At 49.6% G+C, this 141,544-nt stretch overlaps 3 protein-coding genes across 10 annotated transcripts; 2 read left to right on the forward strand and 1 right to left on the reverse strand.

Annotated features, from left to right (window-relative positions):
• Positions 1–2,108: 2,108 nt before the first annotated feature.
• PI16 (peptidase inhibitor 16) lies at positions 2,109–13,826 on the forward strand. Of its 2 annotated transcripts, none has more exons than XM_081246601.1 (7): positions 2,109–2,306; positions 6,244–6,465; positions 8,293–8,402; positions 8,688–8,776; positions 9,400–10,074; positions 10,290–10,429; positions 12,544–13,826. In XM_081246601.1, exons 1-6 carry the CDS (start codon positions 2,136–2,138, stop codon positions 10,409–10,411), a joined length of 1,389 nt encoding a protein of 462 aa, XP_081102727.1. In that variant the 5' UTR covers positions 2,109–2,135; the 3' UTR covers positions 10,412–10,429; positions 12,544–13,826. The 2 variants fall into 2 exon arrangements, with proteins under 2 accessions (XP_081102727.1, XP_081102726.1); XM_081246600.1 differs by having other exon boundaries at positions 2,130–2,306; positions 9,400–9,945.
• Positions 13,827–16,594: 2,768 nt separating this feature from the next.
• Positions 16,595–35,406, reverse strand: MTCH1 (mitochondrial carrier 1). 4 transcript variants are annotated; one of them, XM_081247610.1, is made up of 12 exons: positions 35,055–35,404; positions 30,816–30,900; positions 27,323–27,429; positions 26,836–26,913; positions 26,411–26,468; positions 26,033–26,084; positions 24,512–24,571; positions 21,584–21,677; positions 19,420–19,467; positions 19,182–19,249; positions 18,829–18,904; positions 16,595–17,419 (listed from the first exon to the last, which is right to left on the reverse strand). In XM_081247610.1, exons 1-12 carry the CDS (start codon positions 35,373–35,375, stop codon positions 17,348–17,350), a joined length of 1,119 nt encoding a protein of 372 aa, XP_081103736.1. In that variant the 5' UTR covers positions 35,376–35,404; the 3' UTR covers positions 16,595–17,347. The 4 variants fall into 4 exon arrangements, with proteins under 4 accessions (XP_081103736.1, XP_081103734.1, XP_081103735.1 ...); XM_081247608.1 differs by having other exon boundaries at positions 21,533–21,677; XM_081247609.1 differs by lacking the exon at positions 16,595–17,419 and adding an exon at positions 17,638–17,893 and having other exon boundaries at positions 35,055–35,406.
• Positions 35,407–39,285: 3,879 nt separating this feature from the next.
• On the forward strand, positions 39,286–78,597 carry FGD2 (FYVE, RhoGEF and PH domain containing 2). 4 transcript variants are annotated; one of them, XM_081246265.1, is made up of 16 exons: positions 39,286–39,522; positions 53,553–53,784; positions 55,362–55,442; positions 56,147–56,295; positions 57,532–57,688; positions 57,876–58,014; positions 58,522–58,580; positions 58,824–58,970; positions 59,689–59,781; positions 65,229–65,308; positions 65,394–65,424; positions 65,870–65,962; positions 73,261–73,392; positions 76,236–76,382; positions 77,553–77,699; positions 78,047–78,597. In XM_081246265.1, exons 1-16 carry the CDS (start codon positions 39,398–39,400, stop codon positions 78,260–78,262), a joined length of 2,028 nt encoding a protein of 675 aa, XP_081102391.1. In that variant the 5' UTR covers positions 39,286–39,397; the 3' UTR covers positions 78,263–78,597. The 4 variants fall into 4 exon arrangements, with proteins under 4 accessions (XP_081102391.1, XP_081102394.1, XP_081102393.1 ...); XM_081246268.1 differs by having other exon boundaries at positions 39,286–39,436; positions 53,633–53,784; XM_081246266.1 differs by lacking the exon at positions 39,286–39,522 and adding an exon at positions 50,413–50,562.
• The last annotated feature ends 62,947 nt before the right edge of the window (positions 78,598–141,544 follow it).

The raw sequence follows: 141,544 nt of genomic DNA on the forward strand, positions 1-141,544 counted from the left end.
GAAAATAAATTTCCCCCAAGTTCTGGTTAAAGAGAAAAACACAGTTGATGTAAACCACAGCCAACCCTGCACGTGCTTAAATCTGTCGCCACCCCTCCCTCTCCTCCTCCCCTAACTTCGCCTCCTGTCCTCCGTTCCTCTCTCTCCCCAGTCTGCTTGCCCTCAACCTCCCTCTCTCCCCAGTGGCAGGTCCCAGGCTCTGGTGCACCCCTCCCCAGCCCCCAACATTGAGGAAATCACTTCACCTCTCTGAGCATCAGTTTCCTCGTGTGTGGTGATTATGAGACCCACCTCAGAGCTGTCATATGAGGAGTAAATGAGGTCACCCACACAGCAAGGACTCTGAGCACTGTGTGGGAATGTGCATGTAGGGCCCTCTGGCTGCGTGCAGCTGTCCGCAAACACCCGGGCCAGCTCTGGTCGGCCTCCCAGTCTTGTTCCATCTCACCCTCCCCTCTCAGGCAAACCAGGCTCCTTCTCCACCTCCTCAGTCTGCATCCTCTGCCCTCCAAGGGTGCTTGTCCTCCCCGTCCAGCTGTGAGATCCCCCAGGCCAAGGGGGTTCCTCCCCAGAGGAAAAGTCAGGCCAGGCTGCTGTATTTTTTTCTCTACTACAACTTGAGGCCCTGTAATTTCTCCCACCTGTAATAATAATAATAATAATAATAATAATGAATACATTCATACTGGCTAACTCAATGAGCACTTAGTATGTGCCAAGCCCTATCAGTGTACTAACTCATTTAATGCTCATGACCATCCTATGAGGTAGGTTCTGTTCTAAGCCCAATTTACAGAAACTGAGGCCAGCAAGTAGGGAAATAGCTTGCCCAAGGCCACCCAGCTGATAAGCCCCATGCACTTATCCACATGTTTCTATATGGATGCTATACATGTTTCCTGGCAGTTTTCCTGCTTCATGATGGTGGGGACCAGATCTGTCTTATTCACCCAGCTCAGTGCCTGGCACAATGGAGAAGCTCTGTAAATCTTTGTTGAATGAACAAATGAATGAATGGGTGAATAAATGCTGCTCATTGTGCTATCTTAACCAGTTTTATGTGTATAGTTCACTGAAAGTGCAGGCTTCAAGGATCCCAGCTAAACTCCAGAGTACTGGTTCCCACTTCCTACCTCATGCAAGGGCAGGGACCAAGGCCAAGACCTTGGTCCCTGCCCTTGCATGGTCATTACAATGCAAGTGCTTGGCCACTAGGCCGATTTCCCTTCCAATACACCCACCTCAGAGCTCCTGCTATATCAACTCACTCACCACTCTGCTTTTCTGCTCTCTCTTGATGTCAAAAACAGACACATTCTATTTTCTACATATTCAGAGCAGGAAGGGTCCCAGCATCCCATTTCCAAATGAGCACCTCAAGCACATGCATTCACAGAGGGCACACAGAAGCCACAATTGTATCCATAGTGAAAAGCCTATTCCAAGGCTGGGTGGTTGTTGTCTACTGTTACTGAGAGCCTATTATGTGCCAGTTACTGTACTGGGTGCTTTTTATACATTTGATCTCATTTAATCCTCCTTCCAGTTCCATTAGGTAGCTACTATTACTGTCACTGGTTCAGTTGAGAAAACTGCCAAAAACACAGCTAGAAAAGGAACAGAACCAGGATTCAGACTTAGGCTGGCCCAACCTTTGCCAAATACATCTTGTCTTCCTCCATCCTGCCACACGCCGCCTGTTGCTTCCTCACCTTGCCCAGTCCTCTGGGGGTAGGATCCATGTGACTCCCTTCTTGTTACCTGTCCTCAGTACCCAGTGGGTGAGACCTGGGGTGCAAGCAGTCGTTGCAGAGGTCACTGTGATTTTGCCCCTGGATGACCTGTCCACAACTCAGGAGGGACTGCAGAACTCACACAGCTCTTGGCTGGAGCCCCTGTTACCAAGCGAAAGGAGGCTTTAGTCAAGGACTCTGAGGGGAGATAAATGCTGGGAGTGGACTCAACTCTGGTCGGGACCCAAGCACCCAGCCCTCCCCAAGACATTGTTTGAACTGGGCCAGGCCACCAGACACAGCCCCTCCCGCCCGCCCCAGCCAGGGTGGTGCTTGTGTGGGAAGGACTTTAACTCCAGCTGCCAGACCCCTGAACGGGAGAGGCAGAGAGGACTGGCCAACATGCACAACTTCCGCAGCCTCCTGGCCCTTCTGCTGATGCCGCTGCTACTGCTGGGGGCTGCCATGGGCCCTGCCGGAGCCCTCAGTGACGATGAAAAACACGTGATGGTGGAGCTGCACAATCTCTACCGAGCCCAGGTGTCCCCGCCGGCTGCCAACATGCTGCAAATGGTAAGTGTGGCCAGGGCCCCCACCAAACCCTTTCACGGCGTGAGTGGAAGCTATCTCAGGGATTCATCTCTCTGGCAGGAACAGAGTCCCTGACATTGTAGAATTCACAGGCCCCCATAAGCAGCCTCTTTATACAGATGAGGAAACTGAGGCTCAGAGGGACTTGCTGGTCCCTCAGGGGGCTTGCATGTCCCATAGCTGGTAGAGCCAGGCCTGGAAGCCCTGCTCCCTGATCCAGTGACCCCTTCCCAGCACTTCCTAAAATGCATGTGCCCCTGAGAGGGGGAACACAGGAAGTTCCTAACACCTTGGTGAAATGATCTTTCAGATACCTCCCAAGGAGATGAGAAGAAAAAATAGAGCAGCAGGATGAGTCCCAGCACCCAGGGTAGGAGGGATGTACTAAGGAGGTGGGGTGAGAACAGGAACCAGAAGCAGACAGGGCTCTGAATCACACAGATCAAAATCTGTCTCGACCACTCACAAGGCCTGTGATTTGGGGTGAGTCCCTTAACCTAGTAATGACCCTCAGTTTCCCATCTGTAAAATGATGTCATAATTAGAGCTACATAAATATCAACATGGACAGAATCTCACAGATATAATATTGAGTGGGGGAAAATGAAATCTAAAAAAAATATACATACATATATTTTTGGTATAGTAGGGTATATTTACATGAAAGAGATAAAGTGAGAAATTCACCCCCTTCCTGCCCTCCCTGAGGGCTACACTGGCCCTTCTTCACCAGTCACCCTTAGGTGAGGGGCAGTGTCCAGGGACCCCCTAGGTGGTGCCTGAGAGCCAGGTTGCACCAGGGGTCCAAGACCAGAGTTCTAACAGCTCTGTCCAATCGGCTGAAGTGACTCTGGGTGGACCCTTTACCTTCAAAGGCGTCTGTTTCCTGATCACATGGTGCGGGCAGTCCCTGCCCTGAGGGTCAGACAGGATGACGTATGAAAAAGATCTAGGAAGGGCTCCAGAGATGCACACAGCACCGCCCTTCACAGCCCTGTCGGGCCTTGGCAACCAGGAATTGCAGACAACAAACTAGGAGCTCCCGATTCTGTTACCAGCTCTGCCAACAGTTCCCCAGTTGAGGCCTGGAACACATTGTTGGGCCTCAGTTTCCCCATCTGTAGGTCCCTGATGCCCTAGAGTCTTGCTGGCTGAGGCTGGGGGCTACACAGGCTGCAAGCTGCTTTGTAGACAGAGGTGGACCTCAGGAGTGGGGCAACATTCTAGGAAGCAGTTCAGGTATTGATGGGATATGCTGCTGCCTGGTAGGAAGTGATCTGAGGAGGGGGAGATAAGGCTGGACTGGGACACTAGGATAAATTTGGGACAAGGCTTAGGCTCAGCTTCAGCAGTGGTAAATACAGAGACTCTGGAGTCAGATGGCCTGGGTTCAAATCTTGACTTTGCCATTTATTAGCTATGTGACCTCAGCCAAGTTACTTAACCTCTCTGTGCCCCAACTGTAAATCGGGGATGATAACACTATAATAACTCTCTTGTAGAGTGGCTGAAAGGATGAAATGAGTGACTATGTGTAAAGCATTTAGAACAGGGCCTGGCACACAGTAAGTGCGCAATAAGTGTTTGATAACAAAAGAGGGAATGGATCCAGGGTGAGGCAGGTGGGGGTTATCACAGATTCTTCTCTCTCCCTCAGCCTCCAAGTCTAAGCATCACCACTTTTACCTCCCAGAAGGTTCAATTTTTCTTGAATCCCATCTCCCCCCACCCCTCCACCATCTCTTTGACACAACCCTGGTTCAGTCTTTCATTTCTTTTCCCACGGAATTCTAGAACAGCCTCTACCTGCTTTCTCAGCCTCTGGCTTCTACTACCAGAATGAATGATCCAACACTCTGGCCTGACTCTTTTCAAAACCCGTCCATGGCTCCCATTGGCTCCCTGCTGCCTCCAGATAAAGCTCCAGCTCCTGAGAAGCCCCACTCTGTGTGTCTGGCCTTGTCTACCTCTCCAGCCTCCTCTCCTTCACACTTTCTCCTTGAGTAACCCGAGCAGCTTATCTTTCCACCACCAAAACGTTTCCGATCTCCATGCCTTTATTGATGTTTGCCCTCTTCTCAGGATGCCTTTCCCCTCTCCACCTGGCCAATGCCTCATCTTTTAACACTTAGCTTAATGTCTCCTTCTCCATCCTCAGGTTGCACTAAATGGCCCTCTTTTGGTGCCCCTATACTACCCATCGCATGTCTGTCAGTTACCACATGGTGGCCCAGTTAATGGTTTATGACACTGGGAACTTGGGCTTCTTAGTCCTTGCTGTTACCCCAGGGCTGGCATAGTGCTCAGGACTGTTGAATGAATGAGTGAGTGGATGAATGAATGGACTTGCTTTCATATGGTGACCAAGTGGCCAGTGAGGGTGGGTACCTTGACTCTTGAACCTCCACAGGGGTCTCTGGACAACTGAGAAGCCTTAAGACTCACAGGAATGACTCTCTAATGGTGGGACTCCAGGCATCCAGTCAGGATGGAAATTACAGCCGAGCTCTGTAGGAGAGACTGCTTTAAGCAGGGTTGTGTCTCAGTCATCAACAGCTGAGAAATGTCTGTTGAGCACTTGCTCTGGGCCAGCACTGTGTCAGACACGCTGAAGGAGCTTACAGTCTAGTCTGGAGCCCTGAAGGTCATCCCAGACACCCTGAGCCTGGTCCCCAGCACCCTGCCCCTTTCCCGCTCCCTATCCTCCACTACTACCAGTTTGAGAGAGCCTCAGGGACCAGTGACTTGGGACAAAAATGCCCACAGAGGGAAAGGGATTCACCTGAATTTACAGCATTTTACTATCCCAGCCCAGTGCTCCCATCCGCACCCCAGGCAGCTGCTCCTGAGAACCCTGTGGCCACACAGCCCCCTCCCCTCAGGGTCACCCAAGCTCTTGGCACTTTATGGGCTGTCTGGCTCCCACAGCTGGCGGGCCCCCAGAGGGTGGAGCAAGAGTTGCTGCCAGGCCATCCATTTCTAGGAGAGGCCAAGGACAGTTTAATGGGATCCAGGCCTCCCTCCTCAATCCCTTGGTCAGATGCCTTGTTAATCTGTCTTCCCACCCACACTGGGCCCGTCCTTCCAGCCTGGGACACAGAACCTCAGAGGCCCTCTAATCTGAAATGCCCCCCACCATCTCACCTGAGGTCCTCCCTGGAGAACACTGCCTTTGGGACCTGACAGCTCTTTGGGCCACCAAGGCTCTGAAAATAGGCCTCTCAGCGAGGGTCTCACACACACACTTAATTTTCTTGGGGAAAGGGGTGGTCCAGTTGACAAGAGAGCAATTGGGAGGGAAGCCCAGAGCTGGTAAAGCCGTAGAGGCTGGGCTATCCCAAGGGGAGAGTGGGAGGTTAAAGGGGGTGCTGGCCCCTCAAGTCAGATTTCTGGTGGGTGGGTAGAGGGAGTGGAATGGCTGAATAAACAACCCAGCCCCAGAACATCTCACTGGACATCGTGTGTGCTTCAGAACAGTTCAGGCAGCCTGGCAGGGGCGTCACCACCCACCTTGCAAATAAAATGATATTAGTATTAATTAATAATCCCATTATCAAAAACATCATCTCATTTTTTCTTCCCAAAGTCCTATGAGAGTTCAGAAAGTTAGGCAATCTCTCTAAAACCACACAGCTGGCGAATGGTCCCAAGTTTGCCTAACTCCATGGTCTGGGATGGCACCCTCCCACCTCCCCGCAGAAGCTCCCCATCAGCACAGCTGTGTTCCAGATCATGGCCACGAGTCACCCCGCAAGGAGGGGAGGGTCTTCGGCCTCCAGAGGCCCCCCCCAGAATACCTTCCACCTTCTTTTCTGATCCTCACCCAATTTAGACATCCGTACCTCCCTCTCCCACCCTCCTTTCCCGCCTCCACTGAGCCCGAGGCGTCCTCACCTCCCCCTCACAACCTGACCCGCAGAGGTGGGACGAGGAGCTGGCCGCCTTCGCCAAGGCCTATGCGCAGCAGTGCGTGTGGGGCCACAACAAGGAGCGCGGGCGTCGCGGCGAGAACCTGTTCGCCATCACGGACGAGGGCCTGGACGTGCCTCTGGCCATGGAGGAGTGGCACCACGAGCGCGAGCACTACAACCTCAGCGCCGCCACCTGCGCCACAGGCCAGATGTGCGGCCACTACACGCAGGTGAGAAGCTGGACGGGCGGGCGGGGCCACAGGAAATAGGCGAGGCCGGGCGGGGCGGGGCCGGGCAGGGCCACCTCTCCCTTCAGAGCCGGTAAGTCCCGATTGCATCCTTCATAAAAGTCATCTCTCCACAGCAATTCATGTGTTGTCCAGGCCCCCAACGAAGTCTGCTTCTCAGACTGTCTAAACCATATTCAGTTGTCTCTTTAAAAGCCACAATCTTCTGAAAACCTAGGCGGCCCCTCTCGGCCTCCTGGTCCTGAAGAGACCTGAATTAGGTGTCCCAGAGCCTTTTTCCTGGAGGGTAGTTACTGTGCCAGGCGATCCTGATGGAGCTCTAAGCAGTCTCGTCCTCTGGCCGAGGTTACACAACGGCTGTTTGCCCCAGCAGTGAAGCGCTTCCCCCCGCCTTCGGTCTTCTCTCTCTCACTGTCCCTCTTGTCATTTCTCAGCGTGTCTAAGTTGCTGCTTCTAATCTGCCAGGGACTGATAAAGCAAATACACAATCTTTCTTCTGCCTTGAAAAACTACATGCAAAATAAGAGAGCAAGCTGTCACCAAGTGAACGTTTCGGAGAGCCTTCTGAGAGCATTTCCTGCCTCGTGCAGTCACTCTTTGCCATGTCAGGGTTTTACTGCATTTTGAAAGTTTGAGTTTGCAGACAAGGGGCATAGGGGTGTGTGTAGGAGAATTAACATTAGTGTTATTGAATTCTTTTTTTGTCCTCCCAATGCTTATTTGTTGTTCAAACAATAACATGACAAATTTTAAAAAAAGAAAAAGGAAATGAACCAGCCATCTTCCCACCCATATCCACCAATTCCATTTTCCAGTGTTTCTTTTGGGTGGTATTTTTAGTGCTGATCTTTAGAGAAGGAAATCCCAACATCACCCACCCAGATCAGGAAGTTGTGAGGCCCCAGCCCTCCCTGCCCCCTTCTCTCTGTTCCCTGCCACCTCTCACACTCCCCGTACAAACATCCTCCTGTAGGAATTGCTGTCAGTGCCCAGCAGGAGTCGGGCTGCCCCATCTCCACCCCTGTGTTCTCTAAGGCTGAGTGCATGTGCATTCTAGGGTCATTTCTGCCTGGGAGATGCTCGACAGTGGTCCCTCGGGAACTCTCAGCTGATTCAAGCAGCAAGACCCCAATCCTGGGGAGTTGTGCAGAATTAACAGCGAGAGCCAGATCTCACAACAAAAGACGGGCCTCAGTTTGAGTGACTCCTGGGCAGACTAAGCCTAGAAATAGCAAAGGGAGGCTATATTGGCTTGTCTCAGCCGATGGCAGGGCACAAAGGTTGTTTTGACTTTTTAAAATTTATACTTAAGACAGAATGCCTTCTTCCAGTTAGGAGACCCACACTTAGAAATGGCAGGGCAGGTCCCTGCTTACTTGTGATTTGGGGGGAAGTTTTACTTCCAAAATGGCTCCTCCTGTTCCCTTCCTTGGCCTTTGCTTGTTGTTGATGTTTAAGATTCTCCCATTTGAGATTCATTCCTTTGTTATATCCCTCTTTTAAAATGCAAGGGCCTCTAGGAGGAGCCCACAGGAAGAATTCATGAGGGTCTATCAAAGGGGAAGGTTTTCAGAGGGAGAGAGTCCTAGTGAAATAGTGTGTGTGGTTGGTAGAGGAGAGTAGGCTGCTTGGGACAAATTTCCCCCCAAGCCCCCTGTTCAGAGTTTTGTCCTGAAGCTGTGTGTCCTCAGGGACTTGGATCTTACATATAGGGTTCCTCCTCTCCTCACTCATAGAAGGCTGATGTAGAGAGACACCAGCTAGGAGCCATCTTGCCCAGGCTAAACTGTTGGGTTTGCCCTCCTTCAGGTGGTCTGGGCCAAGACAGAGAGGATTGGCTGTGGTGCCCACTTCTGTGAGAAGCTCCAGGGTGTTGAGGAGACCAATATCCACTTGCTGGTTTGCAACTATGAGCCCCCGTGAGTGGGGAGGGAGCCCTGGGGGGAGGGGGTGGGCAGAGCCAAGGGGAGGGCTGAGCTGGACACAGTCTGAGGAGGAGGAAGGGGGCCAACCTGGGGTCCATACCCTCTACCCTTGGAGGAGCTGCAAGGGCACCCATGGGAGTCTGCTCTTACTGGCCCAGCAAGTTAGGGTAGGGCAAGTAAGACCCAGGGAGCGCTTCCAGACTAGGTGTGTGTGTGAGGGGTAGGGACAGGGGTTGGCAGGGACCCCCCTCCCCCCAGCATCCTCCTCGCCTCCTGCAGGGGGAACGTGAAGGGGCAAAGGCCCTACCAGGAGGGAACTCCGTGCTCCCAATGTCCCTTGGGCTACCACTGCGAACACTCCCTGTGTGGTGAGTCCGGGGTGGGGTGGCGTGGGGGGAGGCAGGTGAGGCAGGGGATGCCTACTGGATGGTCTGGTGTCTTCCAAGGCTCCAGAGTGGTGCGTGGGCCAGGGGAGGAACCCTCAGCGGCCCCACCCCATCTGGGTTCCCAAGCCCGCTTTACCTGCTTTGCCCTCCTTGCGCACCACTTTGGCGCCCTGGCATTCCAAGTGAACAGCTTTCTACCCTCCAAGCAGAGGGTAGAGGAGAGTTGGGGGCTCCTGAGCACAGGGGGTGGGGGGGTGGAGGTGGGGGGCGTGGCCAGATGGGTGGTCAGAGGGACTCCAAAGGCCAGGCCTGCAATGCGATGGGTGTTTTAGGAACAGGAATCCAGCGGGAGAAATCCCCTGAAAAAGTGGAAGTGCGTGTGTAGAGAGGGGAAGACTTGGACAAGGAGGTGGATGGAGGGGCAACTGTCAGTCACAAGAAATAACATGTATTATCAATGAGGGACATATTTGCTGGACAGGGTGTGTGCATGTGTGTTTGTGTGTCTTCGTAGGACATTTGATCACCTCATCTTGATTGTGGTGGGGTGAGGGATGCGGGGTCCTGCTTGCAGCACTAATGCCAGGCCTTGTCTCTCTTATCAGAACCCATCAGAGGCCCGGAAGAGGCTCAGGATTTGCCTCACCTAGTAACTGAGGCCCCATCTTCCCTGGCAACAGAAGCCTCAGGCTCTAGGAAAGAGGGTATCACTTCTTCCTTAGCAACGGAAACTCCATCCTTGGTAACAGAGGTCTCAGGCTCCCTGGCAACAAATGCTCTACCTGCTGTAGAAACCAAGGCCCCATCTTCCTTAGTAACGGAAGACTCCCCTTCCATGGCAACAGAGGCTCCACCTTCCTTAGCAACTGAGGTCCCTTCCTTATTGGCAACTCACAGGCTACTCTACTTGGATGACAGACCGGCTACCCTCCCCAAATCAACCCATGATCCTACCCCCAAATCAGCAGACAAAGAGGCCAGCAGTACAAGAATGCCCTCCAGGAGCCCAGAGAGTTCTCTGCAGCCCAAGATGTCCTTGACGGGGACATGGGAGCCGCTACCCCACTCCCAGGAGGAGGGCGAGGCTGAGGCCGAGTCGCCTCATTCCAGTGAGATCTTGGCCTCCGTTTTTCCAGCGCAGGACAAGCCAGGTGAGCTGCAGGCCGCACTGGAGCACAAGGGACACACCTCCTCCAAGTCCCTGTCCAACTCCCCCAGTGCCTCTGCCACCGCTAATGCCATGGGTGGGCGTATCCTGGCCCTGCAGTCCTCCTTGCCAGGTAAGGCCTGTAGCGCCCATCCTACCTTCCCTTCTGGCTCCAGAATGTCAGCACCCTGCCTCTAGTATAGATGATATAGGCACGGCGGGGCATGCACCCTCCGAGTAGGAGCTTCCTCCCTGGCTGCTGGGCCCCACGTGCATGCCTTGGTAGGGTGGGTGGGAGGTCAGGCAGAGCTGTCTCCAGGCTAAGGCAAAGCCTCTCCCTTCCTGCAGGTGCAGAGGGCCCTGAAAAGCATGGCATCAAGTCAGGGTTGAACTCGAGCCCTGGGCACGGCGGGGGCCTCCTCCTGGGGCTGCTGCCACTGCCTCCCCTGGTGCTGGCTGGAATCTTCTGAAGGGGTCACCACTCAAAGGCAAGGCCTCATGGGGGGGACCCTAGCCTCATGCCCACTCTGGATTGTCTTTCTCCAATAAGAGACCACAGCTTCCTGGAAGGTCCTCTCTGTGGCCCAGCAGCCCCCCTTCACCCTAGCCAGACTCCAGGCCAGAGGCCTTGTGCCCTCAGGAGGCCTCGACAGGGACAACCCTTGGCACTGCCCCAGGATGCCTCTGCCTTTGGGGAGGTCCACCCCTCAGCCAGCTGCAGATTGTCCTGAGCAGTGTTCCTGTGGCCTATGCCCACTCTCCAGCTGTCCTGTGGCCACAGTCCTGCTCTCCCAGGGACAGAAGATCTCAGGGCTTCCCAGGAACCCCTCAGCCCCTTCCAGTCCCCTGGCCTCTTCCTTGAGCCACTGGAGTCTAGGGCTGTTCCCAGGAGTGCTTCCTGCCTTCCCAGAGTGAAGAAGTCAGCTGTCCTCCTGCCAACTCCCCCACCCTGTCCCCAGCCCGCCAAACAAGATGTTTCTTGGCTGAAGTCCCTCTGGAAGGGAAAGGCTGCAGGGCATGTGCCTCATCCACAGACATCTTTGGGGGCATGGGGCCTGGCCACTGCGAGCTCAGGTTGCTGCCCACTGACTGCATGTGTCTGGACCCCTTCTGTTCCTCCCATCTCAGTCTAGGGGGTGGAGGTGGTGGTGAGGACTCTGGGGAGGTCCCTGCCTGCCTGGCCTTGGGTTGTCTACCTAGGCAAGGTAAGGGTTCTCCCTGAGTATCTGGTCCCCTAACTTTCCTGTTTAGCAGGCAGCGGGTGTCGTGAGGGGCAGATGAAGGACAAGTCCCATCTGAGAGGGGTTCTATGGGTGGGGCAGGCAGGGACCAGGGAAGGGAGGCAGCCCCTGACTCCTGAATAAAAGCCCGTGTAAGAGGACCAGTCGCCGTGCTTGCGAGCAACAGAGGGGGTAAGGGAGGGCTCTTGGGCAGGAGGCCCTGAGAGGCTCACCTCTTCCCCTACTGACTCATGGCAACTGTTCCTTCTCCTTCACACGCCCTCTCCCCCAAACACTCCATTTAGTTCTTTGAGGCACTTTTCCTTTCCTTCCTAACCCCCGCCCCCAAATCTTCAGGTAGCCGGCGGAAAGGGGCTAGGGCCAAGGGTTGGCGAAGGGTGCTGGGCTGACTCTCCCAGCCCTGGGAGTCACTAGTGGAGCCTAGCTGGGTTCGTGACCCAGGATCAAGGAGTGGCATACGACCTCTTCACAGGGGTCCTGCTGCCCACGCCCACCCAGGACACAAGGTCTGAAATGTACCTCAGCATGGTTTGGCCAACCCTTGATGCTTAGAGGAGTCCTGAGAAAGGGCTCTGGAGTCCCAGACACCCTCCAGGGAAGCACAGGATTGTCCCGAAGTGCTGTGGGGCAGGCAAGCACAAGTGTGTGAGTAGGGCTAGCAATGGTAGGTGATGAGGGCAGCCTGGGACCCAGCTTGGGTTGGTGGGGAGGGGCAGCTAAACAGGAAGCATCCAAATAGTCCAGGGCTGAATGCTGTGTGTGTGTGTATGAGATGATAGACTGTATCTCCATTAAGGTATAACTTATATAACATAAAATTCACTCATTTAAAGTGTACCACTCAATGGTTTTTAGTATATTCACAGGGTTGTGCAACCATCACCACAATTTGGGAACATTTTTATCACCCCAAACAGAAACCCAGCACCCCTCAGCAGTCACTTCCCATTTTCCCTCCACGGCCCCCAGCCCCTGCCCTAAGCAATCACTAATCTATTGTCTCTATGGGTTTGTCTATTCTGACATTTTATATAAATAGAATCATACAATATGTGGCCTTTTGTGTCTGGCTTCTTTCACTTAGCGTATTTTCAGGTTCATCCATGTTGTAACATGAGATAGTACTTTATTCCTTTTTATTACCAAGTAATATTCCTTTGTATGGAATATATTTATCCATTCATCAACTGTTGGGCACTTGGCTTGTTTCCACATTTTGGCTATTATAAATAATACTGCTACAAACATTCATGTAAAAGTTTTTGTGTGGCAATATGCCTTCATTTCTCTTGGGTACATACTAGGAGTGGTATCATATGGCTACTCTGATCATATAGTAACTCTATGTTTAACTTTTTCAGGAACTGCCAGACTACTTTCCAAAGTGGCTGCACTGTTTTACATTCCCACCAGCAATGTACAAGGGTTTCAATTTCTCCACACTACCAACATTTGTTACTGTCTTTTTTGATTATAGTCATTCTAGCGAGTGTGAAGTAGTATCTTGCTGTGGTTTTGACTTTCATTTCCCTGATGGCTAATGATGCTGAACATCTCTCCATGTGCTTAGTGGCCATCGGTATATCTTCTTTGGAGAAATATCTACTCAAGTCTTTTGCCCATTTTTTTTTTTTTTTTTTTTTTTCTTTTTGCGGTGTGCGGGCCTCTCACTGTTGTGGCCTCTCCCGTTGCGGAGCATAGGCTCCGGATGCGCAGGCCCACCGGCCATGGCTCACAGGCCCAGCCGCTCCGCGGCATATGGGATCCTCCCAGACCGGGGCACGAACCCGTGTCCCCTGCATCGGCAGGCGGACTCTCAACCACTGCGCCACCAGGGAGGCCCTTGCCCATTTTTTAATTGGGGTATTTGTCTTTTTATTATTGAGTTGTAGGAGTTCTTTACATATTCTAGATACAAGTCCCTTATCAGATATATGATTTGCAAACATTTTCTCTCATTCTGTGGGCTGTCTTTTCAATTTTTCTTGATATCCTTCAAACACAAAAGCTGTTAATTTTGAGGACTTCCAACTTTCTTCTTTTGTTGCTTGTGCTTTTGGTGTTACATCTAAGAAACCACTGCCTAATCCAAGGTCATGAAGATTTATGCCTGTGTTTAAAATTTTTACGTTAATTGTGTGAATTAAAATGTGAATGTTTCCTTCTGGACTCCCAATCATCTTCCATTGACTTATGTATCTATCTTTACGCTAATGCCACACCATCTTGATTACTGTAGCATTGTAGTTAAGTTTTGAAATTGGGAAGTGCAAGTCCTCCAACTTTGTTTTTTTTCAAGACTGTGTAGGCTATCATCCCTTGAATTTCCATATAAATTTTAGGATCAGCTTGTCAAATTTCTGCAAAGAAGTCAACTGAGATTTTGATAGGGATTATGTAATCCACCATTTTAGCAATGTTAAGGCTTCCGATCCATGAACATGGGATGTCTTTCCACTTATTTAGGTCTTCTTTACTTTCTTTCAACAATGTGTTATAATTTTCAAAATATAAGTTTTGTAATTCTTTTGTTAAATTTGTATTTTATTAATTTTTATGCTATTGTAAATGAAATTGTTTCACTAATTTCATTTTCACTTTGCAAGTGTATAGAAATACAATTGATTTTTGTACATCAATTTTATATCCTGCAACCTTGTTGAATTCATTTATTAGTTATAACAGTATTTTCAGTGGATTCTTTAGGATTTTCAATACAATATCATGTCATCTGCAGAGACAGTTTTGCTTCTGCCTTTCTAACACAGATAATATTTCATTTTCTTTCCCAGTTGCCCGGGCTAGACCCTCCAGTACAATGTTGACTAACGGCAAGAGCAGAGCCTTGTCTTGTTCCTGATCTCAGGGGAAAAACATTAGGTGTTTCACCATTTGGTATAATATTAATTACGGGTTTTTCATAGATGCCATTTACTAGGTTGAGGAAGCTCCCTTCTCTTTTTAGGTTTTTGAATGTTTTCATCATGAAGGGATGTTGAATTTTGTTAAACACTTCTCCTGTGTCTATTGAGATGACTGTATGGTTTTGTTCCTCCTATGGACAGAATGTATTACATTAATTGATTTTCAGATGCTGACCCTGCTTGCCTTCCTGAGGGGGGAAGGGCGTCCCTCCCTTTGTGGGCCTGTCTTCGCAAGCTAGTCCCAAGTTCTATGAGGTGGTCAGGTGAGGTAGCCTCTGGGCAGAGCCAGACTGTGGAGGCCCAAACCCATCTTTCTCAGTTTTGGGGTGGGATGTACCAGCCTCCTGCAAAGCAAGAACACCTGTTTCCAGCACTCAGGTTCCAGCCCAACCTGTCATATGAGAAAACCTACTAAGACCAGCAGCAGGAATCTCTTTGGAAATTTTGGGGGGTAAATAACAGAAGCCAAGACATGGTATCCCATAGTAGTCAGGGAGGGGAGGAGAATGGGAGGGCAGGTTCAAAAGGAGGGCAGGGGGCTGGCACTCTGAGGCCTCGAGGACCAGAGTAGGGCAGGTCTGCTCCTGCACTCTGCTGCGTGACTCCCAGGCATCTGGGCACTGGCGCAGCAACAAGGGCTACAGTAGGGCCCTGCAAAGACCACCACTGCCACCTCGGGCTTCATCACAGGGGGTCCCAAAAGGTCTGTCAGAGGACATTCCAGCTTTGTCCATTGGAATTAGGTTTTCCAGGAGGGGAGGGAGGTAACTGGGTCCCCACAGGGACATTCCCACTCCTGTCACCCCTCCTTTTGCTGACAGCTCAGCTCCCCCCACCTACCCCCCAAATCCTCCACACCCCTCCCCCACCAATTCAACCCAATCTCCTTTCTCAGATAAGGACTCTGTCACTCTAGTTTCCAGGACTGAGAGGAAACATGCCAGGTGCTAGGGGGAGTTGGGGGAGGGGAGCAGGTGAGGCTTCAGCCCTCAAAGAATGAAAGGTTCAGGAGACAAAGGGAGCATTTACCATACACAACACACGCACCTTAATACTGAACTGAAAATGGTTAGGAATAAAAACCTGTACTTTGCTCAACTAAAAACCGAGACAGAGCATCAAAGGTGATTTTCTTGCTGTTTCTGGGTGGAAGATAACCTGGGAAATGCAGTCAAGACCCTGAAATTCAGAAATCCCAGGGTATTACCTGGTAATGGCACTGCTTCTCCTCAAAGTGACTTGACAGGCCCACCCACGCTGGCTCTTTACCTTGGTGGCTTCTCCAGACACCTAGGAGGAGATGGCTGTCAGAGGGAGGGGCTCTTCAGGACCAGCTCAGCTCAGACTCCTGAATCTGGGGGACCACAGGAAGGAATTTCTGCAAAAACAGGACTTGAGGGTGGAACAATGGGAAGAAAAGTTACCCCAGGGCAGTGGTCAGTGCCATGGGAAACCACACTGGGCTAGAGAAAGGTCATGTGCTGTGTGGCAGACACACCTCTAAAGGGCCTTCCTCCTCTACAGAATTGGTGCCAGCGAGGCCTGGCCTGCTCACCTTGCCATGTGCTTTCCCTCCCTGCCACTTCAGCTGTCTGAAGTGAGTGTGAGATCTTAGTAACCCCCACCAATGTACATTTACAGGATACCTGCACAGGCATGCTCCTGTGTTCCTGGGGAACAAGGATACATAAGGTAAACTGGGGCAACTGTTACTAGGCCAATGGGGAAAACCAGTTCTGCAAAAGCATCCCAGGGCCTTCCCTGGGCATGACCCAGCCCATACCTGTGAGGAAGTATGACCAAAGTCCCAAATCCCAGCTCCCCGAAGCCATCTCCCCTAGAGCAAGGGCAGAGAAACATCTGGGGAACCAAGCTGGCCCTCAACTGGTATTAAAACCCCATCAGCTAGCTGGAAGCCCATGGTCTGTAGGGGCCAGCATATTCCATTTGTCAGTTCTGCCTGTTTATAGGCAAAAGCAAATGTTGGGCAGAAGCAAATGAAGGGAGCTTTGCCTTTTCCAGAGAAGGCCAAGCTCAGTGCTTCAGCTGGGCCTGTGTCCACTCCTGCTGTAACCATGGGACTGTTACACCAACCGACTTGGTAAAACCCAACAATGTCATCTGCAAACAGTCTGAGAGGACAGCTGGGGGTTTGGGTGGAACATTTTCTGAAGCTGGGAGGACCTTTAGAGCTCCTGTCTCCCTGGGAAGAGGTCTAGGCACTAGCTGTTGCTCTGTGAACTGGAGTCTCGGCTTGTCTAATTCAGAAAACCACCCAATGACCCGAGCCTTCGCCCTGCACCCCCCCCAACACCCCCCTAGCCTCCCGCCCGGCTGATCTACACCAAGCCCGGGCTCTTCTCATGCCCAGGCCAGGCTGCCCCCAGTCCTGTCACTTTACACACAACCCTTCTCACACAACCACAAAGGACTGAGAAAGACCCTGCAGACAGTTAAGCTCATAAAAATAAGAGACTCCCCACAAAGCTCCAAATCACCACCAATGAATTTATTTGAGGGAGAAAGGGTCAAATCTTATTAGGAACTTTAAACTGGATAGGACTAGACACTGATCTGCCTAACATCTGGGTGTTCACAAGTGCACGGGTAACCATATCCTGCACGTAAGGCATCACCATTAAACCAATGAACATTTGACGAGAAGGACACGTTCTGAGCAGTCACGTGATTTCCCTTTCAGAAGGTGCTGCCTCATCAGAAAAGTAGTGTTGAGAAAACCGAAGACAGCCTCCTAGCAAAGGCCTGGACATGACGGCGGCCTCGTGAAAGGCGATCACACCTTATTTACAAAGCAAGAGAGTGAAACTCCCAGCTGAGCTGCAGGATGAGAGCTGGGGCTGACTCGAGGGGTGTGAATGGGGGTTGGGACCTGACTTCATGAGCCTTTGCCCATCCAACGTGGGCCTCCACAAGCCATTCTTTGGCCCCCTGCACAAGGCAGACTCAGGAAATCTGCAAAGTAAGGGGATTCTGCCCCAATTCCCCAGCCCCACCCCACCTTCCCCAGTTCTAACAGTGACCAATCCACTGGACGCAGCCTCACCCCCACCCAACCCCTACTTCTGGACAGACACAAGGCATATATGGAAACCGAAGCCCAGCTGTGCTGGAGCCCATCTAGGTGCTGCTGGGTTGGTTGTCTTACAGGTGCCCCGAGATGATCAGGCCTCACCCACGGTGGCCAAGCTGAGACAGCGTGGTTTTTTTTAGGTGATTCAGGTTACTCCAGGGCAAAGCACGATCCTGATGACACCCGGCGGAAAAGCAGGCTAGAGCCTCGAAAGAGCTGGCCCTGGATTGGAAGGAGCAGTAGGGTCAGTGAAAGGGAGGCCATGCTTCTCATCCCACCCCAGAGCCAGGCCAGCGAAAGACAAAGAAGGGTCCAGTAGCTCAGAGACCCCTGAGTCAGAAATAGAGGGCCTAGGTTTGCATTCCTGAGGGCAAGGTCAGAATCTGCTCTGTGCTGAAGCACAAGGGAGCAGTTTACTTCATGCCACAGGGTGTCCAGTATTAATTAATTAATTAATTAATTAATTAATTAATTAATTATGGCTATGCTGTGTCTTCGTTGCTGAGCACGGCCTTTTCTCTGGTTGCGGCGAGTGGGGGCTACTCTTCGTTGCGGTGCGCGGGCTTGTCACTGCGGTGGCTCCTCTTGTTGCGAACCACAGGCTCTAGGCGCACGGGCTCAGTAGTTGTGGCACACAGGCTTAGTTGCTCCGCGGCATGTGGGATCTTCCTGGACCAGGGCTCGAACCCGTGTCCCCTGCATTGGCAGGCGGATTCTCAACGACTGCGCCACCAGGGAAGTCCCGGGTGTCCAGTATTCACCGGGCTACTGAGTAGGAAACCCCCAGAGGAGACTCACTGCCCCCTGGCTTCAGAGCCCAAGTGGACTGGGGCTCCTCCAATACTAGAGGACGTGATGCATGTAGGATCAACTGTATTCGCTGGAAGGCCTGCGTCCGTCTCTGGCCTCCCTGCTTTCCTCCTATCCGTCCTTTTCTCAACCTTGAGGCCAGTCAGTATGCTAGCTCCTCCTGCCCAGGCCACTGCCCCATTTTACTCTGAAGCCAACCAAGGTCAGGAAAAGTCAGGGATCTGTCCTGGGCCAGCCACCTGGATCCTTGACCCAGAGCTCCAGCCAGCAGGACCGTGCTTGGGCATAGAACACAAAGACTTCAAGAGACTGGCACCCTTTCCAAGCTCACCACATGGCCCAGCTCCACCCTCAGGCTCTCCTGGGCACCTGGGGCATCCTGCACGGGTGGAGGGAGGGGCCGGCCTCCAACATGCCAGATGTGTTTTCATCCCAGGTTACTTGAGGTATAAGAAGTTCTTGGGCTTCACCACCTACCCTGTGGGCTCCCTCATACTTGTTCTAAGAGTCTTTGAGAGTTGAAGAAAAGAAGACCTTGTCTGATGTGTAATTCTTAAGTAAATTCAGATCTGACCACCTCAAACCCCTTCTACAGGTTATGGAAAAAAACCGAATGAACTTTTTGGCCAGTCCAATAAAATAAATTGAAAATTTAATTTAAATGCCTCAAACCAAAAGTCTACATCCTCTTTATCCTCCTTACAACATCAGATTCCACGACAACCCCTTAACTTTCCATGTAATGAAGAGTCCACAAAAACCTTTCCATCTGACTGATGTGGTAGAAAAGTGAGAAAAACCTCCCTGGAGAGCAGGCTTACCTGCACACTCAGGTACTTCCAGCAGTGGATCCAGGATTTGAACACTGGGGAATAAGGGGGTAGCCCGGCCTGCAGCCTGCGGGGAAGGAGAGCATGTTAGATCCAGAGAACAGTGGGAGACGGATCAGCTAAGGAAAAGGAGCCCTCATGAAGGAATGGCTTGGGGCTGCCACCACCCCCATACCGAACCACAGATTCCTCCCAAAGGGGTGCGATGAATCCCAGAGGAAGCCAGGGGCCTGGTGGGCCGAGCCCACACATAGAGCAGGTGGGAGGGGGCAGGGCACTGGACGGGCTCAGCCAGGTCCCCCCAGCAGCCTTGGCAGGGTGCCTGCGAAGGGGCACACACCTACCCGCAGTTATTCACGGCCATGAGATCACCGACCAGCAGGAAGGGGTAGGTCAGCATGCTCACTGCGATCTGCAGGGAGACCTGAGGGTCAGTGAGCCCACCTACCACCAGCCCCCGACCCGGGCTCCAGGAGCAGGCACACCCTAGACCGAGGCCTGCCTCCAGCCATCTCCAGAGCTGGCCTCCAAAGCCCCGCCCAGGCCCCCAGCTCAGTGGGAAGAGCAGCTGGCCAGACTTACCCCCATCACAAATTTAGTGTAGCTCCGGATGGCCAGGGCCTGGCTGAACTGAAAAGACAAAAAGGGAGACTGGTTTGCCCCAGGTACCTCGGGATGCAGACTTCAAACATGCAGGCCCCGGCCCCGTCTGCGCTGCCTGGTCTGCAGCCCCTTCACCTCACCCTCCGCACTGGCCTCACACCCCCTCTGCACTCAGCTCCTCACACGCCCGTGGCACACGCTGCGCTCCCTTTCAGGGCCTGCCAGCAGCTTCTGTGGCCTGGCAGTCAGAGCCAAGAGAAGATTTGGGAGGCAGAAGTGGGATATCCGGACTGGAGGGCCTTCTGTGACCCAGCCAGGGATGGTGAGTGGAAGAGACGAGGTAGGTGGGATCACGGGCTATGGCCTACGTAACCTCCTCCGAGCTGTAAGCTGCCAGGGCTGGGCCTTTGTTTGCCTTGATCAGTGCCTGCCCGGGGCTCAGCGCACAGTAAGTGCTTACTGAATGGAAAGTCAGGCACCCATCTGAACTGCACACAGAATCCTGGGTCCTGTAGCAGAAGGTGAAGGGCAGCCCTGGGCTTACCGCCACCCTACCTCACCAAACTCTCATCCCCTTCAGGCCCCAACTCCTGAAGTCAACTTTGCCCATGAAACAGCCCCAAACTACAGAGGGTGACTACCTATCCCTCAGCTTCCTGTGACATGGCCATCCCACCCGATGGATGCCCTGCAACCCTGGGCGGAGATTTGCTCAGCCCTCTGCCTGAGCAGCCTCATCTTAGCCTTTAAGCCAGAAAAGCACGTGAAAAATACTTTCAGTGAAGTGTCGACTGCTGTTCTCAGTGAGGTAAGTGCAGCAGCCCCTGGTCAAACACCTGCCCATCTGGACTGGAGGAACCAATCAGCTGTGGGACACCCCTCCCCCTCAAGGCACCCCAGCTGTCCCAGGCTTGTTCTGTATGTGAAGGCAGCAGCTGACCCACCCATAACGCCCCTGAGAAAGGGGCATTGTTGTGCTACTGTAATTGCAGGTGGGAGCTGCTCTCTATGGAGCAACTGGAATCTGCTCACATTAAAAGGCCAGTGAGACTCACCTACCCAATCCATATGGCCAGTTTCCCTCTGCCCCAGCTGCGAGCTCTGAGAGGCACCCCTCACCACAGACTCTTTCCCAGACCACCCCCACACCGGAACTGCCATTCTGGGGCCCAGACACAGACACACGGAGACTATGAACCCCGCCCACCCCAACAAGGTGATTCTGGCAGACAGGTCCCCAATCCCTCACCCAGCCTCCGAGGGTGGGTGATTCCCGCTGTTAGAATGTCTGGCTCCCAGGAACCCCTGCCTATCACTGCTCCCCAACTCTTATCTTGGGTCAGGCCGAACCAGCTGACCTATCAGATCCCTAGAATCCTTTCTTCAACAAGTGCCTTTTAGAAGGACCAAGGCCTCCCCGTGCCTGACCCAATCTGCCGAGAGGTCTGTGCATACCAGGCTGTGTAGACCACTGCTAACAAGAGTGGGGTGCACCTGCATGGTACACTTCCTAGCTGACTGAAGCACCCTCAGCCTGGCCCAGGGAAAGACCTAGTCCCAGCCCTGTCAATTCGCAGGCAAGGGCCCCAGGAGAGCCCTTCAATCTCTGGGTCTCATCTGTCTGTAAAACAGGATGTTATACCTGCTCTGTTCCTTTCACAACTGAGGTGCTGTCAGGATCAAATGTCACAATGTTCACTAAAGGGCTTGAAAAAGCCTAAAACAGTGAGCATAAGTTCAAGGGTTATTATTAGCTGGTCTACGTCCTGATTTACCAGGGATCCCTAGTTTGGATTGGGTCACTGCCTCCAACTAGCCGTGGATAAGCTAGGGTCTGTTTGACCTAAAGCTGCCCAGGGACGGGCATTCCGTAAACCCCTCTAAGTCTTGTTAGCAATCTCCTCCCTCGAGGCCGTTCTCCTCAGAGGCAAAGCTGACCCAGGGACAACCAGTCTTCTCCTCAGACCCCTCCCCAGAGGCCCTCTCCAGCCCTAGGGGCCCAGTACTCAGAATCCCAGAGTCCTCAAGTCTGCCCCAGACCCTGGGCATCAGCAGTACATGGAAAGATGGACAAGTCCTTGTTCCAACCAACCTGGGAACCTGGATTCTGGTCGTTCCCCAGCCCCCCTGGGGTGTCACTCACGCTGTCATCCACCAGGTAGGCATTGATGAAGTGGGCCAGCAGGTTACAGCCCCACAAGAAAACCACATCTCCCAGGAGGTGAGGGATTAAGCCGCTAAAAAACAAGGTGAGCAAAGATAAGCAGGGGAGGGAAGAGAACAATTCCTGGGGGCTCCACACCCAGGAAGCAGACAAGGATGTTCCAAGCTCAAAACTTCAGCATATCCACCAGCACCACCTCGGGAAGGGAGCCCGCAGGGGCCACATGGGCCAGCAGCTATCCACAGCAGGAAAGCAGTGTTCCTTTCTCCACGGGGAGTGGGGGGTGGTATGTGTGTTATATGCTACATCTGACAGCACAAGTTAAGCTTATGGTCTCACAAGCGGTGTTCAAACCACAGAAGCTGGGCCTTAAGATGTGAATGGTGCAAAATCCGGGATTTTCCAATGCAGATTATGAAAGAGTACCTACACGTTAGCAGTCTTTTCCTGGCCTTTTTACCCAATCCACTCTCACAAAACACTTTGCTCAGTGCACCTGTATTCACCCCTGGAATGTTCCACTAAAAACATTCCATACAAGCTTTTACAAGGAGGGCTGACTTTTAAAGTGATGGCCTTTAGAATGCGCATCTCTACACACTAATGTGAAGTTTCCCTAAGATACAGTGCTGAGGGCAAAAAGCCAGATCGAGACCAGTGGGTCCTGTGTGATACTTGTGGGTTTTGGGGGTTTTTTTCTTTTTATTTATTTATTTTTGGCTGCGTTGGGTCTTCATTGCTTTGTGCGAGTTTTTCTCTAGTTGCGGCGAGCGGGGGCTACTCTTCGTTGCAGTGCGTGGGCTTCTCGTTGCAGTGGCTTCTCTTGTTGCGGAGCACGGGCTCTAGGCGCGCGGGCTTCAGTAGTTGTGGTGCATGGGCTTAGTTGCTCTGCGGCATGTGGGATCTTCCCGGAGCAGGGCTCGAACCCGTGTCCCCTGCATTGGCAGGCGGATTCTTAACCACTGCGCCACCAGGGAAGCCCTTGTGGGTTTTTTTTTTTTGAATGTGTTTATTCGCTTGTTTAGATATAGAAGGACATGGAAAGATCTCCAGGAGAACAGCTATCTCTTGGAGAGAGGACACAGAATTATGATTTTTGAATTTTCAAAAATCTTATTTCAAAATATTTGAAAGTTCAAAATACCTGTAACACATCTATGATATGAGAGATATAAATAAAGTGATCCTTCATGAATGCAATTTCCAATCCTGTTGCTTCCACCTGTGCTCAGACTGACTTTTCACAGGTACACTCAGTGCTTTCTGAGTACATACATCACCTGTTGTATAAACACATGAAAAAAAAAAAGAACCCAATGGGTAAGGTATCTGTTGTGTGGGAATCCTAGTCACACACCAGAAAAGAATGTATACAATGAGTGTGAAAAACACCAGAGGTGGTGATATGTAGTGTTTTAGGGTCTGAAGCACCAGTCACACAAGCAAATATTTATTTACACACATATATATGCACACCCATACATATGTGTACATATACATAGATATGAATATACATATGAATATGTGCGTATATAAATCAAGGTTTATCAACCTTGACACTATTGACCTTTAGGTCTGGATGATTCTTTGCAATGGGGGCTGACCTCTGCACTGCAGGATGTTTAGCAGCATCCCTGGTCTCCACCCACTAGATCCCAGCTGTGACCATCAAAAGATGTCTCCAGACATTACAGATGTCCCCTGGGGCAAAATCACCTCCTAGTGAGAACCACACACACACACACACACACACCCTACACACACACACACACACCCCACCCACCCACACCCACACACACACCCTACACACACACACACACACACACACACCTACACACAGAACACCTGGCCGATGATGAAACCACAAGATGAGTTAAAAGAGAGCCCCACGTCTAGTGTACTGTGTATTTAACAGCATGTATGTCTCTGCCTAGACCTTAAAAAAGCAAAACAAAAAATATTCGTCAGGCCTGGATTTGGGGTTGTTTGTAGTTTAGTCTTTTCGGTGTGAGTTTTCTTTACAGGTGGAGTAAGATGGGTGTGAGACACCAAGGAGGGCAGGGGGTCCAGGGCCCTCAGGAGACTGTATGCCCTGAAGACATCTGCTCTGCAGAAACATAGGCCCAGCACGGCCAGGTCTTGACTTTTTTTTTTTTTTTTTTTTTTTTGCGGTATGCGGGCCTCTCACTGTTGTGGCCTCTCCCGTTGCGGAGCACAGGCTCCGGATGCGCAGGCTCAGCGGCCATGGCTCACAGGCCCAGCCGCTCCACGGCATATGGGATCCTCCCAGACCGGGGCACGAACCCGTATCCCCTGCATCGGCAGGCGGACTCTCAACCACTGCGCCACCAGGGAGGCCCCAGGTCTTGACTTTTTAAGAGAAGGCAGAATAGGGATTGTTTTGTGAAACATCCTAAATGTTGAATATGAAGAACTAATTTCTCAGAAGTGCTATGTCAAACAGGATCCATCAGCTGGAGTCAGCCTGTGAGCTGCCAGAGCTTGACCTTCAGCCCAAGTCACAGGTTTTCAGTGACTTTTCAGCAGTGAAACCAAGGACGATGGAAGCCCTAAAGACCAGCCTCGTGCCCACCCCCAGCCCTGGAGCACATGGACAGGGACAGTGGGGTCGGGGGTGCGGTTTTGGCCACCCCCACCCCCAGCGTGCTGGACAAACAGTACCATTTCTGTGTAAGCCGTGATGTGGACAGGGCTGGGCAGTTTTGTTCCCGATGATCCGTAGCTCGCATAGGCCATGGAGCTCTACGGGCCAAGGTGCAGCTGCTCAGGCAGGGACAGAGCCCTGTGGTTAGTCTGAGGCCAACAGCTGTGGCCTGAGGGCTGAGAATGCGCCTGTTAGTAGAGCAATGCTCCGTGGCCAGTTATGGGGTGTATAAACTCACGTACACAAAGAATCCCAGCAGCCCCTCTTCTTTGAAAATCTTCCCAATGGAGCTCAACACGCCGCTGTGGAGAACATAGGGATACAACGTCACCCGGGCACCTTGGAGAAGCCCATGCCCTGGCCCGGATGGGGAGGGGGCATTCTCTGTCACCAGGCAGAACCCAAGTGTAGATGATTACAGCTCTTGTTGGGGAGTGAGAGGGCGTCTACGCAGTTTATGGAGACTGGGGAAACCCAACCACCCACAGGGGCAGAACCCTAGTTCTCTATTGCTTTTTTCTATGGATCTGGAATGTAGGAATGAACCTTCTAGCCTGGGCTGCTGCAGAGGCGACGGGACCTTCTCCTGCCTGGCTCTAGTGCTTACTTCTGGCTGAACAACCTTTTGGCAAAGAAGCCTGCATGTCTCACAGAGAGAGGAGGAGAGGTGGTGAGTGGAGAGAAGCACCTTCCCAGAGGGCAGAGAAGGAATACAGGGCCCTGCAGCAGGAGGCCCTGCAATCAGACTGCACAGATGCAGCTTGGGAAAAGGCATCTGGCCCTCCCCAGCAGGGAACTCAGGGATGCACACCCTGCCCACTGCAGCCTGTTAGAGATCACAGGACAGGCTGGATGTCTTAGGTGTGAAATGCAAAGGAGGCTCAAGTGCAACCTCTGTGACCTGTGACAATGCCAAGTGACCTGTTCTGCATAGAGGTTCTGCGAAGCCGAGAGGGCCAGGGTAGCCTAGGAGAAAGACGGTGGGAGCCAGAGCCCTGCCAGGCCCCACTACCCTTCCTCTCAGGACAGTGGCTCAGCCCACTGGGTTCTAAGCCCACGGGGGGAATGGGCCAATTTCCCATTAGTGAACTTAAAATGAGGCACCATGGCAGCCAAGCTTCCTGGGGCAGTGGCCCCAAGGACAGCAGCAGAAAACAACTGAACCCAGGAAATAAGAATTTGAGCGAGGAAGGATAACAGATGCATGTACTCCTGCCACGAGCCTCCAGGACCCACCTCCTGTCCTGCACTGAGCCTCAGAGGGGCAGGGAGGGCACAAGTGCCACAGGGAAGGACTGTGTCAACACACCTATGCCCCTACAGATCCAGCTCAGTGCCAGGCATGGCAGGTGCTGGGTAAATATTTGGTAAACAATGGAAGGCCAAGCCCCAAGGCCATGGCGTGGACAGCTGCTTAGGAGAGGATGAAACGAACTCTAAGCTGGCTTCTGTGACAGCTGGAAAAAGGGCTAGGGCATAACCTAGGGGGTCTAGGAGGGAACCCCGCCAGGACTCCTAATCCAACTAGACTCCAGTCCCACTCACCCCTCTGCAGGGCATCTAGGCTCATCCAGGGCTGCCCCAGACAAGACAGGGAGAAAATACCCCTGGACCCAGACTATGGAAGCCACTACCCCATTCCTCTGAAGCTGGCACATAAGAAATAGGGCAGAAAAGGGGCAGGAGCTGACCACACTATGGCCTGTCCTGGCACACTCTAAATAGTGACAGGGCCACTCCTGCCAACCCTAAGGATTACCCACCTGTACTTGGCCTCCCGTCCCACAAACTGGACCATGCAGCGCATTGAGATGACTGAGGAAAGAGAAAACACACACAGGTGACATGGTGGCCAAAGTCCAAGACTCCCCAGCTGTGGGTGGGGTGCCCGGCACAGTGGCCACTGCACAACACAGCCTGTGTCAGAGCGCGGGAGGGGAGGAGGGCCCCTGGGATTCCCCATCACACCCCATGACCATGGCATCCCCTTTCTTCTGGCTGGGAAAAGCCCCAGCTCCCTTTGGACTGAACTCCCGGCCAATTCCAGTGATACTACTTCCCAGTAATTCTACCGCTGCCCGTCTACAGCCCATGAGGGGTCACCCCACGGCTGACATGCAGTCTCCAATGGGGCGGCTCACCATGCAGGGGGTGGGCCAGCATGCGGGACACGCACTGCATCATCATCTCATAGGAGGTCTGCAAGAGAGCAGAGGGCGGGGACTTGGTCTGGCCTGTCTCTGGAACTGGTGCTCACTGGGAGCTATAAGCACTTACGGGGGAAAAACTGGGGTCCTGCAGCACCCATGTGGGGTCGGTCTACCTCAGATGGCCCCCCTGGTCACCCACACAAAATTCCCTCTAACCAGGACGGCTGCCAGGTCCCAGGCCAGGTCCCGTGGCGGCTGAGAGGCTTTCTGTGATTCCCTGCAGTGGCCCTGCTGGGGCTCCTTCCACATCCCACCCCACTGTGCACACAGCAGGCCCCAACTGTGACACTTCAGTGACCTGCCCAACTGGGCAGTGAGAGATAATCAGGCTCTCCTCTCCAATTCCAGGTACCTACCTCCTTCACCACTTTCTTCAAAGAAGTCTTCATGTCATCTTTGTTGGCAACCTGCTCAATCTCATCTGGAGGGAAAACCTGAGATGCAAAGAACAAAAGTGGATCAAAAGCAAAATACAGGTGCGCCTCTTCGATGTAACTTTGAAGGGATGGAGAGGGCAGGAAACAGCTCCTACTATTTTCTTGGCCATGTCCATTAGCTGGGCCCGCCTTGGGTAACACCCTGGGGCTGGAGCTAGAGGGGGAGAAAGTCCCTGCCTAGTGTCACATTTGTAAGAAAGCAGGCAGATGGTGAGGCAGGGGCCTTTCCAACTGAGGAGACTCGGCGTTGGACCACCAGGGCTTGGAGTCTGGCTTTGGTGCTGGGGTGGAGCCCTGACCAGTGTGGGAACCGAGAAGCAGGACTGGTGCACATGGCTGCCTCCAGGGGTGGCAGGGGGCTCAGGGGAACCTCGGGCAACCAGTCCTGGTTTCACCCCGGGCTCACCTTCTTCATGCTGCCCCGGGTCACGGTGGAGAGGGCGTTGGACATCAGCCGGGGGCTCAGGCCTCGGAACAGCCCTATCTTCCCATCCACTTGCACAATGTACTTGGCTACAAGAAAGCAGAGGTGGCAGCGTCACGTTCAGCCCAGACGCACCCACTCCTGGGTCACATTCACACCCAGACCAGACGCAGCTTGTCCTTCTTTAGTACCTGCTGACTTCAGTCACGGAAGGGAGCACCGTCCAGGGCCACGGAAGCAATCGGGCCCCGCCCCCAAACATCTTCTCTAGCCCATTTCTTTTTGTAAAACCTTCAAAACATATTTTTCTGACAAACAAGTTCATATGTTTTTCTTTTTGTAGTTTGGAAAATCTACTTGGCAAACTTAACTACAGTTTCTCAACTCAGCAACTTAAGTGCTGCAACCTAGGAACCAATTCTGTTGCTTATAAAAAATGTTTTTCTCTGGGAAAAGAAAAAATGGAAAAAGGCAACCACAAGCAGTGATGAAGTTTGCAACCTAAGGTAGGGAAAAAGGAAAAGGAAGGGCTCCCAGGGGAAAGACTCAAGAGTGTCCTTTGAGCATGCCACAGAGAGGGCCATCCCCACCTCGTCACTGTGCTGCATCCAGGATCCCACCTGGCACCTACTGGCATTTATTAATTACAGGGGGGAAAGCCAGTGGAGAAGTAACTAAAACAGAGGCACCAATGAACTATTCTATAGAAAAACACTTAAGTGGTCAGGGAAGCTGGACCCTGACCCTGTTTGAGTCAGTGTTTTTTTGTTTGGGTCTCTAAAAGGATACTTTCTTAATGTTTTGCTGTTTTATTCAATATCAACTTTTAAATGATGTTCAAAAAGGAGATGTATTTTTATAAACCTGCATACCTGGAAGCTGGCAGAACATTCCCTCAGACAATGTGCTCCCCTCGAGCCAAGACTTTAGCTCTCCAGCACCGCACAGTGGCGGGAACCAGCAAGGGAGGGTGCCGTTCTCTCCTCTGCCACATGTCTGCCAACAGCAATTCCATGTGGCAGCTGTATGGGCTTCCCCTGGTCCTGAGAGCACCTGGTACCTGCATGTTTGGCTTCCTGAGATTGGGGTGGTGCTGGAAAGAGAGGAGTAGGAGGAGAGAGGACACTGGGCGACGTGGCCAGGACGTCCTGCTTCACGGAGTGAACAGGCAGAAGGAAGGTTTATTTTGGGGGAGGGGAGCGCTAGTCAGCAGAAGGGAGAGCTGGCGGGATAAAGCCTGAGTGTGGTCTCCAGCAGGACACTTAGCCTCTTTCCATCCAATTTCCTAGCCAGAAAAAAAGGGAGTAAGGACCCCTATTTCTCCCCATCTCAGAGCTGAATTATGAAAAAGTGAGAACAGACAAAGGTATGCAGAAACGTCTACAGAGGTCTTTGTGGGCCCAAAGGGTCCCCTGGCTCGCAAGGGGCTCCATCATTCCATGGTTTCTCTGTAGTCCCTGAAAACTCTCCAGGAAGTTCTTTCCGGGAGAACACCAAAGAATGTCATGGCAGCTGTGGCGCTTTTCATAGCTGAGGGGGAGTAGTAGACCCCATCCAGACGGTTGCTAGACAGCCAGACAGCTGAGCCCCTCCCCAACACAAGGAGTCTGCTTACACCATCTGCACTGAAACATTTATATAAATGGTGGGGGGCGGGGGGAGCACCTCAGAACTCTGCTCATCTTTGCAAGAGGCAGTAAGGTGACTGTCAAGACCCCTCTGCCCTGAGTCCTTTCGGGAATGACTGTGTGACATGAACAGAGATGATCTGGGTTCCAACCTCTCTATGGCTAGAGCCTGCATAGTGGTGTATGGAGGAATCACACGTAGGGGCTGGCAGCCCGCCACCCCGGCCTCCCGCAAATCCAGCGTCGCTCTGCATACCGGCTTCGTTGCACTACGGTGGGGGGTGCCTCCCTGATTCTGTGACGTCCTCCTTCCCCACGTTGACAACTTTTATTTTTTTTTTTATTTTTTTTTTTCTTTTTGCGGTATGTGGGCCTCTCACTGTTGTGGCCTCTCCCGTTGCGGAGCACAGGCTCTGGACGCGCAGGCCCAGAGGCCATGGCTCACGGGCCCAGCCGCTCCGCGGCATATGGGATCCTCCCAGACCGGGGCACGAACCCGTATCCCCTGCATCGGCAGGCGGACTCTCAACCACTGCGCCACCAGGGAGGCCCTGACAACTTTTAAGTGAAACAAATACGAACAGATTTCCCCGCAAAATGACATGTTCCACCTGGCTCTATACTGTACTCAACAATGAGATGGCAAAACTAGAAGAGAAACATGACATCAGATTCTGCCAGCAGGGTGTGAAGTGAAAAAAAGGTGACAGGAGGCGAGACCCCAAGTTATTTGGCAGAAAGAAAGGTTTTCAGAGAAGATGCTAGACTGACTAAACAGATAAGATGAGCAGAGGTAGAGGGAGCACGAGAGGGTCAGCCTGGCTGTGAACACAGAGAGCAAAGGCACATTTAAAGAAGTCTGGGGAGTCCCCTGGTGGCTAGCAGTTAGGATTCCAGGCTTTCACTGACGTGACCGGGGTTCAATCCCTGGTCGGGGAACTGAGATCCTGCAAGCCGTGTGGTGTGACCAAAAAAATAAAAAAAAATAAAGAAGTCTGGGAAGGGTGGGGACTGGGAGAGGGACAGGGATGGTGGATTTGAAACGGCCTTGGCCAGCTGGGGGTCAGGGGATGAGCTGCACAGGCAGCCAGTGGGCTTTGCTGGCATCAGGGAAGCTCCACCGTGGTGGGCTTCCTGATGGAGAGACCCTCTGGCAGGCAAGGCTGCAGGGGGCGGAGGGGGCGGGTGCTTGGATGGAGGGCCTGGGCATGAAGAAGCTGATACGGAGTATGGGGCCAGAGCAGTTAGCAGCCTTCCTGAGCTCGAGCAGCTCACGAGGGCACACCAGGGGTGAAGCCGAGACCCACCATGTACTGTTCTACACCCAGGGGATGGAGATGCCTGAGTGAGTAGGCACCACTGCCTGAGGAATGCAGGGGAACAGGACAAAGGAAAAGAACCCAGGAGGCCCCAATGGGCCTCCTGCTGGAGGAGCAGGAAAGTAAAAGAACTGCTAAAAGGGCAGCCAGACTGCTCAGAAGGCAAAAAAAACACAAAAAACAAAAAATGGAAACCCACCCCCTACCCCCACTTCCAGGCACAGCCTGGGGTGGCCAGGATGACAGGGACCATTGTCTTGGACTGCCCTCTCTCAGGCACCTGTCTCCCTATCCTGCTGCCTGGGCTGACAGCTGGCAGCTCACACAGAGGAGATGGACCAAAGCTGTGTTGGTCACCTGCTCCCATCCTGACACCCTGCTGCCTGACCCCCCTTCCATGCCGGCTCTGACTCTGGGTGCCCGATGCTGCCCGGTGTGCTCCCCAGGGCCACCTGGGCCTGTTCCCTGTTTGATGCTTCTTTTTTGTCTCTCTCGGTGTGGGCTTTCCTGCCTGGGAAGCACACTCACCGTAGGTGAAGAAGCTCGGCAGGTAGAGGACCTTCCTCCCCAGCACATTGGTCCCAATGGTGGGGGGCATCGGCTCATGACCTACCTTCAGAATCAACAAATACAAAGGGAAAGTCAGATTCTACTGTTGATTCAGTCTCACTACTTCTCACCTTTCCCAGGCCTCTAACTCTTCTCCCACAAAGTCAAATGCTATTTCTGTTGATGTTTTCCCCATCAAAACATACCCAAAATTTCATCAACGTATTACTATCAACATCATGTAATCTCCCAATGCACAGAAATGTCCAGTCCCAGATACCACCCTTACCATAATCCAAGTCACCCCATCCCTCAACATTCTTACCTTCCAATTCCAGATATTTCCAGTGCAGAAACCCCCCCCATGTTTATATACACTAAACCCCACGCTCACCTCAGAAAAAAATCTCAGTTAATTCTCATCGCCAGGTTAAAACATCAGTCCAGTCTCAATCTCAAATGTAGCAACACCAAAACACATCACACCCAAATCTCAGCCCCAAACTTCAGATAGCTCACACTCAAATTTCTTACTGTACCCACTGCAGATGTCGACAAATCTGTCCCTCTCACTGCCAGCCACCTCGAATCCCAGCTGCTCCTCAAACAATTCCTCAACTGTGATCTAATCTTGATCACCCCGTATCCCTGTGACAGAATGACCCCCTCATTTCTGCAGGGTTATCATAATTCTTGCTGTATAGATGCTGGTTATAATTAAGGTATGTGTTAAACTCATGGGTGGGTGAAGGACCAAGCCACCCAAACCTCTGTGAGGAGGAGAGGTTTCTCCTGAGGGGTGAGGCCATTTGTTATGCTGCCGATTAATGAGAAGATTCTCTGCTGCCAGGCAAGGGGCAAGGTGTCTAGGAGACCAGCGCCTTAGTGGGGTGTGAGAAGGCCTTTCCCTGGCAGGGGACCAGGGCCGTAGCCCTGTCCCTCAGAGCAGGCCAGACAAATCCATGGACCAGAGGAGCGCCTCTTGGATGTGGAAGAGCGTAGAAACAGCAGGGTTGGGAAGCTCTGCCTTAAATAGAACTAGGTATGCTTCCAGCGTTTTCTGGGCTCAATTTCCTTTCTTCCTCACCTTAGTCAAGTGTTTTGAAGTTCAGGCTGTCCCTTATGGATGGGATTCTGAGCTACATGACAGATTACTGATCATAAATTAAGAAACCCCCTCCACGATGGAGAACTTCTTAAAAGAAAAACATCTAGCCCAGGAGAGTTGAAGGAAAGGGATGGCCAGGTGAACCAAGCAGTTAGCCCTCCCCTTCCAGACCTTTCCCCTTCTGGGTTAAAAGCTCGAAGGTTCTGAGGTTAGTTTTGCTTTGATTTTGTTCTCTCATACAGGCAGCATTCCATTTACACCCTCAACTCCAAGTCTGAGCCAACGTTCTTTTGCTGCCTTATCCACTCCAGTCACAACAACTGGGGAGGCCCATCGATTCCAATTTCACCCTTAAACCTGCTTGTTCCCTTCATCCTGTATCCCCATGGCTCCCAAATCTGTTGAGTCTATTTTCTTAACTTCCCCCTGTGTTATCAAAGGCACGCTGATCCTATCTCACTCCTATTCCCTTCACTCTCAAGTTCTAGTTATCTGTTCCCAAGTCTACTCACCCAATTTCATCCCCAAATCTGTTAACCCAGTCCTAACCACAGCCAAAGCTGCGGTTCTATACCATATACTGACAGAGCCAGTACCTCAAATCTCTAACACCCATGAGCCCTGATCTCAGGCACTGCATTCTTACTCACTTAATCGGGACAGCCCTCAGATCTGCCAATCCAATCCTGCCATCCACCCCCAAACAGGGATCTTCCTTTTTGCAAGATGTTATCTCTGATTCCCAAGCTATACCCATTAAGATTTCACCCTCAAGGACTTCCCTGGTGGCACAGTGGTTAAGAATCTGCGTGCCAATGCAGGGGACACGGGTTCAAGCCCTGGTCCAGGAAGATCTCACATGCTGTGGAGCAACCAAGCCCGTGCGCCACAACTACTGAGCCCGCACTCCGCAGCAAGAGAAGCCACTGCAGTGAGAAGCCCGTGCACCGCAACGACGAGTAGCCCCCACTCACCACAACTAGAGAAAGCCCGCGTGCAGCAATGAAGACCCAACACAGCCAAAAATAAATTAATTAATTAAAAAAAAAAGACTTCACCCTCAAATATGTTACACTCAGCACCAGCTGCGTTCACATCGGGTAGACCACCTGTCACCCCAACTGGGCTCACCCATCCGTATCCACCCCCCATACAGTTCTTCCACCCTCTGGACTTCCTCATTCCCCAATTCCCTATCCTCCTTCATTCTCCATTCTCTCTCATTCCTTAACTGCCTTTCCAAGTGACCCTTATTTCAATTTTCTTCTCCTGTAAACCAAACCTACCAAGGTCCAAATGATGGAGCCACTTCCAGGTTCCTTCACATGAAGCCCCCCCCCATTCCTTGTACTCTAACATCCTCCATTCCACAGACACTCCTATCAGCCACCCCGAAGTCCCAGCCCTCACCCAATCTCACTCCATCATCCTTGCTTCTCATCTGAAGTACCACCAGTTAGTTCCAAAGCCTCAATTTCTCTCCCAAAGCTGGAATCTCTATTGCTGCAAACACAACCTGAATTTTTGTAAGTAAAGGAGCCCTCACCCCCAAATCACAACCAAACACCAGTCTCGACCTTCCCCCATCAGCCATTTCCAAATCTCAGTCACGATTATATTCTAGTCAGGCATCGTAATGTCCCTGAAGGAATCTCCTCGTTCTTTGTCACATTCCTTGTCACACTCCAAAATCCACTGCCCCCATTCCTCAGACCCCAGATTTCAATTACTCCTATTCTCAAGTCCCTCTCATTCCAACTGTATCTCCCATTCTCAGTCCATTATCAGGACAGTAAATCTGATGCCCATTTGCCTCAACTCAAATCAAATCTCAAGTCTTGGTTAGGTCTCCATCTCAAACCCCGCCCCCCAACTTAACTGAAAATTCTAGGCTAAATCTTCAGATATTAGTCCAAGCCCAAACCATCCACATCTACATTGTGCTCATCTCAGTCATGCCCACCTAATTCTGCCAAATGCCCTCTCTCCACCTCAGCTCGGGCGCCCCCTTCCAGCTCCATCTCTCCCTTTCTCAAGCAGCCCAATTCATCTGTAAGGCACTGCTGGTCCCACCAAATATGCCAAGTGCCCCTGCATGCCTCGATTCCAGAGACATCCTACCTTAGCCTCATTTTCTGTCAGCCCCTACACATCCTGCTACCCTGTGTTCCAACTGGCCCTTCTGCCCAATTCCACTACGCCCATACCCCTCAGCCCATCCCCCCATACAGCTCCCACCCCGTGAATTCAGTGTTCTCCTCCAAATGCGTCATCCCTTTCCCCCTAAAAGCCTCCTGGCTCCCCATTCCAGACAAATCGCCACTACCCCTCCCCCACTGCGTCGCCCTATCTGTTCCCCTCCCCCAAAGCACGTCATCCTGTCCCCTCCTCCCATCAAATCTGTCGTCGCCATCAAATCCAGAGCCCCCATCTCCGGTAAACCGATTCGCCTCCGCCTCTCCCACCAAATTCCGTCACCGTTAAATCCAGTGCCCCGGTCCCCTCCTCCCCGGAGTCTGATGCCCCTTTTTCTTTCCTAAATTTTTGGCCATAACCCCCAGTCCTTTGTCCCCCCCACCCCAAACCGCTTTAAATCCATCTCTATCAAATCCAGAGCTCTTGCTCCCCTTCACCCTAAATATGTGCTCATCTTCTGAATATTCTGCCTTGACCCCCAATCCTCCTCCCCACCCAATCGCCAAAACTTCCCACCCCTCCCCCAATTCTGTTGTTTCTTCTTTCACCCCAAAATGCTGCCACTTCCCTCCTAGTCCAAGTCCATCGCCTCCATTCTTTCGTCTCCCAAACCTATCTCTCCGTTCCATCGCCCCCTCCCCTGCACCCCCAAATCCCTTGTTCCTTCCACCCTCTCCCAAATCTGTCGCTGACCCCTTTGCCCCCTTCTCCTGCATTCCCAAACCCATGGCCCCTGCATCCCCAAATCCCTCACCGTTTTTCTCCTCTCCCGCTCCTTCTGCGCACCAACCCGCCGTCCCCGCCCCTCTCCTCATATCCGTCGCCATCGACTCCCCGCCCCCATCCTCCTCCAGATCCTGGCCTGTCACCTTCTTATCATCCCCCACCTCCCTATGGCGCCCCTGGTCCCACACCTGGATGAGCAGCTTCACGTAGAGCAGCGGGTGACTGAGCGCCGTCACTCCGGCGCCCAGCGCCACGAAAAGAGCCTCGGTGGTCGGGGCGTTGTCCCCGGAGCCCAGGCCACCGGATGCGCCGTCCATCCTGCGGGCCGAGGGTTGCGCCGCAGGCCGAGGGTGGCGCGGATGTGCGCGGTGTGCAGGCGGCGGATCGCGAGCCCGGGCCTCGACCCCCGCCGCCGCTCCACCGCGAGCTCCAGCTCCTGCTCCGGCTCCCGCCATCCCCGCGGCACCGCCGCGAGCCCAGGGCGCCACTTCCGGGTCGGAAGCCCCCATGGCAAGGGGCCGCGAGGTCACTCCCCCGTCACGTGATGGGACGGGTGCCCTGCCCCTCGCTGGCGTCAGGGGGCGGGGCCGGGCCGCACCACTCGCGGCCGCGGGGGAGTGCAGGAGTGTAGGCGACGCGGGCGGTAAGCGACGGATGCGGTCCCCGGGCGGGGTCGGGTCCTGGCTCAGCGCTGGGCTGTGAGCCGGGGGTCAGTGGTCGCGGGCGACCAGGCCGTGGGTTCGGAGACTGTGAAGGCGGCCGCAGGCCCGGGCGCTCCCCCGGGAGCCCCGGAGAGCGGCAGGGGCGGGGCTCGGAGGTTCTGGAAGCCAGATGCCCCCAATATGGTCTGAGGCGCTTCCAATCCCCCTCCCAGGCTTCGGGAGTTTTCTCCGCAGTTCTGGGCCCGCCTTTTTGCGGCCCCGCTGCCTGCGAGGCCTCCCGCTGCAGGCCGAGTCCCTTCGCGCTCGCCTGCCTTGTCTCACCTGTTTGCCCTCTCCACCAGACCAAATCCAGTTGCACCGCGGCGGTTGTGGTCCTCCTCCTTTGCAGTTGACCCTTCTTCGCCAACCTGCCTTAGAGCTCATGGTTAGAAAATGTGTTTTGCCCTATTTACTTCACTGGGTCTGAAGGTTTTATTTAGTCCTTCAATGTGAGCACACGCAAGCGTTCTGCTAGGCGCCGTTAGTCTAGTCGTTAGGTAATAAAAATGAGTAATAACTGGCTCTTAAATTGCACTTACTTGTGCCACCCTTTTGAAGTGCTTTGCAGCAAGATAACTCAAGTATGATCCTCTCAGCAGCCCTGTGAGCAAGGTGTTTATTCCAGCACGTGCCCTGTTCATGTTTGGCACCGTGCCCATCCCCTGCAAGAACACCTAAAGCCTGCTAGTTGTGGAGGTGCTCGATAAAAGTTTCTGTTTCAACGGAAAGAAAGCGAGTATCCAAGAGTCGGCAGGGACACAGCAATGGGTGACCTGATCCCTTTGTCTGTATTTATCCTGTGTTCATTGTGAGAAAGTTCTTTAGAATAGACATCTGCCTTCTGACCCCTTAATCCGGGTTTGAAGTCTGAGCTTCCTGCCTCGCCCCCTGAAAAGCCACCTCCCGGCTGGCTACTCCTGACAACAAAGACTGCGTACACTTTCCACATCTCAATCCTGTCAGTCCGCCTCCCTCACTTGCTCTCTCCCCGACGCTGGCCTCTCTAACCCAGGTTTGTTCTGGTGTGAGTCACTGGAAAGCTTCCTAGCCCTTTCAGGTTACAGTGTTTGCCTCTTCAAACACAGCTTTCATCAAACCTACCTCCCACCCCCAGGAGCACTTTAATTGACTTCCTTTTGCCTGGATTCTGATTTAGCTTTCTTAAAAGGGACCTTAAAGTCAGCTTCATCCACAGCCTTATCTAACGTTACAGCGCCTTACTAACTCCACCCGGAAGAGTGGGGTTACCTTCCTTCTGAAACTTCCTCACACAAACCTTCTCCTCCTCTGGGCTTTTCCTCCCCATGTTTCTGCAGCTCTCTGTTTTTCCTTCTGAACCCCATAGTGTGTCCACCATTAGGCCTTTTACTCTGCCTTACGTAGTCACCTTACTTTTTGTGTGTGTTTGGTCCTTTCAAAATGGTTCCCTGTAAAGCAGCTACATTGTGTTGCATTGTTTTGTATCTTTGCACCAACTGTGGTGATATACATATAGTAAATGTTCAGTGAATTGTTTTTAAGTAATTAAACAGTTTAGCCCAAGAAATTAAAGTAAAAATAGGTCAGTTAAAGCTGTTAGATCCCTAGGGAACGAAGTGGAAGCAAATGCAAAACTGCCCTGTAGCTGTGTTTCCACAACTCAGGGCTCACAGGGACAAAAAGAGGAAGGAAAAAAAAATCCTCACGATAAAAATACTACAAACCACTCAAAAACACATTCCATTACAAGAGTAAATGCGCAAAACAGGAGGATTAATACTCGTGGGAACTTGATGTAATAAGCAATCTGAAAGAAACTTTAAGGGGAAAACGGTAGTTTTCAAATGAAGGCAAAGATAAAGAATAGAAAGTGCTGAAAAAAAAAGAAAAGGACATTGTGAAAAAAGAAGAGGTATATTTGAAAAGGAATCAAGTAGCTCATCTAGAAATGAAAAGTGTACTCACTGAAATGATTGAGTGAAAGAAAATCTTGCTCAGTATTCCCTCTACTGAGCAACCTGGCAGTATGTACTCAGAGCTATGAAGCAGTTAGCTCTGGGCTGGTTAGTGCCTCCCTGTGTGTGCCTCCCATTACCCTCTGTGACTGCCTCCTCACAGGGCTTACCGTGCAGCACTGTGGCTGCCTGCTTTCCTGTCAGTCTCCTCATTAGACTGTAAGTTCTTGGAGTCCAGGGACTATCCTATTCATGGTTGGCACAGTGCCTGGCACGTGGTAGGAGCCCACTAAATACTTGCTAGAAAATGAATGAGCAAATATACTTTTAACAGTTGTACAAAGTTATTTATGGTAGCACCACTTAAAGAATGAAAACTTGGACTTCCATGGTGGTGCAGTAGTTAAGAATCTGCCTGCCAATGCAGGGGACACGTGTTTGATCCCTGGTCCGGGAAGAACCCACATGCTGCGGAGCAACTGGGCCCGTGCGCCACAACTACTGAGCCTGTGCTCTAGAGCCTGCGAGCCACAACTACAGAGCCCACTTGCTGCAACTACTGAAGCCCATGCACCTAGAGCCCGTGCTCCGTAACAGGAGAAGCCACTGCAAGGAGAAGACCGCGCACCGCAACGAAGAGTAGCCCCTGGTCACCGCAACTAGAGAAAGCCTGCACGCAGCAACGAAGATCCAATGCAGCCAAAAATAAAAAAAAAAAAGAATGAAAACTTTAGGGGGCTTCCCTGGTGGCGCAGCAGTTAAGAATCCTCCTGCCAATGCAGGGGACATGGGTTTGAGCCCTGGTCCGGGAAGATCCCACATGCCGCGGAGCAACTAAGCCCATGTGACACAGCTACTGAGCCTGTGCTCTAGAGCCCGCGAGCCACAACTACTGAGCCCATGTGCCACAGTTACTGAAGCCCGTGTGCCTAGAGTCCATGCTCTGCAACAAGAGAAGCCACCGCAATGAGAAGCCTGTGCACCGCAACGAAGATTAGCCCCCACTCACCACAACTAGAGAAACCCTGCGCACAGCAACAAAGACCCAACACAGCCAAAAAAATAAAGAAAGAAAATAAAGAAAAAAAGGGAAAAAAAAGAATGGAAACTTTAGGAAGACCCATATGCCCCAAAGTAGGACCAAACAAACAGCAGAGAATTAACAAGAAATATTACTCTTGGGAATTCCCTGGTGGTCCAGTGGTTAGGACTTGGTGCTTTCACTGTCGTGGCCCAGGTTCGGTCCCTGGTTGGGGAACTAAGATCCTGCAAGCCTCGTGGTGCAGTCAGGAAAAAAGAAAAAAAGAATACTGTTGAGAATTGCCAGGTATATAGATCACCAGTCCCCGGGATCCTGTGGGGAACTACTGTTACAATGAAAAGAGAGAATACAAAATAGTAAGTGCCCATTATTGCAACTAAGTTGACATCACACAAACCAGGTCAGGAAGGAACTTGAGGTGATGCCAAGGCCAGCATGAGAGTTCAGGCCTCACCTGGGGAAGCCCAGGTGTCAGAATTTATCCTGGTATAAAGAAGATGGGTTTGTCTGGATGCAGGCTCCCTGTTTACTAGTTCTGAGCAAGAATGTTCTGGCTGCTGCCTCTGTTCACCTGCTTGCCTGGGGTAGGGGTGGGGAGCGCTGGCCTTCCATCTGTACTGAATTCCTGGGGTCCTATACTCACCTTAACTCAGGAATCACCTCTTGTCCTAATTAGGCTAAAAGAAGGTACATTATAACTGTCATCATCTCAGGAATTCTGGCATATCGTGCAGGTCACCAGATGTATTGGCATGCGAGATCCCTAAGCCTTCTGGGAGAAACATGGAAGACAGCTAAGGGACTAATAGGTCCCAAGGCCTTGGGATGAAGCCTACAAGAGTGAAGACGGGGAAATGGGGCCTCTACACTCTGGGGAGACATGGTGTGTCACGGTGAGCACAGTACTCACCCCAGGGTCAGAAAGGGTCAAATGCCTGGTTGGTGTTCTGCTCTATCATCCTCCTCTTGGTGGAGAAAGGTGAGTCCATTTAAATCTCTTGTGCCCAATGTTTGTTTATCCTGAGAGGTGGGAAGAAGTTTTCTTCTCCTGAAGTAAAAATCAAGCATTAATGGGCCATTGCCCCGAGTCTGGGTGAGTTTGGGGATTAAGACAATATCAGGACTTTTCATTCAGTGGAAGAATATTTAGCACTGAAAAGACATGAACTATTGATATGGGCAATGACATGGGTGAGTCTCAAAGACATTATTCTAAGTGAAATAATCCAGACACAAAAGAGCACATGTTGTATGATTCCATTTATATGAAGTTGTAAAACAGGCAAAATTAATCTGTGGGGATAAAAATCAGAACAGTGGTTACCTGTGGAAGAATGACTGGAAAGAGGCATGTGGAACTTTCTGGGGGGAATAAAAGCATTTTTCATCTTGACTAGGGTGGTAGTTATGTGAGTAGGTACACTAGTAAAAGCTCACCAAACTGTACTTTTAAAATCTGGGCATTTTCTTCTAAGACCATTATTCCTTAATTAAGGAAGAAATATTTCAGGACTAAGATTCTTGTTGTTTCCTTTTAGTGAGTATCTAAGGGTTTTAAAGGGTCAAAATGTTGCACACATTCGTGTGAATTCTTACATAACTAGAAAAACAAAACTATTCCCTTCTCCACTGCTTCCCTATCACCCTGTGGCAGAGTCTGAATCCTTATGTGCAGTGGTGTGCTGATAAGTGTTTAATAACTGGCTCTCTAGGAAAAGAAAAGCCCTGATTTGTAGCACTTGCTGATTCACGTGGTGTAAATATTCTCACCATGGCTGATTTCATGGTGCTAGTGAGATGTCACTGAGCACAGCTTTGGGAAGAAATGGGTACAGTTGACTTTCGCAAGCCAGTAGGAGCCAGCTCCAGCACACCCCTGTGGCAAGCCTTTATTGCAAAGCTTCCGGGGAGTCTTGGCGGAGCTGAGGGAGCAGCCGTTAAGCGGTGTGAGGCTCTGGGGTGAGCAGCCATTTCCTATTAGCTTGAACGTGAAGGATGGCAGGAAGGAAGGGACACTGCTCTCAAGTGGTCGTGTAAATACAACCCCATTGAAAGAGGGGTCAGCCTTGCAAGATACGGCAGTTCGGCAGCTGTATAACTGGGGTTAGCAATCTGCTGGCAGCATTTGGATTTTCAAGTGAAAATATGGGTTATTTCATTTAAAATTCCTGAATTTTCTTGGGGAGAACAAAGAGCAAAATCCAGTACCAGAGGGCCTGCACTCCCTCCTGACAAGAATAGGTCATAACAGGATAAAAGCTGCCCCCGTGAGAAGGGCATGGATTCTCCACCCATCTCTGCATCTCAACAACACACCTGCTGCAACCAGGGGTTTGCCTACATGGCTCTAGTTGGAATTTGAGTTTCTAAATCCTGGTTTACATTGTGCAGTCTCTAAGAATTAGTTTGGTTTCTGGTAGAACGGTGTGTGTGTGTGTGTAGACTGTTACTTGCTGGGTGAGCTGAAGAATATCCATGCACAGCTACAGTCCTCCCAGTTGGAGGAACCAGACTTGGCATCTTAGGGTACTCACGTTCACTCTGGGTGCTCTTGAGCCACCGACGGACAACAGAACCTGGCCAGGGCATTGCCTGGACCCCTGATTCCCAATTCTCGCTGAACATTAGAATCGCTAAAGGAGTTTAAAAAAAAAAAAAATCTCAGCCTAGGCAGTTGACTAAGAATCTCTGGGGATAGAGTCTGGAAATTAAAATGTTTTAGGGAAGCTCTACAGATGATCCCAATATGATTTTTGGTTTTTTTGTTTTTGTTTGTTTTTCTTTTAATGAAGGCACCAGTTAAAGGTGCTTTTTCCTTGGACCAAAGGAAGAGTCACAGGTAGCATCCAACTTAAGTTCTCTTTCCTCCTCAGGTTGTAGTTCTCAGTCCTTCGTCTAAGAAAGGGGCAGGACAGTAAGAGAGGTGTGGCTTGCTCACCCCCACCGCTGCTCGGGACCAGGAAGAAGTTGCATCTCGTTCAGAAGACTAGGGCCGGGGTTCCAGCAGGGACTAGAGGCAGAATGAACTTTGGCTCTCAGTGAAGCTGGGTGCCCTGTGAGAGTTCAGAAGGGACAGAAAATAAAAATGCCCCTTGAGTCCTTCAACCAATATTTATTGAGCACCTACTATGTGCCAAGCACTGTTGCAGTTACTGGGGATATAGCAGTAAGCAAAATAGACAAAAATGCCTGCTTCATGGAGCTGGCATTCTAATGGGGGAGACAATAAACATAATAAAGAAATCAGTATATGAGAAAGAGATAAGTGAGAAAAATAAAGCAGAGGAGGGGGACTGGGAATATGTAGTGGTATTACAATTTGGGGAATATATGGGGATGAGGAAGGCCCTTGGTGAGAAGGTAACACTTAAGCAAATATTTAAAGGAGGCAAGAGGGTGAGCCAGGTGGGTATATGGCAGAAGAGAGTTCTAGATTGAAGGAATGGCACATGCAAAAACCCTGAGGTGGGAGTTTGTCTGGCAGGTTGGAGGGCAGAGAGGAGGTCAAGTCCCTAGAGCAGAGTGAGGGGGGGATAGTGGTGGAAATGAGGTCAGGGAGTTGGGCCTTGTAGGCCATTGTCTGTGGACTTGGCTATGACACCCAATGACACATAAATTGGAGAGATCCCTAAGGTAGACCAGACAAAGGTGGCCCTTGAAAAGTGTGGGGAAACTGAGGCTAGAGTCACGGACATTCAGTCAGCTTTCTTTCTGATTTGCCTTATAGGGGACTGGGACTGTGATGGGGGCGGTCACTGAACCCTGAGATGGGTGGAAAACTGCAGGGTGTATGTATGTGTCACCCTGAGGGGCCGGGGCCTGGGGGAGGAGGCAGGACAGGGCTGGGGCTTGATGGAACCTGGTCAAGGTGGAGGGCAGACGATGGAGGAAAGAGAACCCTACACTCTTCCACGACCCCTTCCTACATGCTCAGAGTGTCCTACTCCCTATTCAGGAAAGATTTGTGGAGGGCCTGCTATGTGGCAGGCACTGTGCTAACTTCTGGGGACACAGAGACACATAAGCCAAGGTCCTGTCCCCTCAGGGTCTTGTAAAGACTACAGCCTCTGGCGAGATTTTAAGAGTGTCATTTGTCACATTTCCCCACGTTCCTAGCACTGGGGCTATTTGCTGAAAGGAAAGAAGGAAGAGAGAATCCTGGTGGGAAGAAAGAAGGAATCATGAAGCTCTTTGATGGGAGAAATGGATTTTAGTGGTTCGTTATGTAACAGTTCTCCCAGAAGTATGCAAAAGCGGAGCTTTGTGACAGAGAAGATGCGCTGATGGTGGATCTCCAGCGGGTGGAGAATAACTCCTGCTGGCGTGTGGGGAGATGGGCAGCAGTAGCTCAGGCGGGGAAGTGCTCATGGGATAAAGGTCACCAGTGGGCAGGGCAGCTGGCTGTGCGGAAACAATCTGTTCTTTCTCCACTCAAAACCTGTCGATTCTCTCCAAGCTGCTCATGTTTCTCCAGCAGGTCTCAAGAAAGGCCCACAGCTGTTTGAAGATAAAAAGAGCCTGACCTAGGGTGTGAGGGCCCACCTGCTGGCCGTGTGCTCTGAGAAGCCGCCGCCTAGCACCATTCCTGGGCTTGGGCCTTGCCTTGCTGGCTCCCATCTGGCGCCTCCCTGCCCGGTCTCCATTCTGGTTGTGTGGGCGTAGCTCGGCCTCCTGCATGTTCCCTGTTAGGCCAGCCCTGCTGCTGCTTCACCCACCCGGCTGGCTCCTCATTCCGGCTTTCCCAGGACACCACCCTAGGTCCCACCTGAGGCCAGCCTCTGGTGACCTTGAGGCCTTCTTGAATAGCAGGACAGGGCCAGGGCCTGGCACAAGGCTGGCCCAATCCCTGAGAGTACCAAGTCTGAAACTAGATCATTCACACGCCGAAGAAGAAGAAAGAGTTGTTTATGTTCTTCACTGACGTCCTCCCGGCCACCCACGTCAGGACTGACACGTTTGCTGTCTTGTCTTTCAGGCCTCCGCACCCCTAGAATGGACCTTCCCCTGGCTCATGTGGAGGGAGGTTGATTTTAACGCCCTGTGTTGCTCAAGGCGCTAATGGGCTCTGAATAATCACACCCCACGGACTGACAGTACAAATTAGGAACACCCAGAGCACAAAGGGGCAGGGGGCACACAGAAGGGGAAATATGGGAAGCTTCCTGGGATGGGAGCAGGAACAGCAGGAAGCAGGGCTGCCTGAGCCTGGCACCCAGGCCTGCTGATGGGCAGTCGGCAGCACCAAGCTCTCCCCGAAGATAGGAAGATAAATGCCGGAGGGACTGAACGGGAAAATTCTGGCTGTTTGGAGGAGGGGACAGAGGAGACTAGTCTATGAGGGGGGCGAGCTTTTTTCATCCCTCCTCCTCCAAGCCAGGGACTGCTGAGGAAAGCCCACCCCTCCACTGGCACTGGTGGTGTGGCCTCTGCTCATCACATGACTACCCAGACAGCCCACACCCCCAACCCTGTCAGGGCCTCCCCGAGCCTCGAGCCTCGTAGGGGCTAGAAGACTGAGGGGGAGGGGGAGGCTGCGAGGGGAGGAACGGCAAGGGCTGCACCAGACGCTGGAGCAGGTTTCAGCCAGCTGCCGGCATCTCCCCTGGATCCGCGTCATCCCTCACTCAGGCCTGTCTGTCACAGGCCATTAAGTTCTTGGCAGGTGCTATGTTTGGCTGAGGCTGCAGGCCAGGTTGGGGGCAAGGGGGTCCCAGGGAACATGCCAGCCTGTCCTCTCTGGGCCTTGGCTCACTGGGGACACATGCTCCTCTGGGGAGTCCTCACTCTCCCCTGAAAAAGCCACACCCTCACACACCCCTGGAGATCACACATCTCTCTCTCTCTCTCTCTCTCTCTCTCTCTCTCACACACACACACACACACACACACACACACAACATCCAGGTCCCAAATGTTGACATTTCCTCCCTGGCAGCCCCCAAATGCCCTCTGTTGCCCCAGGGCTGCCAGTGAAAGGCCCTTTGGGTGCCCCTAGTCTGCACACAAAGCCCCATTTGCATCCCAGGGCAGAGCTTTCTTGCCAGCCTGCCAGCTTGTCTGCCATGTGACTGCCCAGCCCTACAGTTCCTGCTTGGGCATCCCTCCCTCTTTCCCTCTGTCTGGGCTGCAGGAACTGAGCTCTTCCATCCTCCTTAAGTCTTGAAAGCAGAACTAAGAGAAGAGAAAGCATGAGGCTTATCTATGCCAAGGACTGCAAGAGCCCTGAAATGGATGCCCCCACTCAGAGAGAGATGTATTCACAACCATTGAATCAGGGCCTACTCTGCATAAATAAAATTCAGTTCATGTGAAAGCACCTCAGCTCAGCAGACAAAGCCTGCCAGGGACAGGCTCCTGGGGCCCCCTCAGCCCGTGTCCTGCCATTCCCCAGTCCCTAGACACTCCAATGTGCGGGACTCCCTGCACTTATTCCTAGTCTCTCCCTGGTCTCTCAAGCCCACACCACTTCCTTCTGCTTTGAATGCCTTTTCCCACCTTCTCAACCTGGAGAGTTTACTCATCCTTCATCCTTCAGGCTGCCTCTGCTAGGAAGCCTTCCTTGATAGCACCCTCTGCTCTCTGCAGACTTCAGTGCCCCTTCTTTGGGTGTCCACAGCTTCCCTGTTCAAAGCATTTCCCACATTGTATTTCAGTTGTTAACAGGCCCATCTTCCTCCTTAGACTATGAGCTAAGGGGCAGGGGACAGTGTTTAATCCATAACCTCTACCATAGGGCTGACACATAGTAGATGCTCAAGAAATACTTGCCAACCGAATGCATGACTTAATAAATGGGGCAGAAGAGATCCAAGTAAACAGAGAAGAACACCAGGTCGCTGAGGAGGGAAAGGAATGCCAGCAGTAGATATCAAGGAAGGCTTCCTGGAGGAAGTAAATAAGCTGTTGACAGGGTGGAGACATTCCAGGCAAAAGGAACTGATTGGTCGGGGGTGGGGTGCAGGGGAGCCATAGAAAAGGTCTTCTGTCAGGAATAACATTCACTGAGCACCTTCTCTGTGCCAGGCCCTACTCTAAGCCCTTACACATGGTATTATTTAATCTTCACAACAACCGTAGGAGATTGGCACTGTAATTATCCCCATTTCACAGATGAACAAAGTAAAGTTCAGTTACTGGCCCAAGGAGTTTAGGTCAGATTTGATGAGAGAAGCAGAACAACCAGAAGTGATACAGAATATGGGATTTGACCTTATGCAATGGGGCAGCTACTTAAAGAATTGATGCTTCTGAGTCTAAAATCCTCATGGCAGGCAGTGAGGAAGGGAAGATGGATGTGAAATTGGGGAGAACAAGAAGGAACTGAACCAGTGAGGAAGGGCTGGGACTCTGGAGGATGAACAGGCAGCCACGCCGAGACAACTTCGGTGACACAAGTGACCTGCAGAAGAAGTTGGCACCCTTTGTCCTGGAGCTAAACACACACCCAGCCTAGAACTAGACAAGCTGAAGGAGGTCGGTAGAGAACCCACAGATCTGCATCAACACACGTGAACTGCAGCACTGCAGGAGCCCTGCAGCAACCACAGAAGCAAGCACGGCTGCTGCGTCCCCCCCTGCCACCATGGTCAGCTTGCAGGAAAGGGAATTCTGGAACTGTGGTTCAGCTTAGCTCAGCTGACACAGCCCAGAGCTACCACTCAAGGTCCCAACCCAGACCTGCATGTGTATAAGGAAGAAATGGCTGGGAAGTTCATCAGAGCCAACAGGGGCTCTTGGCAGCACTCCAAGGAATTTGGGATTCCTTCTGTGGGATAACAGTGCTGATTTTCAAGACTGTGTGTTGAGTTGGAAGCGAAGGTGGGACATGCCCCTGGTGATGTCCTAAAGGTGTTGAGCATATTGAGGTTGGGGTGGGAGACAGGAAGAGATGCCTGTGGAACCCTGGGATAGATTCTGAATTGGGTAGAAGAGGCTGTGTGTAAATGAGGGAACCAGAAGCTGAGCCTTGGGTGGTGCCTACAGGCGAGAAGCAAGTCAGGCAGAAAGGCTGGCAGAACTGTGTGGGCCGAGGTCAGGGAGGTGGGAGGACCAGGGAAGCAGAGCCCTGGAAGACTTTTTTTGGGTGTGGGCATCTTGGCCCTCCTTCTTGGGCAGATGCAGCTCTGATGATGCCTGTGCCATGTTTGGAGTTGGGCGTTTAGCGTGGCCTCCTGCTGGTGCCCCTACCCACTCTCCCCCACCTCCGTGAGGGGCAGGTCCAGATGCTGCTCTGGAAGCCCAAGATGCTGGCAGCTGAGGGGTGAGATAAGCCTCTGGGCTCAGGGTGTGATGTTTGTCCATCCTGCATGCCTTCTGAGGCCCCACTGGGTGCAGGACACTGGGCTTGGCTGGGGATCGCCCAGGAAGCATGGGCACCTGGGCCCTGCAAGCCGGGAGCTAGCGTACAGTCTGGTGGGAGGCAGAGGAGGAAACTGGGCCCTGCAGTGGAGAAGAGAGGAGCACGAAGGAGGGAGGCCTCCTGAGACTTGGGAGGAATCCAGGAAGAAGTGGCATTTAAAGACGAATCTGATCAAGCCCCTAGATCTAATCACATTGACAGGAAATCCAGGGGCCAGCTCTGCAGTCAGCAGACTATGGGACCTGTAGGGCCAGGAACCCAGTGTCCTCATAGCCATATTGTGTGGGAAAACAGAAAGAACAAGGTGAACCTGTGGATGAAAAGAGAGTTAATAGACAGAACAGCCCATTGTAACATGTGGACCTTATTTGGATCCTGATTTTTTTTAAAAATGGTGATCGGTTAGTCTGCTCAGGCTGCCATAACAAAATACCATAGACTGGGAAGCTTAAAAACAACAGAAATTTATTTCTCACAGTTCTGGAGGCTTGAAGTCCCTGATCAAGGTCTGGCAGGGTTCTGTTTCTGGTGAGGACTCTCTTCCTAGCTTGTAGACGGCCACTTAGTCTCAGGTGCCCTTTCCTCGGAGTGTGCAGGGGTGTGTGTGTGGGGGGGGGTGTGGAGAGAGAGATATCTTCCCCGTCTTATAAGGCCACCAACCCTATCAGATTAGGGCCTCACTCTTAGGACCTCATTTAGCCTTAATTATCTCCTAAAGGCCCTTTTTCCAAATTCAGCCACAATGGAGATTAGGGCTTCAATATGTGAATTTGGAGGGACACAATTCAGTTCATAGCAGATGACATTTATTAAGCATTGGCACTTTGCTGACTGGGTATTTTATTATATTGAGGAATTACTGCTAAATATCTCTTGGGGTATAATAATGGTAACAGTGCTTCATATATATACACATACATGTATATAACATGTATAAAATATATGTATGTATGCATGTATAGAATAATGTTGGCATTATGTGTACTGTGATATGTACACAGTACATTATGTGTACATTTTTGCACACAGGAGTATATATATTTCCTTATTATTTATTTAAAAAATTATTTATTTATTTATTTATTTATTTATTTATTTATTTATTTATGGCTGCATTGGCTCTCCTTTCCATCCCAGCCTCCAGTTTACACTCAGGAGGGCAATCCTTTTTCCTAGCTCCTATCATATCCTTTTGGAGATATTCTACACACGACACACGAATGTATGTGCAAAACTACCTTCCTTTTTTTTTTTCTGTAAAATATAAATGGTAGTGTATAATGTTGTTCTGCATCTTATTTCTCTTTTTTCTACTTTATCTTTAAAATCATGTCAGATTAGTACATAAAATTTCATACCGTGGGGCTTCCCTGGTGGTGCAGTGGTTGAGAGTCTGCCTGCCGATGCAGGGGACACGGGTTCGTGCCCCGGTCCGGAAGATCCCACATGCTGCCGAGCGGCTGGACCCGTAAGCCATGGCCACTGAGCCTGCGCATCCAGAGCCTGTGCTCCGCAACGGGAGAGGCCACAACAGTGAGAGGCCCGCGTACCGCAAAAAAAAAAAAAAAAAATTTCATACTGTGTAATGGCTCTACTGTATAAACGTACCATAAATTCATGTAACATTTAAGTTGCTGCCAATTTATGTGCTATCATAACCAAGGCTACACTGAATACTTTGTAGACCTAACATTTTTGCACACAGGAAGAAATATATTTGTATAGGCAACAGGAAGAAATGAGAACGCTGGATCAAAGTGCATGTGCATTTAAATTTTTTTAAATTAATTAATTAATTAATTTTAGTTTTGGCTGCATTGGATCTTTGTTGCTGTGCGCGGGCTTTCTTTAGTTGCGGTAAGCGGGAGCTACTCTTCGTTGTGGTGTGCGGGCTTCTCATTGCGGTGGCTTCTCTTGTTGCAGAGCACAGGCTCTAGGCGTGCAGGCTTCAGTAGTTGTGGCGCACGGACTTAGTTGCTCCGCAGCATGTGGGATCTTCCTGGACCAGGGCTTGAACCCGTGTCCCCTGCATTGGCAGGCGGATTCTTAACCACTGTGCCACAAGGGAAGCCTCCTTATTTTTTAGATATGCACCAAAATATTTGTGGGTGAAATCATCTGATTTGCTTCAGAATGGTCTGGGAAGGGGAAGTGAATGTGGCTATAGATGGAGCCGGGCTGACCATGAGTTGATGGTTGTTTGTTGGGTTATGAGTTCATGGGGGTGCATCATATTATTCTGTCTACTTTTGCATATGTTCTAAATTCTCCACAACAAAAAGTAAAAACAAAAAGTGAGGAGGATTATTGAGATTTAGGGTTGGGGGGAGAAGCCAGGCATCTGCTAGAAGAAATTACTCAGGCAAAGCTCTGACTGAGGGAGTGAGGCTTTTGGGTATGTGAGGCCCCAGTGTTTCACAGGCGCTGGAGCGTGAAGCTGTGCCAGGTGCTTCAGGTACCAAGATGACTGAGGCTCAGTCCCTACCCTCCAGGACAAACACCAGTCTCAATGGAGGGCCCTGGCTCAGGGCAAGTGAGACCAGAACCCAGTGGGAGAGCCCTGAAGGGCCTGTGAAGCTTGAATAAGGGGAACAGAAACAGTTGTCATTGTTCCGGAAGTGCTGGGAGACCAAGTGGTAAAAGGAGGCATCAGGCAGAGACCACCCAGTGTGCTAGGAATAGGGAAGCCTGAGGATGGAGCAGCAAGAATGTGATCCTCCAGGCTCCCAACCAAATCTTTGCTGGAATTGTAGGAAACTGACCTTCGCTTTAGAAGTCTGACTTCTTTTTGTGCTCTTACTAGGTGACTTTGGGCAAGTTACTTAAACCCTCTGATCCTCAGTTTCTTCTTCTGTAAAATGGGGATCGTAATAGGGCCCACCCCATAAGGTTGCTGTGGTATTAAATGAGAAAATATTTCTAAACCACTGAAAAGAGTTTGTGTTAGTTATTATTATCATCAGAGTTTCAGGGAGGAAGTTGCCTTCCCTTGGGTCAAGAAGGTGGAGACATCAGTTACTAAAATGAGAGAACCCCAGTGGGGAGGTGGGAACACCATATTACTCTTCTCTGCCAGCCCCTAATAGGTTTGTGATTTATTTTTAATTAAAAAAGCTGTTTTCTTACAGTGGTGAGCAGGGTCAGATGCAGAAAAGAAGTTGTAGAGAAAAGACCAAATAAAATCCATTGGACCTTGTGAGAAAGTGTGGTTGGCCAGAGTGGTGAGTGTCTCAGGCCAAGAGCCCAGTTCCAGAAACTCCCTCTACGCCCCGGTTGCCCTCTTGGGGTGGCTTCTGGAACAGGGGGTCTACAGGAGTGAAAGGTCAGGCCCCGTGGGGGTGAGGTGGGGCCTAAACAGGCTCCTCCCTCTGTGGGGAGCACCCGCCTTTCCCCTTCAAGGCTGTGGCTCTGGGACCACTTCCTCTTTCCTCACTCTGAAGCAGGGAGCAGGCCTGCTGAGGCCTCAGGAAAAACGGGACTCCAGGATGCCTTAGCACACCTGTGACCCCAGGTGGGGGTGGCTGAGTGTGCTGGTTGGAGACCTCTCTCCCTGCTACAGGGGTAGCTGAGGACCACCTTAGAGGCCTGCAGGATGGAGGGGGCGAGTAAGGAGAAGCTGTCATCTGTGTCCAATCTGGTGACTGTGTTTGATAATAGCAGGTACGGGGTAGTGGAGGTGGGAAGGGTCACCATGGCCAACTGGCAGTCTCTCTCGAGCTCCTCTGCCCACCCCTGGGCCCTTGGGCAGCCCAGACCCTCCCAGTCTCCAGGCTAAGGAGCAGGGCTGGGGCCACCTTGGACCCTCACAGTGAGCAGTTCTCTCTCTGGGCCCTGTCCTGCACACCTCCTCCTGTCTGGGCAGTGCCCACGTCCCCCGGCCATGGGTTCCTTGGAGCATGGGAGAGTGTTGTTGGGGCACCAGGCCTGGGCAGGGGTGAGAGCGTGTGTGTTGATGTGTTGGGGAGAGTCCAGACGTGTGTGTAATTATGAGTGAGCGTGGGTGGACCAGATGCCGTGTTTGGGCTGCAGAACTCCACCCGTTGTCTCTCCAACAGAAATAATAGCTAATACTTATCAAGTGCTTACTCCCTACGAGTAGGATAACCATACAATTTATCATTCAGACCAGGACACAATGGAAACTGAAAGTGAATGCCATTAAATTTTTTTGGTGGGAGGGAGGGGACAATAGGAAAGGTTGAGACGATCACAGGCAAACCGGGATGTGTGGTCAGCCTACCTATAGGGCACTGTTCTAAGTGCGTTTGCTACTTATTTCATTTAATCATCTAACAGCCTATTGGGGGTAGGTTCCATCTCTATACCCATCTTACAGATGAGAAAGGGGAGGCACAGAGAGGTGGGGAGGCTTTAAGTGCTTTAAGTTCATGGGCAAGGAGCAATGCAGGGGCTTCCATCTGAAGGGAAAAGCCTGGACCGGATGTGTAGAGGTCATTGTGTGTCTGTATGTGACATTAATCCATTCTGCAGGCATTTCTTAAGCCCAGGACTGTGTTAGGGATTGTGACTGTTGTAGGTAGGGTTCTCTGGAAATAGACTCCGGGGTAGAGATTTGCTTCAGGAAATTTGCTGGGGAGGCTTTTGGGAACAATACTTGTGTGGGTGAGGGAGGCAGCTTTGGGCACAGGGAGAGGTTGAACTGCCGATCACTTGCCACAGAGGCTGCAGCCTGTCCCAGAGAGCTCTGGAGCTGGAGGCCTCTCAGGCTGTTCCAGATGAGGCAAAGGGCTAGGTCTTTGTACCCCCACATGGACTAGTCATTGGATGTGGACTTGACCTTAGATGAGGTAGCTCTCTTCCAGAGAGGGCAATTCCCAGGGAGGGACCCAGTCAATAACCTGTCAGCCACCATACCACCAGAAGCTAGGGGAAGAGTGCCTCAGTGCTGAGGGGGTGTGGGTGGCATAGCACAGCATCGCACAGGACCTGTATCAGATGCAGGAGCCTAAAGAATGATCCCTGCCCGGAGGACTTCTGTCTTTCGTGCTAAGCTCATGGAATGACCATGATGCCAGGTCATGGACAATAGATATCATGGGAGGGGCCTTGACGCTCTGCTGAGTGTACTCAGAGCAGGCAAAGCCTCCTGTGGGCTTCACAGTGGAGGCAGCATAGACGTGGACCTAGAAGGGCAGTTCAGCTTCCTGAGCAGGCGACCTGACCCTGCCTCTCCCAGAGGGCTTTGCCGGGCACATTCTCTTCAGCACCGAGGACAGCTCTAGGCAGCACCTTCCTGGACCACCACCCCACTCAACATGCCAGGCATGCCCAGTGGAGACCCTCAGCATGTGTGCTCTGCCTAGGCAGTACTCCTAGCAGGAGGAGGCAGCCCTCAGACCAGATGGGGTCAGAGGAGGTCTTGTCGGGAGGATGAGAGTCACTCCTTACTGTGTGAGGGGCCCCATGCCAGCTGCCTTGGCCTGAGCTTTCTTGTGAGGCACTTCCCTTCAGTGCCTTAACTGATCTGAAACTGAGGGGTGAAGAGGAAACAGAAGCTGGCCTGGGCACTTGGAGAGAAATGCAGAAGCTGAAACCAAATGTAGAACAGAAAGCCTGAGACTCAGCTAATTCCATGAGCTGCAGACCAGACCAGTGTGCTGAGGAACCGTGGTGCATTGGAGTGCCAGAGAGGAGCCATGGGGGACTGGGTCCCAATCCTCTCTCTGCCACCAACCGGGGTGTGACGTGGGGCAGGTCACATTGACTCTCTGCACCTGTTTCTCCTTGACTCACATGCAGAGGGGCAGTTTAAGGCTCAGGCTCGGGAGACAGCCTGCCTGATCTGAATCCCACCTCTGCCCCCCTCTTGCTACAGGATCCTCTCTTTTCCTAGCTGCAGAATAGGGGTAATGAGAAACTTTCTCACAGAGTTTTGAAGATTTTGTACCTGTCTGGTCCTCCATTTCCCAGCCTGCCTTTCTCACAAGGGTGCCCACCCTGTGCTGTCACCACAAGCCTTTCCACACCAAAGGGAATGGGTCCCAGCCCAAGTCATTGGATATATTCCTTGATGGTGGCCTCTGTTATCTAAAGAATTTAACTGGCCTACAAATCCAATGGGCAGGATAACAAAGCCACACTACGAAAGCTCATCCCTGGAGGGAGAGGGAAACTGATCCCAGGCTGGCTTTTCCCACCACTAGAGGTGTGGAGGGCATAGCTCACACTGAAAAGCCCCAGCTTTATCAGCTCTGCCCTCCCTTTAGAGTGTTCTATGGCTCCCACCTTCCCTCGATATATCAGTTACTGGGATTTTAGGGGATTTCCTGCTTACAGAGACTTAAAACCAGGGGTGAGGTCCACAGGCGAGGTGATCTGGGAGGGCACTTAAAACCCTCTATGTGCAAAAAGAAGGGTTCCTAGCTGCATTTTAAACAGGGAAGTGTGTTGTTCCCCGGAAAACAAGACACAGTATATGGTGACTCATTTTGAAGACTGGAGTTCCCTCCAAGAAAGTTGTAGGGGAGGGAAGTAGAAGTCTCAGTCAGTTCTTCCTGTGCACCAGGTACTCAGAGGCCAGTGAACGTCTGTGATTTGCACTAATTGCCCCAAAATCCCCACCAGAGAGGTGCTATTCTTCTCCCTGCTCTACAGGATGGAAACCCTCAGGTCTGCTGTCTTCTCCTCAGGACCCCAGGAGCAGCACCCAGAGTCCACGGCCTGGAGGCTGGGCATCACCACCCTGAGTGCAGGCCTCCTTCACCCACAGGGCCATGGGATAAGCCCACCATGGAGGAGGCCATGGACTCCGGGCCCAGGACGGTCAGCAGGAGGTATCTGAGCTCCCTGAAGAACAAGCTGTCCATCAGGGACTGGAGGAAATCTTGCCAGGCTAGGACCTGCCCCGGCCCAGGGACACAGGTGCCCGAGGGGTAGAAGTGGGGAGCTGGGTGGGGGCCCCTCCACTGACCTCCTTCCCACACATTCTCTCCCAGCCAGAGCCAGCACTTCCCCAGGTGGGGTCTTGTGTGACCAGAGATCAGCTGAAATCTAGATTCACACCCACCCCACCCTTAACAGCCTTTGATTAAGTGTCTACTATGCACCCCGCTGCTGGCATTATTTCTCATACCCCTCACTATAGGAGTCTTTTAGACATGGAAATTGAAACTCAGACAGCTTAAGGAACTTGTCCAAGGCCACAGAACTTGGAACCTAGTACCTTTCCCAGGGGCAGCCTCCATTTACCCACTGAAGAAGGCAACAGTGCCAACTAGAAATAGAGGTCAGCGCTAATTCCTGCCCTTAGACTCATCCTGGGCAGGTCACCTCCCTTCTCTGGGTTTCAGTTTTCTTGTCTGTGGAATTTAAGGGCTCGGCTGCATGAGGCTGTGAACCCTGGAGCCGGACTACCAGGGTACACGTCCCAGCTCTTCTGCTTACTATGTGACCTTGGGCAAATCTCTTTAACCCTTCTGTGCTTGTTTCCTCGTTTATAAAATGGGGACGGTGATCATAGTAGTACATACTATGTATACTGGTTATCAGTTGCTGCATAACAAACTACACCAAAATGTAGAGGCCAAATAGTTTATTATTTCTGACAGTTTTGTGGGTTGATTGGAATGCTATTGGATGGTTTTTCTGTTGGTCTCACTTGGAGTTTGTCTTAGTCAGCTCGGGATGCCATAGCAAAATACCACCGACTAGGTGACTTAAACTGCAGAAGTGCATTTTCTCACAGCTCTGCAGACTGGACATCCAAGATCAAGGTGCTGGCAGGGTTGGTTTCTGCGGAGGCTCCCTTCCTGGCTTGTAGATGGCCATCTTCTCACTATGTCCTCACACGACCTTTCCTCTGTTCACATGCTCTCCTGGTGTCCCTCCCTCTTCTTATAAGGACACCAGTCTTAATGGATTAGGCTCTACCCTTCTATCTCAATTAACTTAATTCCTAAAGGCCCTATTTCCAAAATATCGTCACATTGGAGGTTAGGGCTTCAATGTATTGATTTGGGGACACAGTTCAGTCCATAACAGGGTCTCTCAAGTGGCTGAAGTCAGATGCTGGCTGGGGTGGGAATGCCCAAGATAGCTCATCTCCCAAGCCTGGTGCCTGGGCAGGGACAGCTGGAAAGCTGTGCTGAGCTGGGATGCTGGCGTGGCTGGACCCCTGGCTCCCTCTCCCTGTAGTCCCAGGGCCTCTCCTCTCCATGTGGCCTCTCCATCAGGGCAGCTAGACCTCCAGATGGGGTAGTTCGTGGCTCCCAAGAGAGCACAAGTGGAAGCTTCCAGGCCCCTTAAGGCTTTAGGCCCAGAACTGGCGCAGCCTCACCCTGCCCCATCCTCTCAGTTAAATTGATCCCAGCACCAGCCCAGATGAGTTGCAGGAAGGCATGAATCCCGGGAGGTATGTTTCACCGGGGCATCTTTGGATACTGCTCCCATCAGAGGGGACCAATGCTCTCCTTCTCCTTCTCCTCCCAACTCCCCTGCAGGAGCCTGAGGAGAAGAGGGTCGTCCAGGAGCTGCTGGAGACAGAGCAGGCCTATGTGGCACGCCTCCACCTGCTAGACCAGGCCAGTGGCCAGGATGCCCGCTCCTGAGCCCCAGCACCTGGGTGTCCTCACCCCACCCCTGCTCTCCCTTCTGACCCACCTCACACGAGCTGAGAGTTAGGACCTTGGGGTTTGATTCTAGGAAGCCTTAGTCTTTTAACTCCATTGGCCGGAGTTCAGGCAGAAATCGGGATTTAGCTCATTAGCGCCACTCCTGGTTCCACCGTTGGTGCCTGGGCTGGTCTCACAGGAGTGGAGAACACACCAGCCAGTCCTTCCAGGCCCCACACAGCATCCTCATCTGTCATTCCAGCTCCCAACATCCTCACCATTGTTAGCCCTTCACACTTTCTTAAGGAGCCCTAAGCCGAGAAGGTTAAATCACTGAACATCCGCAGTGGGATCTTGAGCTTGGCGAAGTCCAAGACTTGACAGACACGAGATAGGCCCATTTCTGACATTCATCAGCTGCCAGCCTTTGGCCAAGTCCCTGTGTCTCTAGGCCTTGGTTTGCGCATCTGTAAAGTGGCCGGAATACAATCTTCCCTGCTTCTCTCTCTTCCCAGGGTTTTTGTGAGATTGATGGGAGATTAAGGAGGTGGAAGCATTCAGCAAGCTGGGGAGGGACCCCAAAGCCCCTGGGACTGTGCTTATCTCCCCCTGGGCTGTGTTGGGGGTGGAGGTCCTTCTCTGCCACAGGCCCAGTGACCCAGCGGCGGCTGTAGGTGTTCTTCCAGGAGCTGCTGAAGGAAGCCCGCAGCAGCAAGGCCTTCCCCGAGGATGTGGTCAGGCTCATCTTCTCCAACACCGCCTCCATCTACCAGTTCCACGCACAGTTCTTCCTCCCAGAGCTGCAGCGGCGGCTGGACGACTGGTGAGGTCCAGCAGGAGCCCCTGAGGCCCCCTGACCACAGCCCTGGTCAGGTCTGGTTGCAGCCCCCAGGGAACTGGGTTTGGCCTATTATGCCTCTGCCCTTGCTGTGTGGCCATGACTCTCCTCCTCTGGGCTTGCTCTGTCTGCACAGTGAGGGGCTTGGATGAGGCGTGTGTGTGTGTGTGTGTGTGTGTGTGTGTCCTGGAGAAGGGGATGGATCAGGTCCTCACTAGGCTGAGTGACTTAGGAGGCAGTGGAAATAACCAGCACTAACTGAGGGTTTCCTACTTGCCCTGACTTGGGCTTTACACCTATTAACTCGCTTAATCTTCACATCAGCCTGCTGTGTGATGATGGCATCGTGGTTATGCAGGAACCCCTCTCTGTTTTCAGAGATGACCACTAAAGTATTTAGTGCTGAAATTAGTATCTTGCCAAAGAAATGCCATGATGTCTGGGATGTCCTTTAAAATTCTTTGTTAAAAAAGAATCTTAGTAATTGTTAAGTGCAGGGACAGATATATAGGGGTTCGTTATTATATTCTTTTTATTTTATGATTGCTTAAAATTTTTTGCAATAAATTTTTTAAAAAAAGACAACCCTGTGAGGTTGCCTACCACCATGCCCAGTTTTTTCAGATGGGAAAATTAAGGTATAGAGAGGCTAGGTGACTGGCCCAAGAACACACAGCTAGAGTAAGTGGTGCAGTTGGAAATCAAACGCAGGCAGGCCAGCTCCAGATGGTCAGTCCTTACCGCTCTGCTGTAACAGTTCCTGGGTCGAATGACCTTTTCTTACCTCTCTGAGCCTGCATTTCCTCCTCTCTAAGATGGGCCACTGACTGTCCCTCCTCCCCCACGCAGTGTTGTGAGAATTAAATGAGATGAGACATGCACCGAATCTTGGGCAGTGCCTGGCATGTGGCCCTAGTTATTGTTACATGAACAAGCATCAGGTGGTTATTGAACGCCTGTTGTGGGCCTGACACTGTACTGGGCCTTTAGGGGAATCCAATCCATGGGAGAGAACAGCATCTGCCCTCAGGGGGCTCACAGTCTAAGGGGGAGTGAACCATACAAATGTGTGAGGATGACACGCCCCCCCATACCTGCACCCAGAAGTGCCGCAGAAAGGCTGTGTTGGGGGGTGAGGGGAGCCTTACCTAACTTGACCCTGTCTGGAGTTAAGAGAAGAGGTCCCCAGGCTGAGGGCAGTACCTGGTGCCCCTCCTGCAGGACGACCACCCCCCGCATTGGCGACGTGATCCAGAAGCTGGCCCCCTTCCTGAAGATGTACAGTGAGTATGTCAAGAACTTTGAGCGAGCCGCTGAGCTGCTGGCCACCTGGACTGACAAGTCTCCACCCTTCCAGGAGGTTATCACCCGCATTCAGGTGAGGTTGGGGTGGGCGTGGGGCAGAGCCTGCACTGCCACCCCAGTGTGCAGTGGCTCAGGTTCCCCAGTGATTTTGGGCACCTCCCTGGCTCAGTTGCTGCGCGCTCCCCCGACCCTCAGGGGCAGCCTGACCCACCCCTTCCCCCTCTCACCCCCACGCTCTCCCTCCCCCCTCCCTCCCCAAGAGCAGCGAGGCCTCGGGCAGCCTGACCCTGCAGCACCACATGCTGGAACCTGTGCAGAGAATCCCACGCTATGAGCTGCTGCTCAAGGAGTATGTCCAGAAGCTGCCAGCCCAGGCCCCAGACCTGGCTGATGCCCAGAGTGAGGACACCCCCAGGGAATCCAGGGAGTTGGGGAGGTTTGAGCCACTTCCATAATTTATGGAGCACCTGCTAAAATGGTTATGATGACCATCAGCCATCAACACTGACTGCTGGTACTTCATAGACATTGTCTATAGCATCAGCCACTTTTTTATAGACATTAAGGCCCTGAGAGGTTAAGTGACTTGCTCAAGGTCACACAGCCAAAAAGGAACAGAGCTGGGATTTGAAACCATGCCTTCACCCCTCTGGATCTGGGGGGCATTGAAAGTCACAGAAGCCAACGGCCTAAGCCCTGTTTTTTGGTGGCTTCTAGTCTCTCCACTCTGGGTGGGAAATGGCCCCCATCATCCAAATACCTCATGTGCCAGGCTACAGGGGAAGGCTGCTCCTGGGGGTGCTCATGGCAGGCCCTGAGGCCACTTGATTAAGCCTCAAGGACCTCCTGCCTCAGCCACAAGCCCCATATTTTCAGGGGGTAACTCTGGCCCTGCCCCCATTTCAGAAGCCCTTGACATGATCTTCTCAGCCGCTCAACACTCCAACGCAGCCATCACTGAGATGGTGAGCATCCCAGCCCTCGGAATAGAAGCAGTGGGCATCCTCAGGGGCCCTGTCACCTCCTCTCTGCAGCTCTCAGCCTCCCCCAGCCCACCCAGGTCTCTGTATCTCCTCATCCCCTTATCCTTCCTCACAACACCTGGCCCACCTCCCCCTCACACCCTGTCCCTGTTCACACAAGGCAAACCTTCCAGAAGCAGGCAGGCCCTGCCTGGCCTCGGCTGAAGGTACACCTCCTGTCCCCAGGAGCGGCTGCAGGAACTGTGGGAAGTGTACCAGCGCCTGGGCCTGGAGGACGACATAGTAGACCCCTCCAACACCCTGCTGCGCGAGGGCCCTGTCCTCAAGATCTCCTTCCGCCGCATCGGCCCCATGGAGCGCTACCTTTTCTTGGTAGGGGGATGCTGGGGGACCTGCCTCACACTGGGGAGGGAAGTCCACGGGCCCTCTGCCCCAGGTTCTGCCTGCCTGGCATCTACCCAGCTGGCACTGCAGGACGAACAGGGACGAGCCTGCTTCTCTATCCTTCTCTACTTTGGCACCCTTGGGACAAGTCACGTGCTACCTCCAGGCCTCAGGAATTTCTAGCTGAGGGGGTTCCCAGACATGCCCTGGGAAGCAGCAGAGTCAGAATTTGAACCCAGTCTGTTTGGCTCCAAAGCCTGTGGTATCAATCTGTGCTCTAGAGAGTGTACAGCAGGAGGGAATTAGGTTGGCTGCTAGGAAGAACTTCCCTAGTTTGCACTGAAGAAGCCAGGGTGTCTCCTGGAGATCTGGAAACTGGTCCCACCTGAAGGTTTTGGGGAGGGAGCTACAATCTCTCATAAGCCCCTGCCACCCTTGCCCCCTGTGAGAAAGGCCTCGTAGGTTTCTGAGGTCTGATGTGGTTCCTTGATGCCCACAGGTAGGGCAGTCCTTCAGTGACCTACCTGTTGGATTGGGGCTAGACAACCACTTCCTCATCACACCTGTGAGGTCCTGTGAGCTGGCCCAGCGGGTGGCGAGAGGGGAGGGAGACCCAGTGTGGCTCAGCCCACGCCCAGGGAAGCCTGCCTGATTGTCCTTCCTGCCCTTGCCACTGTGCACACACTCATGCTTGTGTCTCCTGCAGTTCAACAACATGCTGCTCTACTGTGTGCCCAGGGTCATCCAGGTGGGCGCCCAATTCCAGGTCAGGACCCGTATCGATGTGGCCAGCATGAAGGTAAGAGGCACCCTAACCATCTTCGGGCTTTACCCCAAGGGTGGGACCGAGTATGTGGAGTAGCAGGAGGGGCCAACCTGGGTCTCAGTCCAGGAACCCAGGTGTGTCAGGTCCGGGGCAACATGAAGGTGGAAAAGTTTTGGAGTTAGATCTCTCCCACCTGGCCTCCCAGCCTTCCTGTCCAGGGCCCTTCCCAGCTTCCAGCTTTGCTCTGCTTTCCCTACCATCTACACCAGTATTTTGAAAACTTTAATACATGCATGAATCCCCTGGGAGTCTTGTTAAAATGTGGGTTCTGATTCAGGAGGTCTGGAGAGGGGCCGGAGATTCTGCATTTCTAACCAGCTCCTGGGTGATGCCAGTACTGCAGCTCCCCAGGCCACACTTTGAGTAGGAAGGGTCTCCACTTTCAGCTCAGCTGCTGACTTGGGTGTGTCCCCATCCAGAGATGGCCACAAATGAGCGGAGACAGCACAGCAGTCCATAGTAGTGCCCATCGACTGGGCGGTCACTGTGGGTTGGGTTGGGCTCTAAATCATCCCACTGGATCCTCTTAACAGCCCTGTGATGTAGGGGCTGTTATTATCCCCTGCATTTTTTTGGTTTTTAAAAATCTTTAAAAAATAATAACTTTATTACCTAAAAATATAGATAATACACATTCCCAAATCAAACCATATGAAAAATATATGCAATATATATTGCATATATATGCACCCCATCCCCTAGTTCCCCTTCCTGGAGGCAGCCTTTGCTTCTTGTGAGGCCTTCCAGAGGTAGTCTTTGCATATACAAACTAATAGTATATTCATTATGGCTTCCTTACTTTTGTTTCACATAAACAGTGAGACTATTTTTCACATACACTATTCTGCACTTGACTTTTTTAACTAACTACTAATTCTGGAGGTGCTTGGAAGTCAGTTCGTTAGGAGCTTCCTCATCCTTTTGCATAGCTGCATAGCATCCCAGCATGTGGAGGTACCATAATTTGTTCAGCTAATCCTCTACTGACAGACATTTAGATTGTTCTCAGTTGTCAGTGTCTGCAAATGAGACTGCAGTGAATAACTGTGTACAGTATGCCTGTGTGTATATCTGTAGTTAATCCCACTTTTAAAAGTAGGGAAATAAAGTGGTACATCCAGACAATGGAATATTATTCAGTGATAAAAAGAAATGAGCTATTAAGCCATGAAGAAACATGGAGGAAACTTAAATGCATATCACTAAGTGAAAGACGCCTATCTGAAAAGGCTACACATATACATACATAGTATGTACAATACTATGTGATTCCAATGATATGACATTCTGGAAAAGGCAAAACTATGGAGACAGCAAGAGGATCAGTGGTTACCAGTAGTTGGGGGAAGAGAGGGATGAACATGGAGGATTTTAAGGGCAGTAAAACTATTTTGTATGGTACTATAATGGTAGATAACAGTCATTACACATTTATCCAAACCCACAGAATGTACAACACCAAGAGTGAACCCTGATGTAAACTATGAACCTTGGGTAATAATGATGTGTCAGTGTAGATTCATTGATTCTAACAAATGTACCATTCTGGTGGGGGATTGTTATTAATGGAGGAGGCTGTGCATATGTGGGCTCAGGGAGTATATGGGAAATCTCTGTACCTTCCTCTTAATTATGCTGTGAACCTAAAACTGATCTTAAAAAAAAAGTCTTTTTTAAAAATAAAAAAAACCCAAGGCCCAGAAAGAGTAAGTAACTTGCTTGGGGGTCACACAGCAAATCCTGGTTTGCATGATCAAACTCAGGTATAACAGAGTCCAGAGCCTCTGTACCTAACCAGCATACTATACAATCTCCTACTAAGGCTTCAACCTGGAAGGATAAAGCATAGGGCGGAACTGAAGGCATAGTGGAGGAAATGGGAGGGGAAACTTCTTGACAGCCCCTCTCTGATCGCTCCTGAGTCCTGGTGGCTGGGGCTGGAGAAGCAGAGGTCAGATCTGGCCTCTATCTTGGTACCCTTCCCTCTCCCCCTTCCCTACCCCTATTGACTCCTCCTCCCCCCACCCATCTCCCAGGATCTGCCGCAGGAGGGAGCTGCAGGCAGAACTCGAACCAGGACACTTCTCCACCTCTGGAGAACCCCTGAGCCTCTGAGAGCCCCCAGAAGGAGGGCCTTGCCCCTGCTGCTGACTGGGCTTGCCTGGCATTTGGGGCTGAATCAAGGACTTGGGGGTGGGGTGTAGCCTGCGGGTGATGAGGGCTGATGGAGGGACTTGGGCACCTTCTGGGGCTTCACAGCCCGTCCCCCATATCTCAGCTGAGTTCCCCTAGGAGTGCAGCCCCCCCACCTTGCGTCATCCAGCTTTCCTAACTGAAGTGGCCAGAATGTCCCAGAGGCTAGGATGCATGCAAGCTTGTACGTCTGGGAGCCTTGGTGAGTGAGACTGAGAAAGGCAAGTTATGGAGAGTTAAAGACAGAAATGGAGACAGGCAGCCCTGTCTTAGGACTGACTGGCAGAGACCCAGGCATAGAAAAAGAGAGGCAGAAATTGACAGATAGAAAAGCCAAGAAATATGGAGACCACAACAGACTATCGTAAAGAGAAAATACATAGAAATGGGCCTGACAGTGTCAGATGCTCAGGGTATGTGCCGAGGGCTCCCGGGCCCAGTGTGTGCTGGGTTCCTGGCGTCTCCAGTCGCAGTGAACGTATTCCCTACAGGGCGTGTCTGGTGCTCTGGTGGCCGCACAGCGCCCACTCCTGGATGGCACGGGCCTGGCAGGAGCAGAGCTGTCCACCTACACACATTTGTGCAGGAATCATTTCCTGAGTCTAAGGTTTGGAGGCGGGTCTGAACTTTGACCAACATGATGGCTCCCACTGGCTGTGACCCCCTGGCCTCCTCCTCCCTGAGTGTCAAGGAGGCCTAGTTCTCAGCAGCTGATTCGCCCCCCAGGGTCTGACTTGGTCTTATCGTTGTGCCATCCTGTACAGGGCCAGCCTGGGAAGAAGGAAGGGGTAAGGGTACATATGTACTCAGCGTCTCCATGGACAACTGTGCAGGTTGTGCGCTGTGCGAGCACACCTCAACTAAGATGAGCACACCTCATCCACAGACGACAGCATAGATTGCATATTTACAGTTCTCACTGTCCGGCAGATGGCAGTCAAGTGTCTGGTTCAACAAACCAGACACTTGACTGAATGTTACACCAGTTTGCCAACAGATGTCAGTAAAGTGTTTTGAGGAAGGGATGTCTTTCTCTAATTAGCACAAAGGCACTGTGTGGGCTGGCAGGGGCCTGAACTGGCCAAGTCTGGTGGTTGAGCCTGGGTATTGCGGAGCTCGGGGAATTGTCCTCTAGAAACCTTCATCCTGCCCCTCTGCAGAGGTGGTCCCTCAGGTCAGGGGCTCTTCCCAGTTCCCCTTTTTCTATTAAAAGCATCATGTTTCTTCCTGGCCGTGGACTCCAGACCTTAGATTTCTCCCTTCTTTTCTCTCTCCCCTCTCCTTCACCCAATCAGGCATGGAGTCTTGCCAGATTCCTGATACTGTTCCCCAGGTAGAAACCTTTTCTCTCTCCAGGCAGGCATGGACCATTCAGGGTATCCCTCCCTACCGGCCTCTGGGCTGCTGGTTTGTCCTATTTTCCCCGGCCCTTCGACCCTTATACATAGCTGCTGGAGTGGCTTTCCCAAACACCTCTCTCCACATGAGCTTCTCCATTTATAAACCCTTAGAGCTTCCCCATTGTCAAGGGTATCAAGTGCAAATCACATCAGGCCCCTTCTAGAGGGAACGGACTGGTTCTGTGGGCCCGAGAGGTAGACTAGGCCTAACATGAGGAAGAATGTTCCCAGAGTCATGCTCTCTGAGGTGTGGTGGGCCGCCTGAAAGTGTGCCAAGGCCTGGTCACCTCGTGACAGGGAGCCAGCAGAGGGGCCCACATGTCAGGTGGATTCAGTGACAACAAAGTTCCTCCATGCTAGGCCCTTGGGCTCTAGGTCTGTATCTTAGCTTCCCTTTGTGACTCTGTCTCCACATTGCCTGGGAGAAGTCTGTGCTTACTGGGCTCTAGAAGTGGGGTGGAAATAGATGTGCTTCTGCTTTACCCTTGGGGACCAAAAACCTGAATTTGAATCTTCATTATGCTCTTTAGATGCCATGTGACCTCAAGCAGGTCTCTTGCCCTCTCTGATCTTCATTTTCTCATCTCCCAAATGAGGGTGATAATATCTACCTGTCCAGACTGTTGTGAAGATTTTCTTTAACTTTTTATTCTGGACACTTTTAAGCTGAGAAAATGGTACAATGAACCCCCATATACTCATCACCTGGCTAAAACTGGTTTCCTCAGCAATCCCCCTCTTAATCCCCTTTTCTAATGGATTATATAAGAGCAAATCTCAGACACATAATCATTTCACCTGTAAATACTTCAGTATGTCTCTTTAAGAAATAAGAACTCTTTTTTTGCCCTAAAAGTTGCCAACAGTACCATTATTACATCTAACAAATTAATGATAATTATTTAATAATATTAAGATCGCTTAGTTTTCCTTGACTGTCTCATAATTGTCTTCTCACAGCTGATCTGTTTGAATCATTTGTAATATGCTTCTTACATCCCCTTTTATCCATTATACCTCCCTCTCCTAGTTTTTCTCTCATTTATTAGTTGAAGAAATCAGATCATTTCTCTGGTAGAGTTTCTCACAGTCTGGATTTTGCTGACCGCACCCCTGTGGTGTCATTCAGCATGTCCCTCGGTCCCCCATATTTCTTGTAAACTGGTAGGTAACCATAAATTCAGCTGTGCCAGGGGACTGTAGCTGTTGACAGGCACTGCCTTCAGGGGCACATGATGGCCATTAAGCATTAGAATTGATTAGTGGGTTCAGCAGTTGTGCTGATTAAATGAGACCATGTGTGGGGTGCTCAGTGGCTGTCACATAGTAGGTGCTCTGTGATGGGCGGCTTTCATAACGGACTCGGGACCTGTGGAGTTCTGGGACAAGGATGGTAAAAGACAGGAAGTGGGGGGTCTGTTGGATCTGTGAATTGGGTGATCAATTCCTCCATTCACTCTATGGGGTAAAAAGGTCTTGTTCTAGGCCGTACATCTGGTCTTGAAAAAGCTGTGTCCCCAAACCCAATTTGTGACCCAGTTTCCATTTTGGGTGATTCCTTTGTCAGGAGCCGTCACCCCTTCCTCACACTGGGCCAACTTACCTGCTAAAGTTCCAGGAGCCCTAAGTCTCATTTGCTGTACAGAGCGAGGCCAGGTTGCAGGCGCATTTGCTTGGCTTGATGGGATTAGGGAGCAGTTGAACAAGCTCCCTATCCTTGTCTCTAATTTGAATTGTCCTTGGGGCACAGTTCACCTACCTCCCTGCCACAGTGCCTGGGGGGCGGGTGGGCGAGTCTGAGCAGTCTCTCCCTCCCATTCCGAGCAGGTGCGGGAGCTGACTGACGCCGAGTTCCCCCACTCCTTCCTGGTGTCCGGGAAGCAGCGCACCCTGGAGCTGCGGGCCCGGTAGGCAGGCAGGCTGAGGGCCGGGCGAGATGGGAAAACTGCGAGGGGCTGCTCTCCTCAACACCTGTGTTCACTTTCCGAGCAGGTCCCAGGAGGAAATGATCTCCTGGTTGCAGGTATCAGAATGCTCCAGGGCCCCTAGGATTCTGACCTCCCTACGCAGGCTGCGGGGGAGAGAGAGATGCTGTGTGTGTGTGTGTGTGTGTGTGTGTGTGTGTGTGTGTGTGTGAGTGCACACCCGCCTGCTTGCTCCCTGTTCTTCCTCAAAGTTGCTCTGTAGTAGTTGGAGTCAGACCTGGGTTCAAATCTTGCTGCCTCTCACTGCCTAGCTGGGTGGCCTGGGGCAAGTCACTTAATGTCTCTGAGCCTCAGTTTTCACATCTGTAATCTGGGTCTAATATTTTCTCCTCCCTTAAATCAGGCAATGTACACTTAGAATCTAATGCCTAGCAACCAGTAGGCTTTTAGCAATGTTTGTGGAATGTGTAGATGGATTCACAGATGAGCAAGCCCTTCTTGCCGCCCCCCAACCACCTCCCTGTGCTCCGCCACCTGCCCCAGGCCTGCCAAGCCGCCATTGACCAAATCGAGAAGCGGAATGAAACCTTCAAAGCTGCAGTCCAGAGCCCTGAGGGAGACACCCAGGAGCAGGAGGTAAATGAAGGCTCTGTATCCCTCCTGGAGCCGCCAGCCTTACACAGGAATGATTCCCTCTCTTTGTTCTACCTAGGCCAGCTTGGAGGGCTGGAGAGTGTCACCCACCATGAATGATTTGAAGGGATCAGGGGAAGCTCACACACACCAACATCACCCTACTCAGAAACTCAATGCCAAAGATTCCCCCATTAGCAAAAAATTCCTTTGGGAGGCTTTATGTGCAACTACCCCTAGGAAGGATTTTACATCTATATGTATAACTCGGGCTGTGGGGGTGGTGTGTGTGCAGGTTTGGGTTTTTCTTTTTTCTTTTTTTCTTTTTTTTTTTGCTATCTTCCAAGAGTTCTTCATTTATCTCTATTAATTCATGCTCCAAGGGCAGGGACTGGTCCTCAGTTTGAAAGAATCAGAATTGACTATGTCAGCAAATAAAAGCAAATCAGTCTCTGAATCTTTTGTAATGTGCAGTGAGCATGTCTGCCCTATGCTCTAGAGAGACAACATCTATTTTCAAGGCTGATTGCTATAGGAAGATTCTTGAAAAGACAGTCCGGAAAAAAGGAAACACAGGAGACCCTAGGAGAACCATCTCCCAACATTTCTTTTTTGGGCGGGGGGGGATTTTAAATTTAAATTTTATTTATTTTTTATACAGCAGGTTCTTATTAATCTGTTTTATACATATTAGTGTATACACGTCAATCCCAATCTCCTAATTCATCCCACCACCACTCCCCCACCCCTGCCACTTTCCCCCCTTGGTGTCCATATGTTTGTTCTCTACATCTGTGTCTCTATTTCTGCCCTGCAAACCAGTTCATCTGTACCATTTTTCTAGGTTCCACATATATGCATTAATATACGATACTTGTTTTTCTGTCTTACTTCACTCTGTGTGACAGTCTCTAGATCCATCCACATCTCTACAAGTGACCCAATTTTGTTCCTTTTTATGGCTGAGCACTATTCCATTGTATATATGTACCACATCTTCTTTATCCATTCGTCTGTCAGTGGGCATTTAGGTTGCTTCCATGACCTGGCTATTGTAAATAGTGCTGCAATGAACATTGGGGTGCATGTGTCTTTTTGAATTATGGTTTTCTCTGGGTATATGCCCAGTAGTGGGATTGCTGGGTCATAAGATAGTTCTATTTTTAGTGTTTTAAGGAGCCTTCATACTGTTCTCCATAGTGGCTGTATCAATTTACATTCCCACCAACAGTGCAAGAGGGTTCTCTTTTCTCCACACCCTCTCCAACATTTGCTGTTTGCAGATTTTCTGATGATACCCATTCTAACTGATGTGAGGTGATACCTCACTGTAGTTTTTTTTTTTTTTTTCGCGGTACGCGGGCCTCTCACTGTTGTGGCCTCTCCCGTGTGGAGCACAGGCTCCGGATGCGCAGGCTCAGCAGCCATGGCTCACGGGCCCAGCCAGTCCACAGCATGTGGGATCTTCCTGGACCGGGGCATGAACCTGTGTCCCCTGCATCGGCAGGAAGACTCTCAACCACTGCGCCACCAGGGAAGCCCCTCATTGTAGTTTTGATTTTCATTTTTCTAATAATTAGTGATGTTGAGCAGCTTCTCATGTGCTTCTTGGCCATCTGTATGTCTTCTTTGTAGAAATGTCTATTTAGGTCTTCTGCCCATTTTTTGATTGGGTTGTTTGTTTTTTTAATATTGAATGGCATGAGCTGTTTATATATTTTGGAGATTAATCCTTTGTCCATTGATTCGTTTGCAAATATTTTCTCCCATTCTGAGGGTTGTCTTTTCGTCTTGTTTGTAGTTTCCTTTGCTTTGCAAAAGCTTTTAAGTTTCATTAGGTCCCATTTGTTTATTTTTGTTTTTATTTCCATTACTCTAGGAGGTGGATCAAAAAAGATCTTGCTGTGATTTATGTCAAAGAGTGTTCTTCCTATGTTTTCCTCTAAGAGTTTTATAGTGTCCAGTCTTACATTTAGGTCTCTAATCCATTTTGAGTTTATTTTTGTGTATGGTATTAGGGAGTGTTCTAATTTCATTCTTTTACATGTAGCTGTCCAGTTTTCCCAGCACCACTTATTGAAGAGACTGTTTTTTCTCCATTGTATATCCTTGCCTCCTTTGTCATAGATTAGTTGACCATAGGTGTGTGGGTTTATCTCTGGGCTTTCTATCCTGTTCCATTGATCTGTATTTCTGTTTTTGTGCCAGTACCATATTGTCTTGATTACTGTAGCTTTGTAGTATATTCTGAAGTCAGGGAGTCTGATTCCTCCAGCTCCGTTTTTTTCCTGCAAAACTGCTTTGGCTATTCGGGGTCTTCTATGTCTCCATACAAATTTTAAGATTTTTTTTTCTAGTTCTGTAAAAAATGCCACTGGTAATTTGACAGGAACTGCATTGAATCTGTAGATTGCTTTGGGTAGTGTAGTCACTTTCACAATATTGATTCTTCCAATCCAAGAACATGGTATATCTCTCCATCTGTTTGTGTCATCTTTGATTTCTTTCATCAGTGTCTTATAGTTTTCTGAGTACAGGTCTTTTACCTCCTTAAGTAGGTTTATTCCTAGGTATTTTATTACTTTTGTTGCAGTGGTGAATGGGATTGTTTCCTTAATTTCTCTTTCTGATTTTTCATTGTTGGGTTATAGGAATGCCAGAGATTTCTGTGCATTAACTTTGTATCCTGAAACTTTACTAGATTCACTGATTAGCTCTAGTAGTTTTCTGATGGCATCTTTAGGATTCTCTATGTATAGTATCATGTCATCTTCAAACAGTGACAGATTTACTTCTTCTTTTCCAATTTGTATTCCTTTTATTTCTTTTTCCTCTCTGATTGCCATGGGTAGGACTTCCAAAACTATGTTGAATAATAGTAGCGAGAGTAGACATCCTTGTCTTGTCCCTGATCTTAGAGGAAATGCTTCCAGTTTTTCACCATTGAGAATGTTTGCTCTGGGTTTGTCTTATATGGCCTTTATTATGTTGAGGTAATTTCCCTCTATGCCCACTTTCTGGAGAGTTTTTATCATAAATGAGTGTTGAATTTTGTCAAAAACTTTTTCTGCATCTATTGAGATGATCATATGGTTTTTCTTCTTCAATTTGTTAATATGGTGTATCCCATTGATTGATTTGCATATATTGAAGAATCCTTGCATCCCAGGGATAAATCCCACTTGATCATGGTGTATGATCCTTTTAATGTGTTGTTGCATTCTGTTTGCTAGTATTTTTTTTTTTTTTTTTGCAGTACGCAGGCCTCTCACTGTTGTGGCCTCTCCCATTGCAGAGCACAGGCTCTGGACATGCAGGCCCAGCGGCCATGGCTCACCCATGGCTCACGGGCCCAGGCGCTCCACAGCATGTGGGATCTTCCCGGACCAGGGCACAAACCCGTGTCCCCTGCATCGGCAGGCAGACTCTTAACCACTGTGCCACCAGGGAAGCCCTGTTTGCTAGTATTTTGTTGAGGATTTTTGCATCTATATTCATCAGTGATATTGGTCTGTAATTTTCTTTTTTTGTTAGTATCTTTGTCTGGTTTTGGTATCAGCATGATGGTGGCCTCATAGAATGAGTTTGGGAGTGTTCCTTCCTCTGCAGTATTTTGGAAGAGTTTGAGAAGGATGGGTGTTAGCTCTTCTCTAAATGTTTGATAGAATTCACCTGTGAAGCCATCTGGTCCTGGACTTCTGTTTGTTGGAAGATTTTTAATCACAGTTTCAATTTCATTACTTGTGATTGGTCTGTTCATATTTTCTGTTTCTTCCTGGTTCAGTCTTGGAAGGTTATACCTTTCTAAGAATTTGTCCATTTCTTCCAGGTTGTCCATTTTATTGGCATAGAGTTGCTTGTAGTGATCTCTTATGATGCTTTTGTATTTCTGCGCTGTCCGTTGTAACTTCTCCTTTCTCATTTCTAATTTTATTGATTTGAGTCCTCTCCCTCTTTTTCTTGATGAGTCTGGCTAAAGGTTTATCAATTTTGTTCATCTTCTCAAAGAACCAGCTTTTAGTTTTATTGATCTGTGCTATTGTTTTCTTTGTTTCTATTTCATTTATTTCTGCTCTGATCTTTATGATTTCTTTCCTTATACTAACTTTGGGTTTTGTTTGTTCTTCTTTCTCTAGTTCCTTTAGGTGTAAGGTTAGATTGTTTATTTGAGATGTTTCTTGTTTCTTGAGGTAGGCTTGTATTGCTATAAACTTCCTTCTTAGAACTGCTTTTGCTGCATCCCATAGGTTTTGGATTGCCGTGTTTTTGTTGTAATATGTCTCTAGGTATTTTGTGATTTCCTCTTTGATTTCTTCAGTGATCTCTTGGTTATTTAGTAACGTGTTGTTTAGCCTCCATGTGTTTGTGTTTTTTACGGTTTTTTCCCTGTAATTGCTTTCTAATCTCATAGCGTTGTGGTCAGAAAAGATGCTTGATATGATTTCAATTTTCTTAAATTTACCGAGGCTTGATTTGTGACCCAAGATGTGATCTATCCTGGAGAATGTTCCCTGTGCACTTGAGAAGAAAGTGTAATCTGCTGTTTTTGGATGGAGTGTGCTATAAATATCAATTAAATCTATCTGGTCTATTGTGTCATTTAAAGCTTGGGTTTCCTTATTAATTTTCTGTTTGGATGATCTGTCCACTGGTGTAAGTGAGGTGTTAAAGTCCCCCACTATTACTGTGTTACTGTTGATTTCCTCTTTTATAGCTGTTAGCAGTTGCCTTATGTATTGAGGTGCTCCTATGTTGGATGCATATATATTTATAATTGCTATAGCTTCTTCTTGGATTGATCCCTTGATCATTATGTAGTATCCTTCCTTGTCTCTTGTAACATTCTTTATTTTAAAGTTTATTTTATCTGATATGAGTATTGCTACTCCAGCTTTCTTTTGATTTCCATTTGCATGGAATATCTTTTTCCATCCCCTCACTTTCAGTCTGTATGTGTCCCTAGGTCTGAAGTGGGTCTCTTGTAGACAAGATATATATGGGTATTGTTTTTGTATCCATTCAGCGAGCCTGTGTCTTTTGGTTGGAACATTTAATCCATTCACGTTTAAGGTAATTATCGATATGTATGTTCCTATTACCATTTTCTTAATTGTTTTGGGTTTGTTTTTGTAGGCCCTTTTCTTCTCTTGTGTTTCCCACTTAGAGAAGTTCCTTTAGCATTTGTTGTAGAGCTGGTTTGGTGGTGCTGAATTCCCTTAGCTTTTGCTTGTCTGTAAAGCTTTTGATTTCTCCATTGAATCTGAATGAGATCCTTGCCAGGTAGAGTAATCTTGGTTGTAGGTTCTTCCCTTTCATCACTTTAAATATATCATGCCACTCCCTTCTGGCTTGTAGAGTTTCTGCTGAGAAATCAACTATTAACATTATGGGAGTTCCCTTGTATGTTATTTGTCATTTTTCCCTCGTTGCTTTCAATAATTTTTCTTTGTCTTTAATTTTTGTCAGTTTGATTACTATGTGTCTTGGCGTGTTTCTGCTTGGGTTTTTCCTGCCTGGGACTCTCTGTGCTTCCTGGACTTGGGTGGCTATTTCCTTTCCCATGTTAGGGAAGTTTCGACTATAATCTCTTCAAATATTTTCTCAGGACCTTTCTCTCTCTCTTCTCCTTCTGGGACCCCTATAATGCAAATGTTGTTGTGTTTAATGTTGTCCCAGAGGTCTCTTAGGCTGTCTTCGTTTCTTTTCATTCTTTTCTCTTTATTCTGTTCTGCAGCAGTGAATTCCACCATTCTGTCTTCCAGGTCACTTATCCATTCTTCTGCCTCAGTTATTCTGCTATTGATTCCTTCTAGTGTATTTTTCATTTCAGTTATTGTATTGTTCATCTCTGTTTGTTTGTTCTTTAATTCTTCTAGGTGTTTGTTCTTTAATTCTTCCAGGTCTTTGTTAAACGTTTCTTGCATCTTCTCGATCTTTGCCTCCATTCTTTTTCCGAGGTCCTGGATCATCTTCACTATCATTATTCTGAATTCTTTTTCTGGAAGGTTGCCTATCTGCACTTCATTTAGTTGTTTTTCTGGGGTTTTATCTTGTTCCTTCATCTGGTACAAAGTCCTCTGCCTTTTCATTTTGTCTATCTTTCTGTGAATGTGGTTTTCCTTCCCCAGGCTGCAGAACTGTAGTTCTTCTTGCTTCTGCTGTCTGCCCTCTGGTGGATGAAGCTATCTAAGAGGCTTGTGCAAGCTTCCTGATGGGAGGGACTGGTGGTGGGTAGAGCTGGGTGTTGAGCTCTGGTGGGCAGAGCTCAGTAAAACTTTAATTCACTTGTCTACTGATGGGTGGGGCTGGGTTCCCTCCCTGTTGGTTGTTTGGCCTGAGGCGACCCAACACTGGAGCCTACCCAGCTCTTTGGTGGGGCTAATGGCAGACCCTGGGAGGGCTCATGCCAAGGAGTGCTTCCCAGAACTTCTGCTGCCAGTGTCCTTGTCCTCATGGTGAGCTATAGCCACCCCCCACCTCTGCAGGAGACCCTCCAACACTAGCAGGTAGGTCTGGTTCAGTCTCCTATGGGGTCACTGCTCCTTCTCCTGGGTCCTGATGAGCACACTACTTGGTGTGTGCCCTCCAAGAGTGGAGTCTCTGTTTCCCCCAGTCCTGTCGAAGTCCTGCAATCAAATCCCACTAGCCTTCAAACTCTGATTCTCTAGGAATTCCTCCTCCTGTTGCCGGACCCCCAGGTTGGGAAGCCTGACGTGGGGCTCAGAACCTTCCCTCCAGTGGGTGGACTTTTGTGGTATAAGTGTTCTCCATTCTGTGAGTCACCACCCAGCAGTAACGGGATTTGATTTTACTGTGATTGCGCCCCTCCTACTGTCTCATTGCGGTTCTCCTTTGTCTTTGGACGTGGGGTATCTTTTGTGGCGAATTCCATTGTCTTCCTGTCGATGATTGTTCAGCAGTTAGTCGTGATTCCGTTGTTCTCGCAAGAGGGAGTGAGCACACGTCCAGGTTTGGGTTTTGAAAGTGCCTGAAAAATGTGAGACCAAGGGAAGGTGGAAGGCAGGTGGGGTGGTAGTTATGGAGAGCGTCTGTGACTTGATTTCAGATCTGAGCTCTGAACTCTGGCCTGCTGGGTGTCTTTGCTGAGTCCCTTGATCTCTCTGAGGCTCAGTTTCCTCACCTGTAAAATAGGACTCATAGTAACTGACCTCCCCTTTACGTGGTCTTTATTCGTCCAGTCCGCTTCGTGTGGAAGCCACTGGGAAACATAGCACACATAATCTCTGCCACAAGCAGGTGGGTACAGGGGGTCCTGAAGTGCCCACCCTACCACCTCACAGCTGCAGTCCGAGAAGCTGGGCCTCCGGGCACCGCAGTGGGTCCGTGACAAGATGGTGACCATGTGTATGCGCTGCCAGGAGCCCTTCAACGCCCTGATGCGCCGCCGCCACCACTGCCGGGCCTGCGGCTACGTGAGTACCCACCTTGGCCTCTGCCTTCCCAGCTCAGGCCCTGCCCTCCCATCCCTGCCAACCCTGCCCGCTTCAACCGGTACAGCCAGAAGCACTGGGCGCTAACTGTGCCAGGTGTGTGAGTTACCTTGTTTGGACCTCATGGTGCCCACGTGTGAAGCAGGTCGGCTGTTCGCCCCGTTCTGCAGGTAGGACGTGAGGCTCAGACAGGTTAAGCGACCTGCTCAAGACACTCCCCAAAGCTGATCCTATTCATTCATCTGCTTCCTCACCACCATTTCCCAAGACCCCCAGGGCCCAGCACCAGGAAATGGTCTCCAGTTCCAGGGTGGGGGCACCCAAATCCTTCAGCCCCTGTCAGGCCTTTCATCCACCACCTCATTAGCCCCACGCCTGTTACTCACCCACCCCTCACCGTCCTCTTTTCTTGACCAATCTCAGCTAACTGTCCCCTCCTCTTCTTGGCAAACCCTCAGCACTCCAGCACCTGCTCGGTTCTTCTGCTAACTCTGCCCGCCAGGTTCAAGCCTCAGCTTCCTCACCTGTACAATGGGGATTAGTAACACCTACCTCCAGGGTGGTAGTGAGGACTCAACAAAAGAAGGTTCACCCCCTTCCCTCTCTTTGTCCCCCTCCTCAATCACTTGGGCAGCCTCACTCAGAGGAACAGCCACCAGCTGATTGAGGAAGGAACCACTCCTCCCTCTTGTCAGCTCAGGCCCAGTTATCAGAGGCAGTTCTTGCTTTGCTTTTTAAGCACTTGCTGTACTTGAGCTGTTCTCTGTTGACATTACAACCCTCTCCATTTACTCTGCAAACAGAGAAGCCCTTTAATGACCTCTGTCTTTAATGACCTCGGGGGACAGGAGGAGACCAGCTGGGCAGGTTGGGGCCAGTCAGCGAGGCGTCCCCAAATGTGTTAAACTGCAATCAGGACACAAAGTAAATTTCTAGGACTGGGACACACCTATGTTCAGGTGTAAGTGAGTTTCATACCACAGCCAAATAGAAAGGATCTGGGGATTAGTTTCCATTTTCGGTGAGTCACATCAGTAAATAAGAGTTGAGTCTACTCACACTTGTAACTTTGTAAGTAGTTTCTAAAAAAATATTTTAAATAGTTAAGAAATACAAAGAGGCACAAAGAATAATATAACAACACCCATGTACCTGCCTTCCAGGGACAAAAAGAAATAAAATATTCTGAGAACTAAATGAAATGTATGATCCTTGATCGAATCCTGGGTGGGAAAAACAGAACCAGAAACAAAAGTCATTACTGGGACCATTGGGGGAAATTTGATTATGAAGCATATATAGGTAACAATATTGTATCAATGTTAAATTTCCTGTGTGTGATCATGACATCGTAGATGGGGAGGAGAATGCCCTTGTTCTTAGGAGACACCAGCTACATATTTAAGGGTGATGTGACATGATGACTATAATTTAAACTCAAATGGTTCAGAAAAAACATATAGATGTATGTGTGTGTGTGTGTGTGTATATATGTATATATATATAGAGAGAGAGAGAGAGAAAGGGAGAGAGGGAGAAATCAAAAGTGGCAAAAATGTTCACAATTCATGAATTTGGTGGTGGGGGTATCACTGTATTATTCTTTCAACTTGTCTTCAGGTTTGAAATTTTTCAAAATAAAAAGTTGGTAGAGGAGAGAAGAGAAAATAAATACATGCTAATTGTATTTAAAAAACTTAAATCTCAATATAAAACAAAATAAAATATTCTCAAGGTAGCTGAAGCCCTGTGTGTGGGACTGTATGAGGCACCCGATTCTGGGGTTTCTCCTGCCCATACGAACCTTTGTACTCTGTGAGTCATCCTTTCTGTGGTTGGGTGCCCAGTTTCTGCCTCCCCGCCTGCCAGACAGGAATCCTGGTGACGGTGGGGCAAGCCCAGGCCGTCCCCTGTGGCTCCCTCCCAGGCCACGTGCTGTGCTGGGCACACAGACCGGCTTCCTGATGAATAACCCTTCGTCCAAGTCTCTATCTCTTGCCCCCATTTGCAATCCCACATCCTGGACTCACTCTGACACTCCAGTCTTCCTGGAAGTCACATCCTGCAGTGCCTGTGTTTCTCCCCAGGTTTCCTCATGCCTCTTTCACCCGATCTCCCCAGCCTGATCTGTGACGGCCTTCTTGGGGACGTCTCCGTGGTGGGCTGGGGGCCGGGCGCCACTCCACAGACTCCACATGGCGGGTCTTCCTGGCAAAAACAGCCAGCCCATCATTTTTGTATCAGAACATGTTTGACTCTAGGATTGGGTGGACTGCAAAATCTGCATGACTCTTAATGCTAAACTGTAGAACGGTAAAGACACCTTCTGTTTGAGGAGGGCCAGTTGCTGCCAGAGAGCTCTGTGGCCTTCGTCAAGTCACTGTCCCCTCGTTGCAGGTGAGAGTAAAAGTCCCAGGGCTGGTCACCTGGTGGGGTTGCTGGGAGTCATGTGAGATGGCAGAAGGGAGAGAGAGCACTCAGAGAAGTGATCAGATGCAAGGGGTGTGCGCAGGTCAAGCCCCCGGGATCAGTAGCTGCCCTCACAACAGGGAACGTGAAGGGAGAGAGGTTGAGCTCCCGCAGTGGGGGCCAGGCCTCGAGCCCCCAGCTGCGGGCCCTCTCCCCCTGCACTGCAGCCTCCAGGCGGCTGGGCCTCTGCCAGCGCAGGGGGTGCCCAGCTCTGCCTCCATCTCTCTCCTGAAGCTTTCTTTTTCTTCCTCCGGTCTCGGGTTGCTCTCACGTCCTCACCTCCTGGGCCAAGGCACGAACGGGGACCTCCATGCCTCACCTCAGCCCCCAAGCCTCTCCTGCCTGTCTTCCCCCAGGTGGTGTGTGCCAGGTGCTCCGACTACCGGGCTGAACTCAAATACGATGACAACAGGCCCAACCGAGTCTGCTTAGACTGCTATGCGTTCCTCACCGGAAACGTGCTCCCTGAGGACAAGGAGGACAAGAGGCGTGGCATCCTGGAGGTGAGGGCCGGTTTCCTCTACTAGGCAAATGTGTGCACGGCCTCACCAAGTGCTGGCACTGTCCTCAGTGCTGAGGAGCAAGCCTGCCGTGGTCACACTCCCTGTCCTTCTCTCTCTGCCCACAGACAGCCCCCCGACAGAACACCCCCCCACCCCAGCCCGGCCCTGGCCAAATAAAACAGAGCTGGGCCTGTCACCAAATAGAAGCAACTTTTGGCTCCAGGCTGTGGCCCAGGCTCTCCACCTTTCCTCTGCATCCTCATCCGATAATCGCACGGCCCCCTGGATCACTCCTGTTCACATCCCCATGCCCTGCCCTAGCAGTCCCAGGAGGTGAAAAGAGCTGGTGAGGCTGATTCCATTTTACAGATGGGGATACTGAGGCTGCAGGTCAGAGTCCCACTGCAGGGAAGAGGCAGCCTGGAGACTCCATTGTAATTGGAAGGGACTTCAGGGACCAGCTGGTTGGAGACCCAAGCCCAGAGAAGTGACTCATCCAAGGTCACACAGCGAGTTAGGAGCCAGCTCTCTGATCTCTACCACAGATGTTCTCTGCTGTCCTTGGGGCTGAGCCACTCCCCACCCCAGGCACTCCCACTGCTGGTCAGCACCTCTGGGGCACTAGCACCGAGCCCAGACACTGGTTACCCCCGCCCCTCTGCCACTCCCTCATTAAAGCCAGGTTGACATCCCACTGTCCTTGGGAGGTGGGAGAAGACCCCAGTCTATTCCAGCTGAACTCAGCTCCCAGGTTCAAGTTGGTTCCTTTCCACTGACATCTGCCCACTCTCCAATCCTCCCTCATTCTTTTAGGCCCCGGCCCTGCCCATGCCCTCCCCCATCACTAGACCATACCACACAGCTTTTGCTCCTGGAGAGAAGGAATGGTCTGCCCCTTTTCAGGCTCCAATTCTGTTCCCTGGGGCAGCTCTCAGGGGATAAGCCCTCCCAGCACCTGCGCAGAGGTCAGGCTGGCTGAGGTTTGACTGCAGCTCTGCCACTGGCCAGCTCTGTGACTGCAAGTCCCTGATGGGACCTCTCTGAGCCTCAGGGACAAATAACACCTCCTTGCAGGGTTGCCGAAAGGTTTAGAAAGAGTGATTTCTAATGACCGACATCTGTCAGGTAGTGGGTGCCCTGTTCCCTGACAGTCCCTCTCTCTGGTTTCAGAAAGGAGCTGCGGCGGGGTCCGAGCAGAGCCTAATGTGCAGCTTCCTACAGCTCCTCGGGGACAAGTGGGGCAAGAGTGGGTCCCGGGGCTGGTGCGTGATCCCCCGGGATGACCCCCTCGTGCTCTATGTCTATGCTGCCCCTCAGGTAATGCCATGCCCCGCCCCTCCTCACAGTATGTGTGTGTGTCAGGGGTGGCGGTGGGGGTGAGTACTGTTGGCCCCATAAGTCAGATGAGGCTCAGTGAGGACCTGGTTCCCTCAAGTCACAGGGTTAGTGGCTTTCAGAGCTGGGCCCAGACTCCAGGTCGCGACTGCTTTGCCCTCAGGGGGTGACCAGTCCTCTTCCTCAATGCCCTCCTGCCACCCCACCCCACTTCATGGGTTTTTGCGGGGCAAGAGGCAGGTATGTGCCTGGTACCTTCCAAACAGCCATCTGAGGCAGTGGCGCCGAATGGGAGGACAGCGGCCCACAGCTCTGCCCTCCCCTCCCAGGACATGCGGGCCCACACCTCCATCCCCCTGCTGGGCTACCAGGTGACCGCTGGGCCCCAGGCGGACCCCCGGGTCTTCCAGCTGCAACAATCAGGCCAGCTCTATACCTTCAAGGCCGAAACCGAGGAGCTGAAGGATCGCTGGGTGAAGGCCATGGAGCGGGCGGCCAGCGGCTGGAGCCCCGGGGGGCCCAACGACAGGGACCTGTCTGACTGAGCCACAGCCGGGCCCTCTCCCCCTCAGAGCCCTGCTCCTGCCGCGCACGGGTTGACACTTCAGCCGACCCACTGCCCCAAGCTGAGCTTTCAAAGAATCGATTTCCAGTTGTCTGTGTTCAGACCGTGTGTCCTGATTTGGGATTCAGAAAACATGGGTTCATTCCTTTGGGGAGGGGATGACGAAGCATCCCAGTTTGCCCAGGGCCGAGGGGATTCCTGGAACGTGGGACTTTCAGTGCTAAAACTAGGAAAGTCCCAGGTAACCCAGTACTGTTGGTCACCAATGTGGTTCACAGGCTGGCTGCACATATGTATCACCTGGGAAGCTTTAAAAGATACCAACAAATAAATATAAAAATAAACTAAAAATTCAAACAATGCAATGCCTGGATCCATTACCAAAGATTTCTGATTTGACTGGTCTGGGATGGAGAGGCATGGGTATGTTTTAGGAGTACCCATATGAGTCTGATGTGCAGCCTAGGTTATCCAGATGAAGAACAAAGCAAGCAAACTACCAAGTGCTAGGCATGAGGTTAATAATAATAACAAATATCAAACATCTACTGAGGCAGGCACTGTTCTAAGTGTTTTACATGGATTATCTCGTTTTACCTTCAGGACTTATAATCCCCATTTTCCAGATGAAGACACTGAGTCTTAGAGAGGTTTAGTCATTGGCTCAAGGTCACACAGCTGGTGGATGCCTGAGCCAGGTTTTAACCTAGTGCACTAAGGTGAAGGCTCTGTCCATCGGGTAGCAGAGCAACTGGCTGAGCAGAAAAGGAGAGGAAAGAGGGAAGAAAATGGGGAAAGACAGGAGGGGAAAGGTAGGAGCAGGAGGAGAGGGCAGGAGCATCTCTGGCTGGTGGGTGAGGCTGCTTTTTCATAAGAGACCACCAACGGGTGGCAATGACCAGCAGGCCACATCCAAGAACCCCAGCCGGGGCCCTGACACCCGAAGCCACTTCCATCAGGCCCAGCTGCGGCTGGGCTCTGCCCGTGAAGAAGGTGAGACAGACCAGTCATAGATCTTTGTCCCCTTCTAGGCCCAGCAGTTTGCCTACCCCCACCCCCCAACCTGAGGCCACCTCCCTTCCCTAGGGTATTTTTTAAAGCCCAAGAAAACCTAATTGGCATGATCTCTTTGGGGACCAGGCTGACCTGGCCATAAGTTCATTCCTTCATTCAACAAATATTTGTTGAGCATCTTCTTTGAGCCAAATGCAGTACCTATAGTCGGGGTACAGCAGTGAAGGAGACAGACAACATTTCTGCCTTCATGGAGTTTATATTCTTATTCAACAAAATAAATGCATAAAAGGTAGAACATATCAGATGTGATGAGTGCTCAAATAGAGTGACGAACCATCCAGACGTTCCTAGTTTTAAAAGTAAAAGTCTTAAGTCTCAAGAAACCTCTCAGTTCCAGGCAAACCAGGATGGTTCATCACTTTAGTGGAAGAAAAAAAACAAGAAAGGGATCAGAGGGGGAATAGGATGTGTGTGTGAAAAACACACATGTTTGAAAAACAACCTCAAGGAAAGAAGAAAGGGAGGGAAACACACAGATATCTGGGGGAAGAGCATTCCAGGTGGAGGGAACAGCAAGTGCAAAGGTCCTGAGGTGGGAACCTGCCTGGTACATGCAAAGAACAGTGAGGAGGTCACTGTGGCTGAAGTGGAGTGGGCAGGAAGGAGATCAGAGGAGAAGACATCAAATCATCACTAAACTAAGGGTGGGGGTCAGTGGAGGCAGGGCTGAATGAGATGGGGAGTCTTGGGGGGAATCTGATTTGTTTTCTTTTGTTTTGTTTTTGCGGTACGCGGGCCTCTCACTGTTGTGGCCTCTCCCGTTGCGGAGCACAGGCTCCGGATGTGCAGGCTCAGCAGCCATGGCTCACGGGCCCAGCCACTTCGTGGCATGTGGGATCCTCCAGACCGGGGCACGAACCCATGTCCCCTGCATCGGCAGGCGGACCCTCAACCACTGTACCACCAGGGAAGCCCTGATTTGTTTTAACAGACTCCCTCCTGCCACTTGTTGAAACAGACTGAAAGGAATGAAGGTAGAAGCAGTTGAGAGGCTGCCACTACCATCAAGTGAGAGAGGAGGAGGCTTATATCAGGGTTGGAGCAGTAAAGGTGGTGAGAAGGGCTAGGATTCTGGGTATATTTTGAAGGTAGAGTGGAGGAGACTCCCCTATACAATGAATATGGTGGTAGAGAAAGAGGGAGCCAAAGGTGACTTTAAGGCCTCTGGCCTGAGAACAAGGTGGTGGGGTGCAGCTGCCACTAACTGAGATGAGGAGACCGTGGAAGGGGCAGTTTGGGGGATAGCGACACACCAGGAGCTCTCACGTGGACGAGTTATAGCTGAGGTGCCCACTCACGGCCTCGGCCAGTAGTCAGGTATCTGAGCTTAGGCACCAGGTCTAGTCTGGGGCTGTAAACATGAGAGCTGTCATCCAGAGACAGGGTTTAAAGCGTGTGTGTGAAACAGAAGGAAGGGGTCCAAGGACCGAGCCCTGTGCACCCCAACATTTGAACTGTGCACATGCCCAAATTCTAGGTGTTAACACCCTGACATTCTAGCTGCACACACCCCAACATTTTTACCTTTTGACCTGCAGTTATAATTCTGAGAATTTACCCCAAGGAGACAAATCAGTGTGACAAGACTCACGCACATTATTTACAATAGTCCCGCAAACTGGAAACTACATAAATATCCATCCAAAGGAGACTCAGCAAATAAACTTACTCCCATGGAGAGGGAACTTGTGGCAAACTGCTGCGTACACACAGTGGAGAACCGTGCCACTGTTCAATGAGAAGGCTTCAATCTTAATGAACTCACCTAGGAAGACGCCTGTGAGGTGTTAAGTGGGCGATAACTACAGAAGGAGCTAACATTTTAAAACACTCACTCTGTGTCAAGCACTGAATTAAGGCCTTGGTGGAGATTATTGCACTTAATTCATAATAACATTAGAAGTAGACACTATACCAAATCCTCACTTTACAGATGAGGAAACCGAAGCAACGATGGTTGAGTAAAACTTGCTTGTGGTCACATAACATGGGGTAGAAGAGGTAGCACTCCAACCCACTGGGCTGTGGGTGAAGATATTTTACATCTGCACCAACTAAAGGGGTACAGAACACATTTTACAAGTGGTGGTTTTGCTTTCTTCTTTACATGCTTGTGGTATTTGAATTTTTTTTTCAGTATGAGGTATTATTCTATAATCACAAGAACAAAAGTGCCTTTCCTGTGTTAAGGGAACAATAAAGGAAGGACCAGGGGCTTCCCTGGTGGCACAGTGGTTGAGAGTCCACCTGCCGATGCAGGGGACACGGGTTCGTGCCCCAGTCTGGGAAGATCCCACATGCCGCAGAGCGGCTGGGCCCGCGAGCCATGGCTGCTGAGCCTGCGCATCCGAAGCCTGTGCCCCGCAACGGGAGAGGCCACAACAGTGAGAGGCCCGCGTACCGCAAAAAAAAAAAAAAAAAGGACCAAAGGAAAACTCACCCGCCCTGCCCTCCTTCCCGGGATCCTGAGCTGCCACCACGTGGGATCACTAGGCATCAGTGCCAGAGCCGAGAGCCTAGATACCCCAGCGGCCGCTGGGAAACGCAACCTGGAAGCACTGGCCAGAATGGAGTGCTTATTCCATGAATGAGTGTGACGATGTGGAAACGTGCAGTGATCAGAGGGTAGAGCAGAGCCTGGACCTGGCAGAACTCAGGGTCCCACCAGAAAGCCATGGACACCAAGAGGGTGCCATCCTCAAGGCTTCTCTCCTGGGAGCTCAAAGAGGCCTGTGTGACCTGGGGGAGTCTCTGACCTTCCCTGGCTGCATCTCACCCTGGCTTTGCTCACACAATGACCCTATTTGTCCCAGGCTCATGGTCTACATCAGGAAGGGAAGACTCTAAGGGGTTCAAATTTTCACTCCTGAAGCCCCTTACATCTAAAAGGCTGGAGGCTCCCCTAGCAGTCTGGTGGCTCTGGTGCCCACGTGCCCTGACCCTGGAAGGGGAGCTGGGGGTGGGGGGAGGGAAGGCTGGCAGATGCCAGGGTGGGGGCATCTCTGGAGGGCCTCATGGACCCCGAGTCAGCGGAAGACCTTGCCTCTCCCTGCCTTCCCTCCTGGTCCTGGGGCTCTGGGAATGGCATTCACTCATTCATTCACTCATTTCTTCCTACATTCATTATTGCTAGAATTATTGAGTACTTACCATGCAGTCAGCACTCGGCACACGTCATCTCATTCATTCAGTAACAGCCTTTTGGCATCGGTTCGACTGTCCACGTTTTACATACAGATGAGGAAGGTAAAACCAGTCAAGGCTAAATAAATTGTCCATGGTCAACCAGGCTGTAAGGAATGAACCCAGACTCAAACCCTGGCTCGTCTTATTCCAAAGTCCGCCCGTAGCTGGCACTGGGGGGCAGTATCCCCAGTGGTTAGTGGGTCCAGGCCTCCCCACAGCTCTGCCACTTACTGGCTATATTGTCTTGGGTGAGACTTCATTACTCTGGGCTGGGGTTTCCTCACCTGGCAAAGGAGGTTAACCATGGTCCTACCTCCCTGGGGACTGCGGGGGAGGGGGGTCCAGCACTCAGAGCAGTGGTGGCCACACGTGATTATTACAGGCGTTCACTGTTTCACTCTGTACTGTCTGCCTCTATGCACTGCAGTGCACATATTTATGGAGTATCTGGGAATACAAAGTGGAGTAAATCATAGTCCCTGCTCTTAGGAAGCTCAGTGTCTAGGTCTTTTAAATCACCTGGGAAGCTTTTGAAAAACTCCCAATGCTCAGGCTGCACCCCAAGGCCATTAAATCAGAACCCCTCATTTGGCTGGGCTGTGACATCAGCATTTTAAAGCTCAGCAGTGGTTCTGATGAACAGTCCCTTCAGAAAGGGCAGGACCAGTTCTTGAGCTTGGGAACCCTGGCTCAGGTCCCCAGGGGTTCCCTAGCAATGGTTAGTCTGAGTGGGGAATGGGGGAAGTGGCCTTACTATGGCACTAAATGATTTAGGATTTATTGACGTATAATTTACATACAGCAAAATCCACCCTTTATAAAATAGTTCTATGAGTTTTGGCCAAAGGTACAGTCATGCAACCACTACCACAATCAAGACATAGAACAGCTCTATCACCCCAAGAAGTTTCCCTGTGCTGCCCCTTTGTAGTCACCCTCTCCCCTCACCCTCTGGTCCCTGGCACCCACTGCTCTGTTCTCTGACCTATAGTTTTGTCTCTTCCAGAATGTCATATATTTGGAATCATACAGTACGGAGACTTTTGGGTCTGGCTTCTTTTACTCAGCCTCATGTATTTGAGACTCATCCACGTTGTTCATGGACCAGTACTTTGTTCCTTTCCATTGCTGAGTAGTATCGCCTAGGTGGGTATACCATGGTTTGTTTACCCTTTACCAGCTGAAGGACCTTTGGGTTATTTGTGGTTTGGGGCAATTGTGAATAGTGCTGCTATGAACTGTAAACATTCATGTTCAGGTTTTTTTTTGTGGCCATACATTTTCATTTCTCTAAGGTAAATACCTAAAATTGGATCACTGGGTCATATGGTAGGTGTATGATTACCTCTCTCAGAAACTGCCAAGCTGTCTTCCAGGGTGACTGTACCATTTTGAATTCCCATCATCAGCAATGAGAGTTTCCCATTGCTCACATCTTTGCCAGCATTTGGCACAAGCAGGGTTTTTGCTTGTTTGTTAAAATATTTGTTTATTTATTTAATTGGCTGCCCCAGGTCTTAGTTGCGGCACGCGGGATCTTTAATTGAGGCATGTGCACTCTCAGTTGTGGTGTGTAGGATCTAGTTCCCTGTCCAGGGATCGAACCCGGGCCCCCTGCATTGGGAGCACGGAGTCTTAGCCACTGGACCAACAGGGAAGTCCCTGTTTGTTTTAAATTTTAGCCATTCTGGTGGGTGTGTAGTGCTTACAACTTTTTAAGTTTATGAATGTATCAAAAACATCATGTTGTACATCTTTAATCTATACAATTTTTATTTGTCAATTTTACCTCAATAAAGCTGGCGGGAGTTTATGAATGTAATGAAATAAGGGCCTGTAATAGTAAATATTTTGCAAACATAATCATTTAAGGCCCTATTATGTACCAGACAGTATCCTAATCCTTCCAAAATCCTAGGGGCAGCTGGTATCATGGGAAGGGCATCCATGACAGTCTAAAAGGCTCAAATCCCAACTCTGTGGTGGGCTTGCTGTGGGACGTTGGGCACATCACTCAGTGTCTCTGAGCCTCCATTTATTTATTGTAAATAGATTGAGCAATGCCCCCTTGCATGCTTGGTGTGAAAACCAAAGGAGATAATGCAGGGAAAGCTTCTGGCCCACAGGAGGGGCTCAACAGCTGGGAGTTGTTATTAGCTACGCTCTTTATGTAGCAACATTCCTGGGATAATTTGTTCCAGCAGCAAGTCTAGTTGCTTCTGCCTTCAGGATATATTCCAGATGGAGCCTCCTCGCACCCCACACCTCTCACACAGCCACCTCTCTGGTCCAGGCCACCATGCCCTGTCTCAGGTGACTGATTGCAAGAGCTGCTCCCTGGCTCCTGCACTCATACACTCGCCCCCTGGTGGTCGTACTCCAAACAGCAGACACAGGAGTTCTTTTCCATCTGAAACTCCCATCCAGGGTCCTGGTCCCAACCCTCCCGTGGCATCACGGTAAGAAGTCCATCTGACGCCTCCCTCCTACAGTCCACCAGGCTTTCTGTGATCTGGCCCCTGGCTGCCTCTCAGAGCTCGTTTATTCATCTCTGTATCCCAGAACTTAGCACATAGTAAGTGCTCGAAAAACACCTTCTGGCCTGGATTCACACTAGCGCTGTCAGGCCACCAACATGGCAGGCATTAATTCTCTTCCATTGAGGTGACTGGAGGTCAGAGAGGTGAAAATGATGTGTGCAAGGTCATATGGCACTTCTGTGGACTCTCTCAGGGACTAGGACAAGGGTCTCCTAACAATGACTGTGGCCTCATACCTTTGCCATTTCCTTCTGGCTGCCTGTCTCTGCCCCATGACTGGACCCCAGGGCCCTGCTTCTTCCTGAAATTGGCCATGGTGGGAGTGGTCCTGCCATGGAAATTGGCAAATCAGCCCCTCTCTTATCCCTCATCCCCCAACAGAGGTCTGATTGTTACTTTTTGCCAGCACGACACTGTCCACGAAGTCTGGCATCCTGAGGTAACTGAGTGAAGCCACCTTGCTCACCTGTCCACGTCTTGAGCTTGCAACCCTCAAGGTGACCCAGGTGCCTTTTCCATCTCTTCTCTCCTCTGCCTAGCCTCAGGCTCTATCCTGGGCCAGTTGCTAGCTGGCCTTCGGCCTATACACAGTGAGCTTCTGCAAGTCAAAGGCCAAGGTGGAGGTGAGGGCACCTTCCTACTGGTGCTCCTGGCCTGACCCTGGCCTCTACCTTATCACATCCTTCTTGTTCTAACTCCCTGAGCCACTGACATGCTGGAGCCATTTCTGCCTCTGATTTCTTCTCCTTATCCTCTTCTCTCCATGATTCTCTCATTTCTCATCTTTGGTATTCTAACTGTGTCTCTCTTTACCTGTGGGAATAAAAACAAGAGATAACTTTTTTTTTTTTCTGGCGGCGCACCACAGCATGTGGGATCTTAGTTCCCCGACTGGGGATCAAACCCGTGGCCCCTGCATTGGAAGCGCAGTCTTAACCACTGGACTGCCAGGGAAGTCCCAAGAGCTAACTTTTTTTTTTTTTTTTTTGCGGTACGCGGGCCTCTCACTGTTGTGGCCTCTCCCATTGCGGAGCACAGACTCTGGACTCGCAGGCTCAGCGGCCATGGCTCACAGGCCCAGCCGCTCCGCGGCATGTGGGATCTTCCTGGACTGGGGCACGACCCCGCGTTCCCTGCATTGGCAGGCGGACTCTCAACCACTGCACCACCAGGGAAGCCCTCAAGAGCTAACTTTTAATGAACACTTACTGTGTGCTTTCAGTGTATCGGTGCATTTAATCTACAAACCAGCTCCATCGTACAGATGGGAATAGGGAGGCAGAGAGAGATTCAGCAACTAACTGTAAATCACACTGCTGGTAAGTGGGGAAGCCAGAACTCACTCCGGATGCTCTGTGACCTTTCTGGGAAGCGGCAATAATCACGTCGGACTTAGAATTTTAAAACACGGGTTTGAGTTCTGACTCTGGTACCTCCGTGTGACTTCTCTCTCTGTGCCTCAGCTTCCTTCCTCATTCATAAAATGGGATGAACAGCACGTACCCTGTCCATTCATGGGATTGTTTTGGGGTCAAATGAACTAATGGGTGTAAAAGGGCTTTGAAAATGTTGAAATGCTGAGCATATGAGTGGATTAATCATACGTGGTTCTGTTTTCCAATTTTTATTTTCTCTCTTGCCTCTCTGAAGGGTTCTTTGCCTTGGTTGTGCCAGTATGTGCAGGGCCCAGACACAGAGGCACTCAGTAAATAACTTTTTTTCCTCTGTTCTCTGCTGGGCTCCCCTTTCTCAGGCCTTTCAGGGAGACTCATCACCTTTCCCCTCTCTCACTATCATCAAGCCCAGACTCAGAGGGCGGGAGGGTTCACCCCAGCAGGGTTCCAATGCTCAGATCAAGACCAGCACTGGATGAAGTCCACAAACACTTCTTAGACATTATCATGGAAGCCAACTGGAAATTATGCTTCACTTTATAGAAACTGGCTTAAGGAAACTTTTCAGAAACACATCTACTTTTGTGGAGCAAAGCAAGGTCTGACTTTATTTTTTGGCAGCCTGCCTAGTCTGACTTCATTTTTCTTCTTAAAAAATTATTTTTGGGACTTCCCTGGCTGTCCAGTGGTTAAGACTCCATGTTTCTACTGTAGGGGACACAGGTTTGATCCCTGGTCAGGGATCTAAGATCCCACATGCCATACGGCGCCTCCCCGCCCCCCCAAAAAACAACAAAAATCAACAACAAAAAATTATTTTTAATATATTTAATTTTTTTCATTGAAAGTCACCACTTTCTTGGAAGTATAACTTATAATAAAGTGCATAGATTTTAAGTGTATGGAATGATAACTTTTCACATGTATTCACCCACTTAACCATCACTCAGACCAAGGCCCAGAACATTTCCAGCACCCTGGAGAACTCCCTCATGCTCCTCCCAGGTGATACCTGTTCCCACAGTTTTGATTTATTTTGGTACAAAATTCAAAAGGAACAAAGGATAAACTGACAAATCTTCCTCCCACCCTGCTGTCAGACACCAATTTTTTTCTCCTAAGAGTCAATATTACTGGTTTCTTTTTAAAATTTCTTTTTGGCCTAGCGGCATGTGGGATCTTAGTTCCCCAACCAGGGATGAACACATACCCCCTGCAGTGGAAGTGTGGAGACTTAACCACTGGACTGCCAGGAAAGTCTAAATATTACTGGTTTCTTATAGATATTTCCAAAGAAAGGAGATACATAGACACACACATATTATATCATATTATGTTTTATGTTTTGTTATGTTGTATAGATTATCCCATTTTCACCCTAAAGGTACTTGACTGTGCAGTTGTTGTACACCTTGTTTTTTGTTGTTGTTGTTTTTTACTTAACAATACATCTGAAAACACTAGAGTTATTTTAATAATTAGCAAATTAATATCTTTACCAAAAGACTTCCTCTTACAAAAAATTTGGTTTATAAAAAAATCTAAAATTTTATTACTAAATAATTCTGTGCTCTGCCTTATGGCCTTCTGAGGGTCCTTAGGCAGCAAGCTACTACATCAAAAAATACAACTCAATTAGGAAAATGTGACTCATGTTAACTTTTCGGCCCACTCAATAAACCGTTGTATGAGATTCTATCTTATTGGTATTATCTTTTCCTTTTATAGCTCTTATCAAATAACAGTGTCATTGGTTTATATTCTCAGTAACTCATGAGTTCTAAAGGACATGTATGACAGACCAAGAAAAAAAGGGGGGGACTAAAATTTGGAGCATAAATTGTAGAATTTCTCAAAGGTCTGAATTACTGGAGCTTATTAGGTTGGGGTGAATAAAAGGGGAAAGACATATATCGTACTTTCAGATGTATTAGGAAGTTTTCCTGAGAAATTGGTCAAGAAGAATCCACTGGTGTTGTATGAACTTTCCCAGCGGGAGGGCAGACCAGGCCCTGCCAGAGGGCAGCTGAGGGTGTGGGGCTGTGAGTTCCAGGAAGCAGAGTAGGGGCCACCCAAGAGCGGGAAGACTGGCAGGTAATCTGAATCAAAGTCCTCACATGCATCAGCAAGGCCAAAGGGCATAAACAGGGCCCCAAACCGGAGGCACAGCCCATGGGCAGAGCTTCTGAGCTGGACTGGCGGAGAAGGGAGTTAGGAACAAGCTGGGAGGCGCCAGGTTGTTGTCAAGAGTGAGGCTAAAGTTCATCGGTCTCTGGGTGCATGTGTGGGGCATGCTGACCCAGTGTAGGAACTTTGTGCACCATCCCTATGGAGTATTGTTACAATAATGGCCCTGGAGAGAATTACCCCCACCCCTGTGTTCATGCCTCTTTGCAACATGATTTTGCTGCTTCTACTACCACAAGGTGGAATTATTTCACCTCCTCTTTTTTTTTTGGCTTGCAGGATCTTAGTTCCCCAACCAGGGATTGAACCCATGCCCCCTGCAGTGGAAGCTCGAGTCTTAACCACTGGCCCACCAGGGAATTCCCAATTTCACCTCCTCTTGAATCTGGGTTGTCCTGGTGACTTGCTTCGACCCATAAGATGTGGCAGAAGTGATGTTCTGGCAGCTCTGTGGAGAGCTCCATGTGGAAAGGACTGGGGCACTCAGCCTACAGACAGCACCAGCTTGCCAGCTATGTGAGTGAGTAACCTTAGAAATGATCCTCCAGCCCCAGTTGAGTCTTCAGATGACTGTGGCCTCAGCCAACATCTGACTGTAGCCTCATGACAGACCCAAGTGAGAACCGCCCAGCTGGGTCCTTCTCAAATTTCTCTTTTTTTTCTTTTTCTTTTTTGGTTGTGTTGGGTCTCTGTTGCTGTGCACGGGCTTTCTCTAGTTGTGGCCAGCAGGGGCTACTCTTTCCTGCAATGCCTGGGCTTCTCACTGTGGTGGCTTCTCTTGTTGCGGAGCACAGGGTCTATGTGCACGGGCTCAGTAGTTGTGGCTCGCGGGCTCTGGAGAGCAGGCTCAGTAGAGGTGCACGGGCTTAGTTGCTCTGCAGCATGTGGGATCTTCCAGGATCAGGGCTCGAACCCGTGTCCCCTGCATTGGCAGACAGATTCTTAATCACTGCACCAACAGGGAAGTCCCCGTCTCAAATTTCTGACCAACAGAAACCATAAGAGAAAATAAATTATTGTGGTTTTTGTCATTATATTTTGGGGTAATTTGTTATATAGTCATATAATTAGTAAACAACCTCTATGTCCATCAACAGAGAACTATTTAAGTATATTACAGTACATACATATAATGAAATACCGTGCAGCTGCTTAAAGAAAAATGAGGAAGTTCTTTATGTACTGACATGGACAGCCCTCCAAGATGATTTAAGTGAAAAATGTAAAGTGCAAAAATAGTATATAGAGGGGAATTCCCTGGCGGTGCCGTGGATAGGACTCCGCGCTTCCACTGCAGGGGGCACAGGTTCGATCCCTGGTCAGGGAACTACGATCCCGCAAGCTGCGTGATGCGGTCTAAAAATAAATTAAAAATAAAAAAAATTGGGGCCTCCCTGGTGGCTCAGTGGTTAAGAACCTGCCTGCTAATGCAAGGGACACGGATTCGAGCCCCGGCCCGGGAAGATCGCACATGCCGTGGAGCAACTAAGCCCGTGCGCCACAACTACTGAGCCTGAGCTCTAGAGCTCGCAATCCACAACTACTGAGCCCACATGCCACAGCTACTGAAGCCTGCATGCCTAGAGCCCGTGCTCCGCAACAAGAGAAGCCACGACAATGAGAAGCCCACGCACCGCAACAAAGAGTAGCCCCCGCTCATTTCAACTAGAGGAAGCCCGCACACAGCAACGAAGACCCAACACAGCCAAAAATAAATAAATAAATAAATAAATTTATCTTTAAAAAGAAAATAGTATACAGAGGATACTATCATTTGTGAAAAAATTATGTATATACATATATGTATATATAGAGAGATATATATGTACATATGCATATATTTTATATGTGTGTATATATACATACATACTATGTACATGTATATATTATATACGCACATAAAATATCTCTGGGAAGAAAATAAGACATTGGTAACAGCAATTGCCTCTGGGGAGGGGAACTAGCTGACTTCAGAACAGAGGTGGGGAGATGCCTTTTAAATTTTGAACCTCGTGAATATACTATCTATTCAAAAATACAGTTTAAAATCTTTAAATAGTGCTTTCTCTTTAGCTCAGACCTTTCACCTCTAGTAAGTTACCCCCAGTAAATAATCATGGCAAAGATCTAACCATGAAGATGCTGTCACAGCTCCATCTAATAACATAAAAATGGTACAACAACCCCATTATTCAACAGTAGGAAATTTGTTGAGTAGCTTATGGTGCGTATCTGCCACCATCGAAAGTGGCATCATAGAAAACAATTCAATGCCCAGTGAAGTGATCATGATATAGTAATGGATAAGAAGTTATGAAATGGTAAGGTTCATCTTATCTTTAAAGTAAATTCAACTATATAAATGTAGATGAAATGGAGATTAAGACACATCGATAGATACAGATAGATATAGAAACCCAGTGTTAATGGTGATTATCTCTGGGAGGTCCAATTAGTGATTATTGTTAATTTTTTCTTCTTTTTCATCTGTGTTTTCAACGATAAACATGTACTACTTTTGTAAAAACACAAATGCTGAAAGTTTGTCTCTCTTTTTTTAGAGACTCATAAATGATCCTATAAATAGCAGCTCCCAGTAGATAATTTGAAACTTTGTTTTCAAAGACCACATTTTTCCAAGCACAAAGATTACCAGACCTTTATCACTGGGTAGAGAGAGCTGCCCACCCTATTCCACGTCCCAGCATTTTGGTCACAATATTGACCCCCTCCCAGCCCACTGGCCAGTGGGGGCCACGTACAGGGGCTGCATCCCCAAACTACCCCTGATCAAAACTGGTAGGCAGGAGAGGCTCCAGAATGTCTAGAGAAAGGTGGTCATCTCTGAGGAGTGGTCTTGAGACCAGTCTTCAACCTGCATTTCCAAAACCAGCATGCTGTTTTCATCTCCAATTTTAGGTTAAAAATCACCAAGTGTTATTGGCTGAAGTTGTTGTTGCTGAAGTGTTATGTTGAAGTTCTAATCCCCCAGTACCTCAGAATATGACTGTATTTGGAGATAGGGTCTTTAAAGAGGTAATTAAGGTAAAATGAGGTCAACAGGTGAGCCCTAATCTGATATGACTGGTGTCCTTATAAAAAGAGGATATTAGGGGGCTTCCCTGGTGGCGCAGTGGTTGAGAGTCTGCCTGCCGATGCAGGGGACACGGGTTCGTGCCCCGGTCCGGGAAGATCCCACATGCCGCGGAGCGGCTAGGCCCGTGAGCCATGGCCACTGAGCCTGCACATCCGGAGCCTGTGCTCCGCAGCGGGAGAGGCCACAACAGTGAGAGGCCCGCATACCGCAAAAAAAAAAAAAAAAAAAAAAAAAGAGGAGATTAGGACCTAGGCACAGGGGAAGGCCACGTGAAGACAAAGAGGAGAAGAGGGGCCTCAGAAGAAATCAACTCTGCCAACACCCCTGAGCAAACTAATTCACCAAGTTTCCTAAAGATACACTTTTATGCAAGATTGAGAAAATGTGCTTTGTCCACAGCAAAGACTGTTACCTTTTGGTGGTGACTCTGAGGTATGGAGCTGATGGTGACCATGGGGGCCCTGGGCACCCCCAGTGCTTTAGGTGCCATCACTGCAACCTACATGTGAACAACCCTGGCCTTTATAGCAGGCGAAGGTTGGGAAGTAATCCCAGCACCCATCAGCCTGAGAAGCACCCAGGGCTTGCCTTGTGATGTGGGCTCTAGCTCCCTGTCAAGACTGCAGCCCTACGTGGAGACTGGCCCTGAGGCCCCTGCTGGGTCTCACCAGTCCCCCTCCAGGGACCACTTGGGACCCTCTCAGAGGGACCTTCCCTGCCTCCCAGACCTGCCCTTCCCTCATCTCTATCTCCAGAGAGTCACCTCTACACCGCCATCAGACCGCGGAATATGGTTGGTGGTCTGGAGGAATTCACTGTCTGCACATCTACAGGACCGCTCTTTGTGGGGCTTCAAAGCCCTGCGCATCTTACTCTCAGAGGCCACATCCCTCAAATGTATTCAAATGGACCCACGTGCCACAGCACATATAAGTTACACAAGTTATATAAACTACAGGAGCTGAGTTACAATCATCTAGTTAACATTTTGTAGCCATTTCGCCATTTCATCCTTACAATATACTTTTCTAATTTTGGAGCTAGCAATGATCCCAGCTGTGGCTCAGGTGTTTCCAGGGGTGTTTGAAAAGCTGGATGGCCTGACCCCAGAGGAGCCCTCCAAGTAACCAGGGTCCAGTCGCAATGCCCCAATCCCCTTTGGGTGCTGTAGCGTAGGAGGGATGGCACTTTTTCAAGCAGAGCTGTCTCTTCCTTCTCTGCTCCCTGGCTACCTCCCACCTTCTCTCACTTCTAGCAGATTTTCAGTGAGGCCAGAAAAGCCAAGGGCTAGGAGGTCCTTAGCCATCATAGAGTCCAAACCTCCTACCCATGACAGAGATGAGAAAACTGAGACCCAGGAGCAGGAAGGTCTTCTTCAGGAACACCACGCATTTTTTCAGAATTTGCACTTGGAACTCTGCCCTGGGTTGAGAGTGAGATTTTGAGATTGCTCAGGAGGAACCCTTGAAGCAGTGTTTCCATCTTTCTCTGACCAAACTCCTAGGTTTGTTTTCATCCCAGGTGAGTAGTTTTCTCTCAGTTTTGCTTGCCTCTTATTCTTGACAGCTCCCTGCCGAAACTTGGGGAAGGCTGGAGCTTTGCCCCAGGTGCTGAGTGTCTTGGGTTGCCAAGTACAAAACAGGATGCCCAGTCAATTTTGAATTTCAGATAAACAACACTATTGTTGGTTTTTTTTTTAGTATCAGGGCATCCCAAATGTTGCTGTTGATCTGAAATTCAGATTTAACTGGGTGTCCTGTATTTTTATTTACTAAACTGCCCACCCTCCCCCCTGCAGCTGTGAGTTTTCTTGCCACCTCAGCAGCATGAGTCACACAGCTGTGGACCTCTAGGCAAATGTTTTTGAACGGAACAGCATCACGGTTTGGGGGAATCCCCCCATTGTCCCATAACGCATGTGGACATAATGCAGAAACCCTAAAACAGTGCCCGTTCGAGGAAAATAGAAGAGTCAACAGGAGTGTGTAAGGCACTGGGGAGAACCCCAGCCGTGGCAGTGCTGCAAGCAGGCTTTAACTAGATCGCTTGCTCTTCAGCTTTCAGAGCTTACTTTGAGAATCTTGGTGATATTGGAGATCACACCTCCCCAGCCAGCTACTTTGAAGGCCTGATAGTCTTTCTTCCCCGCCTTTCTGAGACGAGGTCTACTGGGAAGAATGGGCTTGTGGGCTGTGTGAGTTGGACAGGTTGCTTGACTTCAGGGATAATGATTGTGTCCTTGTCATGGGATTGCCAGGGGGACTGGGTTATAGGAGGAAATTAATGTAAAATGCTGGCACACGGTAAGTGCTTAACCTCAATGATGGCTATTGTTATAATCACATCAGGACTTTTGCTTTACCGCCAAGCCAGGTCTTCTTAAAAAGGTGGGCTCTCAGCTCTTGGGTTTCCCACACTGTGTCCTCAAAAAGCTTTGGGTCTCCAAAATGGGCACATTTCCGGGCCCAGAGTCAGCAAGAAGCTGATGTCACCTGTTGGCTCTTGGTTTAGGTTAGATGTTCAGTTGCCCAGCAGAGCCCGGAGGAAGCAGGACTCAGAAGAAGTTGGCTTTGAGGGTTGAGGAAATAAGTTTCCACCTGGGATGTCCCTGAGGGAGGGCAGGCCGCATTTTGTGCACGTGCCCTGTTGGTGGGGGCAGGGAGGGAGTGCAGGGGGTGTGTCCCTGGAGGAGGAAGAAAGGAGGGGGCATGGGAAAGGACCTGCAAAACACAGGTCTTGTTTCCTCTTCTGCAGTGTCCACCCCGGGGCCCCAACAAATGAGCTTCACATGGAACTGAGGTGGGAAAGCCCCCGATGTGGAACCTCTCTCCTTTTAACACCTGGCTCTGCACAGGGCCCTGGGGTTGGGACACTCCGGCTTCTTAGAAAGAAACTGAAAGCCCTTAGGAGAAACTCCACCACTTCCCCTTCCTTAAGAGGAACTTGGAGTTGCCCTGACAGGAAAGTCTTGGTGGGGCTTCTCGGAAGCTGCCACCGCTGCTCTACTGAGGAAAACCGCAGGCCGCAGCCAGTCCAGGGGCCAGACTTGTGCAGAGCTGGCCATTGACAAAGTCACGGCCAAGTTGAATTGGGAAGCTGCCAAGGTTTTCTCTTCAGCTCCACCTGCTACCTCCTCTTTGGGGAGTCCTCATGCTGCTCCCCTCTCTATCAGCCACCCAGGGTCCCCTCCCCGCCGTCCTGCGGGGCTCTAACCCGGACTGTGCTTGTGTCAGTGCTCCAGCCTCCCCTACTGTATTCACTACCCATCATGACTCATCCATCCCGCAGACAGGCACTGGCCCTCTAGTAGGGGGAACTGGGGGACCTAGTGGGCACAGGGAGCTACGTTTTGGAATAGGTCACACCCTCTGAGCTGTCTCGGATGGCCTGGTGAGTTGACAAAAGGGCATATACTGGGCACACAGGGATGCCTGCCTTAACGGTGGCTGGTGTTTGCTTCATTCATTCATTTCTAGACTGGACACAAGCTTCCCTCTGGGGGCTGGGGGGTGCCTCTCCCCTTGCCAGACTCATCCAAGGGCAGCTGCTGCAGCAGGAGGAGACAGTACACAGGGACAAATCACATGCAAGGCCCAGCCACAAAAGGGGCTAAGAGACCCTCGGGGCCTAAGTGTTAGTACAGATGTGTCAGTAGGTTTGGCACCAGAAACTGGCCATGCCGTTCCCCTGCTGAAAACTTTCCATGGCTCCCCACTGCCTGCGGGGACAGAGTCCAGACTCTGTGGCCCGTGTGTAAAACCCTTTGCTGGGGCTCCCAACTCTCCTCTCCAGCTCCTCCCCTGGGCTTTGCTCTGTTGAGCCTCTGTTTTCTTCACCCACCCAGCCATCTCCTGCTCACATACTCAGACCTAGCAGGACATGGATTTCCTGGGGAAGTTGTCCCTGCCCCTAACTCCAGTCTAGATGGGTTAGGGGTTGCCTCTGTGACCTCACCGGGCACATTCCTCCCAGGACCTTTATCCACATCGCCTAGTGATTGCCCAGTCTCTTGATCATCAACCAGCCAGAGCTGTGGGCTTGGCATATCTCAACGAACATTTGGTGAGGGAAGAAATGAATAAATGACTGGATTTAATGCTATCTGCCAGGCCGTGTGGCTGAGAGCCCCACGTGCCCACAGGTCCAGACATCCATGTGTGGATGTGTCCATCCAAGTGCAGTGGGAGGAGACACGTGCTTGCTTGTCACAGTGTCCCTGAGTGTGTGTGGGTCCCTGCGTTTATCAGCCAGCATCGCTGATGATGTGCTACGGGCCAGCAGGTGGCACTGCGCCCCTCTGCTGAGGTGTTTGTCCATCCTGACTGCCACTGGCTGTCCTCACTGGAGGGGCCTCAGCCGGCACAGAGAGCCTGCCTCCCTCAGCGCACAGGAGGCCGGGCTGACTGGGTCTCACGCGGAATCGCTCTGGTCTTCCGACTGAGCAGCCAGGGCTCTGATGCCGCAGTGTGCAAACTCCCGTTCAACCCATGTCCGTGGCACTGTGTATGCCCAGAGCCAAGCCCCACAAGGGAGCCTGAAGTCTAGGCAGCCGCAGAGCACAAAGATTAAAGTAAAAGTATGGGCTCAGAGTCCCAGCTCTGCCTCTGACTGGCTGTGTGACCTTGGCCAAGTCCCTTAACCTCTCTGAGCTTGTTTTTTGGAAATCATGGCAATGTGTAAAATGAAATGATGCAAAACAAGGACCACAGTGGGGCTGTATCATAAGGCAGTGGCTCTCAAACTGTAGCCCTAAAGGGCTTGTTAAAACACAGATTGCTGGGCTCCACCACCAGAGTTTCAGATTCAGTGGGTCTGGGGTGGGACCTGTGAATTTGCATGTCTAACGAGTTCCTGGGTGGTGCTGACGCTGCTAGTCTGAGGACCACATTTTGAGAACCCCTGGATACAGGATACTCATAGTCAGTGGAGACACAAGGTTATAAATACAGCACAAAAGCAGCAGGTTTCTGGTGAGATATTATGGAAGCAGAGGAGATGGAAGGGCAAACTCCAAGGGCTATAGGGGCCCAAGGAAAAGGGACATACCCCTGTGGCCTGAGCAGTAGGAAGGGGAGGAAGAGTGGCCTCTGGACCTGGCTCTGCTCTCTCCCGCCACTATTCTCAGCTCAGCCTCTGGGCAGTTATGCTGGAGGAAGTGAGCCCAGGGGCCGGCTGTCCGGCTGGCGGGGCACCAGGCCTGCCTTGCTCCACGTGGCTGCTGCCTTTCCCTGAAAGGGATGGGTCAGTTGGTTTTCTGCTCCTGGCTTGGCCTCTGCTGTGCTTCCTCAGCTTCTGGGAACTCACATTTCCTTTCTCTTTCTTTTTTGAATAGTGCTTTTTAATCAAATTATCATGAAGGCAAAGCATGTCCATTTTAGAACATCAGTACAAAGCAGAAAAGTATAAAGAAGAAAATGAAAATAGCGATCGAAGTTCCAGTCACTCAGTGGTAATCACTGTCTATTTCCTTCCTTGTATATGTGTCTCATGCACAATATAGTATCCACTTGACATTGTAGCATAAATGTTGTCCTTTGACATTAAAACCCTTAGGAAACAAGAATTTAAGGGCAGCACAAGAGCCTAAGTGAAGCTCTTGATGCATTAACTGCTGCCAGCGTTTCAGGTGACTTCTCCAGGGGAACCTCCTAGAAAGGGACTCACTGGGTCCAAGGGCATGACAAGTTTTAAGACTCTTGATACATATGGACAAAATGCTTTCCAGAAACATTGTGCAGGTTGATGGTCCCATCCAGGGTAGGAGGGGAGTGGCAGCTGCTGGGCCCAGTTCACAGCGTTTGAAATGAAATGAGGAGGCCATGCGGCCGCAAGGTGGGAGGGAAGGAGGGCCCAGCACTGCCCAGCCTCAACGTCCTCCTGGGCAGTGCCACGCCCCATGCCATGCTCCAGGCGAAGGATGTGCCATCTTTGGTTGGACCTGGCCTGGGCAGAGCTGCCCTCCTGCTCCTGGAGCCAGGGTCACTCTTGACCTTGTCATTTTCTTGCATACCTCCTGTCCAGTCTGCAAATGCTGTTGGGACTAGTTTCAGAACATCCCGAGGTGACCACTTCTTCCTACTCTACCACCACCAACCTAGCCCATCTCTGCCTGGATGGTCTCAGCAGCCCCCCATTGTCTCCCTATCCTCTTCCATCCCTTGCCCCATTAGAGCCTATCTCCATAGCAGCCAGAAAGATCCTTTTGAAACTTAAGTCTAACCAGGTCACTCTTCAGCTCAAAACCCTCCAATGGCTCCCACCTCACTCAGGGTTAAAAGCAAAGACCTCAGTATGACCTACAAGCCTTTAGGATCTGTACCTCCTCCACTCCCATTACCTCCCTGACCTCACTTCCTACCACTCCCCTCCTTACCTACTCAGCTCCCTGATGCTCCTCAAAACACCCAAGCACACTCCTGCCTCAGGGCCTTTGCACTGCTGTTTCCTCTGCCTGGCACACTTCCTTGGCTATCCACAGGCGTCCTCCACTCAAATGTCTTCTCAGAAACAACCACAAGCTAATATGACTTATTCTGGAAAGGCCCTCCCTGACCACTGTGTTCTTTCCTTTACCCTGTGTGATGCTCCTTCAGGGCACTGCCCACTTACTTGATTGTCTGTTTTCCTACTGGAAGAAAACCTCCACGAGGGCAGTCCTCTTTGCCTATTTTGTTCACTGCTGTATCCCCAGCACCTGATGCACAGTAGGTGTTCAGTGAACCTGTTGAATGGAAAACTGAATGAAAGATTTCAGCATCTGGGTATGTGTGTGGTTTCTCCTCTAGACCCTACCTTGCCACCTCTAAGTCGCCAGCTTATGGACAGCGCCCAGCACATGCCAAGCACCCGTGTAGTGTTTGCCGTAAAAATGAACACGTGAGGGGAAGAAGGAACTTGAGGCAGGTCATGGGAGACTGCTGCATGGAGACTGGGAAACTGGGATTCCAGATGAGCCCCTGCCACTCACTATCACGGAAGCCTTGGGCAAGTCCCCTCACCTCTTTGAACCTTGGTTTTGTCATCCATAAAATGGGTATGATGATACCTGTGCTGGCAGCATCACAAGGCTGTGGTGAGGATTAAACGGCAAAGGTAGGTCAGCAAAGCACAAGGACAGCCCTGTCCAAGCTGCAGCTCCTCTATGAGGCTCTGCCCGACACCCCCCTCACCCCACCGACCACTCCTGCTCTGAGTGCCCAAGGAGCCCTGCTGGTGTTTTCACATGCGGTATATTTACAAGACTGTGCACCCTTGAGACGGGGCCAGGCCTCACCATCTCTGCATCCATCACCGGGCACTGTGCCTGGCAGCTGGGCAGTGCCCCTTGGACACCTGATAACTGGCCAACAAATACATTCACTGAAAGCGATAGACGTGTTACTGTGATACAAATAAATAAGGATGGGGATTTCAGACCCAGACAGAGGGCTGCAGTGAGGCAACCCAGCTGGGGGCTTTTTGGGTTCTGGGTAGGAGGGCCTGCTGGGACTCCAAGTGCCCCGACTGAGAGGAAGGGAGAGAGGTACTGATGGACCGGTCTCGTTGACTCTGGGACAGGGTCTGGCCAGCTTCCTCCCCAGACATCTGCCACATTGGCCACATCTTCTGGGCTGTGGGGCGGAGGCCTGGCTGCCCACCTGCATTCCTTGCTCTGTGTACCCATGATCTCATGCTGGCCCTGCGGCCGCCCACGGGGCAGGAGGCTTTGCCCCACTCTGCAGATGAGGAAATGGAGGCTCACAGAAATCAATGCCCCGACTTGGGTGGTCATCTTGCCTGGGCTTGGGCAGGCACCCTGGTGGGCCCAAGGCTCCAATGGGCAGGTGGAATGTGGTCAGGGAGACCCCTTCACACTGTCCAGTCGGGCTTTAAAAACCCCATTGATCCTATGTGCCCACTTAATAAACTCTGGTCAACTGGTCGACTGACTCTTCCTAGGGCTTCCCAACGGGGTCCTGGGGTTTTCCAAGCCCAGCTGCCTTCCCTCTGCAGACTCGGTGACACAGACAGGGCTAGCTGACAAACAGGCCCTGCCCAGGAGGGCTGTGGGATGCAGCGAGCGAAACTCCTTTTAGGAAAGAAATCATCTCAAAGCCAAGGTTGAGAAACCAGTGTCTCACCAAGGCCTGGGGGTGGGGGAGCCCAGGTGAGCTGACTCAGTCCTCAGGAATGGGTGGGGTCTCGAGGGGAGGCGGGCACTTCCTCCTGCCCCAGCCCAGGGTCCTGTTCAATCCTTACTGAGGAGTTTCCTGGCGACAGGCAGTTACCTGTCGGCCGCCCGTGTGGGAAGCAGCTTGGCGTGGCCCTCACCATCTCATTAGCGGTGATTCACCCAGGACTCACCTAGCTGTCAGGGACCTGTCCCACTGCCCGCTGGAACCAGCTTGGCTGGCACCCTTGGAGAGGCAGAGACCCTGTTCCTCCTGCTCTCCAGCTTCTGTGGCATCCAGGGCAGAGCCTACCTGGCACACAGTCAGAACTCAGAATTCATTCATTCAACCGACAAATATTTATTACACACCTACTGTATGCCAGGCACCGTTGCTAGGTTCTAAGGATACAGAATGAACCAGGCAGACCCAAATCCCTGCCCTCCTGGAACTCACTTTTCACGGGGAAAGACAGACAGTAAACAAATAAGTATGTGAATCATACGAGCTCTTGAAGATGGTGAGTGCTGTGGGGAAAAAGCAGGGAAGAGCGTGAGATAGGGGTTGCAGTTTTAGGTAGAGTATTAGGGTGTACCTCTCTGAGAGGTGATATTTGCGGAAAATCTGATGAAGGTGTAAAATAAGGGAGGGAAAAGGTGTACTAGAAACAGCAGGTACAAAGGACCTGGGGTAAGAATGCAGGGTGGGGGCCATATTTAAGGACCATCGAGGAGACCAGTGTAGCTGAAGCAGAGCAGGCAAAGAGGAGAGCAGTGGGAAACAGGGTCCAAGGCTGGGGGCAGGGTGTCCAGACTGTGCAGGGTCTTATAAACCTTTGTAAGAACTTTGGCCTTTACTCAGCTGAATCTGTCAAAATTCTCCAAAGTCCCCCACACTGAACCCAAGACAAGTTTCCCAGGCTTCTGCCTGGCTCAGAAGCCAGAGAGCGAAGTCAAGGGTCAGGGGTGGTTTCACAGAGGAGGGTCTGGAAGGATGAGTTTGATGAGCAGAGGGGTTGCTACCTGTGGAGGATGGGTGAAGAGGAAGATGCCAGTTTGAGAAACAAGTACCTACTGCAGAGGGATGTTGTGGGGAGAGGAAGAGAAGGGAGCAGAGGCTGAAAAGGAGAGAGCCCAGCCACCCCAAGCCTGTCCTTCTAGACTCATCGGAGACACACCCACACTCTGCTCCAGCCTCTCTCTCAACTCTGGGCCTTTGCACATGCTGTTCCCTCTGCCTGGGAATCCTCGCTGTTCTTTGCCTGGTGAACTCCATTCAACCTCCACAAACGGGTCCCTGAGTCCCCAGAGCAGGTGCTTCTCCCACCAGCTCAGCACTCTACCCCACCCCACCTTTGAGGCATTTTCACACTGGGTCCTATCTGCCCCCGAGGGGTCTCGCTTCTCCGTGAGATGGTGGCTGTGGACCACATAGGGGTTTGCTCACCTTTCCATCCTCTGAGCCTGATGCAGAGTAGGTGCTGAAACAGCTGAATGAATGAGGAATCGCTTGCTAGGATTTGGATCCCTTAGAGGTTTCAGAACAGTAACAAGACCAGATTCACATTTTAAGAAGATGACTCTGGGTCAGGGTGCATGCAGGTGGGGGGGAATTGGAGGAGGGTGACAGCTAAGAGGCTACTGCAATCATCCAAGCAGGGGCAAGAGAGTGTCAAGGAAGGAGAGAACCAGGGTGCCAGCTGCTGGGAGTGAGAGGAGGAGCAAGATCTGGGAGCGGTTTTTAGAAGGGACATCCACACTGGCCCTGGGGACGATGAGGAAGAGGGAGCAGAGGGTGGAGTCCAACTTTCCCTCTTGTTTTGCGTCCTTCCCTCTGTCCTGCCCATGGATAGACAGAAACCACTTCTCAGACACAATACAGCACAGTGGTTTAAGCCCAGGCTTTGAAACCTGACTCTGGGTTCGAGTTCCATGTCCACCACATATTCGCTATGTGACTTCAGGCAGCTTTACTCAGCCTCTCTGTTCTTCAGTTTACCCATCTGTAAGGCAAGGATGACAACTGAGAATCGGTTACTGGATTTCATTGATTCTCAGATTCCTGTTTTAACATTTCTGAAATCTGGCTGAGTCTTAAAATCAATGGCATGTCATGGATTAATTGGCAGCATTCTTTAGTGATACATCATATGTGGAATATCTGAAGATTGATGGAGCCTCAGATTTGACAAAACACAAAAATATATGGAGAGACCAGTACCTGGCATGCCATAAGGGCTGAATAAATTTTAGCCATTATTACTGTCATTATTTGCTTTCTGGAGTGCTGTTCGTCATACAAGGTAACAGATGCCCCATCAGAATAAAGAGACAAGTATACTCTGGAGCTAAAAGAGAAAAGGAGCTAATTCATAAATAGCTATAAAGGTGAAAGAAATCTTAGTAATTTCCCCCCCCCAAAAAAAACACCCAAAGCGTAATGCTTCCTGTGAAAGAGCCCATAGAATTCTGCCAAAGTTCCAGAGAAAACTTCAGAAATTCCTCCTTTACAATGGAGACCAGAACTCCTGGCTCCCTGACCGGCAGGGGGAACCAGGGCATGTCCCCAGATGACTTCAGTGGTGCTCCCTGTGTCCTTTCGAATTTCCCTGAGTCACCATTACTCACTGCCCACAATCAGGGCTCAGCTACCTTCCAACCAGGAGACCGATGCCCTGGGATCAAGGGGCATCCTCAAACAAAAGTGTGATTATGGAGTGTTCAGCACGGGTTGTAAACTGTCTCCAGCTCAGGAGAGCAGGGTGACCCTCGCCGCTGTCTTATTTTTGGCCTCTCGGGTTGTGTTCCTGCCTACTGACTTGGCAAATCCTGGGCGACTCGCCTTGTTTTCTCTCCTCACTTAAATACATGTCTGGAAAAAGCCTCCACCCCCAGACCCTGCTGTGTGTGGAAATGGTGACAGGCCTGGAGGAGGAGGAACTAGTCGGCTGGTTCTCGGAGCCTTCCCCTGGATGAGGGGGAGAAGAGCTGGCCTAGGCAAGCGCTCTTAGGCCCAGCTGCTCAGGTCAGCACCGCTCCCAGAGGCCGGTCCGGAGTCCCTTCGGGCTCAGCAAGGGCGCCCCCCACCACAGCTCTTATTCTCTCCTGCTCTGTCTGTGTTGACGAGAGACCATTTCGGCTCCTTTTGCTGTGTCAGCCTCACAGAAAAGTCTCTGGTGACAGGGACCAGTTTGCGCCTGGGATTGGAGGGCAGTGAGGCTGAAAACTCAGGAATCCGACCACGCACAGGCAGCATGCACATGCTGGATGGCAAGGGGGTGGATAGAGATAGCTCTGTAGCCGGCAGCCAGGGCCAGCTCTCAGCAAGGACGGAAGCAGGACAAGTGTGCCCCGGACACTCTCCCGGGGAGAATGAGGGACTGAGCAGTCAGCACTGGGTCTCTTGGGAGACCCACCCTTTGAACAGGACAACTGCCCTCTCTCCTGGCCCCCAGACGTCAGGCCAGCATTCTTCCAGTGCCCCAGTCTGATGGCATCTTCATTCCAGAACGTGCAATCTTCTGCAGATCTTTCCAATCACGAGTTCCAGAGTCTCTTCTCTGGGCTGCAGTAAATACCAGGATGGTTTCAAAGCCTCGGGACACCCCATCCCACCCCTCTCATTTGCACGGGGAAGATGGAAGTGACAAAGGCATGTTATGAACCCTTGAAGGAAAGCACTGCGTGATACCTGGGGAGACAGGTATTATCATTCCCATTTATCATCCCCATTTTAAAGATGAGCAGGCTGAGGCGCTGGGAGGTTAACAGCCTTGTCTGGGGTCCAACAGTTAACAAGTAGCAGGTTTGGGCTTTTCACCAAGGTCTGTCAGTCACCAAGAGCCTTCACACTTGACCTCTGTTATCACACCGCATGCTTAGCAGGTGCTTGACAAAGCCTCTGGCACACAGGCGGTGGGGGTAGGAGTGCTTAATAAACAGTAGCTAGGACTTCCCTGGAGGTCCAGTGGTTAAGACTTTGTGCTCCCAATGCAGGGGGCACGGGTTCGATCCCTGATCGGGGAACTAAGATCCCTCATGCCTCATGGTGCACCCAAAAAAACAGAAAACGAACAAACAAAAAACAGTAGCTACTGTGATAAATAATACTGATACTGATCTCATAATAACTCACAGAGGTTGCATTTTTGTTCGCATTTTAAAGATGCAGCTGAGGCTCAGAGAGGCTTAATAACTTGCCCAAGACCACACAGTTAGTAAGTGGTGGAGCCGGGTCAGGTTTGAACCCCAGTCTCTTCTGACTTCACAAGCCATGGTCTAACCACTGCACTCACTGTCTCTTTGGGGAAGCACCACTGGCCCTGCTCAGCTGCACCCCTCATAGATTGAGATTCTCTCTCTGCAGGGCCCCATATCTGGAATTTTCCTCTTGCTCATTCTCCTGGGCAGCACCTGAGCTTTTTTTCTTTCTTTCTTTTTTTTTTTGGCTGTATGCGGGCCTCTCACTGTTGTGGCCTCTCCCGTTGCGGAGCACAGGCTCCGGACGCGCAGGCTCAGCGGCCATAGCTCACGGGCCCAGCCGCTCCGCGGCATGTGGGATCTTCCCGGACCGGGGCACGAACCCGTGTCCCCTGCATCGGCAGGCGGACTCTCAACCACTGAGCCACCAGGGAAGCCCAGCACCCGAGCTTTTGATGCAGCTTCCCAACTGCAGGGACCTCTTCCAGCTGTGCAGCACCCCATGCAAGCCACCTCTTTACTTGGTCTCCATAGTGCCTCGAGGCCCCGCCCCCAGAGTCCTTCAACAGAGCCCCAAGGCCCTGGCTTTGAACTTCTCAACAAGAATTTCTTCACCAAAGGTAATCTCGGGAGACATGTCAGGAGCAAGATAACAGTGGGGAGAGGTCACTGAGAAGGATGAGAAGGGCTGCACGGGGCGGGGTGGGGGGGAATCTGCCCCCCACGCCCGCCCCCCTGCAGCGGGTCCCTTGTTTCCTTTGTGAGATCTTTGGAGCCAAAGCAAATATACTAGCAGACTTGGCCAACCTTAGCAGCTCGTGTGTGCGCCTCCCCATTTGCAGGCCACAGTGGACAGCTCTCAGCAGGTTGAAAGCCCTGGCATCCCTGTCCAACTTGGCTTGATTCTCCAAGGATCACAGACAAAACACACTCCTTTGACCAAATGCTGGGTCAATCCTGCAGTCGGACTCATTTGCAGCATTTCTGGAGTGGTGAGAAGAAATGATAATAGTTCTGCAAAAAGAGATCCTGTTTACTTCACACATTAAGATAGCTACTTAAAAAAAAAAAAAGATAACAGGTGTTGACAAGGATGTGGAGAAATTGGAAGTATTGTGCACCATCAGTGGGATTTTGAAATGATGCATCTGCTATGCAAAACAGTATGGAGCTTCCTCAAAAAATAAAATAGAACTAGCCATATGATCCAGCAGTCCTACTTCTGGATGTATACACATCCAAAAGAATTGAATGCAGGGTCTCAAAGAGATATTTGTGCACCTTTGTTCATTGCAGTGTTATCCACAATTCCACCAAGAGGTGGAAGCAATCCAATGTCCATTGAGGAAAAATGGATAAACAAAATGTGATATATTCATACCATGGAATATTACTCAACTTTAAAAAAGAAGGAACTCCTGTCACATGCTACAACATGGATGACCCTTGGGTACATTTTGCAAAGTAAAATAAGCCAGACACAAAAGGACAAAAAGTGCATAATTCCACTTATGGGAGGTATTTAAAGTGGTCAGGTTCATAGAAACAGAAAGTAGAATGGTGGTTACCAGGCACAAGGGGGAGGAGAAAATGGGGAATTTTTGTTTAATGGGTATAGTTTCAGTTTTCCAAGATTAAAATGTTCTAGAGATTGCACAACATGTGGATATACTTATCACTACTGAACTATATGATTAAAAATGATTAAGATGGTAAATTTTATGTTTCTTTTTTTACCATAATTAAAATAACATTTTAAAAGGGAGGGAGGAATTCCCTGGCAGTCCAGGGGTTAGGGTTTAGCGTTTTGGGGCTGGATTCATTCCCTGGTCGGGGAACTGAGATCCTGCAAGCCACGTGGTGCAGTCAAATAAATAAATGAATAAAAGGGAGGGGGAACCTGTTGACTTCTTCACTTTGGAGGGATTTATAATACTGACCAACCTAGGCACTTTATACATGTTATCTTCTTTCATTCCCACCATGACTTACTGTGGTAGGCGTTGCTATTCCTTGTTTATAGCCTGGGAAATTGAGCCCCAGTGAGAGAAACTGACTCACCCACAGTTTCATGGAACACAGTGAGGGGAAGAGCCCTAATTTGTACTCAGATTTGTCTTCCTCCAAATTAGGAGTCTTATCCCTGCCCTCGTCCCCCTGCTGGCTGAGTGTCTCCTGATTCAAGCTCCCAATCACTGACGGAAAGAAAACAAACTTTTAACATGAGGGCTCCATTTCCCCAAATGGAGCCCAAGGTCCTGGGTGAGGCCCAATGCATCTTCTATTCCTCGACTTGCCAGGGGAATTAAACCGACCGAGTACTGGGCACACGTAGTTACTGGGTAAAAAGCACTTGAGAAGTAGTTGACATTGTTAAACTTCTCCAAGTTGATACTGTTGAAGTTCTCAAAAACTCCAGGAAGCGTTTTTAAACTAGGGGCAGGGGGCATGCGCAGCCCTTGGGGCGCACGCGCATGCGACCCATTAGCGAAAGAGCGGTATCACGTGACCGTTACCGTCGCAGTTAGAGGTCCGCCTTCGCTGACTGTCAGCCTCAAGGTGGTCCTCGAGGCGGAGAGCGCGGTGAGAGGCAGAGCGGATGGCGGCCTTCTCCCCGGGACCTTCCAGGCCCTCTGGCTGATGGGTGAGCTGCGAGGCCGGGGACAGGCTGGGGGATGTGTTCTCCAGAGCTCCAGGGCCCTCGCCACAGCCGCTCACTGGCCGGGGCCCAGGCCTTGAGGCAGCAGTGAACCTTTCCCCCATTCCCCGCTCGAGGCTGTTTGGAGCAGTCCAGAGAGCTGTGGTCCACATTCAGTGTCACTTGAGGGTAAGTCGCTCCAGCTTGCACAGGCTGGGAATTCTCTCCACCCCATTTTTTTTTTTTTTTTCCGGTACGCGGGCCTCTCACTGTTGTGGCCTCTCCCGCTGTGGAGCACAGGCTCCGTTCGCGGCAGGCCCAGCGGCCATGGCTCACGGGCCCAGCCGCTCCGCGGCATGTGGGATCTTCCCAGACCGGGGCACGAACCCGTGTCCCCTGCATCGGCAGGTGGACTCTCAACCACTGCGCCACCAGGGAAGCCCTCTCCACCCCATTTGCGCTGCTTCCCTTGCGGGAAGTGAGACACTTTGGGCCCATTCGCTTTTGAGAGCTGGGCCACTCTTTTTTGTTTTGTTTTCAATATTCAGGTATTTATTTGGTTGCATCGGGTCTTAGCTGCGGCCCGCGGGCTCTTCGTTGCGTGGGCTTCTCTCTAGTTGTGCGCAGGCTTCAGGGCGTGTGGGCTTAGTTCCCCTGCGGCATGTGGGATCTTAGTCCCCGGACCAGGGGTCGAACCCGCATCCCCTGCATTGGAAAGCGGACTCTTAACCACTGGACCACGAGGGAAGTCCCTTGGTCAACTCTGTTTGGAGGCTTCTGTCTGGGAGTGGGAGTGGAATTTTTTTTTTTTTTAATTGAAGTAGAGTTGATTTACAATGTTGTGCCAATCTCTGTGGTACAGAAAAGTGACTCAGTTACACAAATATAGACATTCTTTTTCAATATTCTGTTCCATCCATTATGGTTTGTCACAAGGTATTGAATATAGTTCCCTGTGCTATACATTAGGACCTTGTTGTTTATCCGTTCTTTTTTTATATAATTTTTTATTTATTTTATTTATTTAATTATTTATTTATTCTATTTATTTATTTTTGGCTGCATTGGGTCTTCATTGCTGTGCACGGGCTTTCTCTAGTTGGGCCAAGGATCGAACACGTGTCCCCTGCATTGGCAGGCAGATTCTTAGCCACTGCGCCACCAGGGAAGTCCCTATCCATTCTAAATGTAATAGTTTGCATCTACCAACCCCAAACTCCCAGTCCATCCCTCTCCCTCCCTCATCCCCCTTGGCAACCACAAATCTGTTCTCCATGTCTATGAGTCAGTTTCTGTTCTGTAGATTCATTTGTGCCATATTTTAAATTCCACATATAAGTGATATCATACAGTATTTGTCTTTCTCTTTCTGACTTATGGAAGTGGAATTTAGACTACACCTCCTCTGATTTTCTGTCTGTGTGATGGTAATTTATCTGTTGTGTTTTTGTGTGTATCATTTTGGGGTGAGCCACTCTGGTTTGCTTTTTTTTGTGGGACTTTTGTTTGTGGGACCATGTTTGTTATTTGTATGTTGTATGTGTGTGAATCAGTACTTGCACTGGCTAGTTGAGATGTCTTTGGTGAATAAATGGAGCTGAGTGTGGCAACACCAGGTATCCTTCCCTATTGTGTTGGGATTCACCTGTGGTGAAGCGTTGTTTGGGATTTTCCCTTTGCAGTGATTGGGAAGCTCCCTTTTTGGTGCTAGGGAACTGTGATCCTGCAAGACCGTTTGGCATTGCATTTGTTTGGTTGATATTTGATGATGCCTGCTGTGATAATCAGAGCTCTTTCCATTTTATAGGCCCCCTAGAGTGTATTTTGCAAAACTGGGAGATTTTTAGTATGCTCCTAGAAAGAGAGAGAAAGTAGTTTGTTTGTTTGTTTTAACACTGCGTGGCCACTATATTCTTTAGACTTCAGAGGAAAATTGGTTATGATGAAACTCCTTTGAAATTCCAAAATTGGTTCTTTTTGCATATGCAGTTGGAGAAAGCTGGCTTGATGCAATACTTTTTTCAGAATCCTGACCCTGAGAAAATAAAAATATTTCTAGGAGAAATCTTGAAGTTAACTAAGTAAATTTAACTTATTTCAACTGTTATTATTATTTTTTTTTAACATTTTTTCTTTTATACATTTATTTATTTTACTTATTTTTGGCTGCGTTGGGTCTTCGTTGTTGGGCTTGGGCTTTCTCTAGTTGCAGCGAGTGGGGGCTACTCTCCATTGTGGTGCGCGGGCTTCTCACTGGGTGGCTTCCCTTGTTGCAGAGCATGGGCTCTAGGTGCGTGGCCTTCAGTAGTTGTGGCACATGGGCTCAGTAGTTGTGGCACACAGGCTCTAGAGCGCAGGCTCAGTAGTTGTGGCTCATGGGCTTAGTTGGGCATGTGGGATCTTCCCGGACCAGGACTCGAACCCACGTCCCCTGCATTGGCAGGCGGATTCTTAAGCACTGCGCCACCAGGGAAGCCCTCAACTGTTATTTTTGGTTTTGCATTTGTCAGGTGAATTGCCATGACACACACAGTCACGATTCCCTGTCTTTCCATTTGCATGTTGTTTGTTGTTAAAAAGAGGGATCCTTGTTTGAAAAAGTTAAGGAAATTGTTGGACTTCACCCTTTTGTTTCTGTCCAGCAGGAATTAGATTTTGTTCTTTGTGTGTATGTTTGCACTTGTCTTGTGTGTAAGTGTGCCGGCTATGGGAAACTCAAATTTGTTTCCCAAATGCAGCCCCTTCAGGTGCATTCTCCAGAATTGGACCGCTTTCAGTTATAATATTGCTGAATTAACTTGTAAATGAGCTATATTTCATAGACTTAAAAGTAAGCACTTAGGGGCTTCCCTGGTGGTGCAGTGGTTGAGAGTCCGCCTGCCGATGCAGGGGACACGGGTTCGTGCCCCGGTCCGGGAAGATCCTACATGCCGCGGAGCGGCTGGGCCCGTGAGCCGTGGCTGCTGAGCCTGCGCGTCTGGAGCCTGTGCTCCGCAACGGGAGAAGCCACGACAGTGAGAGGCCCGCGTACCGCAAAAAAAAAAAAAAAAAAAAAAAAAAAAAAAAAAAGTAAGCACTTAGAAATTAAATACTTCCTAATATTTAGAAAATTGTCCAAGGGTGGGGTGAATTGGGAGATTGGGATTGACAGATTATATCTATGTATAAAATAGGTAACTAATGAGAACGTACTGTATAGCACAGGGAACTCTACTCAATGCTCTGTGGTGACCTAAATGGGAAGGAAATCCAAAAAAGAGGAGATATATGTATACATGTAGCTGATTTACTTTGCTGTACAGCAGAAACTAACACAACATTGTAAAGCAACTATACTCCAATAAAAATTAATTTTAAAAGAAAGAAAGAAAGAAAGAAAATTGGTCAAAATGAATTTCAGGTCCTTATGATTTTGGAAATATGTAGTACTGAATTGATATCTGGTACTGAAGCGAGCTTAAGCTTATTGGTTTGTTAAGTGTAATACTTCTGTTGTATCTAGGTATACTAGAGATCAAATAAGACCTTATATCTGTTGCAAATTTGTCAGCAAGGAAAATAACTTGATATGATGAAACTTTAAGTCTATCTAAAATAGCCTTTCCAGGGCTTCCCTGGTGGCGCAGTGGTTGGGAGTCCGCCTGCCAATGCAGGGGACACGGGTTCGCACCCCGGTCCGGGAAGATCCCACATGCCACGGAGCGGCTGGGCCCGTGAGCCATGGACGCTGAGCCTGCACATCCGGAGCCTGTGCTCCGCAACGGGAGAGGCCACAAGAGTGAGAGGCCCGCGTACTGCAAAAAAAAAAAATAAATAAATAAAAAATAAAAAAATAAAATAAAATAGCCTTTCCAAATAAATAAATAAATTAATTAATTAAATAAAATAGCCTTTCCAGATTTTGGTAACTTGAAACTGAACTAAGTTAAATGGCAAGAATTTATTGACTATCTGGGTCATTTCAAATAGGATAAGGGAATTCCCTGGCAGTCCAGTGGTTAGGACTCCAAGCTTCCACTGCAGGGAGCACGAGGTCAATCCTTGGTCAGGGAAATAAGATCCCGCATGATGCGTGGTGCGGCCAAAAAAAAACAAACCCAAAAAACAAAAATCAAATAGGCTAAAATATTGGAACATTGGTTGCTGGGCAAATCTAAGTTTACCCGTCTTTGCATTCTGAGGAGAGGAAAACTAAAGCATAAGTTTCCAATCAGAAAATGCTGGTATGAGATTGCCAACAAAAACATGAAAGAATGCTCAACATCACTAATCATTAGAGAAATGCAGATCAAAACTACAATGAGGTATCACCTCCCACCAGTCAGAATGGCCATCATCAAAAAATCTACAAACAATAAATGCTGGAGAGGGTGTGGAGAAAGGGGAGTCCTCTTGCTCTGTTGGTGGGAATGTAAATTGATACAGCCACTGTGGAGAACAGTATGGAGGTTCCTTAAAAAACTAAAAATAGAACTACCATACGACCCAGCAATCCCACTACTGGGCACATACCCTGAGAAAACCATAATTCAAAAAGAGTCACGTACCACGATGTTCATTGCAGTTCTATTTGCAATAGCCAGGACGTGGAAGCAACCTGGGTGTCCATCGACAGATGAATGGATAGGAAGATGTGGTGCATATATACAATGGAATATTGCTCAGCCATAAAAAGAAACGAAATCGAGTTATTTGTAGTGAGGTAGATGGACCTAGAGTCTGTCATACAGAGTGAAGTAAGTCAGAAAGAGAAAAACAAATACCGTATGCTAACACATATATATGGAATATAAAAAAAAAAAAAGATTATGAAGAACCTAGGGGCAGGACAGGAATAAAGACACAGACGTAGAGAATGGACTTGAGGACACGGAGAGGGGGAAGGGTAAGCTGGGACAAAGTGAGAGAGTGGCATGGACTTATATATACTACCAAATGTAAAATAGATAGCTAGTGGGAAGCAGCCGCATAGCACAGGGAGATCAGCTCGGTGCTTTGTGTCCACCTAGAGGGGTGGGATGGTGGGGGGGAGACGCAAGAGGGAGGAGATGTGGGGATATATGTATATGTATAGCTGATTCACTTTGTTATAAAGCAGAAACTAACACACCATTGTAAAGCAATTATACTCCAATAAAGATGTTAAAAAAATGCTAGTATGACAAACAGTTATTGTATGTTTTGAGCAAAAAAGGAGTTTTATGCATGGTCAGGCTGAGATTAGATTAAACTTAGTTAGGTAAATGGAATTTGTTATTAAAAGTAGGGTAGTGCAAGACTAGATTTGGTTCCTCTCTGCTAAAAGAACAAGTTTACTTAGAATACTGATTTTGATAACAGATTATATGAACTTCCTTGCCTTTAAGTGATCTGTATTGGCTTTTGAGATCTCTTCTCACTTTGGATAAGAAATAAGTAATGTCTTACAGTGACCTATGATCTTATTTAACGAAATGTTTTGAAACTTTTTGAAAAACTTGCCAAATATCAAATTTTAATTAAAGTTCTTTTGACCTCCAGCTAACTTCGGGATGCTTTAAAGGGCCCCTGAGGCATCTCAGAGAGGAATATTTAACTAGTATTATTTGGTATATTGAATTACATGGGAAGTATTGTCAAATGAGTGATAAATCTTCTCAGATTATACGGTATGGATAAATGTTACTACCATAGATATTCTAGAAATTATATAAAGTTTCTGAAATATAGATATGTCTTGGTATAATCTATCAGCCATAATTCTGGTTATATTAGAGCAACTTGATTAAGCTTTTTTGTCAACACATTGTGATCAGATCTTTAACCTTGCCTTTTTAAGTCTTTAATAGATAGTTAATCTGATGCTTTGCAAAAGTGCTTCATCTTCAAGAAGATTCATAGGAAGGATTTTCTGACAAGTACAGGTCTCTAATGAATCTCAGATTATACTGCTGAACTGGGTAAGAAATTTAAAATCCTAATGGAAAACGTGATGACTTCATAAAAAGTTAACAAAAAGATTGGGTACCGTGTAAACTGGTGAATATGGTTACAATGTTTATGGGTTTTGTCTGGAGTATTACTGATTTTGATCTGTGTTCTCCAGATATAGGGAAGCCCTTCCCCTCATGTTACTCCTGACTTAACAACAATTTGGTAAATTTTACCTCTTTGAGTAAAATTGAAATATTTTTCTTTTCTCTCTGGCTGGTCCCTCCAGAAACTGGAGATTCTTGGGTTCTGGGCAGCCTTATCAGGTGAAAGGGAAAGACTATCTCCTAGCATGTACAGGAATCTTGATATTTTGGGGGCCGAGAATTCCACTAAGGCAGAATCTGATGGCAGGCTTTTAGCATTTCCTGACCTTGAGAGGCCTTTTGGGAATTCAGTCTAAGACTCCTGAGGAGTTCCATCAAAGCCAGTGCAGAGGAGCCTAGTAGTCAATTGACCGGATTTATTTTACAAACAAATTAGTCTTGATTTGGCATGTTTGTGAAAAACACTGCTTGCTTTAAGTCTGTTGCTGAAAGCACATGCACAATGCTTGTGTGACAACTGGGCATAAGTGACACAATATATGGCCTATAAAGTGTTTCCCCATTAACATACTTCAGAGCCTGTTCACAATATCTGATCACTTTTCCCCAATGTGAATATCTAGGCAAATATAAAGAAGGCCTAGCACTGAGGGGCACGATCTAGACCCAGGGCAAGCAGCTAAATAACTCCATCGTCAAGGGACATGTTTTGGTTTGTTGAAGGATTTGCAATTGAAAAGGGAGATGACGGGGATTCCCTGGTGGTCCAGTGGTTAGGACTTGGTGCTTTCACTGTGGGGACCCAGGTTCAGTCCCTGGTTGGGAAACTAAGATCCCACAAGCCGTGTGGTGCCACCAAAGAAAGAAAAAATAAATAAATAAAAAAGGAGATGATGCACATATTTTGAGCTATGGGGAAGTCATTCTGGCTGATACGTGATTTAACTTAAACTTTACTAACCAGAGCAGTCTGTTTTGTGGCCTTTTGAACATGCATTGTACATCTGTCTTGGCCATTCAGGAGGGGGATACATTTGAAAGTCAAAAATGGAATAGCTGTGCTTCAGACATTCAAGGTAAAACTAGGTGGCCATTGTGGATGTGATTTCAGACACATTCCTGTATTGTTGAGGACTTGAATTTTCTGAGCTGTGTCATACTCAGGATTACCCCAGCCATTCTCAAAGCAGTGTCTGCTGGCAGATGGCAGCTTCAACCTTATAACCTCAAGGTCTCCTCTGGTAACTATTAGCAGAAAAAGGAGACCTGTAGTGGCCAATAACTCCAGCTATGTATATGTTAATACCACATGAGAGGTTAAAACCTACTTAGTTAAAACTATTATACAAGACTTGGATCCAGGACTTGGAACTCAGGACTATTTCCAACTCGGTATCCATTCCCCAAATCAAAGTAGGACTACAGCCCATTTTAGCAGGAAGTAGCCAGAGTGGTCGTTGCCCCATTCCTTGAAAGACTTGGGGAAGGATGAAACAGGATTGGAGGTTGAAACTGAGTCCCCCTAAAACTGAGTTCCTCTGCTGAGTTTATGATTAACCTCTCTATCCAAAACATTATACTCATGTGTTCTCCTCAAGATTGAGGAATATCAAAGAAAAGGGGGGAATTGTAATAGGGGCAAGGTGGGTGTGCAGCTGTTAGCATTGGACCGTTAGTGCAAGACCCATAGTTCTCGACCATCAGCAAGGTGGTTAGAAGTCCCACTCCATCAACAGCCAACCTCACAGTGATCCTTGCAGCAGGGAGTGTGGTGAGGTAACATCTTCATGGAAAGTACCATTTAAGTACTTTCGACTCACAAAGCATTTTCACATACGTTAACCTATTTGCTCCTGATGGTATCCCTGGATAAAAGAGATCATCATCATCTGCATTTTACAGATGAGGGAAGCACAGCTCAGAGGGATGTGTTCAAGGTCCCCCAGCTGGGATTACAATCACTGGAGGCATGACTGGACAGGTGTCTCAGGCCCCCGAAGTCTGTGATGCTTTCACAGGTGGCCTCATAAATTACGGCCAGGCTCTCTCTCTCACTCAGCCTTCTCTGTTGATCTTGTGCTATGCTCACCTGCTGACCAAGAGGGTGAGCCTTGATCTCCAAGGCCAAATAAGTGCCGGACGGTCCGCATGAAGGCTGGAGACACTTTTCTTGAGATTGCAGTTTTAGCATCAAATACCCAGCCAACTACCATGTGCCAGTGAGTGAAATGCTGGGGCATTCCCAGGCCCAGGGAAGGGTTGTTCAAAAGGGGTCAGGCTGGAGTCTAGCTAAGCAGGGAGGCCTGGCAGCTGACACAGGGTAGGGAGGCACAGATGGGGTCAAGCTTGGGGACATAGCTAAGGCTGTGGTGTCAATATGAGCCAACCTGGTCTGCTGCCCAGGGGTTGGAGCTTTGCCCAGAGGGGCCAGAGGAGAGGACCGAGGTTTCTTGCTCTCTGCCCTATCTCCCACACCCCCATCCCACCACCCCCTGCCAAGTGTGGACAGCTGCAAGCCTGAGGATGCTGGCCCTAGAGTGAGGGTGGTCGTGGCCTGCAGGTGGGGGCAGCAGGATGGCCACCCAGTGGCCAACCACATCTGTTTGGTCCTTTCATTATGACATTTTTTCCTCTGATTATAAAAGTATCTTGTGTTCACAATAAAAAAAATTGAGGGCTACCAAAAAACCCACAAAAGCACAAAAAAAGCACCCATAATGCTCTCTCTTTTTTAACTGTATAAAGGACAAAAGGTAAAAAGTAAACACCCTCATCTCCCCCACTCCTCACTCTCCCCTCCCCCACACACCCAGGGGTCATCACTGATGGCAGTTTGATCATGTTTGTTACAGCTCCTCTCTTCTTCTCTTCCTGTTGGAGGGAAGGGGGCAGTGATTTCCCAAGAAGTGAAACAAAAACTCAGTCACTGTTTTGACTGACAACATAAACATTTGATTTTAATTCCTTTTAAATATGTTGGTGACAAAGTGCTCTGTCTGAGACGTGTCCTGGCTCCATCTACTTTGGACACTTGTACCTCCCCCACCTCTGGCTGCCCTTATCACCTCCCTGTGAGGAAGACCAGGGAAAGAGGCCTCTGGGGGTTGATTTCAAGGCAATTAGAAGGCTTTCTGCCTCCAAACACTTCTCTTTTCCCCAAGACACACTTTATTTATTTGTTTGTTTGTTTGTTTGTTTATTTTTGGCTGTGTTGGGTCTGTTGCTGTGTGCAGGCTTCCTCTAGTTATGGCGAGTGGTGGCTACTCTTCGTTGCAACACGCAGGCTTCTCATTGCAGTGGCTTCTCTTGTTGCGGAGCATGGGCTCTAGGCCCACAGGCTTCAGTAGTTGCAGCATGCGGTCTCAGTAGTTGCGGCATGCAGGCCCTAGAGTGCACGGGCTTCGGTAGTTGTGGCACACAGGCTCAGTAGCTGTGGTGCACGGGCTTAGTTGCTCTGCGGCGTGTGGGATCTTCCTAGACCAGGGATCGTGTCCCCTGCATTGGCAGGCGGATTCTCAACCACGGTGCCACCAGGGAAGTCCAAACATTTCTCTACTAGGTCACTGATGCCTGAAATTCCACTGTTAAGATGTCATACCTTTAACAGAAAACTTCATTTTCCTTGAAAATACAACTCCCTCATGGGAACTGTGAATCCTTTAAGAGTATAGAATACAAACTGAGTTTTAAATTTCTTTCCTGAGGACAAGGTTTGTTTTTTTTATTTTTTAAGATATTAATGTTTCTTTTTTTTCCTCATTATAAAAGTAACACATTTGTTGTGAAAAATGTAGAAAAAGAGAAAAGCATAAATGAGAAAATAAAACAAAATTTGCTCACAGAATATTACCCAGAGATAACAAAACTAATATTTTTATGTAAAAATCTTCTGGTCTTTTTAATTTTATTTTATTTTTGGCCGCACCACACGGCTTGTGGGATCTTAGTACCCCAACCCAAGGATTGAACCTGTTCCCTCTGCAGTGGAAGCATGGAGCCCCAACCACTGGACCGCCAGGGAATTCCCTTCTGGTCTTTTTTCTATGTGAATTATATATGTGTAGATAAACGTACACAAACACATTCACATACACACGTATAAATAATGCCAAATCGGCACTTTCTTTTATTATTATACCATGTTACTAAATATTCTTTGATATCATAACTCTTAACACATACACGTACACTGTCATATAAATATACCCAAATAGGGAACTAGTCCTCCCACTGCTGGACAATAAGCTGGTGCTAATTTTTCTCTATGATATCCAATGCTGCAATGAACATTCTTGTGTAGAAATGCTACGAGCAAGTTTTAATCACGGGATTAGGGAGCACACACTTACATGCCAGTGTCTGGGGGCAGGACACCATTGAGAAGAGTGTTGTCTACCGAAAACCTGTGGAACGTGGAGACTGAGGGCACCACAGCCTTCATGGACTCATGGCGTGGCCTGCGGATAGCCCACCCTGCGTGGCCCGTGAGACATGGCAGGAAGGTGCTGCTTGCTGGCCAGATTAGCAGCCTTAGTGCTGTCCTCCCTCTATAAAAATAGCTCACATTTGGGCTTCCCTGGTGGCGCAGTGGTTGAGAGTCCGCCTGCTGATGCAGGGGACACGGGTTCGTGCCCCAGTCCGGGAAGATCCCACATGCCGCAGAGCAGCTGGCCCTGTGAGCCATGGCCGCTGAGCCTGTGCGTCCAGAGCCTGTGCTCCGCAACGGGAGAGGCCACAACAGTGAGAGGCCCGCGTACCGCAAAAAAAAAAAAAAAAAAAAAAAAAAGGTCACATTCTACAATGGACAGTCCACGCTACTCTCTCTTAGGGCGAGCCGCACCCACAGCCCCCACAGGCACGACCTAGCACTGCTGGGGCATGGGAGCCCACACCCTGGCCACAACTGCCCGGGCCAAGGTTCAGCCTGACACAAAGGCAGCCATTTATAGGCTGGATGTGCAGGAGGAGCAGCCCAGCATTAAAACTCTGCCTGGTGGGGACCTTCTCTATTGGACAGTGGCTCACCAAGCCAGCTCTCTCTCACCAGGATGCTTGAAAACTAGAGGACCATTAAGTGGTCAGAAAGTGAGGGTTGGGGACTTCCCTGGTGACACAGTGGACGAGACTCTGAGTTCCCAATGCAGGGGGCCCAGGTTCGATCCCTGGTCAGGGAACTAGATCCCATATGCATGCCGCAACTAAGAGTTTGCATGCCACAACTAAGGAGCCTGCCTGCCGCAACTAAGACCCAGTGCAACCAAATTAATTAATTAATTAATTTAAAATATATACGTATATAGATACAACCACAGGTGCCACTACAACCACTTTCTAATTGTTCTCTTTACAGTCACTGAAGTAATTTATTAAAAAAAAAAAAAAAGAAAGTGAGGTTTATATGGGGAGAAGGTAGTGGGCAGGAGTCAGGAGGTAGAAACCAGGAGGCAGCAGAAGACGTCAGGTGAAGAGAATCCATAACTGGGCTTGTTGCAAGCATCCAGTGACTCCAGCATGAGGACCCAGTTGTTCCAGAGGGCTGCTCTTTGTCTGGTGAGACCCCTCCTGGGCTTCCTAAACAACCTTACAATAAAGGCTCAACCCTGGAAGTAACCAGAGTTGGTCTGTGTCCCCTGCAGCCTGTAGGAGTCTTACCCGACACATGTGGACAGTACTCTACAGCTTATGTGATGCATTCCTAGGACTTCTCTCATCACAACAACTGTGGGAGGGAGAGTAGTTTATCCCCATTTTACAGGTGAGGAAACTGATGTTCAGAGAGGATCTGAGTCTGCTGGCAGGTCAGGGAGCAGAAACTCAGAGCCACGTTTGCTGACCCCACATCCAAGCTGGTCTCACCACACCAAGTGGCCTCCTGTCCCGTCCCCACAGATGTCATCACTATGCTGCGGTACCGCTAGTGCGGTATGCTCACTAGCCCTCTCTGAAAGTGAACTATCCTTAGTTGATTTTGTGTGTTTCAACTTGTCTATTCAACTTGCTGTAATGCCTGAGGACTGGGTTTGCAGGTTTTCTTGTTCATAGTGCTCAGTACTTGTGAGGATGCAGTAGGTGTTCAATAAGTTCTGATGGTTCCAAATGCAGTTTTTCAAAATGCAGAGGCCCACATCCCACCTCGGAGTACAAAACAGGACTCTAGGCAGTTCTGAAAATTCCCCTAGGAGTCTGATCACATTCCAGGTTGAAAATCAGATATAGAGGATGCTTAATCAACCCCCTCAACTCTCAAAAAAAAACAGCCATGACCCAGGAAATAAGCAAAAATATGTAAATGAGCAACCAAACTGAATCTCATAAATTTTATGCACAAAAGATGAAACATGCTTGTCTTAAAACAAACTGCTCAGACTTCCCTGGTGGCGCAGTGGTTAAGAATCCGCCTGCCAATGCAGGGGACACAGGTTCAAGCCCTGGTCCGGGAAGATCCCACATGCGGCGGAGCAACTAAGCCCGTGCGCCACAACTACTGAGCCTGCGCTCTAGGGCCCGCAAGCCACAACTAATGAGCCCGCGTGCCACAACTACTGAAGCCCGTGCGCCTAGAGCCCGTGCTCTGCAACAAGTAAAACCGCTGCAACAAGAAGCCCATGCACCACAACAAAGAGTAGCCCCCAGCTCACCGCAACTAGAGAAAGCCCACGCACAGCAACAAAGACCCAACGCAGCCAAAAATAAATAAATAAATAATAAAAAAAATAAATTAAAAAAAATAAAAAAGCAACAAACTGCTCTAGCCTCACTCTGCACCTCCATACCCTTACTTTACACATTATTCTAATGAGGTTGGTCACTTGGTTTCTCAGCCCGCGGTTTATTGGAAGCATGCATAGAAATAGCTATGAGAAACTGAAAGCTGTTACAAACATTGGTAATCGTAACAGTGGTCTTGAGTTATCAAGAAAAGGTCAAATACAGCAGGAAGATGTACAATCCATTTTAGAAAGATCTTCTAAAGAAAATTGGTTTAGGTGTTTAAAGGGCAGAGTTTCAGTTGCCCTGAAAACTGACCATGTGCTAAAAAGGAGCCCAGGCCTCCTCTCTGGTATTGCCAGTCCTGCCTGCAATGATTGTCTCATCACACTGCACTGACAGGCTCCAGCTCTCCAACTTGTGTGTTGTGTCATAGCTAACTGCGTGAACTCTGGAGACAGGCTCACCGGGTTCAAATCCTGGCTCTGCCACTTCTGAGCTGTGTGACCTTAGGCAAGTTACCTAATCTCTCTGTGCTTGTTTCCTCATCTGTCAAATGAGGATAATAATAGCACCCACATCCGGATCAGGTACATAGAGAGCTCTTATACATGAGAGTGATGACAGCAGGGATTGAATCTTATTCAGCTCTGTCCCCACCTCTCCTTTAGCCCCTTACTCCTCAAAGTGGGATCCACCAGCAACTGAGAGCTGGTTAAGAATGCAGAATAACACATCCAAACCTATTACATCAGATTCAGCATCTTAAGATTTTGTGTGCATATCAGAGTGTAGAAGCCCTCAATGAATACTGTCAGATGAATGAAATTAGGCATTATTGTATGTGGAAGTCCCAGGAGCATCAGAAAGACAGAAACAGGGAGCAGGGGGGCTAGCTCCTGAGGAAACTAAGGAAGTGGGTGCAAAGGAGAAAGTGTGGGCAGCTGGGAACTCAGAGGGACTTGGTTCAGCCACTTTCCCAGCTGTGTGACCTTGGGCCTCTGTACCCTCATGTGTGAGATGGAGGAATGCCCACCTTACAGGGCTGTAACCAGGATGAGAGATAAATACATAAAGTGCCTGCACGGGGCGGGCCCTCAGGCTGTCATTATTGCAGGCTCACAACCCCTCACCCGAAGCCCTGGGGTCAGACGCCTGTGGGTTTTCAGAGCTTTCAGATTTCAGAAAGCTCACATGATGCGGGTGCTGACACTACAGAACACCCAGCAGGGTCTGGGCAGCACCCTTAATTAAACACAGCAAAGCTTTTGCGGCGAAATGTATGAACAGTAAGAGACATATTAAAGACTTTAAATAGTCTCACATCACGGCAGACCAGATTTGTGGCCAAATCAGTTTATATCAAACCTATTGTTTTTTTTTTTTTTTTTTTCTTTTTGCGGTATGCGGGCCTCTCACTGTTGTGGCCTCTCCCGTTGCGGAGCACAGGCTCCGGATGCACAGGCCCAGCGGCCATGGCTCACGGGCCCAGCCGCTCCGCGGCATATGGGATCCTCCCAGACCGGGGCACGAACCCGTATCCCCTGCATCGGCAGGCGGACTCTCAACCACTGCGCCACCAGGGAGGCCCAAACCTATTGTTTTTTAAAGTCTGATTTTTAGAGCTTTTGGCTTTCAGAATTGTAGACAAGGGAGTGTGAGCCTGAATGACAGAGGAGGAGGGGCGGCCCTGGGGGGAGAGCCGACCAGGCTTGGAGGGGTGTGCAGGGGAAGGGCTGATAGCTTGCCTGCAGGGGTGAGTCCACAGGCAGAAGGAGAGGGCAGAAAGCAAGACTTGGAGGCCTTGTAGACAGAAGGGACCCTGACACATGGATGGTAGGAAGTTGCCACGGTTAGGGCCTGAGCAGGAGTGTGACCTAATCAAAGACAGAACGACAGGTTGGTCAGGCTTGCAAACAAACAGGAACAGGGCATCCTGGCCCCACTCGTATTTCCCAGCACAGAATCAAGAGTGGGCTCACCCCTACTCCCCACCCACCCTGCTCCCCCAACTACCCAAAAACACGCAGAGGAAAGGTTTTCATATTCTATCACACTGTCAGGGCAGCCCACAGGGTCTTATCGATTACATAGGCACAAGTAAAATGATCACAATATGAACAAAAAATAAACATAATACGAGTTCCACCGTGTGCCGCTTGCCATGAACCTGTTGTCTCCAGCTTTTACAGCACTGCTCTAAGGTATTAATTATTGTTCCTTTTACAGAGGAGGACACTGAGGCCCGGGTGGCCTAAGAAAGTCCAGGGTCACACTGGTTTGTCTAATGCCAGTGCCTGAGTGCCATAAACCACATGCTCAGGGGATGACTGAGGCCAAGGCAAGAAAGGGACAAGCTGGGGGGCTGAGATCTGGGAGAGAGAGCAAGTCCTGCAGCCTCAGAGACTTTTGATTCAGACTTGGGTTCTGCCCTCCACCTTTCTGAATCCTTATTTATGTCTTGGATGTACCTCTTACAGACCCCAGAGTCGGGATTTGCCCTCTATCCACTCTGACAACCTTTATCTTTTTTTTTTTCTTTTTTTCCTTTCTTCATGGTACGCGGGCCTCTCACCGTTATGGCCTCTCCCATTGCAGAGCAAAGGCTCTGGACGTGCAGGCTCAGCGGCCATGGCTCACGGGCCCAGCCGCTCCGTGGCATGTGGGATCTTCCCGGACCGGCGCACAAACCCGTGTCCCCTGCATCGGCAGGCGGACTCTCAACCACTGCGCCACCTGGGAAGCCCCAGCCTTTATCTTTTAACAGGAACATTTCATCCATTTATATTTAATGTAATTGTGAATATATTTAGGATTAAATCTACTCTCTGCTTTCTATTGGTTCCATCTGTCCTGTATTCTTTTTTCTCTCCTCTTTTTTCCCTCTTTTGGATTTAATTTTTTTTTTTTTTGCCATTGAATGCTTCCCTCTATTAATTTGGAGGTTATTCCTCTTTCTCTGTTTGGCCCTGCTCTCAATATTTCAAGGATTATGTGATATATGTATGTTTTGTACCACTAGTCCAATAGCTTGAGATGATCTTATAAAAACAAGAGCCTTAGAGTTCGACAGGCCTGGGTTGGAACCCTGGCTTTAGAACTTTTTTAGCTGTGTGCTCCTTTCCAGCTGCTTTCCTCTAAGTCTCAGTTTGTAAAAGACGGGTTGATGGAACTCATCACCCAGCTTATTGTGTTACTTTAGTGAGCTGAGGGGTGCCAAGTGCCCTGCCCAGGGCTTGGCACAGGGAAAGGGCTCAATGTTCCTCTCTCCCCTCTGGCCTTTGCCTCTCTGCATCCTGGAAGAATTGGCCCCAGATGGAGGCTGCTCAAGAGCCTGGTTACATAGCTGGGCTTTACCGTAGAAAACCTTCCCAGAAGGAATCCCTTTGGAATAAGATGTTCCCAGGGTGCAGCCAGTCTGCAGCATCATCAGTGGACAGCACAGCCTTAGTCTGGAAATTCTGCTAAAATGGGGGAGGGAGATGGGTAGCATTGATCAGTGTCCCAGGGGAGCCCAGGGAAGGGAGGAGGGCTCCCAACAGTGTGTGTGTCTCTAATCTGGGCAGAGAAGGGGGGCTGACCTGTAAGCAGCAGCTTCTCCTCCTGGGAGGCAGGTGTGTCCTCTTGTAGAGGAGAGCAGTGACTCACCAGACTACCACGGCTTGTTATAAATATACCGAGACACTTAACTCCCTCGGCCCTGATTCTATATTAGCACAAGTGGTGCTCCATAATTCCATAATTAATTAGGTTTCCTAAGCACCTTAAGACTGGGAGAGGGTGTCCCAACCTGTGGACACAAATATTATGAGCTACATGGCCGGTCCCCCACCCCCACTGTGAATCAAAAAATAAGTCCTCTTTCTCTCTCTTATCCATTTACTTATTTACAAATTAGCATTGGGTGAATTTTGAGAAGCAAGGGTAGGCCAAATGTGCCCTGCCCCTGCAGTGGAGGTGCCGAGCCCTAACCACTGGACCACCAGGGAATTCCCTTACCTGTTTTTTTTTTAATGTAGCTAGTAGGAAATTTAAAGTTACATTTGTTTTGGGAAAACTGCTGAAATCTGAATAAAGTTGATAGTGTTGTGCCATTGTTAATTTCCTATTTTGGGGGCAAATATACCATAGTTATGCAAGATGTTAACCTTAGGGGAAGCTGAGTGAAGAGTTTACTGGAACTCTCTGTACAATCTTTGCAACTCTCCTATAAATCTGAAATGTTTCTGGACTTTGCTGTGGCACAGTGGTTAAGAATCTGCCTGCCAATGCAGGGGACACGGGTTTGAGCCCTGGTCTGGGAAGATCCCACACGCCACGGAGCAGCTAAGCCTGTGTGCCACAACTACTGAGCCTGTGCTCTAGAGCCCCCGAGCCACAACTACTGAGCCTGCGTGCTGCAACTACTGAAGCCTGTGCACCTAGAGCCTGTGCTCCGCAACAAGAGAGGCCACCACAGTGAGAAGCCTGCACACCACAAGGAAGAGTAGCCCCCGTGAGCCACAACTAGAGAAAGCCCGTGTATAGCAATGAAGACCCAATGGAGCCAAAAATAAATATAAATAAATTTTTTTTTAAATCTAAAATGTTTCCAAAATGAAAAGTGTAAAAATACCCCCTCCTATTACATGTGTGATTACACTATATTTCTATTGGAGAAACATATAATAGAATTATATTTCTAGCACAGAGCTTAAAACAGTTCTCTAAGAGGTATTATCGTCATCTCATGGGTGAAAAAAACCAGTGCTCAGAGGGGTTAATCAGCAGGATTTGGGATGCTGTCTGTTGGGTTTGAAGCCCTTGAACTTTCTGCTGTACTCCTTGGCTTCTCCTCCAACAACTGGCACCCACTAGAGCTTTGTGAGAATTCCTCCGAGGGTACTAGTGTGGGCATGTGGACCCATGGATAAGCCACTCGCTGTGGTGGGCAGGGGCTGGTGGGTGGGAGGAGGTGGGGAGATGGAGAGCAGAAGCAGGGGAATCTGGGGGTTCCTGGGAAGAGAGGACTGTCCAGGTAAGCGCCAGGCAAGGTCTTGAAACCCTAGGACAAAGGGGAGGAGGGATGGCTGAGCTGATAGGCTTTCCGTTTTGACTGGCTTTTTTCTTTGATCTCTGCCGTGCTTTGGAAAGTCTGTCAGGAGCATCTGCTGCTGTCTCAAGGAAAGAACTGGCAAGGCTGTTAATGACTTGGATGAACAGGCCCCAAAGGGGACAAATAATGGCACACAGGGGTAGAGCCGGGTACCTGGGCGTGTCCTGGTGTAAGGAAAATGCAGTGGGGATGCTGTTTCCATCTTGTCTCTTTGCACCTCCCTCCTTTCTCATCTCAAACGGAAGTATGCTTGTTCTGATGTAGAAGACCCTGTGTCCTGACCTGCAGGCCCACTGCAGCCTAGGCAATCCCCTTTCCTGTTCCTTTCTGCTTTGCAAGGGGGCCTGAAGGTGCCCTCTGCTCCACATCCTGGCAGGCCCCCCAGACCCAGCCTCAGGCCTCTCGAGGGAAAGAGCACCATGCCTGTAGTCCAGAGCTCCTGCTTCTCCTTTGGGCCTGCCCGCCCTCAGTCTGGGAGGCCACAGGGGGCCCTGGCTCTCCTACCAGCGAGGGTGCTACTCTGCTGCACTCCGGGGCAGACAGGGCCAGCCCAGCCGGCAGTGCACTGTCTGCGGCCAGCCGCCCGCCACCTTCCCACGTCCAGCTGTGCGCCGGGCGCCCCTGTCCTGACGTGCCCCTTCCCCTCCGCTGCCCTGCCGCGCACTCCGCTGCGCGGCGGCCAGATGTGCCGGCTTTGGTGCTGTCGGGCCCTAATGAGGTCCAGATGTGCAGCCTGGCCTGGGCCGGTGGCGGCGGCTACCAAAGGAGAGGGAGGCCCTGGGAGGGAGGAGCCGGGCTGCAGCTGGACGCCCGGTGCTGGAGGAGGAATGCGCTAGGAAGGATTCCTGCTGGAATGCGAGCTGGGGTGACTCTGCCTAAATAAGGGCCTGGCCTCTCTGCGAGCCGAGCCGGAGACCCAGCTCCTCCAGGTGCGGCAGTGCCTGCACGTGCCTTCAGCCATCCCTCAGTCGTCTTAACAATTTTTTTCTTTTTTACAGTTATAAAAACTATACACAGCAATGAAAGGCAGTTTAGAAAACCCAAATAAGCTAACAGATGAAAACAAAGAAATGAAAATAAAAATCACCTATAATCTCACCACCCAGCCACCGCTAAAGTTCTGGGATGCGTCTTGCTAGACTTTTTCCAAATACAAATATACGCATAGGTTGGTTTGTGAGTTTGAATCGTCCCACGGAGACTCTTAGAACCTGCATTTTTTTTTTAATTAATTTTTTTGTCTGTGTTGGGTCTTCATTGCTACATGCGAGCTTTCGCTAGTTGCGACAAGCAGGGGATACTCTTCATTGCGGTGTGCGGGCTTCTCATTGAGGTGGCTTCTCTTGTTTTGGAGCACGGGCTCTAGGCGCGCGGGCTCAGTAGTTGTGGCTCATGGGATCAATAGTTGTGGCTCGCGGGCTCTAGAGTGCAGGCTCAGTAGTTGTGGCGCATGGGCTTAGTTGCTCCGTGGCATGTGGGATCGTCCCGGACCAGGTCTTGAACCCATGTCCCCTGCATTGGCAGGCGGATTCTTAACCACTGTGCCACCAGGGAAGTCCAGAACCTGCATTTTCCACGCAGCTCTTCCCACATGAGTCTGCTATAACCAGTGTTTCCCAAACTGATCCCACAGAGCACCAGGGCCATTTTGCTTGCTGTTCATAGGGGTCTCTTTCCCCAACTGTTTGGGACTGAGCACTGTGAGCACTGTCTCACGCCAACCTAAATGGGCTTCTGTCCTGGAGAATGTCTCAGAGTCTTTAATTTACTAGTGTGTGTTCTGAATCATCAGGAAGAGACTGGCATTTCCTAAACATATTTCACTATGAAATCCCTTGAGGGATCCTCTTGGGGCTTGAGTCTGTGGAGCATCAGGTAGAAAATGCTTTTCTGTGTCATTCTTCGTCATGGCTGCATAGAAACCAACTGCATGTGGACACCATCATTTATTCCAGTATCCATCACTGGGTGGACATTATGGTTGCTGTCAACTTATTGCTATTACAAATAACTCTGCGATGACCATCCTCGTACTTCCCCCTTTGTTGTACAGAAACGTTCCCAGAAGTAGGACTGTTGTCCATGTGAAAGACCACTTTTAACTCTCAGGTTCAGGGGACCTGGTGACTCTTGCCCCAACTCCTCGTCCAGCTCTTATACAGCGGGGAAGGGGTTTACCCCACTCCCACAACAGCGGGCACCTGAGGATGTAGGTGGGGGCTGCAAGTCTTTAGCTTAAGCATTTCTCGAGCACTCATAGGCATTGAGCCTTGGGGACTGTAGTGAAAAATAACTTTTCTTGGGCTATTATCAGCAACACTGTAACAAACATCTGTTAACAACTATTTTCCAAAGAACTGTTGCAACCAGAGAGTAAAACCACACCTGGGGTGCAGAGAACCCTTTACTATGAAGGGTCACCTATGAAGCCATACAGCCCCATAGCACCCCTGGGTGCCTACCAGGTAGAATGACACTGTATAACCCCTAACATGCTGCTACTTAAGGTGCCGAGTGATGGCTGCCTGTGAGATTGGGAACACAATAGGCATATCGTAAGCATAGTCCAGACCTGTGTAAGCCTTGCCACTGACGTCTTCCTCCATATTATTTCCTTTGATCCTCACAACACCCTGTGAAATAGGGAGTAGTGAACTTACTAAGTCACTCTACAAATGAGGAAACTGAGACTCGGGGCAGGGCACTGGCCCAAGGTTGCACAACTAAGTGGTGGAGAGGAATTAAACCCCAGCGATACCACTCCACGCCTCTGAGCAACACGTCACCTTAGTAGTTGCATGCCATTGTCAGTAAAGGAAGCCTTCCTTCCTTTACATTGGGCTTTATCAACATGGGGCCAAGGACCTGGGCGTTCTGATGGGAGGGTGGGGGAAAAACCCCAGAATTTCTAGAGCCTAAGGACTGTGCTACGAGGCCACTCCTGGGGGCAGGTGTGTGTGTGTGTGTGTTTCCTTTGATGGTGGGGACGGAGCGGGGAACCGGTCAGAGAGGTGCAGTATGGCTCCCACAGGCCCCACAAGCAGGGAGAAGGTCTTACTCATCTTTGCATCCTCAGTGCTGGACACAAAGTGAGTGTTCCACACAGGCTCCTAAATTCAAGACAACCCCCAGCCCTGGGGAGAAACTCTCCTGGGCTCAGCCCCACACAATACACACGGGGGTCAGGGGGTCCTGTGTGTATTGTCTTCTTGGTTCCCCTCACACTTACCCTAATTCCAACCTTAACTTCTCCTCCTTCCCCGTCCTTCTCCGCACCTTAACCTCTCTTTGTGTTTGCCCCCTCTTGCCCCCTCCCCTGATACTCACTGAGTTTGTCATCAGAGACTCGGTCCCTTAGACACCCAGGTCCACAGCTGAGGAGCTCTAACTAAGCACTGCTTTGATCCTCAAGGGCACCTTCTAACTGAGCTCTTAGCCTTATTTGTGTACACTTCTTTTGAAAATCTAAGCAAAGACAGGGATCCCAGAAAAATGCCCAATGCACATACACCTTCAGTGTCAGGAGCTCATGCCTGGACCCTCGGACAGCCCTAGCCAAGAAAGCCTGTTCCTGGTGAACCCAGCTTGGCACACACTTCCATGGGGTGGGTGGGTGGGAGCTGCTTTCTGTAACCTTCTATCAGCCCTGGGACCAGATGCTACCCAGTATGCTTGCCTCCCACAGAGCCGATGGCTTGTCGGCAACTAACAGGTCCACTATCCCTTTTTCTGTTTCAAAAACCCCAAACTTCTGAAAACTTTTTGTCATTAGGCATTTGACTGCAAAGCCTGACCTGATGTGAACTATTTGGCTGCAAAACCAACCTCAACTAAGTGGGGCTATTTACAGCCTTTATTTACACCACTTAGTGTGTGAATATTCATAGACTTTGCTCAGAAATGTTTATATGTTTACCAGGTGCTGACCCAGACCCTGCTGGGAGTATTTTATAATATATACAGTGTAAGTGAACTCATCATGTCACCTTTCTAAACTAGGAAAAATCCTGGGTTCTGAAACCTTTCGGCCCCCAATGGTCTTAGGCAAAGGATTGTGGACCTGTATTTATAAAAATTTTCTAAAGAAGTTCATGGACTTATGAGTGAAAGGAGCCAGACACGGAGCACATGTACTGTATGATCCCATTTATATGAAGTTCAGGAACAGGCTAAACTAACTGACAGCCATAGAAATCAGAATAGCAGGTACCTCTGGGGAGGGGAATTGACCAAGAGGGAGCATGAGGGGACCTTCTAGGTCACTGGAAATGTTCTGAATCCTGATCTGGGTGGAGGTTACACGGGTACATACATACATAGAAATTCAACAAGCTGGGACTTCCCTGGTGGTCCAGTGGTTAAGACTCCGCACTTCCACTGCAGGGAGCGTGGGTTCGATCCCTGGTCGGGGAGCTAAGATCCTGCTGCGCAGCGTGGCCAAAAAAAAAAAAAAAGAAAGAAATTCACCAAGCTATACATTAAAGATTAGTGCAGTTTGCTGTAAGCCTGTTAAACCTCAAAATAAAAGTAAAAATAAAATGTACGGAATATATTCTCTCAAATTAAGCCATAAGAAGCTGCTTGCCTTGGCACCCCATCCCACCCTGTGATGTCTTTGAACTTTCCAACAAAGCTTAAATTAAAATCATCATAATATATGTTTGGCTTGTCTTAATCCCAAGAAATGAGTTTAACACAAAAGTCAAATTGAGTGAACATTTTTTTAAAACTCTGATTTGTCCTCAAAAAAAATCCATCCCCGGGCTTCCCTGGTGATGCAGTGGTTAAGAATCCGCCTGCCAATGCAGGGGACGTGGGTTCGAGCCCTGGTCCAGGAAGGTCCCACATGCCGCGGAGCAGCTAAGCCCGTGTGCCACAACTACTGAGCCTGCGCTCTAGAGCCCGCGAGCCACAACTACTGAGCCTGCGTGCTACAACTGACGCTCACACGCCTAGAGCCCGTGCTCCACAGCAAGAAAAGCCCGCACAATGAGAAGCCCGCGCACTGCAACAAAGAGTAGCCCCAGCTCGCCGCAACTAGAGAAAGCCCGCTCGCAGCAACGAAGACCCAGTGCAGCCAAAAATAAATTAAAAAAAAAAAAAAATCCATCCCCTTAAAGGGTATCTTTGCTTTGAAAGTACTGCAGGAAAGCACTCGGGGCCTGGCTCCCTTCAGCAAAAGCCTTCCAGTCACATCAACCTCTGAGAGGGATGCTGCCCCTGGGACTGCTGCTCAAAACACACCAGCTTGGGTGGTGAGCACAGATCCAGGCATCCCTACCCATGGGGCTGCAAGTCAGAACTTGCACACAGCCAACAGTATCCTTTAATTGCATCTGATTAGCTAGAATTTGGAACTTGTATCTGTGAACAGAAGGGCATAGGGGACTCCTTGATTAAACAAGTCAGATAACCATATATTGCTAAGAGGAACAGAGATCTTCTTTCCCATAGCTCTCTCACTGCTCAGCATCTGACTGCTCACGGCCTTGTCCTTTGACACTCACTCCCACAGCATCCCCACCTCCGCCTTCTCTCCCACTTCCTATCTGGGCTCCGGAGCTCAGCCCACTGGGGCTGCTGCTTCTCTGCTACTCTACTCTGTGACCCAGTTCAGCCCACATGCCAGCCTTCCCATCTTCAGCCAGAGGGCACTGAACTCATGGCCTTGGGCTGTCCTCAGCTGCTTCAAATCCTTTTAGGAACCAGTCAGGGTATAAACAAACAAACCGACCTACTTGGGCTTTTTCCTCATCTTTCTAGAGCACACTGTCCAATAGAAGAGTCCATGCTGATGGAAGTATTCTCTGCTGTGTTGGCCAATGTGGTAGCCACTAGCTGCATGCGGTTATTGAATGCCTCATATGTGGTAAGTTTGACTTAGGAACTAAGTTTTTACCTTTTTTAAAATTTAAATTTAAATACTCTGTGTGGCTGGTAGCTACCATATTGGTCAGTGCATCTCTAGAGAGAGGGAGGGTTGGGGGCCTAACATTCCTTTAACCTCACCCAGTGGCCTGGAATCTCTGCCTGCTCTTTGAAGATATCCAGCCCTTGTCTCCCCAGCTCCCAGATCTGTCTTCTTCCAGAATCACTGGGAGCATTTGTTGAACCCCTACACTGTGCTGGACGTTTCACAAATGTAAACCAGATATACTGGGTCACCTCAAGTCCTAGGACAACATTCAAAAGAAGCTCAGAATTCTAAGACAGCTTGAAAAGTAACACAATAGGTCTTTTCTGAAAACCTCCTGAGGAAGCACCAGGGGGAATGTATGTCAACAAAACACAGGGACTTCTTATCTCCCCAAGTCCCACTCCTTAGCCCAGCAGCTCTGCCTGTCTCCTCCACAGCCCCAAACAAGGAATGGTTCTGTGGGTCTCTTCTTCCTCCCTCCACCTTCATTCTTACTTATTTAAAGAAATTTGACCCACTCTGGGCTTTGCCCTGTCTCACTCCTCTGAAACAGCATCCCAACAGGCCAGCCTTCTTCCTTGGCAGGAGAAGACAGAAGTGACAAACACTTTGCATGGACTTTTGTGTGTGTGTGTGTGTGTGGCATGCAGGATCTTAGTCCCCTGACCAGGGGTCAAACCCGTGCCCCTGCAGTGGAAGCACAGAGTCTTAACCACTGGACTGCCAGGGAATTCCATGGACATTTTTTCTTTTATCCCTGATACACAAGGTTACATTGTCCCCAGTTTTACAGAGTTTACAGATGTGGAAAGTGAGGCACAGAACAGTTAAGGGCACACTGACCCTGAATGGAGGAATTGCAGTACCAGCCCAGATTTGTGAGAGTCCTAGACGATGAGGGGGTCTTTCTGTTAAAGACGTACACATCCAGAGAGCTGCACCATCTGTCCCTACTCTGACCATAAACCCACCACTAGTGGCTGACTAGCAAACCCATCTGCATTAACTTAATATGCTAGCTGTAGAGTCCCTAGGTTATCCCAGCCCCAGGAAATTGCTCATTTTAACCAGGAGACACAGGCTTGACTCCAAGGAGTGACTCAGTGAGGATCTCAAGTCCCAGTTTCTCAGCCGGACTTCAGGGCTGGCTAGGGCATGCTGACCTCCTCTCCAGTCTCATCCTAGTTCTGACAAGGCCAACCTGCACTCCAGCTCATCATGACTCCGCTGTCCATCTAGTCCATGGGCCAGGCCTTCCCCACTGCTGAACAGCCTGCTGTTCCACTTTTTTAAAAAATTGTGGTAAAATACACATAATATAAAATTTACCATTTTAACCACTTCCAGGTGTACAGTTCTGCGGCATTAAGTACATTCACATTGTTGTGCGACTATTACCACCATCCATCTCCAGAACTCCCTCATCTTCTCAACTGAAACTGTACCTATTAAACAATTAACTCCTTATTCCTCTCTCCCCAGCCCCTAAAAACCAACCATTTTACTTTCTATCTCTATGAATTTGACTGCTCTACATATTCCACATAAGTAGGCTCATACAATATCTGTCCTTTTGTGTCTGGCTTAGCATGTCTTCAAGGTTCATCCATGTTGCAGCATGTGTCAGAACTTCATTCTTTTCATGACTGAATAATATTCCAGTATATATATATATATATATAATATTTTCCTTATCCATTCATCTGTCAATAGATATTTGGGTTGCTCCCAGCTTTTGGCTACTGTGAATACTATTGCTACGAACTTGGATGTACACACATCTATTTGATTCCCTACTTTGAATTCCTTTAGGTATATGTGCAAAAGTGGGATTATGTAGACCTGATAATTCTACATCTAATTTTTGAGGAGCTGCCATTCTATTTTCCACAGCTACTGCTTTACTTTTACTCTCATGCCATACTCCTCTGACAGCTTCTACATTAGCCAGCATATTATCCATCATGTTTAAAAATGTAGGGCTACACTCATCACTTCCAACCCAAGGAGTGCAGATCAGTCTGGAGAAACTCATTGGTGGTATGTCATGAGGCTGGTTTTGTTCTGGCCCATTTCAAGGTTCATATTAGAAATTCCAGTAAAAGTGTGTAGGTCTGACTGACATAGAGATGTTACAAGATGAGAAGTCTGACATACATAGAATGAAGTTTATTTGTTTGGTTTTTTTAAAATATTTATTTATTTAGGCTGCGCCAGGTCTTTGTTGTGGCCTGTGGGATCTTTTTTTTAGTTGCAGCACACGGACTCCTAGTTGCAGCATGCATGCGGGATCTAGTTCCCCGACCAAGGATCGAACCCAGACCCTCTGCATTGGGAGTACAGAGTCTTACCCACTGGACCACCAGGGAAGTCCCTAGAATGAAGATTTTAAAATATTGTGACAGGCAGCGTGATGGAGCTGAAACCTCACACCTCATTTGAGACTCAAACCCAGCTGAAACTGCGCACATGGTCTCAGGGCTTAATGAAGCTCAGGTTCTTTATGTCTCAGTGCAGAAAGAGGTCCAGTGGATAAGACTCCGTGCTTCCAATGCAGGGGGCGCGGGTCCAGTCCCCGATCAGGGAACTAGGATCCCACATGCCATGAGGCGTGGGCAAAAAAAAAAAAAAAAATTCAGTGCAGAAGGAATTCAGTAGATTTATTTAGAGAGATACACATTACGTAGGCAGAACGCAGTCTGTCTCAAAAGGCGAGAGTGGCCCTAGGAGATACACAGTCCACAGACAGAGTGTGGGCCATCTCAGAAGGTGAGAGACCCCAAAATATGGGATGGTTAGTTTTTATGGGCTGGGTAATTTCATAGGCTAATGAGGATTATTCCAAATATTTTGGGGAAGGGGCAGGGATTTCCAGGAATTGGACCACTGCCCACTTTGGGGCCTTTTATAATTGGCTTTGGAACTGTCATGGCACCTGTGGGTTTGTCATTTAGCTAATGTATTACAATGAGCGTATAATGAAGCTCAAGGAAGTCAGATCTTCCACCATCTTGGACCTAGTTGGTTCTAACCAGTTTTTGTCCTATCCTCAATGGCCATGTCATTCTTTTAAAAGTTGTACCCTGCCCCTTTCCCTCCTATCTCAAAGCTATAAAACTAGCTTCTCTTCACTGAGTACCTTGATGGACCAAGCACTACATTCATTTCCTTTAGATATCATTTGATTGTCACACCTCTATGAGATCACCTCACTTTACAGATAAGGACACTGAGTCTCAGAGAAACTCAGTAACTTATCCAGCCTGAGCTTCTAGCTGAAGGAATCTGACCCCAAATTTCATACTTTCCACCATACCACTCCATCACTTGCTCTGTTTTTTTTTTTTTTTTTTTTTGTGGTACGTGGGCCTCTCACTGTTGTGGCCTCTCCCGTTGCGGAGCACAGGCTCGGGACGCGCAGGCTCAGCGGCCATGGCTCACGGACCCAGTCGCTCCGCGGCATGTGGGATCTTCCCGGACCGGGGCACGAACCCGCGTTCTCTGCATCGGCAGGCGGACTCTCAACCACTGCGCCACCAGGGAAGCCCACTTGCTCTGTTATAAAAAATGAAATGAACATCGAAGGGGTAAATGACATAATTCACATTAAAATCGGAGGGGAGCTGGCTTGTCAGCATTGATGCCATCAACGTCTTGTAAGTTTTGCTGAACTTAAAGGACAGTGATATCACTCCTAAAATAGCTCACATAAACTTAGGCTTCATCAGTAGCATATAGTGACAAAATCAAAGGGGCTAGCCGTCCTACTGTGCACCACACCAGTCAGTGGCAACGAGAGGATGTGGCCAATTCCAGACATTAGGCTTTTTTTTTTTTTTTTAGCCACACCACGAGGCTTGTGGGATCTTAGTTTTCTGACCAGGGATTGAACCCCGGACCACGGCAATGAAAGCTTGGAGTCCCAACCACTGGACCACCAGGGAATTCCCTAGGCTTTTTTTTTTTTTTACTAATTTATTTATTTATTTATTTTTAAAATTTATTTTTGGCTGTGTTGAGTCTTTGTTGCTGCACGCAGGCTTTCTCTAGTTGTGGCGAGCAGGACTACTCTTAGTTGAGTTGCGCAGGCTTCTCTCATTGTGGTGGCTTCTCTTGTTGCAGACCATGGGCTCTAGGCACGCGGGCTTCAGTAGTTGTAGCACGTAGGCTCAGTAGTTGTGGCTCGTGGGCTCTAGAGCGCAGGCTCAGTAGTTGTGGCGCACAGGCTTAGTTGCTCTGCAGCATGTGGGATCTTCCCGGACCAGGGATCGAACCTGTGTCCCCTGCATTGGCAGGTGGATTCTTAACCACTGTACCACCAGGGAAGTCCCCATACATTATTTTTTAAAGGGTCATAAGCCAAAAACCATATGGAAGAAATCGCTGGAAGGGGAAGTGTCTGGAACCAGGACCCACAGAGAACTGGAAGGTATTTGGTTTAGGGAAAGATCTTAAATATATCTGGAAGAGGAATTCAATTTCTGTGTTGTATTAGAAAATGCACTAGAGCCAGAGGGAAAAGCCAGTGAGAAACAGACTTTGCTTCTGATACAGTCTCTCAAAGGCAGAATGGGCTTTCGAGGAAGTGAGATCACTGTTATTAGAGGTGTCCAAGGAGCAGAACATGGAGGATTTCCCTATCAGGAATGGTCAGTTCAATTTCACTCACATCCATTGAGCACCTACTCTGTACTGTGATGGAACACCAGGCGAGAGGATACCAAAGCAAATGTCATCATGCCTTTCCCTTAATAATAACATGTGATTAGGGTTCCCAGAGGAGGTGACATTGACCTGGGTCTCAGAAGTGCAGTAGGATTCTCTGAAAGAATTTCTAAGCTAGGACTAAATGACCTTCCAGGTTCTAAGATTCTAAGATTAAGCTACATTAAAACAAACAAAACCAAAAATGCTCAGAGTCCATCAGTGGAGCCTGGCAGTATAAATTAAAGTCCATCCTTTTTTGTTGTTGTTGTTGTTAAAATTTATTTATTTATTTTTGGCTGCATTGGGTCTTCATTGCTGCGCACAGGCTTTCTCTAGTTGTGGTGAGCGGGGGCTACTCTTTGTTGCGGTGCATGGGCTTCTCATTGTGGTGGCTTCTTGTTGAGGAGCACGGGCTCTAGGTGCATGGGCTCAGTAGTTGTGGCACGCAGGTTCAGTAGTTGTGGCTCGTGGGCTCTAGAGCGCAGGCTCAGTAGTTATGGTGCCCGGGCTTAGTTGCTCCGAGGCATGTGGAATCTTCCGGGGCCAGGGCTTGAACCCGTGTCCCCTGCACTGGCAGGCAGATTCTCAACGACTGCACCACCAGGGAAGTCCGAGGTCCATCCTTAGAGCAGAAAAATATTCAGCTGAAATATAATCTAGGATGTTCTTAAACATTGATATAGAAGGATCTCCAAGATATATTAAGTATGAGAATTCTCTGGTGGTCTAGTGGTTAGGATTCAGTTCTTTCACTGCCGTGGCCTGGATTCAGTCCCTGGTCAGGCAACTGAGATCGCGCAAGCTGCATGGCGTGGCCAAAATAAAAGAATTTTTTTAATTTAAAAATATATATTAAATTAAAAAAAAAAGCAAGGTCTAGGCACTGTGTGTGGTGGTCTACTGTTTGAATTTTTTAAAAAATGATCTGGTTATTAAGAACACACACAAGTGCACAAACGCGCTCGTGCGCTTTTATTGCATGATATGTCATATCTCTAGCCTAGTAACAGAGGTTGCATTTGAGGGGAAGTGGCTGGGACATAGGTGTGGGAAAGAAACTGTGTCTGACATACCCTTCTGTACCTTAGAATTTTAACTGTGTAAGTGAACTGCCTATTAAAAATGAAGTTAAAATAAAACCAGAATCATTAAAGGCACCTACCTATTTCAGCATAATTTCCAAGAGTGCCTTCCTTAGCCTTTTCCTCTGTGTCCACCTGCCTCCATTGAACAGGTCTATAGGGGTGTCTTCCCCTCAGAGGAGGCCTCCCCAGGGAGCTTCTACTTCCTTCTTTCCTTCCTACCTCCTCAAGGCACGCAGCATCTAGACCAATGCTTCCCAAACATTTACATGCATACTGGCCAACTTGGTATCTTGTAAAAATTCAGATTCTGATTCAGTAGCCTAGGGTGAGTCCTGAGATGCTTCATTTCCAACCAGCTCCCAAATGAGGCCAGTGCTGCTAGTCACAGACCACATGTTGAGTAGGGAGGGTCTGGACCTCTGTTTCTACGATGAGGCTCATAGGTTAAGCATCTACAGGTCTTGAGAAACTGCCCTGCTCCAGAGAAGAGGAGGGCATGTTATGGTGGAGATTCTGACAGAGAGCAAGGCATGTCCAACCCGGTCCTGGTCTGAGCCTCTCAGCACTGCCAATGTTGCAGGAAGGGGAACCCCTTTCAGGGCCCGAGAGTGAGCTCTTGTCTAACACTCGGAAATGAATTGTCCAAGGAGACAAACGTGCTGACAAAGCAAAAGACTTTATTGGGATGGGGCGCCTGGGCGGAGAGCAGCAGGCTAAGGGATCCCAGGAGGACGGCTCTGCCACGTAGCTCACAGTCTCAGGTTTTATGGATATAGGGTTAGTTTCCGGGTTGTCTCTGGCCAATCATCTTGCTTGGGGTGGTGCATGCATCCCTCAGCCAAGATGGATTCCAGTGAGAAGGACTCTGGGAGTCTGGTTGTCCCCTCCCTCTTTCGTCCCCTCCTGAATTCTCCAGGTTAGTTTTGGTGGCAATACCATGTTCCTTATCAGGATCTCCTGTGGTGAGACAGCTCAGGCAAGTGGGCCTGGATAAGGCGTGCAGCTGTGGTCAAGAGTTCCCTAACACCAACAAAGCGGGGCCACTGACCAGTGTCCCTGGTTTCCATTCCCACCTCCCACAGCTTTGGCTGGAGCGCAGACTGACTACCCCAGCTGCCTCCACTGAATGGAGACCCAGACAGCGGGTGGGACAAAGTGGTACCCCAGAGGGAGCTGGAAGGAAGGCAGGCTGGATTACAGCACTGTGCACTGTACGAGGCCAGCTGGCCTAGACTCCACCAGCCAGAGAAACACTTCTCTTATTTCTGATGGGCTTATGGTGGCTACGGGCCACACCCTCCCTGAAAATTCAGAAGCCAAACCAAACCTCCTACAGAAAATGAAACCAGACAGCGTTTGGCACCTTCTTCCTCCCTGGGTGAAAAGCAGATGTCTTGGATCCAGGTGTGGTAGGACCACCTGCTCTGGTAGAATGCTGACGGCCACCCAGTGGAGGTCTCCTCACTCACCCGGGATGGGAACTGACCTGTGAACCTGGAAGTCAAGCTGCTAAATGCCCTTACCGCACCCCTTGCCCCAGGGGACAGAGTAGTTTTCCAGGCCACACACATGGGTTTCCCTGATGAAGCATTTTCTGTCTGACAAAACCCTGCTCTTGGCCAGTGTCAGAAAGAAACAAGTGTGGTGTGAGTTCTGGAAGGAGATCAACGGGCACATCTCCTCAAGGCTGACACCAGCCCTGGCTGGAGCAGCTGCCCCCCGGCCAACACCACCAGTGACCACTGGAGGAGTGCCAGGAAAGGCGCCCTCCCCAACAGTATCCCCGCTCACCTGTGACCATGCCTGAAACTGCACCACGCACCTTCATTCTTCGGGGATGAGAAATTGCATCTCTCTCTTTTTTTTTTTGCGGTACGCGGGCCTCTCACTGTTGTGGCCTCTCCCGTTGCGGAACACAGGCTCCGGACGTGCAGGCTCAGTGGCCATGGCTCACGGGCCTACCTGCTCCGCGGCATGTGGGATCTTCCCGGACTGGGGCACGAACCCGTGTCCCCTGCATCGGCAGGCAGATTCTCAACCACTGCGCCACCAGGGAAGCCCTGAGAAATTGCATCTCTTAAAATGCTCCCACCCACAGGAGAGGTAATACATTAAGCTGTTATCAGTCATCTACACTTTAATGTGAATTAGTTGAAGCGCCCTGGAATGTTACACCTGGAATGGGCCTAGTCCAACCCTTCTTTTTACAAGTGAGGAAAATGGAAGCCCAGAGCAGAGGCAACTGGCTCAAGGTCAGGCAACAAGGTGGTGGCCAAGTGGCAGGAAGAGGCATAAGGGATGTATTGTAAACAGGTGACTGGGGCGATGCAGAAAACCCCAATACAGTCAAGGGGAGCAGGGGGCATCCTCAAGCTTGCAGTTTATAGACTACAAGAGTTGTACCGTTTTTCCCTCAAGAACAGGTGAGAGGCATAGCTACAAGCCCCACCCAGCCCCGCCCTTGAGCATAATGTCTTTGAAGTCTCCTGGTTTTATTGTTTGTTTGTTTGTTGTTTTTTTAAATTTATTTATTTATTTATTTTTGGCAGCATTGGGTCTTCATTTCTGCGCACAGGCTTTCTCTAGTTGCGGTGAGCGGGGGCTGCTCTTCTTTGCGGTGCACGGGCTTCTCATTGTGGTGGCTTGTCTTGTTGCGGGGATGCAGGGGACATGGGCTTGAGCCCTGATCCAGGAAGATCCCACATGCCGCAGAGCAACAAAGCCCTCAAACCACAACTACTGAGCCCACGTGTTGCAACTACTGAAGCCCATGCTCCTAGAGCCCGTGCTCCGCAACAAGAGAAGCCACCGCAACGAGAAGGCCACACACCGAAACGAAGAGTAGCCCCCGCTCACCACCAGTAGAGAAAGCCCGTGCACAGTAACGAAGACCCAACACAGCCAAAAATAAATAAAATAAAATAAATAAATTTATTTAAAAATTGTGGGTGGGTTGGGGGTACGAGGAAACAGGCTCTCTTGTTCTGACGGGACAGAACACAAACAAAAACGTCTGCATGTTGGACAGTTGTGATATTTACCCAAATGTTAAATACACACACTTTTTACCCAACGATGTCTGGTCTAGGGATCTAGCCCACACCTGGGGGAAATGATGCTCAACCATATTCACGGCTCCGTTATGTGTGCTGACCCTGAGAGCCTGGCCTGAGCATCTGACCATCTTTGAAGGCCTTTTCGACTCTGAACAAAATCCAGGAGCTAGATTTCTTACTTTCCTGTCTCATGATCTTCTCACACCACCTCAGGATATAATTAGTAAAATAATAACACCAGCTGATGCCTACCAAGGGCTTGATTTGTGCCTGGCTCTACCTAGACTAAACTCCTTCAGCTCTCATGACCACCTCATGAGTTAGCTACTATTCTCATCAGCCCTGTGTGATAGACAAGGACACTAGGGCAGGTTAGTGCTAATCTTGCCCAAACTTAGCACACGTCAGAGAGAGGATTCGAACCAGGGTCCATGCTCTGAACCTCTGCACTATACCACCTGTCTGTACAACAGCACATGCATAGGGATCAGCTACCGTGTGTATTAAGCAAAGCAACTTCTAGGTGCTAATCCACCGTGTTAGTCACTTCACAGTGCTTTTACGAGGTCATCTCCACAGTCCTGCATTGAGTGCAGGAGGTTGGGGGGGGCGGGTTGTCACTGAGGGAACCGAAGATAAAAAACAGAAGACACTGTCCCTGCTCATAAGAAGCTGACAGTATGTGTGAGATGGCAACAACAGTCCTTACATTTGTGCAGCACATCAGCTTTCAGAGCCCCTTCATTTTCTCATTGAATCTTCTTGACACTCCTGCCAAATAATTTCCATGATCTCTGCTCAGGATGAGGAAACCGATGCTCTCCAAGTCACACGGAGCTGCCCCCAAGATCATCCAGCCACCCAGGGGAGAGACTGGAACCTGACCTCAGGTCTCATGACTCCCACTCTACTAAAGGGGAAATGACACGCTGCCTTGACAACCCAGCTCAGTGGTTTCCAACCTGCTCCAACACGAGGACTCCTTTTTCCCTTCAGAAATTGTTGCAATCCTGCAAATGAGGGGAGTTGTTATTTTGGGCTTTAGTCAACTGGGGAAATTCATAGTGAAAAAAACAACCAAAGCTTCGGCACAGTTCAAAAGGAGCAGCACAGTTATATCCCAGACGTCACTCATACAGTCGGCAGACGACATTTGGAGTACAAATAGGGACTTCTTGCAATACCTGCAGCTCCTGCGCAGGTAACATCTTGCTGAGACCATACTGTCAGAGCAGTTCAGAGAAGGACACACATCCAAAGTCCATCTCCTCTACCAGGGCACAGGAGAAAAGGGCTCCTAAATTGTATTGGACTGGCGGAAAGTAGGATGGAGGAATCGTTGGGAGCAAAGGAACTTGGCCACAGGAGGCAAGTCTGTGGGAAGCCCAAAGGGTGTGTGGATGGATATGTATTTCTGTTGGAGGGAAAGGTTTATTCTAGATGCCAAGGGCCATTTGAGCAGTTGGGATTAAGAAGTAGATCAGAAGTAGAGAGAGTGGTCTAGAGGGGAACTAATGCAAGTCAAAACGCCTTATCTGATGCCTTTGGCTTCAGATGTGCTTTGTAATTCAGGGTTTGGTTTTTTTTGTTTGTTTTTTAATTTTAGAAAAGCAACGCAGTGCCTATACTATACATTTTGTACTTTTTTTTTTTTTTTTGGCCACGCTACAAGACACACGGGATCTTAGTTCCCCAACCAGAGATCAAACCCGCACCCCCTGCAGTGGAAGCATGGAGTCTTAATCGCTGGACCGCCAGGGAAGTCCCCTGTACTGTATATTTTGTAATGCCTCTAGCAGGATGTGGGCAGCATTCTGTATTCAAATATGTTGATATTTCTGCAATGAAGTGTATGGATCATGGATCGTCATACCAGGTGCGACTAAAGAAAGACTTAAATGACTTTGCATTCGTTCAGGACAGGTTTTTTTGCCAAATGTGTTTTCTTTTCAGAGCTTTTAGGTTTTGGAGCTGTAGATTAGGGATTGGAACTTGAATAGGTGCCATTTTTGGCCAGCTTGCTACATGCCAGGCAGTAGTTCTAAACTGATCTACATGCGTTATGTCATTTAACCTTATGTCAACACTGAAGTTATTATCCTCAATTAACAGTCAAGAGTAGTGAGGTTCAGAGATGTTGAGTGACTTGCCCAAGGTCACTCAGCCAGTCTGCAGCAGGGCTGGGACTGGATCCCAAGTCCCTGTGACT

The sequence above is a fragment of the Mesoplodon bidens genome, assembly GCF_964165515.1.
Source record: "Mesoplodon bidens genome assembly, chromosome: 10".
Lineage (NCBI taxonomy): Eukaryota > Metazoa > Chordata > Mammalia > Artiodactyla > Ziphiidae > Mesoplodon > Mesoplodon bidens.

What these genes read in the sequence shown, in the direction of transcription:
- FGD2 (XM_081246265.1), top strand. Translation starts at nt 39,398, where the DNA reads ATGGGGCCTCTACACTCTGGGGAGACATGGTGTGTCACGGTGAGCACA. An exon ending in GCCCCGGCCCAGGGACACAG is followed by an intron (nt 53,785 to 55,361) that starts GTGCCCGAGGGG and finishes ACTCCCCTGCAG; the next exon opens with GAGCCTGAGGAGAAGAGGGT. An exon ending in AGACCTGGCTGATGCCCAGA is followed by an intron (nt 58,015 to 58,521) that starts GTGAGGACACCC and finishes CCCCCATTTCAG; the next exon opens with AAGCCCTTGACATGATCTTC.
- MTCH1 (XM_081247607.1), bottom strand. Translation starts at nt 35,375, where the DNA reads ATGGGGGCTTCCGACCCGGAAGTGGCGCCCTGGGCTCGCGGCGGTGCC. An exon ending in ACGTGAAGCTGCTCATCCAG is followed by an intron (nt 30,901 to 35,054) that starts GTGTGGGACCAG and finishes TTGATTCTGAAG; the next exon opens with GTAGGTCATGAGCCGATGCC. An exon ending in CCCGGGGCAGCATGAAGAAG is followed by an intron (nt 26,914 to 27,322) that starts GTGAGCCCGGGG and finishes TTTGCATCTCAG; the next exon opens with GTTTTCCCTCCAGATGAGAT.
- PI16 (XM_081246601.1), top strand. Translation starts at nt 2,136, where the DNA reads ATGCACAACTTCCGCAGCCTCCTGGCCCTTCTGCTGATGCCGCTGCTA. An exon ending in TGTGCGGCCACTACACGCAG is followed by an intron (nt 6,466 to 8,292) that starts GTGAGAAGCTGG and finishes GCCCTCCTTCAG; the next exon opens with GTGGTCTGGGCCAAGACAGA. An exon ending in CTGCGAACACTCCCTGTGTG is followed by an intron (nt 8,777 to 9,399) that starts GTGAGTCCGGGG and finishes CTCTCTTATCAG; the next exon opens with AACCCATCAGAGGCCCGGAA.